This window comes from Odocoileus virginianus, chromosome 9, assembly GCF_023699985.2.
Source record: "Odocoileus virginianus isolate 20LAN1187 ecotype Illinois chromosome 9, Ovbor_1.2, whole genome shotgun sequence".
NCBI lineage: Eukaryota > Metazoa > Chordata > Mammalia > Artiodactyla > Cervidae > Odocoileus > Odocoileus virginianus.
In genome coordinates, this window is record NC_069682.1 from 58,906,736 (window position 1) to 59,050,914 (window position 144,179).

A 144,179-nucleotide genomic window follows, 5' to 3' on the forward strand; every position below is an offset into this window, starting at 1 on the left:
AAATGCATGAAGGCATAGGGCCTGGTGGGTTGCCTCTCCCAACAAACCACATCCATGAATATGCTGGCTTCAAACTCCACGACCTGGATCAGATAGGCGAAATTGTGCTGTGAGGTCCCAGGGCTAAAACTCCATCATTCTCTCCCTAACTCCTGATTCCACTTCCACCAGTAATAATAAAAGGGTCACTCATGTCAGGAGTGTTTTTTGTTAGTAAAATAACCCAGATGTTGCCAGTCTTCACTAGTTTTCCTGTTCAAGGGAAATCACACTAATGTGTTATATCCATTAGCTATTGCACTGGTAATACAAAACTATTAACCTCAAACTCTAGGTGTGATACAACAGCATTTGGTTTGGGGTTGTGAGTTTCTTGGTAGCTAGGTGACTCTGCTCCATGTTTTTCTCATTCTCCTCCTTGAACCAGTGGGCTAACCAGAACAGGATTTTCTCCTGATGATGGCTGAATTATAAGAGAGGGTATTCAGCTGCACAAGTACACCTCAAACCCTTTGGCCACAGCAAGTCTCAAGGCCAAGCCCAAAGCCAAGGGGTAAGGAAGTATACTCCATCCATGGAGGTAAGAGGGGAAGGAAGAGATACTCCTGAAAAAACAATCTAATCTTTTCATTTATCAAAAGCCCATGGTGTCTCTTCTCAGCATTTTTTACTCATGCAAGACATCAAGACCTCTTTACAAAGCCTCCTCCATATTTCCCCTTCAATCTCGAAGTATTAAAGAACAATTAAGCCTCAAATGATGACTCTTCACACAATGAAGTCCTCCCCTTGCTCCAAGAACAGGGCTTTAGAAAAACTTACACTCATTTTTCTCAATTAACTAACATTTCTTCCCAAGAATAAAAAAGAAATAACACATGGATCCCAAGTTCATTTTTCTAAGCTCCCTCCTCTGCCCACCAGGCTGAGGCCTGCTCTTGGATTGACAAATAACCCCAGTGCTTTATGTTCCAGCTTTTACATGCACATGAGGCCTTCTGTTTGAGAAGAGATACGAATTGTGCCATTCCTCATAGAGAATGGATCTGTTCTAGCTTTTATGGTTATATAAGGTTATAAAAGGTAATAAATTAATTTAGAAATGATTCAGGAAAGAGAGAGTAAGAGTCAGAATAATAGCTAAAGTGTATATTTTCTTTGCTGTCTTATAGAGTGAGAGAATACACTGAGGGGCTGGGCATTACAAGGAGGTTAAATAATAAGTACCTGACTCAAGGACTTCCCCAGAGGTTCTGTGGTTAAGAATCCGCCTTCCAATGCAGGGGATATGGGTTCAATCCCTGGTTGGGGAACTAAGATCCCACATGCCACAGGGCAACTAAGTTCAGCTGTCACAGCTAGAGAGAAGCCCGCATGCTGCAATAAAGAGCCTGCGCACTGAAATAAAGACCCAGCACAACCCGCTCCCCTCCCCCCCAAAAAAACAGCTAGAGACAAAAAATGACTGTGATTGGAGAAAATGGATACAGATAAAAAGAAAGAAAACAGTTGGGGAAAAAAAAAAAAAGTACCTGACTCAAGAGTGTTGTGTTGTAACTATCTTTCCCTCAAGGCTCTTTTTCCCCTTTATTCCTGGTGTGTGTTTGTGTGTGTGTGTGTGTGTGAAAAGAATTAAGCAGGGGTATATGTATTCCTAGGAGTCCCCAGAAGGTATTTCCTATGTGCAGTCTCTCTCTGGCTCTTCCTCTCTTGTCCCAGCTCCTGCCTGTGAACATCTGTTGCCTGGAGGCCTTTTGAAGTCTCCTCATCTTTTCTATCACCAAGAATATCTGTGTTAGTCAAAGACTCTTTGTTTGAAGCGATAGAAACTCAACTCTAATTACTTTGAGCATGAAAAAGGGATGTATTGGCTCACGTAACCAAACCATGGACAGTACAGAGTGGAGCTGACCCCGGCAAGGACTGGATTTAGACATGCAAACACTGTCAGACTTTTCTCTCTCTCTTCTCTCTGCTGCTCTTTGCTTGTTGGAGTCATTCCTGCCTCTCACAGATGGTTTTTCTCTACTTGGAGGAGAATGTGGCCTCTGGCAACTCCAGCATCTTAGCCTTCCAGCTTTAGTAGCTCCTGGAGGATAGAGAACATCTATTTCTCAGCTCTGATAGGAAAAATTCCAGATATCACTAACTGGCCTGGCTTGAGTCACATAATCATGGCTCCATTTCCAGAATAAAGATGGGGAGCACTAGGAGGGCCTTGGGGAAGATCATTAGGAACCATGAAACCACTTTAAGTCATGTGAATTATTGTGCTCCTTTTGTTGTTGTTGTTGTTTAATCACTAAGTTTTGTTCTTTAGTAGCTAAGTCACGTCTGACTTTGCAGCCCCATGGACTGTAACCCACCAGGCTCCTCTGTCCATGGGATTTCCCAGGCAAGAATACTGGATGGGTTGCCATTTCCTTCTCCAGGGGATCTTCCCAACTCAGGGATTGAATCCATGTCTCCTGCATTGGCAGGCAGATTCTTTACCACTGAGCTACCAGGAAAGCCCTTTATGCTCCTTATAAGAAATATAAAATTTGTCCCAAGCCTTTTCTCCACTTTGCTCCATAGGAGGTCCATCCGTACAATGGCTGGAGGTGGGGTGATCTGTAAAAACCTCCACATGGATGTCCTGTGACCCTGCCATAAAGTAACACACTATTCCAGGAGGCAGCTCCTTCTTACCCCCTTTTTGGGAGCCCTCTGAATTTTGTCTCTGTGGGTCAGTGGGTGGGTCAGGTCCAATTCCTCCAGAGTAGCTGGCCTACAATGTGACACTACACAGCAGTTGCCCACCTCTTTGGAGTAGTGTTGCTGGGAAACATGACCACCCATTGCCCCTGGACTCCTGGAAATGCTGGTGACCAGCCAGTTTCTCTGCAATTTTGACTCCATTTAAAGCGTGGGGCAAAAAAAAAAAAAAAAAAAAAAAAGCATGGGGCATCCTCCCTTGACATGCCTTGGTCTTACAAGTCTCCAGACTTGAAAACCTTGAGTTCTAGGACTGGCTGTGCCATGCCACTGATCAATTCCCTGCTGTCAGCCTCTTGCCTTTCCAAGCTCTCCCCAAGCCTATCTGCACTCACTTTTGCACTCTGAAGCCTTAGTGAGCAATGCAAGAGTTTCTGAAGATTAACCCTATGTCAAAAAATTGTCACCTAACTGTACATTTACTTACTTTAAATTAGACTAAAGTGTTTTCAACCCTGAATATTCATTGGAAGGACTGATGCTGAAGCTGAAGCTCCAAACCTTGGCCACTTGATGCGAAGAGTTGACTCATTGGAAAAGACACTGATGCTGGGAAGATTGAAGGCAGGAGGAGAAGGGGATGACAGAGGATGAGATAGTTGGACTCAATGCACATGAGTTTAAGCAAACTCTGGGAGATAGTGAAGGACACGGAAGCATGGCGTGCTGCAATACATGATGTCACAAAGAGTTGGACACGACTTGGTGACTGGACAAGAACAACAAAATGTTTAAGGTATGCATGTATCATATGTTATGATTATCACTGGACCATTAGGGAAGTCCCTGAACTAATATTTTTAATGCACTGATCAAATATCTCTCTTGATAATATGAGAAAAAAGTGCTTCTATCAGATTTATTATCTATCATCTCCCAATAAAATATATAATGAATACGACATTTAAAAAAATATTAAATGGATGATGTCTCAGGGTTCCCTCAGATGTAGATCCTGGGTCCAGATTTGAGACCAACTAGTTTATTTGGTGGGGTGTGGGGGATGATCCCAGAAAGTGCTGATAGTAGAGTGGGGAGTGAGACAGAGAAGGAAAAGCTGCCAACAAAATCATGTGTGGTCAAATAATCACCACTGAGGCAACTGGAGCCGAATTCCACTGGGGAACTCCAGGAGGCAATTAAGAACACCCTCAGACTTATTCTATACAATGGGTGAAGATGCTGGCTGCTCATTGGTTGAAGGGTACTTTTATGGGCATTACATTACTAGTACTACTGCCTTGTCCAGCACATGCACCAAGCATGCTCCAGTGGCCAGGTCCTTTGGATTACAGCTGCAGTAATTATGCTTGGAGCACAGCTGGAGTGCTGAGGAGGTATGGCTAGGGCTCTGCCAGCTGGTTGCAGTTGGGTTTTCCTTCTCCCAAACCAAGATATCCTAGGGTTTTCCACCCTACTGCTGAATCAATGAGGTCCATGTGCTGTCCCCTGACCTCTTAGGTCACAGTCCACGAACAGCACAAGGATCCATATGTGTGGATTGGTCAACACCTATACACCGTATTGAAGAAAGGAAGGGGTAGAGGCACAGAAAGAGGAATCTTTTACTCAAAAAATACTAAGTACTAACTCATTTGAGACTTTCAAACTGGAAGAGACTAAATTACTATTAATAATCAGGTTTGTATTTTGTCTTATTAATAAATAGATGAGACACAAGAAAAAACACTGTCACATAAAAAATAAAGAGCCTATACTTTTTTGCGCTGTGAGTTGTAGAGGGTAGATTTCCATCCTCCCACAAATACCATCTCCACGAGGACAGGGCCTTTCACTTGCTTTGGTTGTGGTCATATTCATAGCTCATAGCACTGTGCCTGGCACATAAAAGATGCTGAACAAATAGTTGTTGAATGAACATGTGTTCTATATTTTCCTGCGAGTGGCTGCCTTCCCTGTGAAGATTCAAGCCATTTAGTTTCAGTTAGTTTATTGCAGCTTCACCCGGAGCAGGGCAGGAGTGCTGGGTGTTTTCTCTCGGACAATTAAGCACTTTAGTAAAGAGCCAGGGAGCGAGGGGCTGCTCTGTGTGCCCCCCACAAGCCCAGCTGGATTCACAGAGGGTGGTGAGGCTGTCAGAGCACTGGCTGGTAACTGATGGCTGGCGTGTGTCCCTTCAATTTAATGCCCTTTTAATGAATATAAGTAATGGTTAGGTTGCCCTTCGCTGCTGATATGCTTCTGTCTCTAAGGCTTATTGCAATCAGGGATGAACATTGCTCCTCAAACCACTTATGTTCCGACTGTTGTGCAGTAGAGCGGGATTCCTGGCCCATTGCTGCCCTCTTTTAGTTGGACGAACTTGGGTGAGTTGTTTCCTCTCTGAGCCTCAGATTCTTCATCTGGATGAGGCAGCAGCCTTGTAGGCTTTTGTCTCTGCAAAGCCTTGCCTCACAGTGGAAACACATGTGACTCTTCAACACGGCAGGCCACACACTTCTTCACCCACGGGGATTCCCTTCATGATGTGGGTCTTCAGTTAGCCAGTCCTGGGTCCAAATCCTGGGTTCAATTTCACCACCTCTTTTTGGCTGTATGACTATTATTTAACTTTTTTTTTTAAAGATTTTTTAATGTGGACCTTTTTTTTTTTTTTTAATCTTCATTGAGTTTGTTACAACATGGCTTCTGTTTTATGTTTTGTTTTTTGGGATCTTAGCTCCTGGACCAGGGATCGAACCTCCACTCTTTGTGCTAGAAGGTGAAGTTTTAACCACTGGACCTCCAGGGAAGTCCCTTGGCTATATGGCTTTAGACAAGTTGCTACACATCTATGAGCTACACACATTTTTTTCTTTAAAAAAAAAAAACTATTTATTTGGCTGCCTTGGTTGCAGCACGTGGGACCTTTTTTGCATCATGCAGGATCTTCTCTTGCAGTGTCTGGACTCTCTAGTCGGGGCACATGGGCTCATAGTTTCAGCTCATAAACTTGGTTATTCCTTGGCATGTGGAATCTTAGTTACCCGACCAGGTATCAAAATTGCATCCCCTGCATTCCTGCTGCTGCTGCTGCGAAGTCACTTCAGTTGTGTCCGACTCTGTGAGACCCCATAGACAGCAGCCCACCAGGCTCCGCTGTCCCTGGGATTCTCCAGGCAAGAGTACTGGAGTATGTTGCCATTTCCTTCTCCAATGCATGAAAGTGAAAAGTGAAAGTGAAGTTGCTCAGTCATGTCCGACTCTTCGCGATCCCTTGGACCGCAGTCTACCAGGCTCCTCCATCCATGGGATTTTCCAGACAAGAGTATTGGAGTGGGTTGCCATTGCCTGCATTCCTAGGCAGATTATTAAGCCATGGACTACCAGAGAAGAGTCTCTTGATGAAAGTGAAAGAGGAGAGAGAAAAAGTTGACTTAAAGCTCAACATTCAGAAAACTAAGATCATGGCATCCAGTCCCATCATGTCATGGCAAATAGATGGGGAAACAGTGGCTGACTTTATTTTTCTGGGCTCCAAAATCACTGCAGATGGTGACTGCAGCCATGAAATTAAAAGACATTTGCGCCTTGGAAGAAAAACTATGACCAACCTAGACAGCATATTAAAAAGCAGAAACATTACTTTGTCAACAAAGGTCTGTCTAGTCAAGGCTATAGTTTTTCCAGTAGTCATGTATGGATGTGAGAGTTGGACTATAAAGAAAGCTGAGTGCCAAAGAATTGATGCTTTTGGACTGTGGTGTTGGAGAAGACTCTTGAGAGTCCCTTGGACTGCAAGGAGATCCAACCAGTCCATCCTAAAGGAAATCAGTCCTGGGTGTTCATTGGAAGGACTGATGTTGAAGCTGAAACTCCAATACTTTGGCCACCTGATGCAAAGAGCTGACTCATTTGAAAAGATCCTGATGCTGGGAAAGATTGAGGGCAGGAGGAGAAGGGGACGACAAAGGATGAGATGGTTGGATGGCATCATCCACTCAACGGACATGGGTTTGGGTGCACTCCGGGAGTTGGTGATCGACAGGAAGGCCTGGTGTGCTGTGATCCATGGGGTCGCAGAGTCGGACACGACTGAGCGACTGAACTGAACTGAACCAGAGAAATCCCTGCACTCTTTTTTTTTTTTTAAATTAAACACATATACACATGCCAGACACAGTCCCAAGACTGTAGATTTCAAGTCCTGAATCTACAGCTTGCTAGGTATCTGACCTTGCAAATCGTTTAACCTCTTTGAATCTGTTTCCTCATCTTTTAAGTGGGAATAAAAGTGTTTTTGTCCAGGATTGCTGTAAGAAGTAAGTGAGTTAAGATATGTGAAACACTTAGAACTGTGCTAGCAACATAGCGAGCAAGGATAAATGTTTGCTGTTATTATGACTGCCCATCTCGTTGAAACTTTACAACCCATTCTGGGAAGAAGTTTGACTTCCTCCACTTCTAAACTAAGGGTGATAACACTCACAGCACAACCACCCACTCATGGTTATGATTATGGAAAGTAACACAGGTAAAATAACAATAGCTAATATTTATTGAGTGTTACAGATATTATATTGTATGAGTCAGAAATGTGCTGCACAGATGAAAATTAACAGTGGCACATACTTTTTATGGAACTTCATTCATCTCACATAAGAAGTCTGGAGGAATCCAGGCTCTTTCTGCCTTAACATTCTTATCAAGTCAGTTTCTGTTCCCAAGATTTCAAGATGGCTGCTGTGCCTCTCTCCATCACATCTGTGTTCCAGGCAGAACATGAAGGTAAGTGCAAAAGGCTGAAGAATATCAGCTGAGTCTGTCTCTTAGAAAAAAAAAAAAAAGAATTTTTCTGGTAAGTAACATCAAGCAACTACCCACTTGCATATTATTGGCCAGAACTCTATCACCTGCCAGAGACACGCAGGCTCTGGTAAGGGAGGCATTGGGAGGGAAGATGTGGAATGATTTGCTCCCTACTTAAAGGCCATATTTTAAAGAGGCCAGCCTGTCTTTTGTTTTATTAAAAATAAACAAACTAAATTGGGGATTTCCCTGGTGGTCCAGTGACTAAGATCCCACGTCACAACTAAAGAAAGAAAGCACAGCCAAAGAAATATTTTTTAGAAACCTAATGTTGGAGACCAAGTAGTAAGGTAGAGAGGAGAGACAAGGCTCTGAGGGTTGAGCCAGTGAGAAAGGAGACACACACAACCTTGCAATGACCTTTGAGAGCTTCCTCCATAACCGAGAGCTGTCAGGAGCAGGTGTTCCAAACCTGCTGTCTACTATCATGGGAGTCTCCTCATTCTGTCTCATGCACTTCCTTCCCTCCCAGCTAGCATGTCTCAAAGCTGGTGGTCTCACACCAGTGTGAGTGTGACTTGAGTTCAGCAGGGCAGTGGGCTGGAGCAGTCTGGAGTAGGGGAAACAGAGCAAGGTTCAGGGAGAGGTAGAGACAGTCACAGCCTGCCAGCTCTTCTTCTTTCTCTTCCCAACAAAGGGAATTTGTTCCCTTCCAAAGGGAATTTGCTTGGGATAGAGAAGATATGCAATCATGTCTTCCAAGAGACCAACCTCAGGGATGATTCTCCTCCCTTTGAGAAGTCAGGGCTCTTGTTTTTCATCTTCGTCATCAGTAACAATCATTAGAAGACATTACCATTTCTTGAAGAACTTCTATGTGTTGGGGACAATATATACATTATTTCTATTCTTCCCAGCAAGTGTCAAGGTAAATATAACTTATGCCCATTTTATAGAGGTGCAATTTGGGATTTACCTTCAGGAGCTTGTTTAGTAAGACAGGTTTGGGGTTGGAACTGAGTCCTGATTATTCGATTTCTGGCTCTGATGTCAGCAATGACTGAATACTTGGGAGGTCCAGCCTCCTAAGACTTGCCAGCAGGTGCATCCAAAATGAGAAATGTCTTTTCTTCAGGTCTCAGACACCCATATGGGCAAGGATTACACTTATACAGTTTTAAGTAGAAATTAGTACTAGAGTAGAAATCAAGGTGAAAGGGTTCCAGCCCTAGTTTGGCAACTTTCCTCTTTTTATTGTACATAATGTGTGAGTTCCCCTCTCTGGGCCTATTGTTCTATCTGTAAAATGGGCAAGTGGGACTAAATGTCTCCAAAGGTCAATTCAGTCCAACTTAACCTGACAGCACTCACTGGGGGTTCTTGTTTGTGCGGGTAGGATGCAAAAGTGGACAAGACAGGCCTCCATCCCCTAGCTAAGCAGAATGCATGCTTTAATAGTTATAAACAAAGGGTAACGGATCTTGGAGAGTGAATCATTTTGTTTATACTTAGCAAACGGCAAGTATGTCTGGCAAAGGAGATAAGATAGGCTTCTTGGAGGAGAGAAATTCTTCTTCCCTTCTCTACCATAGGGTTCCAACGGGCACTGTTATCTCCTTATTCACGCCACCTCCCTATTCACAATAATTGGTTAAAGAGTAGGCACCTGGCTCAAGGTGGGCCAGTCACAGTACCTGGCCCTGCACCCACAGATAACTGGTAAAGGGATGAGCACCCATTCATGTTGGACCAATTCAAGTTCTTCCCTTAAGGAAGGCTTAAAATCCTGTCAAGAGCAGAAGCAGAAAGCTTTGGTCTTACTAGTGGAGCAGCTGAAAATTCTGAGGGCTGAGAGCTGCTGCAGCCACCTGTCCAGCTTTGAGGAGGAAAGCTTACACACAGAGAATGAAAGACAAGGACCGAAGAAAGAATCCTAGTAACATCCAAGTCCCTGATCCCATCCATCATTTCAATTCTCTGAGCTTGGTTGTCCAGCCTTCCCATCAGTTTTGGGAGCTCCCCGATACCCTCTTGATAAATTCCTTTTCTCTTTCTGTTAGCCTGAGAACTGAGAACCCTGGCTATATCCTGGGGCTCTGGAGCAATGCTAGTGGGGCTACTCCTCACCCCAGAGGGTTCATTCTCAAGCAGGTGGACGAGGAGAGTGTCATTCCAGTTGGGAAGTGCATTAGTCTGGGAAGCAGGAATCCCTCCCCATTACTCAATCTTAGGCAAATCATTGTACCTTTCTGAACTTCAGTTTTCTTATTTGTGAAATGGGACCTGGCATAGAATAGGCACATGTGTGCTAAGTCATTTCTTATGGATGACTCTGTGCAACACTATGGACTGCATCCTGCCAGGCTCCTCCCTCCATGGGATTCTCCAGGCAAGAATACTGGAGTAGGTTGCCATGCCCTCCTCCAGGGGATCTTTCTGACCCAGGGCTTGAACCCATGCCTCTTACGTCTCCTGCATTGGCAAGTTCTTCCCCACTAGCACCACCTGGCACAGAATGATGATTCTCAAAAGTTGGTTCTGCAACACCCTGTGGAGCAACCACTGTTGAAGGAGGATGGTTGGTGGTTGGGATGGGGAAGCCTAGAAGGCAGCACTCTGGGTTCCCTGCCCAAACTTCAAACAAAGCCAACTCCCCTCTCTCATCCATTTATGCGTTGCCTTTCTGTGAAAGGTCTGGCTTAAGAGAGGGCTCTGTAGCTTAACAGGTTTAAAGACCCCTGGATAAGATGTCTTTAGAGATCTTTCCTGTTCTACTTTTTTGTGAGTTTATGAGTTACAGGAGAAAGAATAACTTTCACACTGATGATAAAACCATTCTGGGTGTTTTGCTCTATGTCAGGCACTGAATGCTAAGTGTTCTACATTCATTTATCTTGTTTAAAAAAAAACAGTATAGCAACCCTATGAGGTGGGTAATTTTAAAAAATTGGTTATTTACTTGACTGCACTGGGTTTTAACTGCAGCATGGGGGATCTTTGATCTTTGTTGCAGCATGCAGGATCTTGTTCCTTGATCAGGCATTGAACCCAGGCCCCTTGCATTGGGAGCTCAGAGCCTGAGCCACTGGACCACCAGGGAAGTCCAGGATGTAGGGAATTAATTATCCCCATTTTGCAAATAAGAACCTGGGACTTTGCAAATAAGAACCTGCAGCCACTATGGAAAACAGTATGGAGGTTCCTCAAAAAACTAAAAACAGGGTTGCCACATGATCCAGCAATCTCACTCCTGGGCATATATCCAGAGAAAATTACAATTTGAAAAGATATATGCACCCCTATGTTCATAGTAGCACTAATCACAATAGCCAAGACCTGGAAAGAAAGTAAATGTCCATTAACAGATAAATGGATAAAGAAGATGTGAGATTTTATATATATTAAAAAGTAAAGGCATCACTTTGCTGACAAAGGTCTGTCTAGTCAAAGTTATGGTTTTCCAGTAGTCATGTATAGATGTGAGTTTGGGACATAGAGAACTGATACCTTTGAATTGTGATGCTGGAGAAGATTCTTGAGAGTTCCTTGGACAGCAAAGAGATCAAACCAGTCAATCCTAAAGAAAATCAACCCTGAATATTCATTGGAAGGACTGAAGCTGAAGCTCCAATACTTTGGCCACCTGATGCGAAGAACCAACTCACTGGAGAAGACCCTGATCCTGGGCAAGATTGAAGGCAAAAGGAGAAGAGGGCAGAAGAGGATGAGATGGTTAGATAGCACCACTGACTCAAGGGGCATGAATCTGAGCTAACTCTGGTACATAGTGAAGGACAGGGAAGCCTGGTGTGCTGCAGTCCATGCGGTCACAGAGTCAGACGTGTTTCAGTGACTGAACAACAACAACAACATATATATATATATGAAGGAATATTACTCAGCCATAAAAAGGAATGAAATAATGCCATTTGCAGCAACATAGATGGACCTAGAGATTATCATACTAAGTGAAGTAAGTCATAAAGAGAAAGACAAGTACCGTATGATATTGTTTATATGTAGAATCTAAAATATGAAACAAATGAACATACTTACAAAACAGAAACAGACTCACAAATGTAAAGAGCAGACTTGTGGTTACCAATGGGGGTCAGGTGGGGGAGGGAAAGATTGGGAATTTGGGAATAGCAGATGCAAACTATTCCATATAGGATGGATAAACAAGGTCCTCCAGTATAGCACAGGGAACTCTTTTCAATATTCTGTGATAAACCACAATGAAAAATAGTATGAAAAAGAATATATATAACTGAATCTCTTTGCTGTAAAGTAGAAATTAACACAACATTGTAAATCAACTATATTTAAACGTAAAAACAATTAAATTACAGGGGAAAAAAGAACCTGGGACTTGAAAGGTGAAGTAATTTCCTTGAGACCACACAGTGTTGCTAAGTAGTGAACAAGGGTTTGGATCCAAACGGATTAGAAGGCATGAACTGGTAGCCCACAGGCCAAATTCAGCCTTAAGATATGTCTTTCGGCCAGTACCATGCTTTTTTTCTTTTTAAAATTTGAATTAGTTTCCAGCATTTAAAAACCAACAGATTTTGTGTAAAAATTTGAATTTAGAGCTTATTTTTCTCCTCACACCTGGCAACTGCCCACACTGGGAGCTTACACTCCCACAGGAGTTGTAGGAACCTCCTTTAGAAGGGGCATGAACTCTAGGCTTGCTACAGACTCCATGACTCTCTCTTATCTTAAACCTGACCACTTTGCTTATTTATGGTACTCGCCTGGCCCTGTAGGCATCTGATCTGGCAACCTCTGTTCTAAACACAAGCCTGTGTCGGCCTTAATTTCTTCCTTCTTACATCCTCCATCGCCATCTGTTCCTTCTCCAGGTCCTGCTGACTCTCCTCAACACTTCTCTGTCATCTGCTCCCTCCTCTTCATTCGCCTGCTTTCCTCATCTGCCTTTTTCTTTGCCTCCCACGAAGGCGGAGTCCCTCTACTCTTCCCTCCCCTTGAATCCATCTTCCTAATTCAGATCTGGGTAGCTCTACCAATGTCACTGTTAAATCTCTGAAAAAGGATTCGCCCATTCTGGGTGAGCTCAGAGGGCAGAAATTAATTCCAATGGTGGAGACAGGAGGTCATTGGCAGCATGAATTGGGGCTCAGATGACCCTATGCTCAAACCTTTGTTCCTTCACCTACCATCTATGAGACATTGGCCTGCCACATTTTCTCACATGTTTGTGAGATGGGGACAAAAACAGAACCTAGAGTCAAATCAGATTGCTTGCAAAAGTTCTTCCAACCTTGACACTTTACCATTTTAAAGCAACTTCTGCTCAGAACCTTTCAATTATTCCCACCGCCTACAAAGTTGAGTGGAGAAATCAGTTCTTCCAGATCCTAGTTCTACCTTACTTCTTTTTAAAATTTATTTATTTGGCTGCACTAGGTCTTACTTGAGGCCTATGGAATCTTTAGTTGTGGCATGCGGGATCTAGTTCCCTGACCAGGCAGTGAACCCGTGCCCCCTGCATTGAGAGCTCCTAGTCTCACCCACTGGACCACCAGGGAAATCTAACTCAGTTTATACCGTGTGCTGCAGAAACCTCAAGCTCTTACATTCCTGCCTGCATACTTGCATTTCCCTCTGTCTGGAATACCCTCCAGCATTCTGTAAACAAATACCTCATAAAAATGTGAGACATTAATACCTCCACCTGTTGAACCCTACTCATTTGCTTCCATTAGGAAATCTTTTTTTGTTGTAAGTTAGAAAAAAAAAATTCCTACTCAAATTATTCAACCTCTAAAGATACACTGGTGCACAGAAAAGTCTGGAGGTATGTCAGGCTTCAGGTATGTCTTTATCGGGTCTCTGGCTCAGTTTCTCCAGCAATATTTTCTCCGTCCTGCCCTCTTCTGTGTGATGGGTTTTGTTCTCTATCTGGCTTCTCTCATGGTGGTTGTGACGGTTAATTTAAAAAAAAAAAAACTAAAAAAAAAAGTCTTGACTAAATTTGTTACAACATTGCTTCTGTTTTTTGGATGCAAGACACATGGGGTCTTATGGATTCCCCGTCCAGGGATCAAATCCACACCTCCTATATTGGAAAGTGATGTCTTAACCACTGGACCACCAGGGAAGTCCCTGTGATGGTTAATTTTATGTGTTAACTTGATGGGCTAAATTATGCCCAGATAGCTGGTAAAACATTTCTGGGTGTGACTGTGAGGGTGTTTCTGGAAGAGATTAGCATCTGAATTGGTAGGCTAAGTAAAGAAGGGCAATGTGGGTGGGCATCTTACAATCTGTTGAAGCCTGAATAGAACAGAAAGATGAAAGGATGAATTCGCTCCTCTGCTTGAGCTGAGACATCCCTTTTCTCTTGCCCAGGACACTGGACATTGGTGCTCCTGGCTCTTGGGCTTCTGGACTTGCACTGAATCATACCATTGACTTTCCTGGTTCTCTAGCTTACAGATGGCAGATCATGGGACTTCTCAAGCCCACATAACTGTGAGCCAATTCCTGTAATAAATCTCTTATTCTATATATCTCAGCATATCCTATTGGGTCTGTTTCTTTGGAGAACCCTAATATAGTAGCTAAGAAAAAATTCTGCCACAACTCTAGGCACCACACTGTTCAGAAAAGGATATCTCATCTTCACGCTTCACCCTTATTAGACCAATAGTTGTAGATCTTTAATAATCAGAAGGTAGGCAGTATAGTGACTCAGCATACAGGCTCTAAAGTTGGACTCCACCACTTATTAACTGTATGACCTTGGAAAAGTTAACCTCTTCTCCAGTTTCTGTACAATAGGGATTATAATAGTAACTACCTCATAGGAAGGACTGATGCTGAAGCTGAAACCCCAATACTTTGGCCACCTGATGCGAAGAACCAACTCTTCGGAAAAGACCCTGATGCTGGAAAAGATTAAAGGCGGGAGAAGGGGCCGACAGAGGATGAGATGGTTGGATGGCATCACTGACGCCATGGACATTAGTTTGAGTAGGCTCCAGGAGCTGGTGACGGACAGGGAAGATTGGTGTGCTGCAGTCCATGGGGTTGCAAAGAGTAGGACTGAGCGACTGAATGGAACTGAACATAGGGCTGTTGTGGGAACAAGCTTGAAAAGCACTTAGCAGATTGCCTGGCAACTAGTAAATGCTCCGTGTTAGCTAGTGTTGCCAGTATATTTCCTCAGAAACATCTCCCTTTATACTCTAATCTTCAGGGATTCTTCAAGATGACGCAGAGTACTCCTAGCATTTCTTTGTTGAATTCATAACCATGCATTCAACTAATGTTAAATGAGGACCTACTGTTTTAGGTTCTGGGGAATGAACAAAACAGACAAAATCCTTGTGGCGATCACACTGCAGTGAAAGGTAGGGGGTAGGAGACACAATAAATGTAATATTTCATGTTGTGATAACTGCTATGGAGAAAAATTCACTAAGAAAGGATGTGAGGAAGTGCAGAGGAGTGGAGTGCTGCTATTTTAAATGTGGGTCATTTCCTCAGGCTTCCCTAAGAAAGTGACATTTGAGCAGAGACCTGAAGGAGGAGCGAGCCATGCCAGTATCTGGGAAGAGAGCATTTGAGGCAGACACAGGAGCCAGTGCAAAGGCCCTAAGGTCAGCAGCATGTTTGGCATGGCCAGAGAAAAGGATGGAGGCCATGTGGCTGGAGTAGAGTGAGATGACGTAAGAGGAATACAATAGGGGATAAGGTCTGAAGAGTAGGAGGAGGCAGATCACATAGGATTTTATAGGCCATGATCATAATCCTCAGTGCCAGCAGGATGCCAGGAGGGAAGATGATGTCATCAGCATAGAGAAGTTTTATAATTGAGGCCGTGAACAGGAAGGGGTGAGTGCTTCAACCTTCCTGGTGGGGGCTGGTCAGAGAAGACCTCTCAGAGGAGGTCATCCATGAGTTGAGTGTTGAACAGGAGGCATCTAGGCAGAAGGGAAAGAGCAATTCAAGTAGAGAATGTGCTTTATCAGAGAGAGCTAAGAGACTGTGGTCTAGTCAAACAAACATGGTAAGGCTAGTACACAGAAAGGGAGGTGAGGCACCAGGGAGCAGCCAGCAACAGAGCAGAAGAGGCTGGCAGGGACCAAATTCATTAACTGGTTTTTGATTGACTCATTCATTCCCTCAAGTGTTTTATGAACACTGGGTTTATGCACTAGATCTAGTGACACAGTGATATACACAACAGTCTAAGGTTCCTGACCTCATGGAACTTACCTTCCAGTGCAGAACATGGGCAAAACCATGTAAACTGATCAATAAATGACAAGACTAAGAAATGCCATGAAAGACATGAACAAGAGGCCTAGTTTGGCAAACTAGAGAACATCTTTAAGGTGACTGTTCAGGGAAGATCTTTCTGAGGTTTTTTTTCCAAACTTTTTTTTGTGGGGGGCTGCGCTGGGTCTTAGTTGCTGCATGGGGGATCTTTTAGAGGCAGCATGTGGGACTAGTTCCCTGACTAGGGATCAAACTCAGGCCCCTTGCACTGGGAGCACAGAGTCTTAGCCATTGGACCAACAGGGAACTCCCAGGAGGTGATATTTAAGCAGAGACCTGAGGCATAAGAAGAAACCAGCAGTTAGAAGGGGTGGGGGAAGAACACTCTTGGCCTTGGGCTCAGTTGTCACCATCTTTCAAATCTGACTTCTCTTCCTTTTGAAGCAAGAAACGGAGGTAATTAAACAACACAAGTGTAGCTTTAACTGCTGATCTGGCAGAATCAGGCAGGGTTCATTTCAAACTCGGCTCTGTGCTCAGGAATCCAGTCTCTTAGGTGGGTTCTGGGAGAAGTGATGTGAAAAACCAGTTTAGTCGCTCAGTCGTGTCCAACTCTTTGTGACCCCATGGACTGCAGCACGCCAGGCTTCCCTGTCCATCACCAATTACCAGAGCCTACTCATACTCATATCCATCCCATCGGTGATGCCATCCAACCATCTCATCCTCTGTTGTCCCCGTCTCCTCCTGCCTTCAATCTTTCCCAGCATCAGGGTTTTTTCCAATGAGTCGGTTCTTCGCATCAGGTGGCCAAAGTATTGGCGCTTCAGCATCAGTCCTTCCAATGAATATTCAGAACTGATTTCCTTTAGGATGGACTGGTTAGATCTCCTTGCAATCCATCGGACTCTCAAAGGTCTTCTCCAACACCACAGTTCAAAAGCATCAATTCCTTGGCGCTCAGCTTTCTTTATAGCTCAACTCTCACATCCATACATGACTACTGGAAAAACCATAGCTTTGACTAGACAGACCTTTGTTGGTAATGTCCCTCTTAATATGCTGTCTAGGTTGGTCACAGGTTTTCTTTCAAAGAGCAACTGTTTTTTAATTTCATGGCTGCAGTCACCATCTGCAGTGATTTTGGAGCCCCCCAAAATAAAGTCACTGGGATGTGAAAAATACAATCACAGAATCGTAAGTCGGACGATGCATGGAGAATCTTATCTTTCCAGCCTTCAGGGAAGTCTACAGCTGAAGGGCTTACGGTCCTCGCGTGCTCTGGGAATCCACCCGCTGCTCCGCGGAGGTTGCACTACTGATATACGTGAATTTTCGATAGGAGAAATATTCAGGAGGCAGGGCAAACATCCAGATCGAGATCCAGTTATAACATTTCCTGTACCCCGGAAAGATTAAGTTACTCGAATTTAACTTTTTTTTTCAGGTGTAAGTGGCACCTTCTCCCGCCCCTCAAGGCGGCGTCCCCGCCCAGTCCCAACCAACAGCGTGGACCCTGGCCCTGTCCGCGCACCAGGCTCCCCTGAAAGTGAAAGGACCTGGCGTTCCTTCCTACTTCGTCTCTTCCGCATCCTCCCGGCACCGCCCACCGACAACTTGTTTGGGCCCCCTCTCCAGGCTCCGCCCGCCTCCAGCCCTACTTTCCTCCTCCCGCCCCACCCCCATCGCTCTCCTTCCGGCTCCTCCTCAAGTGGCCACCTTCGGGTTCCCTCCTCCCGGTTCGGCTTCCGGGCCCGCCTCCTTCTGTTCCGCTTCAATCTCTCCTCCCTTTTAGGCTTTTCTTCAGCCCCCGCCTCCAACACCCTTCTCTACAGGCCCCTACTCCTCCAGACTCGCCCGGGCCTCCCTCCACTCTTGACCCCTCCTCTGGGTAGGCCCCGCCCCGCGCCGCCCCGCCCCCTCCCCCTCTTTTTCTTGCTCGGCCTTCCCGGGTCTGCGAGACCGCCGCTGCCTTCCATACTTGTCTTGCGCGCCTCTCTTCTCGGCCTTAGCACCCTCTCGGCCCCGCCCCGCCTTACGCTCCGTACTGGTGTAAGAGAGCGTCTGTCTCCTCCCGCCCTAGCCCCGCCTCCTCAGGCTCCCACCTCAGGCCTTCCTCCCCTTTAGGCCCCTCCCCGACCCCTCCTTTCTCTTCTCCCCGCCGAAGATCTGGACCTTTCCAAAGCTAGGTTGAGGGGGTGTGAAGAGCAGCTGCGTCTCGGGAGCCAGGCTGTTAGGGCGGGGCTGCGGACGCCGCGCGAGCGTCGCCAGGCTCATCTCTGGAGACCTAGGTGGGGGCAAGGGGTGGTAGGGCCAAGGCCGGAACGGCGGGCGGGGCCGAGCTGAGAGAAGCCGCTCCGGGCACCCCCACCGCCGCGCGCCTCAGTGGTCCGGACCAAGGGAAGGACTCGCGGCTGCTGGGCTCGCACCGCTGTCAGTGCGGCGGGGTGCGCGAGCAGCGCGGGCTGAGCTGAGAGAAACCGAGGGGGCGACGGGGGCGACTCCCGCGCGTGTGCTCAGCTCCTCACGCTGCGGCCGGGGCCGCCTTCTTCCTCCCTCCCTCGCTCCCGCCCTTCCGCCCCGAGTGCGGCGGCACCGCCTCCTTCCGCGCCGCGCGGCTTCCTCCAGATCTCTCAGCGCGGGTGAGTGGGGGCCGCGGGCGTCTCCTTCAAGGTACGGGAAGTGGGTGCTCCTGGTTCCTTTTCGGTCACCCACCTCTTCGCGCGGACCGCTGCCTATTTTTAGAACTCTTTTTTCGGCCCTTCTGGGAGTCCCGGGAGCCGGAGTAACTCCCAGCCCCCTTCCCCCGCACCTTCCCCTCCACTCGGCCCCGTCGCCTTGGGTCGCCGGCCTGGCCCGCCCGTTCCCGCTCCCGGCCGCCCAGGCGTTCCCTGCCCGCCTCCTCTCCGCGGGCCGGGCCTGGGCCAGGAGTTGGCGGGGTGGGCCCGCTCCCGCTCGGAAGTTGGAGTCTTTTGTGCTCGCGCCCCGCCCCGCCTGCCGAGGGGAGGAGGGGGGAGTGGAGGCCGCGCCGGGGAGGCCTCGGGCGGGCCCAGCCCCGGCTCCGGCCCAGACCTGGGGCATTTTCCGGCTCTCCCTCCCGGGCTGGGTCTGCGGGGTCCCCGAGGCGCGCAAAACTGGACCCGCTTGGCTTCCTAAAGACCTGAGTGCCTCCTCGGTCCCCGCCTCTCCCGGTCCTGGGCTCGTGGCACACCTTGGGCTTCTTAGAGGAACAACAGCAGGCCCTCGAGCTGGGGCCGCGCGCCGCACTTCACGCAGCCTTTTCCCGGCCGAGCCTCAGTTTGCCTTTCAGTGAACCGGGAGAAAGAAAGTCGCCTTGCAGGGTATTTTGTGGATTCAGGGAGGAAACTGATGCGTGAGAAAAGTGTTTTAATACCAACAGGTAACATTTAACGGACTTGACGCAGGAACTTCGGCCGCTGTTTCATAGAATGCTCAAGACGGCCTTCTGAGGTTACCCCCATTTACAAAAACAGAAATCAAGGCTCCGAGAGGTTAAAGAATATGTTCCAAATCACAGTGTGTAGCCACCGAAGTGTAAGGCCGTAGTGCTGCTGTCTGTTATTCATTTCTTAGTGTGAGCTTGTGTAATCTCTTAGTGCAGAACGGATTTGGAGTCACATCATTAGATGAGAGACCTGTCTCCGTCCTCCCTCGTTCACGGGTCAGTGTCCACTGTGGATGGAATTCCATCCTGGATCTGTGCGAGGTCGGAGGGAAAGGAAGTTCTTACAGATTTCTTGCTAATATTGTCCCTTAGAAGTGGATGGATACAGAGGACTCCAGATTTCCAGCACACTAAAGTTCCCTGGAGTTTTGGCTCAGGGAAGGCGTAGGTCATTTAAAGCAGTGAGGTCCATCTTTTGTTTATGGCATGTTCCTCCAAATCTTGCCCATTCTATAGTGTTTAAAGACGGGGGGAGCAGAAAGTGGCTCAAGTCAATTGCTTAGACTCTGCTGCTTTCAACTAGAGATTTATTTCTCTTATTTTCAGATAAGGCCCAGAGGGGTAAAAGTGGACTAAAATTAACTTTGGCAAGTGTTCTAGTTTTCCAGTGTGTTTTGATGCCTGGTGTCTAAAGATCAAGCAGGGGTGTTCCTAGGCCAGGTCTGGAGTCTCCTGTTATTTGCTGTAGTTCTCTGGAGTCTGGAGGATCCCTTTTTCATGATCGTGGATTTAAGAGTAGTGGTAAATAGGGCTGCCAAGGGGTCCTCTCTAGTCTTAACTTTTTTTCCTGCCTTTTCCCTCTATCCGGTTAACTGAACCTCAGAAAGGGTAAGTAAGTTGTCTAAATTCACAGGCTGCTTTAGTGACAGAATCAGAACTAGGATTTCAGTCTTCTGACTCCCAGTCCAGTAATATTTTTGTTTCTACCATAGTTTGCCACCTTTTGAAAGAACACTAAACTACTTATTCCGGCCTTAAGACCCGGAATCCCGAGTGAAATGAAATCACCAGGAAGTTGTTTAGTCCCAGCATTAAAAGGAGGCCAGGTTTTGTGTGCTGCAAAACAAATCATGCAATATTTGTCCTTTAGTGACTGGCAAAGCAGGCACTCTCATAAATTACCACTTTTGTTGCATAGTACTTTGTTTATGTTTTATAGTTCTCTTTTGTAACCATTATCTGATTTCATTTCTCATCTAGTTCTGTGAGGTAGCTTGGTTGGTTTATATTTCCTTTTTTACAGCTCTAGTTGAGAATTGAAACATAGCAAGGTTTAGGGCACTTGCCTTAGATCACCAAATTAACAAGTGGAGAGGACAGGACTTCTCTTATGGGCAAAGGATTTGATTTGCTCTGGCACAGTGAACTTGGCCACTCATTGTGATTCTCTGAGCCTCAGTTTCTTTATCTGTAAACTCTCATAGGGTTGTGTGGGGCCTATGAGAAATGGCTGTGAGAAGTGCATTGTGGCAGTAGGCTAACATTTATTAAGTACTTTCCATGTACCAGTCACTGGATTAAGGACTTTGTGTGAAGTATCTCATTTAGCTCTCAAGAGTTACTGTGTGAATTAGCTACTATTATTAAACCTGTTTTGCAGAAACAAGAGTTAGAGAGTTTATATGACTTGCTCAGGGTCATGTAATTGATAACCGCAGACAATATAATTTTAAAGCTGGTATGCTTTTTTTGGTGAAGGTACACATAAGATAAAATTTTACCATTTTAACCATTTTAAAACATACAGTTCTATGGCGTTAAATATATTTACATTGTTGTGCAACTGTCACCATCTGTGTCTAGAACTTTTTCATCTTCTTCAACTGAAGCTACATATAAACACTTATTTCCCATTCCTTTTTCCCTCCTAGCAACTATCATTCTATTATCTGTCTCTGTGAATTTGACTACTCTCAGTACTTCATATAAATGGAATCATGCAATATTTGTCCTTTTGTGACTGGCAAAGCAGGCACTCTTAGTGCCTCCCTTAAGCCCAGAGTGCTCTGTAAATGCAAAATGGTGATTAGGCCTCATCTGCAGTAGGGTGTGGCATGCAGTTCCCCGACAAGAACCCAGGCCTGCTTGTGCCCCTTTGGTTAAGCTTCCTTACCCCTTTTCTCCAACTCTGCAGATTAAAGTTCCTTATCACTGAAGCCTTATTTTGCAGATTTCTGCTTGCCCCTTTTGTATCTTCTAAAGGGAACTCCTGCTGTTGAAATAGAACCCAGGGGACTTCCCAGCCTCACCTTGTCTTCGTCTTCCTTTCTGGTCATCCTGGGTTTTGGCGAATGGGGCTGCAGTGATCAAGAATAGCAGTGCTAGGCAGCAGCTCAGATCAGAACTACTCAGGATGGTTAAATGGATTACCTTTATGAAATGCTCCCTCTCCCTGCCCTCCTCTTTCCATAAAGGCACACAAGAGGAATTAGTTTTTGGGTTTCTAGAGGGTATTTATGGATCCTCGTTGCTTGCAGGTGGTTAAGATGGAATTAAATGCTGCATTTAGTCTTTCAAAATTCCCTTTGGTCTGACTGCTTCTGTGTCTTTGTGTGCTTTGGGGGGTGTGGTGGTAGCATGTGGTGTTTATGTTTGTGAAGTGTAGTTGGAATTTTGATTTGAAGCCAACAGAGGGTTGGGTTGGGAGGTGTTCCAAAGATGTATAATAGGGCAACAAAACCAGATTTGATCATGTTGCACTTGCCTTAAAAATCTGATGGCCCAATATTGCTTACATATTAAAGCCCAAACCCCTGAGTATGATAATAAAGTCAGAAAGTTCTGAATTGTTTATTGGAGAGAATCTTATAGTTGACGGACTTAAGTCATAGACCAGCTGGCCACCCGGCTAACATTTGAATAGGCTACCTGTTGAGATTGTGTTTCATCGGGAACCTCGTTATTGGAAAGTTTTCCATTTACAGAATAGTTATTAAGCATCTGCTACACACAGCACTAAGCTTGGGAATTTGGGTGGCTCGGGGAAGACAGGCAAAGAAACAGGCAGTGTGAGAAGTGTTGTGACAGAAACAAACACCATCAGAGCATGGACGAAGGAAACTAACCCATCCATGGATGGTAAGGGTGGGAGTTCCTTAGAGAAATTGTTTAAGCCTAGACTTCAGAGAAAAGACTAAGCCAGGAGGAGAAATCTGGGGAGCTGAGGAGAAGACAGGTAAGACTGTTTTCAGTTCAGTTCACTCAGTCGTGTCCAATTCTTTGCGACCCCATGGACTGCAGCATGCAGGGCTCCCCTGGCCATCACCAACTCCCAGAGCTTGCTCAGACTCACGTCCATCGAGTCGAGTGATGCCATCCAACCATCTCATCCTCTGTCATCCCCTACTCCTGCCTTCAATCTTTCCCAGCATCAGGGTCTTTTCGAATGAGTCAGTTCTTTGAATCAGGTGGCCAAAGTATTGGAGCTTTAGCATCAGTCCTTCCAATGAGTATTTAGGACTGATTTCCTTTAGGATTGACTGGTTTGATCTCCTTGTAATCCACGGGACTCTCAAGAGTCTTCTCCAACACCACAGTTCAAAAGCATCACTTCTTTGGTGTTCAGCTTTCTCTATGGTCCAGCTCTCACATCCATACATGACTACTGGAAAAACCATAGCTTTGACTAGATGGACCTTTGTCGGCAAAGAAATGTCTCTGCTTTTTAATATGCTTTCTAGGTTGGTTGTAGCTTTTCTTTCAAGGAGGAAACGTCTTTTAATTTCATGGCTGCAATCAACCATCTGCAGTGATTTTGGAGCCCAAGAAAATAAAGTCTCTCACTGTTTCCATTGTTTGTCCATATATTTGCCATGATGTGATGGGACTGGATGCCATGATTTTTTTTTTTGAATGTTGAATTTTAAGCCACTGTATCTTTTGGAGAGGTGTTTTCTTTCTTCCTTTCTCTTCCCTCTCTTCCTTTCCCTCCCCTTTCTTCCTTAGGCAGTGGTAGGGGTGTAGAGGTGGAGATAGGATTTTCACGTGAGTGCCTGAAAACCTAGTTTTAATTCAATTTTAGCTTTATATATAAAATGTACAACTGGAGGGAGGAGGATGGCAGCAGTAATGTTAGCCTGCTGTCCTACAACTGCCCCCTTGGTACTGTAAGGAAAGTTTCAGACCCATGGTGGGATATAGCTCACAGACTCAGGACGAGAAAGAAAGGGGCAGTGGGGTACATTGAGAGTCTAGTCATGGGCCTGAGGATGTTTGGTCTAGTCCTTGGCTACTCATTCAGTGCATGGGATTGGCCAAGCCCCTTTCCTTATTGCTTCATAAAATAATCAGAGGGCTGAAGGGTGAGACCTGGTGACAAAAAGGATTTGACATTCTTCTAGTGGGGAGTTAACTACTGAATAACCTGAAGACAGGCATTTGCTCAAGTATTGTTAGTTATTTCTTCTGTTTCTGCGGCCCTTCCATTTCCTCAGTCTTTCTGTCACTTCATAATGGCCTCCATGTGAATAAATGTGCTGTGCCTCCTAGGAGGAGGGGAGGAAGGATTGGATACATTATCTCACGGTTCTAGTCTGCATCTCCAAGAAGCCATGCAGACTGTCTGCTGTCTCCTGCTCTCTCTGTTGGGGTAGGGGTCTAGAGTTTGTGGTTGAATATTCAGATTTTCTTAGGCTCAGACACATGTATTTGGAGTTTTCCACTGACTGAAGTGCAAATCTGACTATCCTCCCACCATGCCCAGTGCTGTTCCACTGGGGGAGCAGGGATAGCATTCAGTGGGCTTTTGATACTTGCCAAACTCATGTTAATTGTAATTACCTAATACTCCCTTGATCTCAGTCTTCCTGTCTGTAAAACACTAGGGTTGGACTGGATAATACTGGGTCATACTTTTACCTCTCAACAGTCTGAATTTCTGGTTTTATGGGAGTTCAGTTCAGTCACTCAGTGGTGTCCAACTCTATGTGACCCCATGAACCGCAGCACGCCAGGCTTCCCTGCCCATCACCAACTCCTGGAGTCTACCTGAACCCATGTCCATTGAGTCGGTGATGCCATCCAACCATCTCATCCTCTGTCGTCCCCTTCTCCTCCTGCCCTCAATCTTTCCCAGCATCAGCGTCTTTTCAGATGAGTCAGCTCTTCCCATCCGGTGGCCAAAGTATTGGAGTCAGCTTCAACATGTGGGTTGAGAATTTATCTCTGAAAGGAGGACGGGCTTTGTGAGAGTATTGAGAGTATCTCACAGGGTTAAATTCTGGGTTCATAGATACCTTTCAGTATATAAACAGATGGATATTGCTTTTCAGAGTGGACAGATTGCTGAAAAATTGCTTGTGAGACGAATTTACCAAATTATCTATTGAGTTCCATTGTAAACTTGGAGCTGTTGTTCCATGGGGCAAACTTGGATCCCACGACTAAAAAGTTATATTCAAAAATGTAGCAAGCTGTTTAAAGTCATAGAATAAAAGGAAAATTGAAAAAAAAACACCATAAGATTGCCAAACAACACTAGGACTGGAAAAACACTGGAGCAGAAATTTGCATTTCCTTAGAGCCTTGGCTTTATGAGATAACGTCTGCTGAGGTTACCTGGCCCTTAAAATGCCATCTGTAGAGACTGAATAGTTCTGTTTATTTGTCAAGGTAAGAATCATTGCTTTATTCCAAGTAAGTAGTCTCATTTAGAAGGTCAGATTTAGTGTTGTTGGCCAGGTTTTCGTTCTAGAGGCATTTAGCTGATATTTAGCTATCTGCTGTTTGTTTTATGAAGGATTTCACTAAGCCTAGTTAAAGGTAGTGTTTGCCTGGTGTCTGTTGATCTGTTTGTCTAGTTTTCCTTTGTAATTCTTCATGCTAGTGAAAGCAAATGCAGTAGTAGATTGAAAAGAATCTTGTCCATAACTCATTATTTCTCTAGGTCTGGGTTATTGCTCTGTGTCTGAGTTTCCTTTCTGGAAGGTATGATCATGCTGCACTGAGAAATCAAATGTTCTCTGCTTACACAGACCATGTTAAAAGGTCTTTGAGACTTTGTTCTTCCAAATAGCAGTAAGCTGGCACTGAGAAACAGTGCTCTCAATATAATAATGATGTGCCTGAATCAGTTGAACACAAGAATAGCTTTTCTTCATACCTTAAAGACTCATCCTAAATTGATTTTCACACCAATTAAAATTAACTTTACTAAAATTAGGGTCTTGGGTAGAGTTACCATGATAAGTAGGTTAAGTACCTAGCTGCTGTAGCAGGGTTATGTCAGCTGCTTTCCATCCCGAAGTCCAACTATTTGTTCCAGGAATTTGGAGTACCAACTATGAGTTCTCCCTATGGAGAACATACAAACCAAACAAGACATGATTGCTGCCTTCAAATTACATTCAGATAAATACAACAGGTCCTAGCTTATACTCACCTCTACTGCCTTGGCCTGGATATTTTGGTTGAGGGTTCAAACTGAAAATAGCAGCATTGATGGGTGTAGCATTAGGCCATGAGGCCTATTTGAATATCTCACTTTCAGTGTTTCAGTTTGTTTTTGACCTCCCCTCCCTTTTTTTCTTTCTTCTGCTTGTTATCTAGATTTTCTCCTCGGTTGCTGAGGTGTCTATCAGCCAGTGTGTAAAGTCAAGAACCTTAGGGTAAGAGGCAGCGTTGTCCTTCAGGCTTGGGGGTGCAGACATCTGCTTAGTGCTTGCCCTGTTCTTCTCACATCAGTTCTTTGGTTTCCAGAGTTGATGATGTCTAGCTGCTTATTTAAGGATGAAGAAAATTAAGTTTCAGATTTAATTATTTTAAGTTTTATATGCAGTCTTAAAATAAGATAGCTCTCTGTTTTGCTTGCAAGTAGAATTGAGGTGTGGTTTCTGGCATTAGTTGTTTTTTGTTTTGATTTTGGCTGTGTCGTGCAGCTTGTGGGATCTTAGTTCCCTAACCAGGTATTGAACCCAGGCCTTCAGCAGTGACAGTGTGGAGTCCTCACCACCGGACTGTCAGGGAATTCCCATTTGATCGATGTTTGACTTGTTAATTATGACTACTCTGTGCTTTCTGAAACCCATTGCTACTGCCTCTGCCAGCCTTCTTTGAACACTTAGCAGCATGGAGCCCTACGAAATGGAGAAGTTGAGCTTACCCTGTCTTGAAGGGCTCTTCCTTGTCCCTTCCCTCAAAAAAGAAATGTTATTTGGGATGCCGTGTTTTGTTCACGATTTCTTCCAACAATTTAGCTTTGTCCGTGAGGTCTGGAGGAAGAGGAAATATGGCTGTGTTCAGTCTCATAGTTTGGGGACAGTATTGAAATCAATCGGTCAAACTGTATGGAGCTTGCTGAGTGCCTCCCTTGGTGCTATGAGGGATGTGAATGTGTAAAACAGTCTCTTGTCTTCAGGGAACCTGTAGTCTCTGGGGAGATAAGGTAATCATGAAGTTGTAGCTGATAAGACAGTTTGGTTTAGAAGACTAAGATCTTTTGTTTCCTGGAACTAATTTGATCAGAAAAACTGGAATAAGTCATTTTCTCCTCTGTGAAACTTCGTTTTCTCATCTATTATTGTTCAGTCGCTAAGTCATGTCCGACTCTTTTTGACCCCATAGACTGTTTCATGCCAGGCTTCCCTGTCCTTCACTATCTCCTGGAGCTTGCTCAAACTCATGTCCATTGAGTCAGTGATGCTGTCCAGCCATCTCATTCTCTGTTGCCCCTTCTCTTCCTGTCCTCAGTCTTTCCCAGTATCAAGGTCTTTTCCAATGAATCAGCTGTTTGCATCAGGTGGCCAAAGTATTCAGTTGATGAATATTTAGTGTTCATTTATTTTAGGATTAACTGCTTTGATTTCCTTGCTGTCCAAGGGACTCCCAAGAGTGTTTTCTAGCGCCACAATTCAGAAGCATCTATAAAATAGGGTTAATAATCTATATCTTGCTTTCTTCACAATGTATTGTGAGGAGCAGGTTAGATGTTACTAAAAGTACATTATAAAACCAGATGATACAGTTAATGCATGAAGAATCCAAGTTGTTTGTCAGAGGAAATAGGTAAATAGCAGAGTTTGCTATAGAAGAGATCTCTTTGGGCTGGAGTGACCAGGAAGAGTGGTCTGGATCAGCCTTGGGTTAGGAGAAAGAATGCTGGAAGCATTTTACACAGAGGCAGTGATGGAGCAAAGGACTGTGGGCAGAACTGTTAAGGGACAACAGTGAGTGGTCTCCAACCACATAACTCAAGTCCATAGGGTTCAGCTTTAGTGGTTATTGACAGACAGTTTTCAGAGGTATATCAGATCACACTCATCAGTTGTGCATGATAGAATTCCTGTTGCTTCATGTCCTTGTCAACACTTAGCATTATCTGTCTTTTTCATTTTTTGTTATTCTGTTTGGTGTGTAGTTAAACAAGAGAGTTGTAAGAAACACTGTATAAACTCTTTAACAAGTACCATAAAGGGGTAAAGTGATAGGGAAGTTCAGAGGAGGGAAGGATTGTTCTGCCTAGGGAACATTTTTGGAGAAGCAAGCATTTACACTGGGCCTTGTAGGATAAAGGTAGTGACCATGTATTGTCCAGGACCATCTTAATTTCTAATATTCCTCCTGGTTGTGCTTATAATGTGAAATACCAGTGCTTCTGTGTTTGGGCCAAATCTCCCAGATTACGCAGAAGCAGCGCCCAGATACCTTTTCTCATGCAGTGCTTCTCTTCTCTTCCCCTTTGTTTCTAGAAAGTATGGTCACAGGTGATTTAGGCTCTGGAGATAGAGAACACTGTGTGCAATGGGAGCAACTTGAGCAGAAACTTGAGATGTGTGACTACTAATAGATCAAGTGGCATCCATATTTCTGCTTTTGATCAGAGTGGGGAGGACATGTCCCCTAATTGGAGTGCGTGATACCCTCACATAGTCTCCTAGAGCAGGTGGAAAAGGTAATAATATTCCTAAGCCAATTCCTAAGCCAAATTGATAGAAGGATTAGAATGAGCTCTTTGTCTATAATTTTATCATTTCAAGGAAGCAATCCGGCGAACAATCGTACTTGAAGTATGTTGAAAGAGTTTGTCTTCTCTTAAAATGGAGGGGGGGTAGGAAGGAGAGTGTGAAGCCCTAAAGAGCTTAGTCTCAGCACTCATCTATTACTTGTATATTTGCTCAGGGAAAAATTGCCATTTCTTTGTCAGCTCTTATGCTGCCTGGTGTGCACCCTATTTGGGTGTTTATTTTTTATAGTTTTACCAAATCACTTTGAAAGCTGGTGTGAACATTGATCATGTCTTAGAGCCTTTCTTCTTTGTTCTGTCAGCAAATATTAGGAAATGTACCATAAATTACCTGGTTTTGGGAAACAAGGTGGCCTTGTCTGCTTCCAAAGAAACATGTTAAACATTAGTCAGCTCCTGATCCTGTATTAGGTCCTCCAGTATTTGTCAGGAGACGCCAGGGATGTTAGAGTTGCCAGCGGGTCATTGACCTGGTCTTTCAAGGAGACGTGTCAAATACTTGATTAAAAATCTGGCCTGGGTTCTAGACCTAACGGCCATTTATATTAACAACAGCTGCCATGATTTGGATGCCCGTTGTATTGAGACACTATATTAGTTCCTTGTGTTCATACTAATAGAGCTGATACTTACTAAAGCTTACTATGTGCTGGGCCATTTGTGTGTGTGTAACCTAGATAATATAAATTTATATATAATAGAGAATTCACATATATAAGATATTTATGTATAAGATTTTCATATATTGTATATAAATTTTAGATATGTCTAAATATAAAAAATCATTCTTATCTCAACCCTAGAAGTAGGTGCTATTGTTCCTCATCATATAGGTAAGAAACTGAGACACCAGTAGGTTAAGAAATAAGCCCACAGCCACAGTGCTACTAAATGGAGTTGCCAGGATTTAAACCTAAGCAAATCTTCTTTATTTTTAATATCAAAAATTTCAAACATATGCAAAGTAGACAGAGTAGGTTATTGTGGTAAAAAATATATACAATATAAAAGTTACCATTTTAGCCATACAGTGCAGTGGCATTCTGTATGTTCATATCATTGTGCAGCCATCACCACTCCATATACTTAGAAGTTCACTTCCCCCCCTTTATTATTAATTTTTTGACATTTTATTTATATATCTTTGGCTGTGCTGGTATTTGTTATTGCGCAGGCTTTTCTTTAGTTGCAAAGAGCAGGGGCTACTTTCCAGTTGCAGCACACGGGCTTCTCATTGTGGTGGCTTCTCTGGTTGCAGGACTCTAGGGCACAGGCTCAGTAGTTGTGATGCATGGACTTGGTTGCCCTGCAGCATGTGGGATCTTCCCCCAATCAGGGATCGAACTCCATCTCCCTCATTGGCAGGTGTATTCCCTACCACTGAGCCACCTGGGAAACCACCCCCCCCCCCCCCTTATTTGTTGAAGGAGTTGGATTGTTTTTCCTGTAGAAATTTTGCTCATTGCATTATCTGTGGTGTGTTTAACATATCTCTATCCTCTGTATTTCCTGTAAGTTTGTGGTTGTATCTAGAGGGCAGTATCTCTTAGAATCCTCATAGCAGCTCTACAAAAATAGACTGAGAAAGGTTGGGTAATTTGCCCAGGGCCTCACAGCAACCTTGGATTTGAACAGACCATCTTGTCTTCAGAACCTCTGCTCTTTCCTTTCACCATTCACCCATTCTGTGTCCTTGAGCAAATCATTTTCAGGTCTCTGAGCCTTAGTTTCTTTTTGTGCACTGAGGGCCGTTACAGGAGTAGCTTTCTATGTTCCTCTGACCATTTAGTGCCCTCCATTTGACGGCATGATACGGGATGCTGTGGGTGATATTCATATGAATAACCTTGTTTTCAAGGAGCACATAGTCAGCCAGGGGCTGAGCACCATAACCTCTTTCAGACATAGAGCCAGTTTTGGCCATTGTGGGGCTGTAGGATCATTAATTCCCCCCTTAGGATTCCTAACTGGGGGAGAAGGCAGTGAGTGGCACCCACTCCAGTACTCTTGCCTGGAAAATCCATGGACCGAGGAGCCTGGTAGGCTGCAGTCCATGTGGTCGCTGAGAGTCAGACACGACTGAGCGGATTCACTTTCACTTTTCACTTTCATGCATTGGAGAAGGAAATGGCAACCCACCCCACTGTTCTGGCCTGGAGAATCCCAGGGTCAGGGGAGCCTGGCGGGCTCCCATCTGTGAGATCGCATAGAGTCGGACATGACTGAAGCGACATATCAGCAGCAGCAGGATTCCTAATTAACCTCCCTGCATCCTGTCTTGCCCTCTTCTAAGCCACGTTTGTCTTTGCTGCCAGGTGCTTTTTCCTAAAAACCATTTTTGTTGTGTTCTCCTGCTCATAAATCCAGCTTGAGGGATCTGATAAATAAGAAACAAAGTTTTTCCAGCAATAAACCTTCCCTCCTTGGATTGAGTTACTATTTCAAGGGCAGTTAGTCTTTTTTCTTTTCTGTTTGGCAAAGGTGTTATTGCTTTTATGGAAATAGAATCTAGAGATGATAGAATAATGATGGAGTGAAGCTTGGGGAATGCCGTCTTGATTCAGAGGAGAGCATACATTTAGCATTGTACTGTTTACTTCCAAGGACACTTGACTGTAATGGGGCAATAGTGCTGTTTTGCAAAGAAAAGGAAATTTTAGTTATGGAGTCCAGAGAGACGAGTCTTAAAGGTATCCTCTTGAGATACTTTTGTCTCATTGCTAAACTTTTATCTCGTTGGCTAACCATGCTTTTAAATGAATGTCGTATATAGGAGTGAAGTCAAGCAGAGCAGTGTTTTGGGTCTGTAGTAATTCTGGTGGCAGACGGGAACAGGAGTCCAGGTTGATGTACAGCTAGCATAGGTAGTAAAATTTCAGATTTCAGGAGAAGTATAGTTTAGGGCATTTGTATCACTGGAGTGCCTTGAATATAATAGTTACCCAGGCAAATTTGGCCTTGGAGTACGGAATGAAGCAGGGCAAAGGCTAATAGAGTTTTTTTTTTTTTTAATTTTTATTAGTTGGAGGCTAATTACTTTACATCATTACAGTAGTTTTTGTTATACATTGATATGAATTAGCCATGGATTTACATGTATTCCCCATCCCATTCCCCCCTCCCACCTCCCTCTCCACCCGATCCCTCTGGGTCTTCCCAGTGCACCAGGCCTGAGCACTTGTCTCATGTACCCAACCTGAGCTGGTTATCCGTTTCACCCTAGATAATATACATGTTTCAATGCTGTTCTCCTGAAACATCCCACCCTCGCCTTCTCCCAGAGTCCACAAGTCTGTTCCATACATCTGAGTCTCTTTTTCTGTTTTGCATATAGGGTTATCGTTACCATCTTTCTAAAGTCCATATATATGTGTTAGTATACTGTAATGGTCTTTATCTTTCTGGCTTACTTCGCTCTGTATAATGGGCTCCAGTTTCATCCATCTCATTAGAACTGATTCAAATGAATTCTTTTTAATGGCTGAGTAATATTCCATGGTGTATATGTACCACAGCTTCCTCATCCATTCGTCTGCTGATGGGCATCTGGGTTGCTTCCATGTCCTGGCTATTATAAACAGTGCTGCGATGAACATTGGGGTGCATGTGTCTCTTTCAGATCTGGTTTCCTTGGTGTGTATGCCCAGAAGTGGGATTGCTGGGTCATACGGCAGTTCTATTTCCAGCTTTTTAAGAAATCTCCACACTGTTTTCCATAGTGGCTGTACTAATTTGCATTCCCACCAACAGTGTAAGAGGGTTCCCTTTTCTCCACACCCTCTCCAGCATTTATTGCTTGTAGACTTTTGGATAGCAGCCATCCTGACTGCTAATAGAGTTTTGCCAAGAGAATGCACTGGTCATAGCAAACACCCTCTTCCAACAACACAAGAGAAGACTGTACACATGGACATCACCAGATGGTCAATACCGAAATCAGATTGATTATATTCTTTGCAGCCTGAGATGGAGAAGTTCTATATAGTCAGCAAAAACAAGACTGGGAGCTGATTGTGGCACAGACTATGAACTCCTTATTGCCAAATTCAGACTTAAATTGAAGAAAGTAGGGAAAACCACTAGACCATTCAGGTATGACTTAAATGATCCCTTATGATTATACAGTGGAGTGACAGATAGATTCCAGGGATTAGATCTGATAGACAGAGAACTGAAGAACTATGGGCGGAGGTTCTTTACCTTGTAAAGAAGGCAGGGATCAAGACCATCCCCAAAGAAAATAAATGCAAAAAGGCAAAATGGTTGTCTGAGGAGGCCTTACAAATAGCTGTGATTAGAAGAGACGTGAAAGGCAAAGGAGAAAAGGAAAGATATACTTATTTGAATGCAGAGTTCCAAAGAATAGCAAGGAGAGATAAGAAAGCCTTCCTCAGTGATCAATGCAAAGAAATAGAGGAAAAAAATAGAATGGGAAAGTCTAGAGATCTCTTCAAGAAAATTAGAGATACCAAGAGAACATTTATGCAAAGATGGGCACAGAAAAGGACAGTAATGGTATGGACCTAACAGAAGCAGAAGATACTAAGAAGAGGTGGCAAGAATACACAGAAGAACTATACAAAAAAGATCTTCCCCACGCAGACAATCATGATGGTGTGATCAAGAACCTAAAGCCAGACATCCTGGAATGTGAAATCAAGTGGGCCTTAGGAAGCATCATTATGAACAAAGCTAGTGGAGGTGATAGAATTCCAGTTGAGCTGTTTCAAATCCAAAAAGATGATGCTGTGAAAGTGCGTCACTCAATATACCAGGAACTTTGGAAAACTCAGCAGTGGCCACAGGACTGGAAAAGGTCAGTTTTCATTCCAATCCCAAAGACAGTGGCAAAGAATCCTCAGACTGCTGCACAATTGCACTTGTCTCACACACTAGTAAAGTAATGCTCAAAATTCTCCAAGCAGGCTTCAACAGTACATGAACTGTGAACTTCCAGATGTTCAAGCTGGATTTAGAAAAGGCAGAGGAACCAGAGATCAAATTGCCAACACCTGCTGGATCATTGAAAAAGCAAGAGAGTTCCAGAAAAAACATCTATTTCTGCTTTACTGACTATGCCAAAGCCTTTGACTGTTTGGATCACCACAAACTGTGGAAAATTCTTCAAGAGATGGGAATCCCAGACCACCTGACCTGCCTCTTGAGAAATCTGTATGCAGGTCAGGAAGCAACAGTTAGGACTGGATATGGAACAACAGACTGGTTCCAAATAGGGAAAGGAGTATGTCAAGGCTGTATATTGTCACCCTGCTTATTTAACTTATATGCAGAATACATCATGAGAAATGCTGGGCTGGAGGAAGCACAAGCTGGAATCAAGATTTCCAGGAGAAATACCAATAACCTCAGATATGCAGATGACACCACCCTTATGGCAGAAAGCAAAGAAGAACTAAAGAGCTTCTTGATGAAAGTGAAAGAGGAGAGTGAAAAAAATTGGCTTAAAACTCAACATTCAGAAAAACTAAGATCATGGCATCCGGTCCCATCATTTCATGGCAAGTAGATGGGGAAACATTGTAAATAGCATCAGACTTTATTTTTGGGGGGCTCCAAAATCACTGCAGATGGTGACTGCAGCTGTGAAATTAAAAGACGCTTGCTCCTTGGAAGGAAAGTTATGACCAACCTAGATAGCATATTAAAAAGCAGAGACATTACTTTGCCAACAAAAGTCTGTCTAGTCAAGTCTATGGTTTTTATGGTCATGTATGGATGTGAGAGTTGGACGATAAAGAAAATTGAGTGCCAAAGAATTGATGCTTTTGAACTGTGGTGTTGAAGACTACTCTCGAGAGTCTCTTGGACTGCAGGAAGATCCAACCAGTCAATCCTAAAGGAAATCAGTCCTGAATATTCATTGGAAGGACCGAAATGGAAGCTGAAGCTGCAATACTTGGGCCACCTGATGTGAAGAACCAACTCATTTGAAAAGACCCTGATGCTGAGAAAGATTGAGGGCAAGAGGAGAAGGGGACAACAGAGGATAAGATGGTTGAATGGCATCGTCAACTCAGTGGACATGAGTTTGAGTAAACTCTGGCAGTTGACAATGGACAGGGAGACCTGGTGTGCTGCAGTCCATGGGGTTGCAAAAGAGTCGGACACGACTGAGCGACGGAACTGAACTGAAATGAATATATTTTTAAAGTCTTTAAAGAAAATACTTTGACAGTAGAGCAAGCCAGAGGAGTTAGTCGCTCAGTCATGTTCAACTCTTTGGGACCCCATGGACTGTAGCCCGCCTGGCTCCTCTGTCCATGGAATTCTCCAGGCACGAATACTTGGAGGGGGTAGCCATTCCTTCTCCAGGGGATCTTTGCAACCCAGGGATTGATCTCTGGTCTCCTGCATTGCAAGCAGATTCTTTACTGTCTGAGCCACCAGGGAAGCCCAGGCCAGAGGAGAAGGCTCTGAGGTCGTGCATTATAAACTCAGGATCCAAGTGATCTAGGACCCTGGATAGCTCCTTGGAAAACCAGAGGACTCCTAAGTTCTTTCTGTTCTAGATCTTTTCAGAGGATCTTACCTTTTGGATCAGAGTTTGCAGACTGGCAGCATCTTAGATTGTGTCTAGCCTGTAGTGTATTTACTTTGAGTTGGAACCCAGCCTGGGGGTATTAGGGCTTTCAGTGGAGATACTGTGTGTGAGATCAGAGGCCCTGGCATGTGACTGGTTTCTCCTGAAGAGGGAGTAGGACTTTGGAGGAAGTAGCAGGGGCTGGACCCAGATGCTGAACATGAGCTTTTTCCTGTTCTCAGGAGTGGTAAGAGTCCTCAGCTATTCTATAAGGCTTCACTCCCTGAGCCTTCCACCAAGGGCTCCTTATATCATAATTGGTCACATACCATTTTGGCAGAATGCTTGAGTTTACAGAATCATGTTCTTCATTTCTCTCTCCCTCATTCCACATTCTGCTTCCTTATTGGCTGACTCTCTTAGGTAGAGAATATTTATTCTCAAGTTTGTCAGAGCCCACACCATTTCCTGTTGTTTCTTTGCTACCCAAGCCCAGTGCCAGTTGCCATAGATCACCAGGCTAGCATTTTTTTCTTTGAAACACTTGGTCAGCTGTACTTATTTTTGCTACCTGCTTGGTCCCTCTGGGCCAACTCGGCACTGGATGAAAGTGAAGTTGCTCAGTCGTGTCCGACTCTTTGCGACCCCATGGACTGCAGCCTCCCAGGCTCCTCCGTCCATGGGATTTTCCAGGCAAGAGTACTGGAGTGGGTTGCCATTTCCTTTTTTGAAGGAACTTCACCCAATTACAGTCTTGGTCCATGGGACTAGGTGGATTATCGTCATTTTGCCAGTAACTTTTGGTCCCTCTGATGCCTAGAAAGTCTGTCTCCTGGGTTCTCTTAGGATTTCACAAGGACGGTGAGCTAATCAAGGCTCAGTGAATCTTGTCCTTGTAATACTGGCTTTTTTTTTTTTTTGCATCTAACAACTCACAAGCTGGGATGAAATTTGCTGTCTCATGGAAGAAACCACAACATCTAAATACAAAGCAACGCTGTTTCACTTATGAGGTAGTTCCTGGTCTCCACCCCCACCCCCCCACCCTCCCCCTCCCCAGCCGCTAGCTTCAGTGAGAGCAGCTCCTTTGTGTTGAAAGCAGGTGACTTTCTGAGTAAGTGACTTGTTCTTGCTGCCTGTTCCCTTTGGTTTCTTGTAATTACTGTAACATCATCATCCAGTATGTGTGGAGCACTATGGTAATTTCTGTGACAACTGATCATGATTTCCCAGATAAAGGGAGGAAGCTAGTAAGTGTTACGAACTTGAAAAGGGTATTGGGCTAAGTTTTTATGATACTAGTAGAATTTGGAGCTGGAAAGAACTTTAAGCAGCAACTGCCTAATTCAATCTTCCCCATTTATAGACAAGGAAACAGGTCTAGAGAAGTTAACTTGCCTTAAGGGGTTCCTCAGTTGTGGAATATACTTGAGATCCTCAGCGTAGTGTTTCTTCGTGCCTCCTGTTCTATATGGCTGCTTCCCATTATATTCCACTGGACCATGAGCTCCACGAAGGGAGGATCCACACTTATCTTTATAGTTAATGTTTTTCCAGTACTTACCACAGGACCTAAGTACTTTTTAAGTGAATGGATGTACTGTGTTGGAGTTTTCAGACTGGGATGCATGAAATCACAGGATAAGTTTTGGTACGCTCAAATATTTTTTTGTAGTTGGATTAGTTTAAATATTATTACTTGTAGTTTAAAAGTTTATGCTTATGTTGTCATGTTATGAAATGGATGATTATTGTTGTTTAGTCACTAAATAGTGTCCAGCACTTTTGCGACCCCGTGGACTGTAGTCAGCCAGGATCCTCTGTTTGTGGGATTTCCAGTCAAGAATACTGGAGTGGGTTGCCATTTCCTTCTCCAGGGGATCTTCCTGATCCAGGGATTGAACCTTTGTCTTCTGCATTGGCAAGCGGGTTCTTTACCACTGAGCCACCAGGGAAGCCCTAAATGGATGATAAGTTAGTGTAAATTTTTTAGATTAAGTGAAAAGGCATTAAATAAATTACAGGATTATAATAGGCCCTTTGACCTTCACCACAGAGGGTCTAGTGTTGCTAGATCTTTGGTATTTTTAAGAGAAGCTAGAAATCTAATTAGAAAAAAAAAAGAGATCTGATTTTAAATGTTGGCAGTTAACTGTGGTTTTTTTGTTTTGTTTTTTTAACTTGTTTGGGTCAGACAAAACAAATTCTTGGGCCTAAGCATCTTTTTGTGACCTACGAGATAAACAGGTCTAGGCAGGAGCAAGGTTTAAGTTCAGTTCAGTTGCTCAGTCGTGTCTGACTCTTTGTGACCCCATGGACTGCAGTATGCCAGGCCTCCCTGTCCATCACCAGCTCCCAGAGTTTACTCTTTGGACAGGGTTAAATGGATGATACTGTCAGGGATGGCTGCCATTCTGAGTCTGGCTTCTTGGCTTCAAACTGGTGATAGCTTGGAGTAGAAAGAATGAAGTTAAGACTATCAAGTTAGGTTGGGAAAATTCCCACATGAAACATCATCCTCTGTGGGTAACAGCTTCTGTAATATCTTAGCCCTTGGAGAGCATCACATTTACTCCCCTTGTTTTTCTGTTGAGACTAAAATCCAGAGAATGTAACACAGCTCTCCTCTAGGATCCTAAGCAGCAAGGCCCCTGCTTCAAACTGCAGACCTTTGGTGCTTCCTGCCTCATGCTCTGAGGGCATGGGCTTGGGGTTTCTGGCATATTTTGGGATCGCTGGTAGAGCTGGGTGAACACCCCTTAGTACAGTGCTGTCCTAAGCAAAGGGGGGGTTGAGGTGGCAGTTAGTAATAATGCTCAGCCTCATCGTGGTGTGGAGGGTCTATTTCTGTCACTAGCATCATGTTGACCTTATTTTTTCTACCTGGAAAGATATAGAGGACAACTCAGCAACAAAGAGCCTCAGTGCCAAGATAGATCTGTGCCTTCGCTGCCCCTTCTCTTCCTCTTTTTCTTCCTTCCAGCTCTTTCCTCCTTGAGCCCTACCACCTCCTGCACACCCTGCTACCTCCCTTCTGCACCCGTTTTCTTTTTCTCCCACTGTTGGCCCTTCTTCATGGGAAGTTCTTGTGATGCCACTGCAGTAGGCAGAGCCAGGGATTGGACTTGTTTTTTAGGAGTTTTGGGAGGACTTGCTCTAAAGTAGGGCAACTAAATAAGGGAGATTATATGTATTTGAAATACCCCCCCTTCTCCACCTCCACTCCACGTTGGAAAGGATTAAATTTCAACTATGGACTTGGCTACAAGGCTTGTATAGTCTGGTGCCGCTTCACGCTGCTGCCTTCTGTCAGCAGCACAGTGTTTTGACACCCACTGTTTCCCTGTGCTCCTGTTCAGTAGAATGACTTTGTTTTGACTGTTCCCTCTGAGTGGAAACTCTTCAACTCCTTGTCCTCTTTGCCTGACAAATTCCTACTCATTTTTTCATACCAGTTCAAATGCTACCTCCTCAGTGAAGCTTTCCCTGGTCACTCCATAAGCAGAGTTAATTTTGATCTTTTCTGTACTTTGCTTGTACTTCCATAGTTATCCTTTGGTGCTGTGTCACCCCTGAATCTGCTCTCATTCATAAAATTGAGACCTTGTGGGCCAAGGGACAGTGAGCTGTTTATTTCTGTTTCCTTTGTGTCTCTGAAGCAGGCCTGGCACAGATAGTACTTGCAGAATGAATGACAGAAATATGCTTGCACAGATTCCTGTGGGATAAGTTTGAACGTTAAATGCTGTAGGTGCAATGTGACAAAGTGCTCTGGCAGTTTATGGGAGTTCTTGGGAGAGAACTTCTGAGAGAAATCTTAGAAGCTTGTAGAAGCTGGTAGCATTTGACTATTGAAGATTTAGAAGGTCAGTTGGCAAGGATGGTGGGAAGAACATTCCAAATGGAGGAAATGGTTAGAGGAAAAGCAATGAGGAAGGAAGTGCAGAAGTTAGGCCCTTACCCTACTGATTTACCCGTGCCCAAAATTCCAGGCTAGCCTAAAAAGGAAACTCTCTTCTCCTATCCTCTTCTACCTTTTTTTTCTTTTTATTCTCCTTTCCTTCCCTTCTCCCTTTCTCGAGGTGCCCTTGTCTTTTATTTTTGGTTTCTTGTCAGTCCTTTCCCTTTCATCTTCCCAATTGTTCAATCTTTTGTTTTTTCAACTCTTTACGTTTTTCTACCTACTTTCTTCTTTCTTGCCCTCTTCCCCAGGCAACCCAGGAAATCCAGGCCTTTGGGTTGAGACCTGAATCAACTACACAATGTTTAACTCCAAATAACACCTCCTCTTGTGAAGCTGAGAAGTAATCATGGCATAATTGCGTTTCATCTGTCTCTTATGTTTTATTGGCATTGATTTTTTTTTTTTAACCTCCCACGATGCTGGGGGTGGTATTATCATTTTATTTTTTTTAGTAGTTGTCAAAATGTCAGTTTTAATGAGGATTTCTGCAGACAGGCCTGCCCTTAAGTGGAATGAGCCTTCAGGCAAAGCTCAGGCTAGATGAGTCAGAAATGCTCATGGATCTGTTTTTTCATGCATACAGGTGTCTGGGTCACACAGACACACACTCCTTTCTGTCCCTATAGGTTTATGTGCTTTGCAACACATAAACACACAATTGAGTTACAAAGGTGCACATATTTCTTCTCTTCTGTACGTATCCATACTTACCTTCCCTTATACCTTGAGGTCGTCTTACTTCCTCCTCCTGCCTTGTACCCACACACTTGTCCTCCCATGCCTTTGTCCCACTGTTTTCTACCTAGATACCCAGAATTGTGTGTGCCGTGCAAGTATCCGCAAGCCTGTCTTACAGACACCACTCTGCCCTCTCCCTTATGATCCACACAGATACTCCCCTGCGTACAGACACTGACATCTGCCCATGCCCCAGTGCCACATGCTCAATACCACACCATTTCTCTCTATTCCTAAATCTCCCTCAGTTAACTATTTCTAATTTTCATAAGAGACATGTTAGTTTCAGGCTAGTTTTGAAAGGAAATGTCTTTGTTGACAGCCACGCTAGCAGACCATTAGGAAGTGAGAACCATTTATGGCAGATGCTTTGACTAAGGCCTCTAGAGTAACTGTTACTATGGCAGGTGGGGGAGGGCTGGATCAAACAATAGCGGATTGCTTCTGAATGATACTGTTATGTGCCAAGGTGTATTTCAGTCTAGTTCCAAACTGGATCCTGTGATATCACGGTTCACTTCTATTGGAAGGTGATTATATACTGGCAGAAGAGCCAGAGCCACTGTAGATGTTCCAAATTAGACTTTCTAGGGTGGGGCTGGAAGAACTGTATTTTTAACACGTCCCCAGAGTCCTTCTGTTGTGCAGCCAGGCTGGGAAACACTGATAGAGAGGAAGGACTGGAAGTATGAAGATCTGCATTACCTTTCTGTACCACCTTGGACAAGTTATCTTTTCTGGACATTTGCCTTCTCAACTGTAATATAACAAAGCTCATGGTCATAGAGGATCTTTTCAGCTGTAAAATTTCCTGCTGGTTTATGATAAGTTCAATCTGGGATACTTTTCTACCACAAAAGTGTCCATTCTCTGTCCACCCTGGGCAGGGCATTTCGGGCTTTGGCCAGAGGCCAGCAGAGGCAGCCTAGGTCCTGACCTTCTGTCAGAAGCTCTGACATAGCTCCTAATTAGAAATGGATCGATATGGGCCTGCAGCCAGGCCTGCAGAGCCTGGAAGGAAGCTGGAGGAGCGCTCCTAGCTGGGGAGAATCTGATTACTGTGAAATAGATCTGGTTATGCTTGTTGACACAAAGGTCCTGCTGGTGTAGCCCTTTTCCCTAGGGACCAGCAGGCAGGGCTGTCCTGAACAAATGGGGAAGTGGTTAATGTGTATCTCCCTTTGATATATTTTCCTCACCTTTATAAACTCATGTAATACAGTGCTAGGTACGTAATACAGGCCCCTTCCTCAGATGGAAAAATCATTTAGTGTTAATGTTGATAAAGCCTCTTTGTATGTTCATTTCCCCTAACAACTCACCACGGTAGGTTGAAAAGGAAGCTGGAGCTCAGAGAAGTGAAGTGACTTGGCTGCCCTATGTCACATAGCATGTTCTCTGTTATACTGCACTACAATATTTTTGAGCATCTATAACACTGATTCCAAGTTGATGGAGTTTTTTTTCCTAAACCAAGCCGCTGGACTTTTTTTTTTTTTCTTTAAACCAGGGGTGTCCCTTACCCTTCTGTAGACTGAACTGGAGCTGAGACCTTCTCCGTGGAACCCTTCCATTGTTGTTGTTTAGTCACAAAGTTGTGTGCGACTCTTTTGCAGCGCCATGGACTGTAGCCTGCCAGGCCTCCTCTGTCCCATGGGTTATCCCAGGGAAGAATAGTGGAGTGTGGGTAGCCACTTCCTCCTCCTGGGGATCTTCCGACCCAGGGATCAAACCCAAGTCTCCTTCTTGGCAGGTGGGTTCTCTACCATTGAGCCACCAGGGAAACCAGAACCCTTCAAACACTGGAGGAAATTCCTTAAAACCAGTGGTTGAGGAGGATAAGGGGAGATGCTCTGCTTGCTTTGGCTTTCTCATTGCCTTTCCAAGATGCCTAAGGAGTGAGTAGGCTCTAATGGGAGAGATCAATCATCATTTGGGATCAGTGGGAGGGCTGCGTCAGGCTTCTGTACTGGCCCTGTGCACAGAGGGAGAAGGGACTCAGGACCAGATATTCCTGTGCATAGAACCCAGGGGCTTAGTGCTCAGCTGCTAATGTGCTGAAACCAAATTCCCCCAGGAGTTGGTCATCCAGGAAGTATTTGTTGAGCATCTTCTGTGTGTCAGGGCTTGTGCTAGTGCTCAGGATTCCTCGATCAAGACCCAGTCCCTGCCCTGAAAGACCTCACAGTCTAACATCAAGTCAGAGAAACCACAGTATTCTTTCTGTGCCTTAATTGAGGCATATCCAAGGTACTCTGGAAGCACAGAGGCATGAAGGTAGGTTTTTTCTGGAGGAGATAACTTTAATCTGGCTCTGAAGGAAGAGTAAGAGTAGGGACAGAAGGAAAACACTCCAGACCAGGGAACTAGCACAGAGGAAACCACAAAGATGAGTCCAGGAGCAGTTGATAAGGGTGGGGGGGCGGGCATTAGAGTAGTGCCGAACATGTAACATAACCAGTCAGATTGACAGCTCTGCCCCTGGCTAGACTTAGGACTGTCCTAGTAGCCACTCAGTGCTAGTAACACAGGAGCAGGTGGGGAGAAAACGGGTGGGTTTCTTAGCAGACGCTGACTGAAGCAGTTTCCGAGAGGAAACTAGGGAAGAAAGCTGAAGAGCAGCAGCCTCTGCCCTCTGGGCCAAACCTGCAGAGATGCTGGGGGTTCTTGGCAATGGTTTGAAAGCTTGTCCACCCAGGCACAGGGCTTTACTTTTCTGATGCCAGAATCCTCTGCATGCCTGCCCCTCCTTCCTGTGTTCTTTTTAAAAAAGAAATTAATGGAATCTGTTCAGAATACCCCTGAAATGAAATTACATTTTTAACTCTAATTACCCTAATTAAAACTTGACAGCTGTAATCCTGGAATGGCAGATATGCTAAGTACCCCATGCCTGTGACAAGCTTACTTACCCAGATGGAATGTTCTGTTCTGGGCTTAGGAGAAAAATTCTTTTGTGTATTTGTTTTGTTTTTCCCTATCAGCCCTTAGTCTTTGACCTCACAGCTTCCTCAAGCTAGGATAGTCTTACTTGCAGGCTACAGGACCCCCGAATCTCCACAGTGGTCCCTTTGCATTCGGGATGATGCTCCTGGTGATTCTTGCCGTATACCTTTGAGTCCTCGCTTCAGTTGCAGTTGGTCTGCATGCCCTGAGCCTGTACCTGGGTGAAACCACCTGCCTGTGGGGACCTGCACTTGTTAGAAGGCTATCTTCTGAACTAGGGCTACATCTGTGTCTGGGATCAGTTGATGGCAGGTATTAAGGTTACAGTTTGAGGTCAGGGACAAGGAGCTCTGAAAATAGGATTCCTCTTCTCTTCACATGTATCAGCATAGGCTAGAAGCAACTTAGTGAAATGCCTGGTCTTGACCCGTATCTTGACTAGTTACCTGGACAGACAAGGAACATATTGGGGAGGGAGGGAGACAGTCCTTGAAACAGCCTGAAGGCTCTGTTGATGCTGTGAGTAATCTCACGGTTCTATTAGCACCAAAGATCCCCATATTCTAGTTACTGTCTCGTAGCCTGGAAGCCTGTTCAGTCAGTGGACACTGGGTTTTAAGTACTGCAAAGGATACAGAGTTGAATAAGACACACTCTGTGCCCCCTAAGAATCTTAGAATTATGGGTGGAGTAGGGAGGCAGCAGCGGATGAGGGACAGCCATATAACGACTAGTCATGTAAGACAGAACAATGAAAGATTTTCCACAGGTGTTAGCATTTGAACTTGCCCCGAATAGATAATATTGGCAGAGGAATGAATGGAGAGGGGCATTGCAGCTTTTAGGGAAATAGCGTGATGGAAGGTAGGAAGTTCCTAGGTGACAGTCTGCTGTAATTGGAATACAGTGAGCAGGGAAGGCTACGATAGAGCATGAGAGTAGGGTTTAAACTATCCTGTAGGTAAAGGGAGTCGGTTGGGGCTGTAGGGTTGTGATAAGAGTTATGTGTGGTAGATTGAGAGACAGGGTGATTGGAGACAGTAGATTGGTTAGAATAGATGTCAAGTAAACTGTGGCCTGTGGGCTGAATCAGTCTGCTGCCTCTTTCCTTGAAGTTGTACTGGAACACAGCCACACTCATTTGTTCATCTATGACTGCTTTCATATTACCTTGGCAGAGTCAATTACTGCAGAGACTGCTGGCCCTATATAGAAAGTTTGCTGATCTCTGAGTTAGAAAGTAATTATGAAGCTTCTCTAAGAGGAGATAAATGTCAAGAGTAAGCCTGAAATGAATTGGGGGTGTCAAATCAGACTTTTCAGAAGCTGGGGCAGTATGATTTAACAGAGAACACCTGCCCTACCTACCTCTCACAACTTTGTAAGAGTCAAATTTTCTGAAAGTCACCATGTCACAAAGGACACAGGACATGGGTAAGTCTGATTTGCCCTTATTAGCTGTGACCTTGGGCAAATCACTTTCCCAGAAGTTCAGGTGAATGTGTTGAATGAAAAAAGAAAAGAACCGATCAGGTTTTTCCTCATGACACCGAACTCTTATTCTGCTACTTATCTATGCTTCACGCCCCAGGTTATGTCTGGGAAAGACATAGATATCCGTAGATATCCTAGAAAACTTGAAACATAGTTTATAGTTTGAGTTGTGAAGTTGGGGACAGGTGGGTGGAGGTTGTGGGAGAGGGGCTCATAATAGTTAGACGACATACTGTGCCCTTCCCCTTCCCTCACTGCTGGCACTTGTTCTGGCCAGATATTTCACCGTTCAACTTCCAGAGTGTAATAGGTTCCTGCAAAACAAAAGGCTGAATTGATTTATTTCTTAGTCACCTTTCAAAGCAGGAAACGACATAAGTACCACTTGGCATCTCTTATGTTCTCCCTGCTACTGCCCTGAGCCCCCCAGTGCCTCACTCCCTTTTTCCTAGGACTATGTGTGTCTACCCCGGAGGACAGGAAAAATCCTTAGATGAGAGACCGCAGTGGTGGGTTCCAGACTCCTTTCTGCCTTCAGCTTTCTCTGTGACCTGAGCCAATTTGTTTCGGTCTCTGGCCCTTCAGATGACTTTAGCCACCTCTTGGGATCTGGACTTTCTTCTTTAAGACTCTACCTTAGAAACACAGCTTTCCCCCTTTTTTTCCTTTTATCCTGTGTACCCCTCTCCTTTCAATCTGGAGTATTTGTGTATGTACACACCTCATTTGCTTCAAATTCACTGCCTTTGACTATGAGGAGAATAGTCATATCATTAGCTGTTTCTATTGGCAAGGTTTCAGGAACTGGCACTCAGTCTAATTACTGGAGTGGAACAGACACTGGAGGTCAGGTCCAGCTGACCTTAGGGTTCAGCAAGGCATGGTGTCTCGAGGATGGGCCATTTAGTTCAGTACAGGCAAACATTTGGCCCTGACATCCTTGATAGAGTAGAGGGATAAGGGCCAGGCACTGATCCAGACAATTTACATTTTTTCTTGTTCTTTCTCATAACTCTGAGATAGGTGATATTATCACAGCATTTTACAGGTGTGGGAACTGAGTTTTAGAGGATCATTCAGTAGACAGAGACTGACTCTTTGAGGATACAGAGGAATACCTAAGTAGTCCCTCTCCCCAAGTAGGAGAGAACGGTGGGAAAAACAGACATCAAAGCTCAGGAAGGCAGTTAAATAATAATGCCTAAGGATACCCAGTTTAGGTGGCCAGATCCAGGGCTCAAACACAGATCTATATGCCTGCTATTTCCACTCTGCCATGCTGTCTTTCCTGCAGAAGGATGGGGAGAGTGGCAGACTCAGGTACAAGTCTAGGCTGGCTGGCAATCTCTGAAGAATGGCTGATGGTAGGAAGGCCTAGCCTTGGATTCAGAGCTGGGCCTTAGTCCTAGGAGGGCCTTAGGTGTTAGGCAGCTGACGTGAAGCAGGGGTTCTCACATGGTCCTGGGCCTATTTGTAGAATATGGCACATGATTTTGTGTCCACTAGAAGGTGAAGTCTGGTGGTCAGCACTGGTAGTGTCCTGGCATACGACAAGGAGCCCCACAATCAACTCTGTGATACAGGAGAGCAGGGAGGAGGGTTGATGCCCAGGCCCTATGGGTAGGGGATGGGAATTAAATATTTCTTGCCAGGAGTCAGAATTGTTTGAGGGCTGAATTTGAGTTGCTAAATCCAACCTAAGGTGATAGAGCTAGGATAGAAGTGAGAGAGAAGGGAAGAAGTTTTAGAGGCTGACAGGAGTTTGTGTTCAGGTTAAAAAATTTTTTTTGTTAAGATTCTGCAGATTATTCCAGTTTAAAAACTTGAACCATTTTCTTCTCACCACAGCCTTTGCGCATACTGGCTCTTTTTCCCGGAGGCCCTGTCTTCCTTTTTTTCTGACCATGGCTAGGCAGGCAGGTCATGGCTGGCTTTGAACCGTAGCATCTTTCAGTCTGCTGCTTCACCCTGGGTCTTTCCCTGTGATGCGTCCAATAGTGCTAGATTTGATTTCTTCATCTGTTAAATACGAGGATTGGACTAGCTGGCTGAGGTCCTAGTGTTCTAAAGTGGTCCTTTATCCATCAGGCCTGAAATTCATTCTTAAAGTTAGTTCTAACCCCACCCTTGTTATCTACAGTCTTCATGTAACTACACTGAATCTCAGCTAAAATTCACAGATTGTGTTTTTGCCTGACTATCTATTTGTGGCTTAAAATTTGGGGTAAAATTGGCATTGTCTCTGAGGTCCTGGCCTTCCACCCCAGAGCCCCAGTTCTGGGGCTGAATCCACTTATGCAGAGCATTGTCATTGCTTTTTAAATACCTATTTGAAAACTTATATGTGAACTTGAAATTTGCATTTCCAGGTTCCACATTGAGGACACCTTCAAAGTTATCTGTACTATAGGATGTCTGAATGATGCGGAAAATGCTCTGGTTAGAAGTAAGGAGACTGATTGGGGCCCTGCCACTGCCTGCCTGCCTTCCACTTTGGATAGTTCTCTCCTCATTCTGGTCTCACACCCCTTCTATAGAATGGTGGTGCGTCTTCCAGTTCCGGTCACATCAGGGACAGAAAGCCATCTTCTACACTGTTCATCTGCAGGGCACTCTCCTGCCCCAGCTTTGGTTTGTTGGTTACAGATTGTAAAGCCTTAGATTCTGGCTTCCAGCTCCGGAGGGGGAAGGGGAACCATCTAACTGTCTCATTAGCATGGAGAAAAGAAAACAGTAATTACTTGTGCCTCCCTTGATGATTCCTGCAGGGTTGGTTTTTCGGGGAAGGAAAAGGGGGAAACTGGAGACAGCTTCAGCTGAGGAGGGAGAAATGCTATTGGCTGCCCAGAAAAGGCAGAGGCAAGAATGATTGTCTTGCATGTCTGTTGTATTCTCTGGACATTCCTCCAGGCAGCCTAGAGACTGCCTGGATTGAGTTTCATCTATTTATGGCATGTATAGTGTTCTCATACATGGACATGAATTGGGCTCGAGAGCCCTAATGTCACCTGTCATTAAGAAAGCAGCTGCCCTCCCAGGCCTCTCTTTGTGATATGCTGTGCATCCTGACACCTGTCTTTATTGGGGAGTAGAAGAGGGTTTTACTGAGCCATTTTGTGACTTGGCTGCATTTTTATTATGTTGTGAGGTCATCTTTTTAACCCCCACAGTAACACAGCCAATTGGTTTTATTATGCTGGGGCATAGGCAACACACAGTGGAGTCAGTCAGAGTCAAGGTCAGGTATTCTTGTCTTTGGAAGGAGTTTGGAACTGCAAGACCATGGGATTTGGTCCAGACTGGGAAGAGGTGACCTCACAAAGATTGAGGCAGTTAGGGTTTTGAGGCCAAGATGTTAGGGGGCAGGCTGAATAGAACTAAAATAGATTGGCAGATGTGGCTCCTGGGACAAAGACTGTTTGCTCTGTGGCCAGTCTCATACTCCCTGCTGTCTGGGCAGTTGTGCACCTACCTTCACGTGCTGATGGTAGCAGAAATTGGTCTGAGACTACCTGCAGGAGAGCCCTGCCTGATTGAACCTGGAGCTATTATGCTATGATTATGTCCTGTGACTGCTCACTCGTGCCTTAGTTGTCACCCTGGAGGCCTAGAGAACTAGTTTTCGTTTTCCTTCCTCTATCGCGAAGAAGATGTCACTTCAGAAACACCTTTTTCAGTCAGTCTTCCTGTAGTCCCTGGAGTTTGCTCTACTCTAAACATCAGGGATTCTGTAGGGATGTTGTTGTTCGGTCACTAAGTCGTGTCTGACTGTTTGCAACCCTGTGGACTGCAGCATGCCAGGCTCCTCTGTCCCCTGTCTCCCAGAGTTTGCTCAAATTCATGTCCATTGAGTCAATGATGCTATCTAAGCATCTCATTCTCTGCCCTCTCCTTCTTCTGCCTTTAGTCTTTCCCAGTATCAGGGTCTTTTTCAATAAATCGGCTCTTTGCATCAGGTGGCTGAAGTATTGGAGCTTCAGCTTTAGCATCAGTCCTTTCAGTGAATATTCCGGGTTGATTTCCTTGATGACTGGTTTGATCTCCTTGCAGTCCAAGGAACTCTCAAGAGTCTTCCCCAGTACCACAACTTGAAAGCATTAATTCTTTGGCATTCAGCCTTCTTTATGGCCCAACTCTCACACCTGTACAAGACTACTGGGCCTGGCATAAGTGACTCAATGATAGGTATTTTTTTTCCATCTAAGTACCACAAAAGATGAATCAAACAATAAAAAAGACCAAGAGAAAGGAAAAATGGACTTTTGCTGTTACTTATTATGTATCATTGGGGCTTCCCTGGTGGCTCAGGTGGTAAAGAATCTGCTGGCAGTGCAAGAGACCAGGGTTTGATCCCTGGATCTGGAAGATACCCTGGAGAAGGGAATGACTGCTCCCTTCAGTATTCTGGCCTGGAGAATTATACAGACAGAGGAGCCTGGTAGGCTACAGTCCATGGGGTCACAGAGTCAAACATGACTGAATGACTAATGCTTTCATTTTTTCATCATTAAGGCCAAAAGCCTTAGTTATTCTCATTGATTCCTAATAACCTTTTTTTTGGTTGCTGTTGTGTTTCTTTATTTTTTAAAAAATACCTTGTTTGATCTATCAGAAAATCCTGCAGGAAAGTAGATGCTATGATCCTTAATTCACAGATACAGAAAAAAGATCCAGAAAGGTGAAATGACATGGAAAGTCAGAACATGGAGGTCACAGTCAGAACATGGAGCTTGAGATTTGGGTTGGACCTTCTAGATCTTAGAACAAAGGTTGATGGGGCAGGTGTTTTATTCAGTCACAGGTTCCCCAGGTACTTCGTGTCTTCTACTTGCCAGACTGTCAGATCCTTGAGCTGTTACAGTTAAGAAGACCCTAAACCTGCTGTAAGGTCACAGCAGCAGTAAACACTCTCTTCTCCCCTCCCCCTCAGTTCAGTTCAGTTGCTCAGTTGTGTCCGACTCTTTGTGACCCCATGGACTGTAGCACTCCAGGCCTCCCTGTCCATCACCAACTCCTGGAGTCTACCCAAACTCATGTCTGTTTAGTTGGTGATGCTATCCAACCATCTCATCCTCTGTCGTCCCCTTTTGCTGCCCTCAATCTTTCCCAGCATCAGGGTCTTTTCAAATGAGTCAGCTCTTTGCATCAGGTGGCCAAAGTATTGGCGTTTCAGTTTCAACATCAGTCCTTTCAATGAACACTCTGGACTGATCTCCTTTAGGATGGACTGGTTGAATCTCCTTGCAGTCCAAGGGACTCTCAAGAGTCTTCTCCAACACCACAGTCAAAAGCATCAATTCTTTGGCGCTCAGCTTTCTTTATAGTCCAACTCTCACATCCATACATGACTACTGGAAAAACCATAGCCTTGACTAGACGGACCTTTGTTGGCAAAGTAATGTCTCTGCTTTTTAATATGCTGTCTAGGTTGGTCATAACTTTCCTTCCAAGGAGTAAAGCACCTTTTAATTTTGTGACTGCAGTTACCATCTGCAGTGATTCTGGAGCCCCAAAAAATAAAGTCAGCCATTGTTTCCACTGTTTCCTCATCTATTTGCCATGAGGTGATGGGACCAGGTGCCATGATCTTAGTTTTCTGAATGTTGAGCTTTAAACCAACTTCTTCACTCTCTTTGACTTTCATCAAGAGGCTCTTTAGTTCTTTTTCACTTTCTGCCATAAGGGTGGTGTCATCTGCATATCTGAGGTTATTGGTATTTCTCCTGGAAATCTTGATTCCAGCTTGTGCTTCCTCCAGCCCAGCATTTCTCATGATGTACTCTGCATATAAGTTAAATAACAGGGTGACAATATACAGCCTTGACATACTCCTTTTCCTATTTGGAACCAGTCTGTTGTTCCATGTCCAGTCCTAACTGTTGCTTCCTGACCTGCATACAGATTTCTCAAGAGGCAGGTCAAGTGGTCTGGGATTCCCATCTCTTGAAGAATTTTCCACAGTTTGTGGTGATCCATACAGTCAACAGCTGTGGCATAGTCAGTAAAGCAGAAATAGATGTTTTTTCTGGAACTCTTACTTTTTTGATGATCCAGTGGATGTTGGCAATTTGACCTCTGGTTCCTCTGCCTTTTCTAAATCCAGCTTGAACATCTGGAAGTTCACGGTTCATGTACTGCTGCAGCCTGGCTTGGAGAATTTTGAGCATTAGTTTACTAGCGTATGAGATGAGTGCAGTTGTGCAGTAGTTTGAGCATCCTTTGGGATTGCGTTTCTTAGGGATTGGAATGAAAACGGACCTTTTCCAGTCCTGTGGCCACTGCTGAATTTTCCAAATTTGCTGGCATATTGAGTGCAGCACTTTCACAGCGTCGTCTTTTAGAATTTGAAATAGCTCAACTGGAATTGCATCACTTCCACTAGCTTTGTTCATAATGATGCTTCCTTAGGCCCACTTGACATCACATTCCAGGATGTCTGACTCTAGGTAAGTGATCACACCATTGTGATTATCTGGGTTGTGAAGATCTTTTTGTATAGTTCTTCTCCTCCCCCAACCCCCATTCAAATCATTGGATTTTGAGGTAGAAAGAGCTCCAGAGTTTTTATGGTCTTCCTTTCATGTTGCTACATGAGTAAGGCAGATCATGAAGCAAGCACATAGACTTTGGATAAAGTAAAGCAGACCTAGGTTCAAATATAGCTCTGCTGCTTACCAGCCATTTGATTTTGAATGATACACTTAGCCTCCTCACGCATCTTCAGTTTTAGTCACTAAGTTGTGTCCAGCTCTTTTGTGACCCCATGGCCTGTAGCCTGCCAGGCTCCTCTGTCCATGGGATTTCCCAGACAAGAATACTGGAGTGGGTTGCCATTTCCTTCTCCAAGGGATCTTCCTAACCTAGGGGTTGAACCTGTGTCTCCTGCATTGGCAGGTGGATTCTTTACCACTGAGCCACCAGGGAAGACCCATATTCAGTTACCTTGGCTATAAAGTGGGCATTCCATCACTTGCTTCACAGGGTATTAGGATTAGGAGGGTTGCCAACATAACACCTAGTCCAGGAGCAGCCCAGGTCTTTCTGTCACCCTGCATTAAGGCCTGGCCTAAGCCGTTGCTCAAATGAAGCTTCTGAGGCCACTTGTAATCAGACTGATTCCCCCCCTACCCCCTGCCCCACCCCACCCTTTTACAATACATAGAGCTCTTGAAACTGTTAGGTTCTGCCAAAATATTCTTTTTTTTTAAAATATGTTTGATTTATAAGGTTGTGTTATTTTGTATTAGTTTCTGGTATACAACAAAGTGATTCAGTTATATGAATGTGTATTTTTCATATTCTTTTCCAATATGATTTATTGTAGGATATTGAATATAGGTTCCTATGCTATACAATAGGACCTTGTTTATTTATGTATAGGTTGTATCTGCTAATCCCAAACTCCTATTCTTCTCATATCCCCCCTTCCCCTTTGGTAACCATATGTTTGTTTTCTGTGTCTGTGAATCTATTTCTATTTTGTAAATATTCATTTGCATCATATTTTAGATTTTACATGTAAGTGGTGTCATACAGTATTTTTCTTTTTGGCTTATTTCACTTAGTTTGATAATCTCTCGGTTCATCCATGTTGCTGCAGATGGCACTGTTTCATTCTTTTTTATGGCTGAGTAATATTCCATTGTGGTTTTATTAATCATTGTAAAGATTCAATGTTGTCTTGTGCTGACATAGCCATATTTTCAAGAGGTGACAGAACTCACACAGTGAAGACAGGTCTGGAATGAGACCATAGTGGGATGAGAAGACCCTCCCAGTTACTTGAGTGCTGCTGTACAAGGCTGTGTGTATATGGAGTTCTTCAGCGGGTCAGCTGTGTCATGTTGGCAGGTAGGGCAGCGGAAGCTGGATCAGGGGAAAACTCAGCGAGCTGTTTGTGTTAAGTCCAGCTTTTAAAACACAAGTCTTCCAAACTTTCTGAAGAAGGCATACTTTCCTATCTACCCTTTGACCTTATGTCTGGTACCTGTATTCTTAATGATTGTTCTATTTTTTTTAAATTTATTTAAAACAATTCTGATTGTGCTGTGTCTTCGTTGCTGCACGTGGGCTCTAGCTGTGGTGCCCGGGCTCCTCACTGCCATGGCTTTTCTTGCTGCTGCTCACGGCTCCAGAGCACAGGCCCCCGGCTGCAGCGCCGGCTCAGTGGCTCCGCAGCAGGCGGGTCTTCGCGGGCCAGGGATCTGACCTGTGTCCTCTGCATTTACAGGTGGAATCTTACCCACTGTGTCACTGGGGGAGTTCTCATGATTGTTCTTTTTGACCTATTTTGGATTTTTTAAAAAATAGATAGGAAAAGCAAAAAATAAAAATTTCAGTGTGTATGTACAAACCACATCTTTCAGGTATTGGCTATTGTAAATAGTGGTGCTATGAACATTGGGGTGTGTGTGTATCTTTTTGAATTAAGAGTTTTCTCTGGATATATGCCTAGGAGTGGGATCATACAGTAACTGTTTTTAGTTTTTAAGAACCTACATTCTCTTTCCTGTAGCCTGCCTAATATTCTTATTATATTTGGAGGAAGTTGACACAGTCCTGCCCTGGACTACTAGGAGCCCAAGGATAAGATTTGTTCTCTTTCATCCCTGTGTCCTCTATAATCCCCAACCCAGAGTTGTAACCATGGCTGTCTTGACCCAGGAATTGTTTTTTGATTGATTGGATAAAAGACTTGGGGGGGGGGTGGTTGCAGCTGATAAAAAGAGCTGTTAAAGATTTGGCTGGGTCTCCCACCTTCACTCTTCCCCTTTCCTCTCCTGTTACAGTGTCATATTGATTCTTAAAAAAATCTTTGTGTTGTAGACAGGATGGGAATTGTATCCATATTTTGTAATTAAGGAATCTGAGGCTCAGATTAAAACTCAGGTCTCTTGTTAGGAGATGGATCCATAGTAAGACTGGTAGACATTTGAACAGAAATCTTAACTGACGAGGTCTTCATTATCTGGAAGCAGTAGGAATGTTTACATGAAAGAAACACAGAGGAACTGTTCTGAAGCCTTAGTGGATGGTGAGGACAGAGCTTGATTGTAGTCACAGCCAGAGGTATTGGAAGAACACAACAGAGAGGTGAGGAAGGGTTCAGGATAATTTCACCTAATTGCTAGGCCTTGAAGACTAAGATGAATTTAAATATGAATAAATGAAGAGAGTCATTCCAGGTGAGATAACAACATGGATAAAAGTATGGTAACTGGAAGGCCCACAGTCATAAGTGATGACCAGACCCATGGTGTAAGAGTCTAGAGAGTTGGGCTGAGGTGATTGGGAGCCATGCCATTTTTTTGAGCAGGGGAGTGGCATTAGGAACATGATTCTAAAAGTGTGGGCTCCAATAGATAGGAGTAGAAGGGGCAGGGAAAGACTAGTGAAAGAGAGACCAGGAAAGAGGCTACTCTAACAGCCTGTCCTTGTAATGTCAGTAAATTCTAAGACGTATTCCAGCAGTGCAGGCAGGAGAAAATGAGATCCTGAACCAAGAGGAAGTTGACGCAGCAGGGAATAAAGATGGTTTGGATGTAGAGCTGTTGGGGGAAAAAAAAACTCTTCAAGGACTTGGGGATGAGGGAAGAAGGGGTTGAAGAGCCTGATACATTTTGAAGTCTAAATATGTACTTGAGAGAATTGTTACACCATTTGCTGAACCATGGGGACTGGGAAATGGGAGGAGGGTTCACAGTTTGTTGACATGTTATTTAATTGGAGGTGCTGATAGTCCCTTCCTGTTACCTCCCACTCCTTAGTGCCTCTGCTTTTGCCGCTTGCTTTTGGGCTTTAACCCCAGCCTACAGAGATCCTTTAGTTCCTTGTGTTTGCTGCTTTGTTCAGACCTGGAACCCGGTCCCCACATCCTCCTATCCAGGTCTTAGAGCAGCTGTCATTCTTTCTCTGAAATAAAATAGTACATGTAAAGTGCTTAACCCAGTACTTAGACTATTTCAAACTGTGCGTTAAATGTTAATGATAGTTAAATGACTGTTGTGGTTGTAGTGATTATCATAGCTTTGTGCTCACAGTATCCTCTGGAACTACCTGGCTGAAGGACTCAGAAGTCATTCAACTGGTGTTTAGTAAAAAGTCTGGACTGCAAGTAAATGGAGAATATCCCAGGCTTGGGTATAAAAGCCAGGACTAGAGCATGCTTTTCTGTCTTTTTTCCTTCTGTGTTTTGAGAAGTGGTATAATGTGTGCTTAAGAAGGCAAGCCCTGGGGGTTGAACTTCTCAGGTTGAAGTCCCAAGTCTGCCATCTATTAGCTGTGTTAATTTGGGCAAATTTACTTAGCATCTCTGTATCTGTTTTCCTTTAGAAAAAGTGAAGAATGTAACATCACGCCAACCTTACAATACAAGAGTTTGTGAAGATTTAATGAGTTAATACAAAGGGTTTACAACAAGGCTTGGCACTGTGCTACTCTTCTCTTTACCCCAGTCATTTCTACCCCACATTCCAAGTAATATATAGGAGTTTCTGTGTCCCTGCCCAGCAGAGGACGGGGTAAGTAGAAAAACCTAAAGTCAGCCTCATAGTGCTTGGAAGTTTGTCCCATCTGGGTTCCAGGTTTTGGAAGCCTGGAGGAACCTCATTCTTCCTATCACTACATTCTAGTTCTGTAGACTTTCTTGTTCCTTAGTGTAACAAGCTTCCTCTTGCCCATCATTGCCTCAGGGCTTTTGTGCTTATTTCCCCTTTCTGAAGCTCTCTTCCCTCTGATCTTTGAAGATCTCACCCCCTTACTTGGGTCTCTGTCTAGTGACTGCTTCTTGGAGAAGTCTTCCCTGACTTTTATCTAAAATAGACCTCATTCTCACTCACAGTCCTTCTTTTTCCTTGATCTGCTTTATGTTTGTTTTTGGCCCTTAGCACAACCTGAAACTGTTTATTAACCTGTTTTTTTGCTACGTTGCAAGACCTGTAAGGGCAGGAACTTCAAATGCATGCATCGACCTAAGCTCAGGCCTGTTCTGAGCAAGACCCTGACGGACTTCTCTCTGTTCTAGGTGAGCCCTCTTCCCTGAGGCAGGTGGTGCTGACGCTGTAACGCACAAGAAGAACTTGCCAGCTGAGCTCAGTCTTGGTACTGGTGAGTGAGGGTACCTGGGCATACTTGGGCCAAGATACAGGCTGACTAGTTTGGGGCTTATTTTTACCCTCAGTACAGATAATTTACAGGTAATTACTCTCCTACTCCATGCCTAAGAGACTGTCATAGGCAGACAGTCTGGGATCACTTGCCATGAATAAAGCAAAAGCACTCTCAATTTCTTCTGGCTTCTGCCTACTACTTCCTGCTACCTGGTATCCTGGACCTGACTAAATCCATTCTCCCACAAGCTCTCTTAACATGACTTCATAGCCCTTCATAGTCTTTCCTGATTTCAGTCTTGAGTGTGACCTACCAAGCCCGAGTAGATTTTGGGAAATCCTGTGGTTTTATCAGTCCTGCAGAATATGGATCATCAGTGGAGCTGGGGATGGAGTGTTAGAGTGGGGCTTTGTGAAGGGAAAGTCCAGGGAATTTTAGAAGAAAGACTGTAGATGGTGAAACAGAAAGGGAAATCAACGTATTAAGAATCAGTTGTGTTATGGATCTTATTTATACTATATAAAATCCCATTTTATAGATGAGGGAGTTGAGGCTTAGGAAACTGAAGTAATACGCCCAGGGTTTACACCTGGAAATCCATAAAGCTGATCTTAGAATCCAGGTCAGTCTGTGAATACCATTGTTCTCTCTGTCTTGGCATGCTTTCCTTGGACTGCTAATCTCCTTGGAATCATGATTTTTCTTATAAAATTCAAGAAGATGGACCTTGTTAGGGGTTCAGGAAGGAGGCCTAGTTAATTGAAAGGCCCAGCAAGGCAGGCAAGAGGTGGGGGTCCCTTCTGAGCAATGACATTTTTAGTGAGGGTGGGCCAAGAGGCTGGAAGGAAGAACCTCCAAGCATGCGGAGATCCAGGTTTAAATATGAGTGGAAGGAGAAGAAAACATCTGTAACACTTGGGACCCCATGAGCACTTGTGGTAGCATAGACAGGGACCTGGTGAGCTGACTTGTAGTTGGAAAACCTGGGTGTTTATTGTCTCTCTCAATAGTTACCTTTGGATAATCTGTTTCCCTATTTTTAAGTTGGAGTGCCTCCATGTGCCTTCACGTGTTTAGTTTGTGTACACCAACCATATAGGATGTTGTAGAGAATCAAATGAGAAATGCAAGTTGGAAAGCTTTGTGAATTGTAAAACTGAAGTGAGAAGAAAGCTTTATAGGTACCTCTGGCATCTCAGTCCCTGACCTTTAGCCACCCCACTCCCCAAAGGCAAAAGGGAAGGTTTTGCCTTGGAAATCGACACTGTAAATTTTCTCCCATGCCCTTCTCTTTCTTTCCTTCTGCTGTAGGCCCTACTGGAAAAAAGTTGAAAAGTTCCACAAATTCAGTCTTTCCAGGGCACAGAGATAGAACCAGGCCGCATTGGCAGCGTACAAGCTGTGGAGCACAGGTTTAAACATACTGTCACAGCCTGGCTCCAAGTCCACTGCCGGTACAGATACTGTGGCTGTTTCCAGGAGTCCATCCCCAGCATGTGTCTGTACTCACTGACTACTTCCATTGGCGTGTTGCTTTGTTACCTACTGTTATCTTAGACCAGGAGGGCTATTCCTATTTTGGCCCTAGGTTCCCTACCTACTGCCACCCCTCACTACTGTTAGTGAAAAACTCATGTATACTGTAGCCTCATATCCTATCAGAGGCCGTGATCATTTCACTTTTCCCACCATTTCTCTTGCCCTTGGCCAGTGATACAGGTCATCATACTCTCTTCGTACCCTGTAGTCGTACTCTGTAGTAAGGGACCTTCTGTTCTTCCCGCTGCCTGCCTGAGGGTGCACAGAGGCATCTGTGCCCCAACCTGAGGCTCCTGGAAATCCACATTGGCCAGCCTTCCCTCCTTTTCTAAATCTCCAGACACTTGCTGTCATCTCTTTTTGTCTTGGTTAATCTAATGTTCTTTAGCTTCTGGCCTTCCATGGCCTGGGCATCAAGCTTGGGTTTTACTGTTCTTGGGACAACTGCCCTGCAAAGTAGTTCCATTGTTGATTCTTTTCAAATATGAATGGTTCCATGTAAAAACTGTATAATATATTGATACTCACATAGTAGCTTATTTATCTAACATCCTCAATTTTCCAGAGTCCTGCTAAAAAACAAAAGGTAGCAAAGTGTTGTCATCCTTAAGACTTTGCACAGTGCTAATTTATTCCTATTTTTATGTGTTGTTGTAACAAGCTTAACAATCTGGTTTCTAAACCCCCAGAAGATTAAGAACAGGGCATATAAAGGGGAGGAGGAGCTGCTATTTTAGCAGCAGCTAGAGGTGAGAGCTGAAAGCCAACTGTAAGGGAGAGGTAGAAGAATGATAAGACAGAGAAGTTAAAATGGGTATGAAGGCCGTACTTTAAGGGCAACAGCCCTATAGACATCTGTATTCTTCAGTAAGGTAGGGCTAGGTAATTTTTAAGGTAGTTCTTGAAGGCCAGTAGTATCAAAGAATGTTTAATTATTTGCAGTGTCTGCTATAGTTATCAGATGCTATATTGAGTGCTCTACATAAATTGATTTTGTTTTCATCATACCTTGAAAGGTAAGTGGTGATATTCTCATTTTATAAATTCTGGAGACTTAGAGATGGACACACAGGCAGTGACTGGAAGAGCTAATAAACTTAGAATTTAGAAGAATCTGGCTCTAAAAAGCCAAGTTTTTTCTATTATTCTGCACTGACTTCAGCTGTGGCCTAAAACCCCATTCCTTCTCAGCATCTTGGGACAGTGTTCCCCCCAACCCCCTGGCCCCAACCCCTACCTTTATTCATTCTCTTAAATATGGATGTCTCTTCCTTTTAAAGATATCCATTCATTCAGTGCCTCTTTATTGAGTGTCCTCTATGTGCCAGGCACAGTTTTAAGTGTTTGAAATGTAGCAATGAAGAAAATAGTTTTCTCTCCTATGGCCTAAATTCTAGTGGAATATAAACAAATGAATGTGTATGAAGAGAAATAAAGCAGGAAAAGGGAATAAGGAGGGACCATGTGATGAAAGAAGGCCTCCATGAGAAAATAAAATCTATACAGAAATATGTACAAAATGAAGTAGTGTGAGCTGTGTGTATATCTTGGGGAATAACATGCCAGGCATAGAGTTCAGTAAGTTTGGAGGCCCTAAAACAGGAGCATGCTTAATGTTTTGAGGAACAAAGGAGGTCAGTGTAGCTAGAGATGAATTGAGCAATAGGAGGAGTGGATCATGGAGAAGTCACAAGGGTAGACAAGGACTCAGATCACGTGGGGCTTTATTCTCAGTGAAATAGGAAGCTGCTGGACAGTTTTGAATAGATGAATGACATAATGTAACATCCATTAAAAAAAAATCTCTCTGCATGATTGTAATGGCCAGGACCTCCAATATGTTGTTGAACAGAATTGGTGGAAACAGACACTCTTACCTTGTTCCTGGTTTTAAAGAGAAGGGATTCAGTCTTTCTGAGTACTTAAGTGTGATACCAGTAAATATGATGTTTGCTGCAGGGCTTTTTGGTAGACTTCTATTTATCAGGCTAAGTAAGTTCTCTATTTCTAGTGTATTCAGAGGTTTTATTATGGATGGATGTTGAATTTTGTTTGTGTGTTTTTTTTATCCTTTATTCTACTAACATGGCACTATGATAATTGATTTTTGGATATGAAACCAACATCATTCCTAGAATGAATCCCACTTGGCTATAGTGTATAATCCTTTTTGTATGGTTTTGGGTTTGGTTTACTAATATTTTGTTGAAGACTTTTGCCTGTATTCAAGAGAGATGTTGGTCACTAGTTTTCTTGTTATATCTTTGGTTTTAGTGTCAGGGTAATACTGGTCTCTTAGGCTGGAGAGTCTTCATTTTCTGGGAGAGTTTGTGAAGGATTGTGATTTCTTTTTTGAGTTTTTAAAAAAATATATTTCTTATTTTAATTATTTTTGGCTGCACTGGATCTTTGTTGTTGCAGTTGGTCCTTCTCTAGTTGTGGTGCATGGGTTTCTTTCTCACTGTGGTGGCTTCCCTCCTCCTGGAGCGTGGGCTTTAGGCACGTGGGCTCAGTAGTTAAGGCTTACGGGCTTAGTGGCCCTGAGGCATGTGGAATCTTTCTGAACCAGGTGCTGAACTCAGGTTCCCTGCATTGACAGGTAGATTCTTAACCACTGGACCACCAGGGAAGTCTTCGTTTTTAAATGTTTGATAGAATTCACCACTGAAGCCATGTCGACCTGAACTTTTCTCTGTTGGAAGGGTCTTAATTACTAATTCAAAAATTCTCATAATAGGTCTACTCAGATGTACTTTTTTTTCTTTTGAGTCGATAATTTGTGTGTGTCTAGGAATTTGTCTCCTTCATCTAAGTTGTTTAATTTTGTGGCTTAAAGTTGTTCATAGTCTTGCCTTACAATCTTTTTAAACTCTAGAAGGTCAGTAGTGATAATCCTTTTGGTAGTAATAACCCTTTTTTCATTCCTGATTTTGGCAATTTGTATTTTCTCTGTTTTTCTCTTGGTCAGCCTTGCTGAAGGTTTAATTTTGTTGATTTTTTCAAAGAACCAGCTTTTGGTTTCATTGTTTTTCTATTCCACTGAGCTCTTCCTTTAATATTTGTTTTTCCTAACTTTAACTTGGTTTGCATTTAGTTTGTTCTTTTTCTAGTTTCTCAAGTCTTAGGTTACTTGTTTAAGGCACTCGCATCCGAAATGAAACTCCTCTTCAGGCATGACTGACCTGCGGACTGTCACATGCTCCTGAGTAGTAGTCTCTGGAGAACTATCTGGAGCTTCAGGGAGGGCCTGACCCAGGCACGGAGGGGAGACAAGTGGTCCGCAGTGTTGCGCCACCAGTAGGAAGGGGGCTAGGGCTTGACCCGTAGCACAGAGCAGCCTGGATCCTGCCTGCCCCAGGTGCCCCACCACCACCTGAGATTTGTGTGGATGGGCCTGAGATCCCTCACCCTCATATAAAGGCTATGTGCCCCCCATGCTGACTGGGGCAGGCCTGAGATGGGGACAGTTGAGTCGGTAGTGAGGTGATACATGGAAAACCAAGCTTTCTTCACTTTCCTAGGAGATTTTGCCTGATACAGAGCTAGAGGAGACCACTGCTCACCTCACAGACTTCAGAGACAGATGGCTTTGGAGGCCTTACCGAGTTCCTGTTAATGACTGAGATTCTAAGCAGAAATTTGAGTGCATCAAAGAAATAAGGCTTAAAGGCAGATACCAAATGAGTACGGTTACAAATAAGGGTACTCATTTGTGGCCTTTAAAAGTTTCCTCAATGTTCAGTTCAGTTCAGCTGAGTCGCTCAGTCGTGTCCAACTCTTTGTGACCCCATGGACTGCAGCACACCAGGCTTCCCTGCCATTGCCAACTCCCAGAGTTTACTCAAACTCATGTCCATTGAGTCGGTGATGCCATCCAACCATCTCTCCTCTGTTGTCCCCTTCTCCTGCCTTCAATTTTTCCCAGCATCAGGGTCTTTTCAAATGAGTTTTTTTCGCATCAGGTGGCCAAAGTATTGGAGCTTCCGATTCAACTTCAGTCCTTCCAATGAATATTGAGGACTGATTTCCTTTAGGATTGACTGGTTGGATCTCCTTGCAGTCCAAGGGACTCACAAGAGTCTTCAGCACCACAGTTTCAAAGCATCAATTCTTATGCGCTTAGCTTTCTTTATAATAAGTCCAACTCTCACATCCATACATGACTATTGGAAGAACCATAGCCTTGACTAGACGGACATTTGTTGGCAAAGGAATGTCTCTGCTTTTAATATGCTGTCTAGGTTGGTCATAACTTTTCTTCCAAGGAGTAAGCATCTTTTAATTTCATGGCTGCAGTCACCATCTGCAGTGATTTTGGAGCCCAAGAAAATAAAGTCTGTCACTGTTTGCGCTATTTCCCCATCTATTTGCCATGAAGTGATGGGACCAGATGCCATGATCTTAGTTTTCTGAATGTTGAGCTTTAAGCCAACTTTTTCACTCTCCTGTTTGACTTTCATCAAGAGGCTCTTTAGTTCTTCACTTTCTGCCATAAGGGTGGTGTCATCTGCGTATCTGAGGTTATTGATATTTCTCCTGGCAATCTTGATTCCAGCTTGTGCTTCTTCCATCCCAGCGTTTCTCATGATGTACTCTGCATATAAGTTAAATAAACAGGGTGACAATATACATTCTTGACATACTCCTTTCCCTATTTGGAACCAGTCTGTTGTTCCATGTCCAGTCTTAATTGTTGCTTCCTGACCTGCATACAGATTTCTCAAGAGGCAGGTCAAGTGGTCTGGGGTTCCCATCTCTTGACGAATTTTCCACAGTTTGTGGTGATCCACACAGTCAAAGGCTTTGGCATAGACAATAATGCCGAAATAGATATTTTTTTCTGGAACTCTCTTGCTTTTTTGATGATCCAGTGGATGTTGGCAATTTGACCTCTGGTTCCTCTGCCTTTTCTAAATCCAGCTTGCACATCTGGAAGTTCACGGTTCATGTACTGTTGAAGCCTGCTTGGAGAATTTTGAGCATTACTAGCGTGTGAGATGAGTGCAGTTATGCAGTAGTTTGAGCTTTCTTTGGCGTTGCCTTTCTTAGGGATTGGAATGAAAACTGACCTTTTCCAGTCCTGTGGCCACTGCTGAATTTTCCAAATTTGCTGGCATATTGAGTGCAGCACTTTCACAGCATCACAGCGTCATCTTTTAGAATTTAAAATAGCTCAACTGGAATTGCATCACTTCCACTAGCTTTGTTCATAATGATGCTTCCTTAGGCCCACTTGACTTCACATTCCAGGATGTCTGGCTCTAGGTGAGTTATCATACCATCGTGGTTATCTGTGTTGGGAAGATGTTTTTTGTATAGTTCTTCTATGTATTCTTGCCACCTCTTCTTAATATCTTCTGCTTCTGTTAGGCCCATACCATTACTGTCCTTTATTGAGCCCATCTTTGCATGAAATGTTCCCTTGGTATCTCTAGTTTTCTTGAAGAGACCTCTAGTCTTTCCCATTCTGTTGTTTTCCTCTATTTCTTTGCATTGATCACTGAGGAAGGCTTTCTTATCTCTCCTTGCTATTCTTTGGAACTCTGCATTCAAATGGGTATATCTTTCCTTTTCTCCTTTGCTTTTTGCTTCTCTTCTTTTCAAAACTATTTGTATGGCCTCTTCAGACAGCCATTTTGCTTTTTTTGCATTTCTTTTTATTGGGGATGATCTGGATCCCTATCTCCTGTACAAAGTCACGAACCTCCATCCATAGTTCATCAGGCAGTCTGTCTATCAGATCTAATTCTTTGAATCTATTTCTCACGTCCTCGTCTATAGACATGAAATAACAATTTCTATCCAGCATCTGTGAAAGATGCATTTCAAATAAGTGCTGTATGAAACTGATAGATACTGTATGCATGTAAGGGACTACTAATGTTAGTAACTATGGTCCTAGGGACTGGGACAGTCTGAGAAGGGGCAGGAGCAGTGGCAGTACACTTCATGGTGTGGATCATGAACGGCTGACCAAAATGGACTTTGTAGCTTAATGTAAGGCAGGGGTTCATTGTCTGCCAGTGTAGTCATCCAATGGCTTCCAGGGGTTTCTCTGGAGACACTCTGAGGAAAGCTTCCAGAGCAGTTCAGCTTAGAAGCAGTTGTCCCTGTTCTCTCCCCACCCAGGAGTTTTGCCCACATTTTATTATCTTGGTTCCAGAGTCAGCTGGCTTTCTTGAGGGTTACTGTCATAGGAAGTAAAAAGGTCAAGCTCACTTAGAGGGAAGGAGTAGTATGCAAAAGACTCTGGGTCCTGTTAGACCCTGTGTCCCCCTCCTTCACCAATTTTCATTAAGATTAAGGAGGATCTTTCTGTCCTGCTGGAGCAATAGACTTGACAGAGGAGGGACTGGCAGCTCCTAGAGGGAAGTTTTAAGGCCATTGACTGTGGCAGAGAGGTAGGATCTGAGCTTAAAAATAAGGCCAAGAGATCAAAAACTCAAACTGGGAAATCATAAATCGGGAAGCCAAGGTCCATCAGCAGATGCGATGCTGAAATCATGAGGTGAGTAGGACATGGAAAAAGGGGACTTATGATTTAATGGGGCAGATGTGGAAAAAAGCCCCAAAACTATTCTACAAAAGATCACAGTAACACAAAAGCAGAAATTGCTTCTTTTGAACTCTCCATTATTTTGTGTTATCTGGGCCTCTACTGTTACCCTCTACCTTCATTTCCCTCCCCACCCCCCCAGTTAGTATAATATGTCAAGAGTTACTTTACTTAAGTGCGTAGGGCAAGAGACAGCGTTATCTACATTATAACTGATCTTCGGGACGTTTAATTAACCGCATCTTGCCCACCATTGTAAATCTTGAAAATCTCAGGCCACATGCTGCTGGGGAAAGAGAGGAAGCCAAAAGCCAAAGATTTGAATTTGCTTGGGCATTGATTTCCTGTGTGACTAACCTCTCTGAGCTGTAGTTTCCTCCTCTGCAAAATGGGAGGAATGCCTATACATTTATTGTGGTGCTAATAGGAAATGATGAGAAAATGCCTCGCTTGGATTGGTGTTCAGCCACTGGTGGTTGGAATAAATTCTGATATCATGTGTTCAGTGTCAAATTGTAGTAGAAGGTGAGTATTGTGACCCAGGCTCTTAGGTCTTCTACTAGCTCAACCTTGCGGAAGTATTTAATATCTCTGAACCTCAGTTTCCTCAGCTCCAAAAAGAGGGAATGAAGCAGAAAGGTGTTCCATAATTGCTGGTGTATCTCTTCCAGTTCTGTGCCTCCAAAGGCACTTGGTCTGTGGTTCAAACAAGGAGTCGGGGCTGGGGCAAAAGAGGAGGCTCACCTTCAGTCCTGCTTCAGGCTTCAGCAGGGACCGTTAGAAAGTCATTATCTAAGTATGATGAGAAGTGTCTGGGAGTTGGCTGCAGGGGCAGTAGCCTATCTTTCAACATTTGGTGGTCGGGGGACGGGGAGGGAGAAAACAATGATAAAATCAGAATGGCCTGGAAGGTTGGAGACTGAGTCGTTATTGAGTATGAGAGAGACCATGAGGCACAGAGCCCAGCTTGTGCTCTAGTACCCGCTTTCTGGGTGGTGTTGCCAGTAAAGCTGTTTCTCTTTTTTTAGCCTCCATATCCCCATCTCTAAAATGAATTAGGCAGTGTATTCTCCACGGGCCTCTTAGGGTTTCCTACAATTTCATCATCCACTCTCTTCTGGCTCTCACGTTGGTTTGTATCCAGCTTGTGCCCTTGGTGTTGAGGATTTCATTTACAAAAGGCTTCTTAACTTGCCAGGCTAGCACTAGAGTAATATTCAGAATGCTCTTGAAACCACTGTTTCAAGCCACTATGAATCATACAACTTTCAAGTCCAGAAATGCCGTGGTCCACCTGGTCTGACCCCCTTATTTAACACTGAAAGATGATGCAATAGAGTAGAAAGACTACTAAGGGACTTCCCTGACTGTTCAGTGGTTGAGATGCTGCATTCCCAATGCAGGGGGCATGAGTTTGATCTCTTGTTGGGCAACTGAGATCCTGCATGCTGGCTTTGACTCCCGGCTTTGACAGCAGACCTTGAATTCAAATTCCTGCCAGTAATTAACTTAATCTCTCTGAACTATAGTATCATCTGAAAATGAGGATAGTGATAATAGAGAAGGCACATAAAGAATTGTTATTATTTGGAAAAGAAAAAAACTGAGGCCTGAGAGATGATATCACCTGCTCAGAGTCAAGCTCAAACCAGAATCTCTGTCTCTTGTCCAGGGTTTTCTTGTCCTCTAGAGACAAGGTCAGCTACGTATGTAGTAGCAAAGATTGGAACTGAAAGCATGTCAGCTTTCTTAACATCTCTGCCAACAGTCTTCTCAATTCCCCTGGGGTGTGTGTCAATAACACAGCCCGCACTTGTTTTAGAAACAAGCTCTTCACAAGCACTCCTGTTTGATTTGCTTTGGCTGGTACAGGATCCAGATGCTCTTAGAATAGCACAACAGACTCTCCAAATCAGCCCATTCCCATTCTGAGCCACTCACAGCTCTGATCTGCTGTTGGCTAGGGTTTGGCCCCTAGGTTCCCCCCAACCCCCACCTGTCATGTAAATCTCTTCAGTCATCTTTTGCTATTGGTTCTTTCCTTCTTCAAGGAAGTCATGTGTATTGAGTGCCTACTATGTGCCAGGTATTGTGATAGCTGCTTTAAATTAAAACTATCTTTGTTAATCTTAGTAACTCCTTAAGTTATTAATAGCTCCAGAAGGAAAAGCTGAGGCTCAGTGAAGTAAATGAATTTGTCAGAGGTCATCTGCCTAGACCGTGAAAGAGCTGGTGTTTGAACTTGGGTCCTCCTGCCTCCATAGACCCCATGCATTTAGGTACAGTAAGCTCTTTCCTGAGTATCATACTGCCTCTGGCCTCTGCCTTTCCAGGAGGGTAAACTGTTCATGAGTGCCCAGAAAGGGGCTTCGGTGGCTTTAGAAATTGGCAGTTGGGAATATCTCCATGCCTTCGGTGCATTTTCCCATTAATTTCTTCTGTTCTACCCTGCCTCAGACCCAAGGTCTCTAGGATCCAAGTGTGTGGCCCAGACGTCCAGTCACTAAGTGAGAGGCCAGCTTTCCGTCTTCAACATGGAACGTGGATTCTGTAGTAAGAAGTGTCCTCGTCATTTTCAAAGTTGAATGAGGGGAATACTCAAGTAATAAGCCCCTTGTATGCCCAACTCTGAAATGCAGGGGGTGTGAATATCTGAAGCATGATGAGCTTCTTTCAGGGACCTGGCAAGAGAGGAGGCAGAGGCATACATATATAAAAGAGTTAAAAAGAAAATTACTCTTAATAGGTCTTCAAACCTGTCATCACTTTTCAGTTTACAAAGTGCCTTACTTATAGAGATCCTTCCTTCCTAGTATAAGGAAACTGAAGGCATCTGCCTTTATTTGGCAGAGTCAGGGGCTAGAGTTCACATCCTTAGTCTTGATAAGGTCAGTGAGTCTCTGCCCTCTTGAAAGAGTTCTTGTCTGTGGCCTTGGGTCCCCATCAATCTTCATTTGCAAAAGGAACAGGCCTTTAGTCTCTGCCCTTTTCTGAGAGCCATCCTCTGGCCACTGGTCCCCTGCCTCACTCCTTCCTACTCAGCTGCTAGGGCCTTCTTAATGAGACCCTCTTCTAAACGATACATTTTTAAGTGTAGGCTAAGAGGAGGTATTTTCCCCAAGATCATTTGCCATAAAATGATGGGATTTTATGGCCAGTAGGAAGAGATCTTAACAGTTACCAGTTTTTTGGAGAAGTCCTTTATTTAAACACATAATTCAATGTCTCAAACAGAGCTGCTCTGTTAGAAGTGGCAGTAGTGGCCCCAGAGGCCACTGGTCCAGCCTCCCCCTTACCCTCATCAGAAACAGCCTCAGGCATCTGACATCAACTTGCAGGGTTGCAATAAAACAACACTGACCTCGGTCAACTTTCCCATTTTGTAATTGTGAAATTGAGGCCCAGCACAGGGCAGTAATAGGCCCAAGGTTACACAGTGAATTAGTGGCAGGTCTGACTCAGCCTTGTGCACTCTTTGCAACACTGAACTTCATGTCATTTCATGAGTGAACACATGTTCCCTTTCACTAACGTTCTGTGCCTAGATGTCAGGCATCTTGCCTCCTGGCATCTGATTCCTGTGAGGTAGGTGGGCAGGCCTGTGGATGTGTGTACCATGTCAGGGCGTAATTCTCATCCATGTGGTGAGTGTGTGTTAAGTTGTATTTAACTCATTGTGGGAACTAGCAGAACAAGAATTGTTGAGAAATTGGATTTATGGTAGTGGAAAAAGGATTAAAATTTCATTTTAATGAAAACGTAACATTTCATGTTGTCTTCTCTACTTTAAAAAAGTGCACTTTCTCAGTTTTCTATACATTAACGTGTAACTTGGCAGAGTTTTAAAATATTTGGGCCCTGTTTGTGAACAGTAAGTCCAACAAAATTCTCTGAGTATCATGTGACTCTCAGATGCGTACTAAAAAAAGTCCTAACATGACTGGAAAGGTCACACAGTTTTCTTTTTGCCTTACTTCCAGTTTTTGAATAATTTTCCTTAACAAAACACCACTGAACATGATCAGAGTCTCTGGCATTAAAGCTGGTCAGAGCTTTTCCAACTCAGGAAGGCATCCTTCTGCTCAGGGCACAGACCCAACTTCTTCCCTGAAGCTTCTGCAGCTGGCAGCCATCAGCGGGACCTTAACCTGTGTCCTACAGCCTTGGTCACTGGCTTGGAGTTTGACCTTTGCTAATCTTAGACTTGCTTCTTCCCCTTCACCCAGTCATGGAGACTTTTTCCCCTGTTTCTGGTTACCCCTGGGACCATCTTGGATGCAAAGAGGTCACAGAGTTCCACCTGGAGGAAGTTTGTTTTGAGCAGAGTTTTACTCGGGCAAAGTAGGCAACTGCTTTCATTATGAGTTTTTGTGTTAGCTGTTTTGTTTTTCTCATCCCCAGTGTTATCATCCAAGGCCCGGTTTTAATCCTCTCTCACTGACTTCTTGTTAACTAATTTGCCTCCCTGGGTTTCCCTCGTGGCTCAGTGGTAAAGAATCCACCTGCCAATGCAGTAGACTTGGTACCTACTGCGTAGGTCAGAAAGATCCCCTGGAGAAGGAAATGGCAACCCACTCCAGTATTCTTGCCTGGAAAATCTCACCGACAGAGAAGCCTGGCGGGCTACAGTCCATGTGGTCACAAAAGGGTGGGACACAACTTAGCAGAGCGACTCAACAACAACAAACTTGTCTTTGCTAGTGAAATATAGCTTCCTTTTTCTGAGTAAAACTCTGCTCAAAACAAACTTCCTCCAGGTGGAACTCTGTGACCTCTTTGTATCCTAATGGCCCCGGGGGTAACCTGCCTCCAGTGTTTGCCCCTGAAATATAACTTCCTTTTTTGCTCCATAGGTTTTAAGATACATATCTTATTGCTATCAGTTTCCTGCTCATAAAACCTCTCCTTAGCATGACAATAAAATCCAGTCTCCTTAGCATGACATTCAAGGCTCTTTAAGTACTATTTCTCTTCTTTCTTTTCAGTTTCTTCTCCAGTCCCATAAGAGTTCATATTAGTGGGTAGAAGTATTAGGGAAAGTATTGCACAACTTCAGGACAGTATGAAGGAAGACTGACCTGATCCAGTCTGCCAATGAAGGTTAAGAAGTGCTAGATGTGGTGCCATGTTAGCATTCAATATGATAAGCATCTGTGCCAGGCACAGGGATAGGTCCTTGGGGATAAGGAGAAGGCAAACACATGGTCAAGACCTTTGGAACTCCTAGCTGATCAAGGAGAACAGGTAGGTAAAGTAAGTAGGTAACAGTGATGATCACTACAATGGAAGCATGTGGAGTGCTTTGGGAATATGGGGACTAACCGCCCTACCCTCCTGATCAAGGAAGGCTTCACGAAAGAGGTGATATTTGAGTTGGACTTCAAAGATGAGATATTTGATAGTCTTGAAAGATGAAGTATTTGGCAGTTGAGAAGGGTAATCTGTAGCTTCCAAATGAAGAGACCAGTGAGGACTGAAGGTGTAGAAACCTCCATGTATGTCTTAGAGAAGAGTAAGCAGTCCAGTGTAGCCAGAGCATAGCCTTTCAGGAATGGAATGTGGTTAGGGTTAAAGTTATCGGAGGAAGTTGAGACTAAACTGTAAGGCCTCATTTTCCACATTAAGGAAATACTGTGTTTCATGCCTAGCATTGTTGAATTAAGTGACATATAATTGTTTGTGCGTGAGTGTAGTTGTATGTTAGGATGTGATTGTTACATTTGGAGATGATTTTTGAAGACCCTGCAAAAATTGGAGCCAAAAGGGCAGGTTAAACTTAAGTTCATCCAGGCTTGAATTTCGAGCTTCTGAGTTCTCTAAGCTTATAAGTTAATCATAGCGTGCCAGGATTGAAAGGGACCTTAGAGATCAGTAGTTCATACATTGGTCCATTCAACAAATGCCTGATACTTTTTTTTAATATGTACCATTTTTTAAAGTCTTTATTGAATTTGTTAACAATATTGTTTCTGTTTGTGTTTTGGTTTTTGGCCCCTTGGGAGTAAGGTTGGAGAGGGGACAGCTGAGGCCAGATAGAGGGCCCTGAAGTCCATTTGGCTGATGGGAAAATGAGGCTAATATTCAGGGCCATGTAGCAAGTTAGTAGCAAGGCCAGGATTGGTAACACTCCTGGTGCAGCCTCCCTTCCCTTGCCTCCCTGCTTCCTTGCAGCTATTTATCCAAGGTTAGCTTGGATCCCATTTAATTCCTTTATTCTCCTCTCCCTCACTTAGCTCTTTCTCTCTTGGATAAGTTGGTTGACCTCAGAGAGCAATTTTCTTATCTGTAAAATGGAGATGTTAATTATAATTATCTTGAAATTAAAAAGTTTTAAATATTTTTAAGCCACTGATCTCATTTTTTTGTATTATTCTTGCTCTTTGCAGATACAGATACCATGTTAAGTTTGAGTATATGCCTGTGTTCCAGTTGTTGCTATTTTCTAGCTGTGTAAATTTGGACAAACTGTCTTGACCTCACACTTAAGTGTTTTTCCCACCAGAGTCCTAAAATTCCATTTCATAACCATTTGGAAACTTGACTTGTTTACTTTCTCACCCTGGAGTGTGCCACTGTTGATGACTTGCAGTGGCAACTGGGCTGGCCCTGTGTGATTTGAAGAGGACAGTATGAGAGGCAATACAGCTGGGTGCCTGGGGGGTATTAAATCAAGGATTGGCAACTCCTCAGAAGTCAGATGATTTCTGGGGACTTCCCTGGTGGTCCAGTGGTTAAGAGTCTGCCCGCCAGTGCACTTAGTTGCCGTGGAACAACTAAACCCATGTGCCACAACCACTCGAGCCTGTGAGCCGTAACTACTGAGCCCAGACACTCTAAAGCCCCTGCTGTGCAACAAGAGAGGCTACCGCAAGAGAGGCCACTGCACTGCAGCTAGAGAGTAAACCCTGCTCACAGCGACTAGAGAAAACCCGCCTGCAGCAACAAAGGCCTGGACAGCCCCCCAGAAAAGATTTCTGGGGTAGGAGTCTGGGGTTAGTGTCAATGGTGACTTGATTTGGATTATGTTCTGGGAATAGTGAAGTTGCCAGCTCCACTGAGTGGAAGAACCAGCAGTGCACAGGCACTCTTGCTTGTGCCCTGGAAAAAGACAAGTGTGTTGGTGGCAGGTGTCCAACATGACCTGACTGGCTGCCCACAGGCCATCTCTGCCATTCAGGACATCAGCCACTGGTCCTGCCAGCCCTCTGGCAAGGTTGCTGTGATTTGATAGAAAGAGCCCAGGCTCTGGGTTTGCACAAATGTGAGTTCAAATCCCTGTCTGCCAACTACTGATTGTGTTCCTTGTCTAGTTCTTCAACTAATTCTATAGTTCTTAAAAATTTTTAGAGCCAGTGTCTTTGTAAAATAGTGTTGTTGAGGGAATTCCTTGGTGGCCTAGTGGTTAGGATTCTGGGCTTCCACTGCCACGGCCTGGATTCAATCCCTGGTCAGGGAGCTGAGATCCATACAAGCCTCACGGTGTGGCCAGAAAAAGAAAATAGTGCCTTTGATACCTACTTTGGGGGTTGTTGTGAGGATTCAAAAATAGCTTAGACAAATAGGTCTCACACAATACCTGATACTTAGTTGGATGAATAGCAAGTTGATCAACTACTGTTAGCTCTTTGAAGACTGGTATCCTTGGGAGGTGACATTCAAGTCAGTGCTGGTCTGATTCTCTCACTACCTCCCCACTCACCCCCAGAAGTCGACCTGACCCCTCCTTTCCTTCCTCAAGTTCAGACCCCATAAATATGAAGCAGTCTGTCTCACCAGGTGGCATATCTATGAGTAAGCAAGATTGTTACATAGCAGACATACAGGGCCAGGGCAAGTAGCTCAGGCAGCAGCTGATGAACAAAAGGCTTCTCTCTGTTCCCAATAAATTGGTCCTTAGGGATCCTAGCTTTGAAATTCTAATTGACACAGGAAGGAAAAGATTCATTAGGCTCTGGACTCATTAAAATGCTCTGCTGCTCACCTACGATTTATTCTTGGCCCTTCATCAGGAGGAATTAAGTAAACCAACAGGCTGGGAGGCTGCTGACAGCACAGTTCATGTACTTGGCGCTGGTGCTGCTCATGGGGTGTGGATATGGGGCCTGCCATACTCTGGAGCACACAGCTGGCCTCAGAGGTTTCTCACCGTTAGGACCTAGCATGAGTCTAAGTCTCGTCTATTGTCAGTGCTTTTTGCTATCATTCATAGATGGTAGCTCATTCATAGATGGTCCACAGAAGAAGAGGGGCTTGCCTGAGATCACTGAACCACAGAAGTGGTGGAGCTAGAATTAGAAACAGTCAGTCCTGAGTCTTTCCCCTGCATCACCAAAAAATCCCCTTTTGGATTTCTAGATCCAGTATTTCATTCATTCAGCCATCAACAGATACTTTTGCTGATACATGTTATGTGCCAGGATTCTATGATAAAACAGATGGGGGGTGGGAAGGGAGGTGGAGAGGGGATACCTGAACCAGTATTATGGGTGACTAGAAAGGCCTCCAAATCTGAGGGCTGAATAGGAATTAGCTTGGCAAAGAAGCATATGAAGAGTAATCAAGCCTTGAGGGATCACTGCCTACAGAGGCTGGGACACTCTTCAAGTAGTGGAAAGTCTTGCTAGGGTGGAGGAATTGAAGAAGGGATGAGAAGATGAGTCAACCTATGAGGTTGGGGCCACTTTCTCTTAAAAGAACTCTATACCTGGAATTAGGAGTCCTGGATGTTCTAGATGTGTTTCTGCTGCCAGTATTTATTTAGCGTCTTTTTGTGTGCCAGTGTTGGACACTGAGATACAAAAATGCATATAATATATGTAGCTTTGTCCCCCGAGATGTTAGTTTAATGAGGCTAGCAAACTAATAAATAACTCCTATAATAAATGAAAGGAGTAATTACTTTTGTTGGAGGAAGTCAGAGTTGAACTGTGTTACCATCAGGATTTTCTCTGAGTTTGATGATCTCACCTATCAATTTAGTGATAACCACTGTCCTTTGTAGCTAATGAGCTGATGAGAAGACAGCTCTGTAATGACTGGTGTTTGTGTGGCATTTGTGAATTACAAAACACCATTAATTGAATCTTAAGCATAACCTTATAACTTAGGAAATTTCTCAGCAATTTACAGATGAGGAAACTAAGGGTGAAAGAGGTTGAGGCTTGTTTATAGTTTTACAGCTTTAGATTAAGAAAAGCTAGGGATCAGAAATCCAAATCTTGTGCTCTCTTTTTTAGTACAGTGGCTCTGAACAGATAGTGAAAAGTAGAAAGATGGCAGCTTTCCTGTTCCATACTTGTAAGCCTGGTTTCCCTTTCCCTTTCCCTTCACTTGAAATGCAAAGAATGACTTGACTGTGAGAAAAAGCAACTTAAATTGGTTGGGAAGAAAGAAAAAGAGCCTATTTCAATCTTCCTCAGATTGGGCTCTGAACTTTTAAGATCATGTGTTCCAATGTTCTTGTCAGCTCCCACTATTCCTTCTCATGCCATTTACAGAGTGCTGTCTCAGCTACTGTGTCATTGGCCACAAAAGGCTATTTGTGGGGTAGACAGAGCCTGCTTTACAGGTGGGTAAACTGAGGTCCACAGAAGTGAAGTATTTTGCCCAGAGTCACTGAATTATTCATGCCAGAATGAGGATGGACACCACAGGTGCTCCTAAGTCATAGAAGAAAGCTCCTCTGATTCATTCACGTCACACAATTCTTGATATACCCTATGAGCCAGAAATTTTATTTTATGAGAGAACCTCTGGTTAGGCTCAAGCTATCTTGATGCAGTGCCTTCCTCTAAGAGCGCAGGGACTTTTGCTATTTATTTATCTGTCCCCCGCCAGGGCCTGGTTCCAAGAATGCTCTGCTGTTGTTTTTGGCCTTATTCTTCCAGAAGCTGAAGGGAGCAGATGGCCACAGCATTGTGGATTATAAGGGTGTGATCCCATTCTGGGCTAGAGGATGAGTGAAGAGCCCTACACCCATCTACTGCTGTTTCTGTGCTCAGGTCCCTGCCAAGGTATTTTCCATCCCAGAACAAAGTGAAGCTGGCTAACTCTGCCCCTGCCTCCCCCTATGCACAGCATACTTACTGATCTTCTGGATAGATTTCACGCAAAGGCTTCTATGATCTGCTGTCCCAAATGACCCTTTGGCCCTACTTCCCAGGCATGTTTCACATTTTAAGGGGAATCTGGCATCTCGTTTATCTACAGGCCTCCCAACACTCCCCACCCTGTTTGCTGTTTTTATTTCCAACTCCTTCAGCAGATTGGCTGCTTCGTGTGACTGACAAATAGCCTAAAGAGTAATCAGTACTGGGAAATGGACATGTTTTCTGTTTATCTGAAATCCTAATTGGAAAAGTGTAAGGAACACAATTTTGAGGGAGCAGGGCTAGAAGGTGACTGGAGTAAGGACGATTGACTTCATGATGGGAAGCCTGCAAGAACCTCAAGTACCTCAAAAAATCATGAAAGGAAATATCAGTATTTGTTCACTATTTCTCGTGCCCCTTATATATTAATATCTTTATATATTACAGAGTGCTTTTATATCTATTACTGCCTTTTGAGTGTTAGAGCAACTCTTTTGAGGGCAGCAGTGCAAGGATTACTTTCCTCACTTGACAGTTGTGACCAGGGAAGGTCAGGGAAGATTAGTGGTCAACTGTCTGGTGCTCATGGTGGCAGAGCCCCAAAGAGAACCAGGATTTGGGAGCCAAATAGTCCTACGTTTGAAATCTGGTGTTCATCACATTCTAGCTGAATGATCCTGGGCAAGCTACTTAATTTCCTCAAGCCTCAGTTTTCTTCTCTGTGATAAGAGGATAACAGTATTTATCTCCTGTCTGAGAATTAAAAGATACAGTGTATAGAAAAATGCCAACACAGTATGGAACAAGTATTAGGACCGTAGTAACTGCAGGTTTCCCATCTTAGTGTTTTAAGTGTCTTGTATTCTGAATCTTTGAAAATTAGTACTCTCACTAGAGTACAATGAGCTATATGTAATACATTTCTGTAAGCTAGAGTATCATTTAAGTGCCTCACTGGGTTAAGAGAACTGAATTAGTGGGAAGCAGGGGTGCTCCAGGCACTGGCTGAGTCCTTCTAATACAAATCACAGTGGGTTGGAGCTGACAGAGACCCTAGAGATCTGTTCTAGTGTGTCTTCCTCAGAAGAGATGTTAATAATCTCAGAAAAGTCAGACTGGATAATGCAAAGTGCATTTTTCTACTTTTGACTTCTCAGAGCCTTAGTGTGCATGTGACTGGGGTAGGTGGGGACGAAGGGATAGAGGAGGCCACGTTTCTTGTTTCTATTTGACCTTGGAGCCCCTAACATCTTGAAGAGCACTGGTTTTTCATGAAAGAGTTCATGCACCGCTACTCTGGTTCAGTTCTCCATTTTCTGGATGAGGCAGTTAAGGTCTCAGCCAGGCTTACAGAGCCAGTCCACAGTAGAACCAGAACTAGAGTTCAGGGTGCCTGACCCTCTCTTGGGCCACACCACCATTTGTACTCCATTCCTCTTCCTCTTCTAGCCAGCAAATCATAAAATTACAGAGGATTCTGCAAACCACTAATCAGAGAGCATTGTTAGAGCATCAAGCTTTCTGTTTTGATGTGTTTGTGCTAGTAAGCAGGAAAATGCGGAAACAACAGGCTTAATGGCTGCCAAATGTTTCCAAACAGTTGAAAGACCAGGGATCAGATAATTTTAGCTCAGTGTCTGGAAAGGTGCCTCTGACCCACAAAATTTTAAGTCTGTTCTTGTTTTATGAAGTTTCAATTGCAACCAAGGGGCTCATCAAAGAGGCCTGTAGTGTAGTTCCCTGTGATGAATACTGACACTAGTGATTATGGGAAAGATCCTGAGAGGAATTTGAGGAGAATGTGTCAAATTTCTGTTCTTTCATCACCATCTTCCATGGAATTCAGTGGTTAGGAATGTGCTGCTGGTTTCTGTCCAGAACTTGGCAGAGGGGGTTGTCTTTGGCATTTATTTAGTGAAGGGTGTCCTTGCCTTTACTAAGCCTTCTAGTAAAAAATACCACCTTTACCTTTGCATAGTTGTGCAGTAAACTTTTCAAAAACACATCTGATACTCAGAACAATCCTGACATAAAGATTATCGTCCACATGTCTAATGAGGACACTGAGGCTCAGAGAAAGGAGTAGTAATTTGTCCAGGGTCTGACAGCAAATTAGTGACAAACCTTTATTGTATTACAGGTGCCTGGTGCAATTGTGACATACAGTAGATCCTCAAATATTTATTAATAGAAAAATTAGTACTTTTCCAAGGATTAAACATTAGTAGACTCTTTGCCCAGTATTCTTTCCATGAAGCCAGGCTGTGGGGACCAGTGGTTGGGCTTATCTCAGGGTCAGCAGATAATTCAGAGTGTGGACTGAGTCTCCCTTTGCTGTGTGGATTTCTGACAAGGACCCTGTGCCTCCTCCCCACCCTGGAGAGCTTCAGTTCAGCAGTTTTTGGCCTGGAGATTGAGTCTCTCTTTTGAGCTCCTATTCCTTGGATTCTGCTGAACAAAGACACCTCTGGTCCCCAGCTTCTCACTCTGTCCCTCCTTTGTCTTCTCTCTCATTACTGTTTTGCCTGTCCTTCTGCCCTACTGATGGATGAGGGATTTGTGTTTGACCCACGAACATCAAATGCACAGTTCACTCTTAAGGAGCTGCTTTGTCAGGAACACTGGGATTGACTGAAGCAGTGCCCACCTAGGATTCTATCACCTGTTAGCAGAAATTCACTGAGCATCTACTGGTTGTCTGGGTAGTGCTGGATGCTGGGATTGCAAAGATTAATAACAGTCTCTGCCTTCTAGGAGTTCAGAGTCTAATGGAGAAAGACAGGTAGGTAAATACAAAGGTGCAGCAAATGTTGCTGTGACAGAGGTCTGTAGAATGTCCATATCAGGATACAGAGGAGGGGGATGGAAAACAAAGGCTACCCTGAAGAGTTTTCATCATGGGCATGACATCAGTGACATTGTGTGCAGAAAATCCTTCTGGCCCCAGCTTCCGTCACCAAATCAAAAATTGGTTCTGGTCCTGCTTTATTGATGAAGTAGTCTCTCTCTCAATCTCACTAAATGTTAAAGAGGGTGATATTTGAAGCCATCTATTAAATGGGACCAGTAGTAACAGTAATTTCATTTAGAAAATTCCTGAATGCTTCAGGTATATTACCTGACCAAATTCTCATAACCTTAATGGGGAAGGTACTGTAATTTTATTCCTGTTTTACAAATGAGAAAGCTAAGGCACAGAGGAGTTAAGGCATTTACCCAACATAATACAGCCGATACGTGGCAGAGCTGGGGTTTGAACCCAGAAGTTCTAAAAGAATCTCAGAAAGGTCTATTGTGACCTTGATATAATTCTTACCTCAAAGAGTTGTTTAAGAATGAGAAGTATAATACTTAGTAATGCATCTACCACAAAAATAAACAGTCAATCATAATGATCATTTATTATATTGTAAATCAGCCTTTCCTAAAGGCTGAAGTGGATTGGGCTTTTGCAAAGATGTCTCCTTTCTGTCTCCCAAGTCTTCTGGCTTCATTATCTGTACTGCCTGCTTCTTTGTTTCTTAACAAGCATGAATGAGGAAGGGAGCGGGGACAGTGGTACATGGGATTCCCATGCCACTACGAGCAGAGCATGAATGAATGGCTATTTTATTAATTGTTGAAATCCTGTTAATATCCCTGTCATCATTAAAGCAGATGTTATTCAGTCGCTCAGTCGTGTCCGACTCTTTGCGACCCCATGAATCACAGCACGCCAGGCCTCCTTGTCCATCACCAACTCCCGGAGTTGACTCAAACTCATGCCCATCGAGTTGGTGATGTCATCCAGCCATCTCATCCTCTGTCGTCCCCTCCTCCTCCTGCCCCCAGCCCCTCCCAGCATCCGGGTCTTTTCCAATGAGTCAACTCTTCGCATGAGGTGGCCAGAGTATTGTAGTTGCAGCTTCAGCATCAGTCCTTCCAATGAACACCCAGGACTGATCTCCTTTAGGATGGACTGGTTGGATCTCCTGGCAGTCCAAGGGACTCTCAAGAGTCTTCTCCAACACCACAGCTCAAAAGCATCAATTTTTTGGCGCTCAGCTTTCTTCATAGTCCAACTCTCACATCTATACATGACCCACTGGAAAAACCATAGCCTTGACTAGATGGACCTTTGTTGGCAAAGTAATGTCTCTGCTTTTTAATATGCTATCTAGGTTGGTCATAACTTTCCTTCCAAGGAGTAAGCGTCTTTCTTTCTTTCTTTTTTTTTTTTTTGGAGTAAGCGTCTTTTAATTTCATGGCTGCAGTCACCATCTGCAGTGATTTTGGAGCCCCCGAAAATAAAGTCTGACACTGTTCTGTCTCCCCATCTATTTCCTCTGAGGTGATGGGACCAGATGCCATGATCTTAGTTTTCTGAATGTTGAGCTTTAAGCCAACTTTTTCACTCTCCTCTTTTCACTTTCATCAAGAGGCTTTTCAGTTCCTCTTCACTTTCTGCCGTAAGGGTGGTATCATCTGCGTATCTAAGGTTATTGATATTTCTCCCGGCAATCTTGATTCCAGCTTGTGCTTCTTCCAGCCCAGCGTTTCTCATGATGTACTCTGCATATAAGTTAAATAAGCAGGGTGACAATATACAGCCTTGACGTACTCCTTTTCCTATTTGGAACCAGTCTGTTGTTCCATGTCCAGTTCTAACTGTTGCTTCCTGACCTGCATGCAGGTTTCTCAAGAGGCAGGTCAGGTGCTCTGGTATTCCCATCTCTTTTAGAATTTTCCACAGTTTTTTGTGATTCACACAGTCAAAGACTATGGTGTAGACAATAAGGCAGAAATAGATGTTTTTCTGGAACTCTCTTGCTTTTTCGATGATACATTGGATATTGGCAATTTGATCTCTGGTTCCTCTGCCTTTTTAAATTTTTCCTCTGCCTTTTCTAAAACCAGCTTGAACATCTGGAAGTTCTCGGTTCATGTATTGCTGAAGCCTGGCTTGGAGAATTTTGAGTATTACTTTGCTAGTGTGTGAGATGAGTACAATTGTGTGATAGTTTGAGCATTCTTTGGGATTGCCTTTCTTAGGGGTTGGGATGAAAACTGAACCTTTTCCAGTCCTGTGGCCACTGCTGAGTTTTCCAGATTTGCTGGCATATTGAGTGCGGCACTTTCACAGCACCATCTTTCAGGATTTGAAATAGCTCAACTGGAATTCCATCACATCCACTAGCTTTGTTCGTAGTGATGCTTTCTAAGGCCCACTTGACTTCACATTCCAGGATGTCTGGCTCTAGGTGAGTGATCACACCATTGTGATTATCTGGGTCAAGTAGTCAGCTATTCACAGGAGACTTCTAACACACTCAGTTAGAAAAGCCTATTTTATTTTTATGGTGGTGGTGGGGTTTTGGTGGCACTCCTAAACTGCCAGTAGGGCTGAGGGAGCCCTTGGCTTGAGGAATGTGCTCTGGGGAAGGATTTATGTTCCTCAGAGCTCCCCGATGGCCACCCAGTATGCTCCTTGGTTATCACTTACTCTGTAGTTTCTTACGCTGTGCTTAGTTGCTCAGTCGTGTCCGACTCTTTGAAACCCCACTGACTGTAGCCCACCAGGCTCCTCTGTCCATGGGGATTCTCCAGGCAAGAAGACTGAAGTGGGTTGCCATGCCCTCCTCCAGGGGATCTTCCCAATCCAGGGATGGAACCCAGGTCTCCTGCATTGTAGGTGGATTCTTTGCCATCTGAGACACCAGGGAAGCCCATAGTTTCTTGTACCCAGGCACATTTTTTTTTAATTTAGCAGAATGAGCAAAAAGAGGGAAGATAGCTTTCTGAGGCAGTACATCTGCCAGGAGAGGCAGTGACTGAGCTGCTGAGATTGGCAGGCACTATGCCAGGGCAGTAAGGGTTTCATGAGTATGTATATTATTTCACAAGCTACCTCCAGTGAGTTGATCTGTGAGCATTATTGGAGCCCCTGCCATGTGCCTAGAAATGTAATGTGCTTGGGTGATGTGAAAAACACCCCAGAAGTTCTGCACTGCTTGGCGAGAGAAGATGAACATGTGAGATGAGAGGCGTAACACAGGTGGGGTGCTCTGACCGAGAGTTGCCTGGTGCCATTCAGACTCTGAGCACCTCTGGGGACTTAGAGGGCCTTCTTACTGAGCACTCCCCTACGTATGCCATGGGACTGGCTCGTGACTACCACCAAGTCTAAGCTGCTCAACAGCCCACAACCGCTTTCTGATCTGACCTCTTCTAGGTTCTCTGCTGTCACCTCTTGCAACATCCAGTCTTAGATTCATTCTACACTCTAGCCAAACCATGATGCATATTATTACTCACTCCATATAGAAGCACCGTCCAGCTTCTACTGCTTTGCTTATGCTATTTCCTCTTTTCTAAATGTTTTCTCTCATCTTACATGTGGGCTAACATCAGCTTGACTGTGGACAAGATCAGAACTTTTTGATTCCTTTCTCTGACTTCTTCCTTTTCCTTCCACCCTGTCCCTTTGGTAAGTTACATGCCTCTGAGTTCCCACATGTTCCTGTCATAGCACTTATGGAGATGAAAGAGATGAAACATAGTTTCTGATTTTCCTGAGATCCTCACCGCTGGACTGTGTGGACTGTGAATTCATTTGGAGGCAGGGATTATACTTTGTTCATTTCTATACTTTGTACAGTGTCTGACAGAAACAGGTGCTCAATAAATGATTTTTTGATAAATGAGTAAATAAATTTTTAGCATATTATTGCTCTGCTTAAGAACCTACAATAATTTCTTGGGGGCAGTCAAAATTCTGTAGATTGAAAACTTGGTGTAATAATCATGGGAGACTGTTATTTTTATGTATATGTGAAAACAACAATGAAGATTTCCTTTTCCCTGCTAACTATCACCTGCTCTTCCCCCCCCCCCCCCCAATACAGTGTAAATTGGTACAGCACTTTGGGCCATAAAAATGCTCTTACATTTTGACATAGTAATTCCAGTTCTGAGACTCTGTCTTAAGGAAATAATCTAGTATACAGAATGAACTTTCCCTTGGATGCTGTTATTTATAATAGTGAGAAATTGGGAGAAGCTTAAATGACCGCCTGAACTATGACCAGTCTAAACTATGATAAATCCACTCACGGGAAAACAGTGGGTTATTAAAACTGATAATATTTTTTAAATGGTGCTTATTGAAAACTATGCGGACGTAAGACAGATATGTTATATATAATGTGTAATAATGCTAATTGAAAAAATTATGTTACAGAACTGAATGAATGATCTAACTATATAATCCAAATATAATACACAAGAAAAAGCACTGGAAGGAAATATACCAGGGTGCTAACAATAGTTATGTTCTATAGAGGGGTTGAAGTTTAGGTGATTTACTTATGATAATTCAAAAAATAAGCACACAAGAACAGACACCAAAATTAATGGCCAGAAATTTTGAAATAATAAAGCAAAACTTTGATTTTAGGCAGTGGAATCGTGTAGTGATATTGTGACTGTGTGGAGGATGAGTTTGAATGCTAATATGAATGGAGAGAGAAGGGCTGCATTTTAAAAATAATCAGGGGGCCAGATGAGCAGGGCTTGGTTTTAGTGTGAGAATCAGGAAGTAATTCAGTATGTGGAGGGAAGAAGTATATGCCAGTATACGCCTAGTAAAGAATAGAGAACATTGGCTCAAGGAGTTTCATGACTTATCCAAAGTCATACAGTAAGTAATGTAAATGTAAAAGTAAAGTTTCTGGCTTGAGCCTATGCTGTTGATCCTGCAGCTGAGACATCTGCAAAAGTTTTGGGGAAAAAAATTTTTTTTAAACTAGCTATTGCAGTGTAGAAACTTGTTTAGTGAGGGGAAAGGGGGCCAGAAAGGGTTAGTGAATTCTAAGAGGCTGATGGAGGGGAAAAAACCATAGACACCACAGCTGCTTCTGTCATCAGTTGAATAAATTAGAAGTTCATTAGGTATTGGGCATGTTACGCTTGTTGGTTGTGGGGCTCGCCTCCCCCACCCCCACGATGTTGTGATCTGTTGGTTTACTTTTATACTTGTGTCCTGTTATGCAAATGTCTGCTGTATTACAAGAAAATATTTTGGTTATTATGTCAAGTTTATCAATGATGCTGTGGGAGTGAGGTTCAGATTGGCATTTTCCAACAAAGAAAGCTGAAATGGTTTGCCTGAGCAATAAATGCCCCATCCCCATACTGCATCATATAGACTAGTCCAAGAAAAGATTATTGTGAATTTGAATCTATACTTTGGAATCTGATACCTAGCCCTTAGGGAAGAAGTCAATTCATACCATCTTGCTCAGTATGTCACCTTGGGCAACTGCTTTTGTCTTTCTGCACTAGGGTTTACTCATCTTTAAAGTGGGCATGACTTATAACCTCTTAGAGGATTGTTGTATATGGATTTGGTAACCTTTAACTAGTGAAGGGACTTGTAAACCATGTTGAAGGAGTTGGGCTTGATTCTTGGTGGTGGGAAGCTGCTGAAGGGTCTTAAACAGGAGACAGGGACAGGCTTGCTCAGTGGTTCACTTAAGAGGCAGAGCCTAGTAATATTTGTGAAATTAATGTTACCAGAGGGACAGAGTGGCGTCATTCTCAGTGGTCCTTTTAGGGTCAAGCATAAAGCACTGTGGGATGGTGCTTAGAGCTCTGAGTTAAGTTTAGATCAGCACCCTGGAGAGAGGTCAGCTTTCTTTTCCTGTCTGAATGTGAGGAAATAAATATATATATTTATTATGTCAAATGCATATGTTTTCAGCCGGATCAAGCCTTTGTGAGGCTGTGAGGGGTGGCATTAGGTGTTCTCAAGGAGAAGGATTGTGGTAATGAGGAAAATATTGATTCCACATGAAAGGATTTTAATCAACTGCCCTTACACCTGAGGGGCACAGTGCTTGGCTGCAGTGCCAAATTGTGCACCGTCCACCGCCTGCTTCCAGCCAGCTGGCTAACTGCCAGGGTATCTCTGTCTAGGAAGATATGCAGGAACTGAACATCCCAGGGAATATCCCTGTCCACATTTTTGTGGCAATCTCAGGTAACAGTGTCCTCCCATATGTTATCTCCTTAGACCTGCAAAACAGCCTGCATTGCAGGTGGGCAAGGCAAGAATTTTTATTCCCATTTTATAGACGAATAGCCTTGAGCCTCAGAGAACTGACAGGCCTTCCCAAGTTCACACAGCTATTGGAAGTGGGTTTGGGGACCTGGAACTCCACAGGCAAGCAGGATTTCAAAACTGATAATCAATCCCCTATGACTTTTTAAAAAAAGTATACTTCACTGTTTTCTATCCTGTCTTGTTACATTTACCTGGCTGGATCGGCTCTTAGTTGCAGCACTCAGGATCTTCACTGCATCATGTGGATCCTTTGTTGCGGTGAAAGGCTCAGTAGTTACCAAGCACAGGTGTAGTTATCCCACATGGATCTTAGTTTCGCAACCAGGGATTGAATCTGCATCCCCTGCATTGCAAGGCAAATTCTTAACTGAACCACCAGACAAGTTCCTCCCCTATTACTATTTTTTTAAATTTTTTGAATTACGAATCCCCAGTTACTGTTTTAACTTAGGGCAAAACCTTTCTTGGGAGGAGTTAGGCTGCCCTTTCTGTGTTCCTCTGATGTAGTCTGGAAAGTGGGGATGTATGCACTACCATGGTACAACCTGCAGCAGCCTTGTTCAGAATAGAGTAGCCACAGAATGTGGGGGTTCCTTTGGAGATACAGAACACTGAGCAAGCAGAAGGTTCTTGCATTATTAGCCCTGGGAACCCTGCTCAGAAGGGGAGTCCAACCTGCCTTCTGGGTCCTTGAGGTACAAAGAGGCCTCTCTGAGAACCTTCACTTAGGGACCTCTTCCCAACCCCCTTCTCAAGTTGTACAGAGGGGACTGCTTTATTCTGTATACTTATTTCTTTATTCATTTAATGCTTAATGAGTGCCTACTCCTGTGATTCCTTTTATTATGTTCAAGGCACATTTCCAGATACTAAAATTTATTGCATCACAGTGATAGTATTCTTTCCTTGATCACAGTTCAGTTCGAGATTAATGTTACAGTAGAACTCACCACCTTTCATACTCTCGAGAAAAAGTTCTTCTGAGTTCCAACAATAATAATACTAATAACAACAGCATACTTCATAATGTGCCAGACATTCCAAATGTGAATTAGGTAGTTTTATCCTCCAACAACCCTTGAGATACGTATCACTACCCCTATTTTGTAGGTGAGATACCTGAAGCATAAAGAACTTAAGATACTTACTGAAAATCATGTCACACAGCTAGTTCAGTGGCAGAATGTAGGCATTTTGGCTTCAGAGATTACTCTCTTGACCATCTTACGTGGCCTCTCACATGACACTAAACATGTAGGCTCTGACTTCTGCTTGATGGCAGGCCCCTATTCACAGGAGCCACCCGTGCCTCTATACACTGCATCATATGACCTACTCAGCTCTGGGTTGTGCTGAAAAATAGTACTACCCCATTAGTTCAGAACAAAACGAAGTTTTGTACACTGAGGAGAATTCAGCCCCGCACCTGGAAGCTTCCTGATACATTGTTATGTCTTGGCACACTGGTGAAAAGCTACTCAGCTGCCCCAGCCAGTCATAGTCTTGGGTGTACAGTGGCACTCAGGAGTGAACCGTGAGCCTGATATCCATCTTGCTGTCACGAAGCTCCCTAGAAGGAGAGAGAAGCCATGATAAAAGACTGAAAATTAGAAATACTAAAAAGAAGAGTTACAACATGCTTCCCCTTCCTGGCTGGTTTCTTCATGTCCTCTAGTGTGGGGCAAAAGGGTCTCGGAGTACTAGTTTCTTTAGGAATAGACCCTGCCTTTCAGGCCGCCAGGCTTCAGGGCGGGTGTTAGTCCTTAGTAAGACTAGATCATCTTGGCTTGCAGGATGTAGTATGACCTGGAGCAGATGACTGAGGTAAATCCCCTCCTAAATTATTTGGTGGCAGATCCTTGAACTCATCCTTGGTCTGTCTGCTTACCCTCTTCTCTCTTGAGAAGAAAGAAAAAAGAGATCAGAATAGTTTTTTATAGATTAGTGTAACACCAAAGTTTATAAGACATCAGCATAAAGGACTCAAAAAAAAAATAAAATAAACTATACTTTGATTTGATTTGCTTTTTATAGAGCTTGACAGAGCTGGGTGAGCTTCAGTTCAGTTCAGTCACTTCAGTTGTGTCTGACTCTTTGCGACCCCATGGACTGCAGAGCGTGACTTAGAGCTGTGCTATGCAGATTGCAGCCCAGTGAATAGATGAATGCTAGTTTGCAAACTTGCTTGTTTGTGGTGAGTACAGAAATTGAGACTAAGTGCTTAGAGACTCTACAGTAATTTGACATTTTTATCGTATTTTACAAATGTATTGGTCTGTAATGGATTGGGAGTTTAAAAAGACAACAAAAAAGTGGTTCTTCACCAGAAGTAGTTTTGAGAAGTACTGGCTTACTTAGTGTGTCAAAGTGAAATAGAGCTTCGGTCTTCTTGTCTGTAGAATGAGATTTATAAAGCCTACCTCAAATTGTTTTGAGCTACTTGACATTAAATAATATCTTGGATACTTATGTGCCTGCCACTGTGCACTGTACATGTATTATCTTACTTAATTCTCACCGAAACACTCAAGTAAGTTTTGTTATCATCCTGATTTTTCTGGGAGTTGGATAGGTTGAGGACTTGTCAGAAGTCCAACTCTGTAGTAAGTGTGTAGTTGGGATGTAAATGGAAGCTAGCACTCTTGACTGTTATGCCATGTTCTGTGCAAAGAGCCTGGCATGCAGGAGAGCTCCCTCTCATTCCACTTTCTCGACTTCGCTGAAGACCTGCTTTCTCATTCCATCACTGACGCTAACTTATTTTGTGACCTTGGTTAAGTCACTTCTTTAAACCTTAATTATCTCATCTACCCTCAGTGGTAGGGACTATGTTTTATTCATTTTGGCTCCCCAGAATTTAGCTGGACAGGGCTTAGCATAGAATGGGTATTGAGTACTGAGGCAATTGATTGTACTAGATGATCTCTAAGGTTTTTTTAGTCTCTACTCTGAACATCATAGCTGTTTTATCCCCTTCCCCTTGAACATTGTATTCCCTGCCTACTCCACCAGCAGCATGACCTTATTTGTTTCCTCATGTCTGTCTCTCTCAGACAGTCTTGATTCTGGGTGCTTTGAGACAGCCCACATGATGTTTCGGAGTGTGTCTAGGATAGACCCACCAGGGATAGCGCAGGTATGGAGTAGAGGGGCTGACTAAGTCAGGGCCTGCTCTCCCTGCATTCTCAGCCTGTGCAGCCCGGGCCCAGGGCAGCTCTGCTGGCGGGCCTGCCCGCTCTGAGTAATGGCTGCAGCCTGGAGCAGGGCTTTCCGCGGACTTTGTCGGGGTCTCCAGTAATTGGAACATGGCACCTTCCGCCTTGTAATGGATGGCAGAATGAGAGGGGCATTTGTCACTGCCTGACTTCCCTGCGGGAAAGAGGCTCATAAGTCACAGCTGACAAACCCTTTGATGACTTTTAAACTTCATTTACAGAAAAGAATAGCTATAATCAACCAACAGCAAGCAGTGACTAATCTTGCCACATTATCACTGTGAGGAGTCGGCCCCTTAAGGTGAGAGGAGGAGGAGGAGTCCATCCCCCAGGCTCGCAGTAAGTGCTTATTGGCTCTTGGACTTGAGTGTGCCCTTAGCAAGGCTTCATGAGTTTCTCCCCAAAGGATCAGAAGATGTTAGAAACTGATGTCTTGGCAGGTACAGTGCACGCTTACACAAAGCCATTCTGGGCCAAGGTTGAGAGCACTAGCCCTTGTCTCATACAGACTGGTCTCAGCTCTGCCATGTCCTAGCTTGTGTAGGGCTAAGCTCCAACCCTTAGTTTACTCATTGGTGAAATGGACACAATATATACCACCTCCCTCAGCAGAAGATGTAGTACAATACCTGGCATGTAGTAAGTGCTCAGCAAATATTGGTAATGATTAACTGTGGAAGGGCCCTTTGTGGTCACATGCTCCCAAACTCACAGTCATATGGCACATCAGCCCCAAAGCCAGGGCCAGTCTTCCTGTTGGGGGTTGGAGAGTGACCTCTTTGGCAAAAATAAAGAAGTTGACAATCATTTGTAGCTCCCCAACTCTTAACTTGGGATTGGTGGGCTAAGTTCGTACCTCCCCACTCTTTGTTGCCTTTCTCCCGGTAGCTCTAAGAGCTGCTTGTCACAAATGCTAAACCTCAGCCTAAGGCCATAGGCAGGGGTGGAAGTTAAGAGTACAAGATGCGGGGTGGGGGGGGCGTTCATACTCAGACCACACTGTGGGGAGAGATGGCTGAGGCCCCAGCTCTACCTTCTGTTTCTGCTTTGGGATCTCCCTTCACTGCCTAAGAGATGCTTATACAGGTGTTGGAGTGTAAGACTAGAGACCTCATGGTGGGACTCAGAGGTGAGTCAGTGGCTCAGCAAGGCCTGGAACTCCTCCCACCCGTGTTCTTTCTTCTCCCAGGCCCATACAGTCATGGGGGAGGGGGCACTCTTACAAAGTTTCTGGGTTTGGTCCAAGATACTAGGACAGGGGAGAGAGCATGCCCTTTATCCCTGACTATCTTATTCTCAGGTTAAGAGTTGGAGCATTGGGAGACAATGTGGGTATCAGGCTTTAGAGCTGGAATGTGGAGGATCCAGACTGCCAGGCTAGATTCATCTCTGCACAGGACATTTGGGCATTTGAGTTTCTTTTGTAAATATCTCCTGGTCACAGCTGTTATACTGGGCACTTGCCACATATTGGTCTAATCCTGGGAGGTTGGTACAATTCCCATTTTGCAGTTGAGGAATCTGAGGCCCAGAGAGGATAAAGGACATCACCAAGTTTATATCTTGCAAGTGGTAAGGCTACAGTTGAAACCAGTACTCTCTGATTGCAGAGCCTGTGCTGTTTCTACTATTTCATGTGCAGTGTTTTGCTTTTAGGAACAGGTACCTAAAGAGAAGGCTTTCTTAAAAAGCAAGTAGAGGACAAGGCCTGTGGGCACTGTTTCCCAGCACCTAGTGAAGGGGTTAGGAGTTCGGTAATAATAGAAATAAGTGTAATACCCTGTTTGTCTACAGTATGTTACAGAGGCAATAGAGAACTTTCACATCATTGGATTTGAAGGGTAATCAGGAAAAAGATTATTTCTGTTTTTAGAATAAGGATGACAAGGCTCCGAGAAATCTCTTGACTTGTTGCAGGTTACAAGAGTGAGCTGCAGAGCCAAGCCTCGTGGACATGTAACCTAGACCCCTTACACTCCCACCCATCCCAGGAGCCCTCAGTGTTCAGCTTGATGGGAGCTAGGATTTCTCGTGGGAGTGGGAATGGTCAGGAACTAGAGAGCACTCCTTGGAAAATTAGTCCTATCTGGCCAGTAATGATCATTTGGGCAGTGATAATGAGCTGAGGCCTGGCGAGTTTAATGAGATTAATAGATGCTCTGTCATCCCTAGCTGCCTGGTAACCAGAAGGCTCTGGACCAAAGAGGCCCTGGGTACTGATCAGTACAATTGCTTGGCTTTCTCCAGAAATAGTCTCCCCATCACTGATAGCTGCTTTCCTTCAGAGTCACCCAAATGTCTCCAGGTTTATCTAAGGGCAGAGGTCTGGCCACAGGCTGCTATGACCACTCATCTCCAGTCTTGGGAATAAGGCTGGAGCTGTCCCACAGAACTGACCCAGACAGAGGCTGTAAGTAAAACTGGGTGGATGGGGGTGAGTGGTGGGGGAGGGTGGGGGGTGGTGGTGGAGGTAAGGACCACGAGCAGTGGAGATCCAGTGCTGAGGAGGATTTATATAGTTGGGGAAGGGACTGTTCAGATGGTTTTGTGCCTCAGAGGTCAGGCTGAAGGCTAGGTCCTGATAGGCAGCACTGAGAGGCTTGGTAAGGCAGAGCCAGAGTGCTTAGGCCAGTAGAGACAGTGGCAGGTAGAGTGTCACACAGGAAGCCTGGATTCAAGTCCCAAGCTACTCCCTTCACCAACAGGGGACCTTAAGTAAGTCATGTATCTTTGCTGATCCTCAGCTTTTCCATCTATAAAATGGGACTAACAGTGTCAGGACCAAGAATAGAAACTGGCTTTCTTCACTAAAATCCTATGCAGATGGGAGGCATTGTAGTAGAAAAGGGAAAAGGGTAAGGACCAAGGAGAGGATGTGACCGGCTCAGGGTGACACATTCTCATCATGGGAATCAGTACCCAAGGCATCTCTGTACACAGGTTTTTTGGAGTCAGACCTGGGTGCAGGTCTGGTTTTGTTCTGTTAACCAGTTACATTGTCTCTCTGAGCTTCCTTTCCCTATCTAAATGACCTCCTCATAGGACTGTTGTGAGAGTTAAGTAAAATATGTAAAGTCTCTTGACAGCTTGCAGTCAGTAATTAGAGGCTATTCTTAATGTGATGCCCCTCTGGGTGGTTCAGGGGTGCAGGTACTTTTTAGGGCTTTTCTGCCTTTGCAAAGCTCTGGCACTTTACCACCTTCAGGCTTGACTCTTCCACAATACAGCTTCCATCTGAAATGTTTCATCTGGGAAAAACGATTTGTTTTTTGCCAAATTTCCTCTGTTCTTATTAGCCTAGAGGAGCAAGCCTGTCCCTTTGAGCTGTAAATTGCATTTCAAAGCCTGTGTTCCTGGTGGGTTTTAATTAGCTTAAGGGCCCAGCTTTTATGCAGCAGTTGTTTCAGCAGGTAAAGGTGAAGATGTTTATTTGGGAGCCAGTCCGCAATTTTCTCACACATAGCGTTTCTATATTGTCTTTTCCAAGCTCCTCACTATGCTGGGGGCTTGTCTCTCAGCAGCTCAGAAGGAACAATGAAATATAAGAACCCAAGACGTAGAGTCAGAGGGACCCATGGGTTTCTTGGCCCTGCTGCTCACTGGCTATGGCATCCTGGTCAAGTCCATTCCCCTCTCTTCCTTAGAATAAGGGCATATGAGCTCCATGCTCACTAAAGTCCCTGCTAATCTGACATTGCAGAAGTCTCTGGAAACAAGCTGGGTTCTGGACTCCATCCCCACCCCACCCCCAACCAGACCCCCCCCCACACCTCCGAGAACAATCCCTCTCCCCACCTCTCATTAGCTCATCGCTAAGCATGGGGCCTCTGGGGCTGCAAACACCTTGCTTTCAATTACACAGCTAATCTGTGAGGCAGAGCTTGGCCCAGGGGGGGAAATAGCTTATCAAGTCAAGCAGCTTCTGCTGAATAGGATGTCGGTATTTTCTAGGGCTCCCACTCTTAACCTAGTGGGAAGCCTGGAAGAGCCAAGATAGAATTGTGTGGAGAGGATTGAGTTGGGGATATTGGTTTGTGGACCAGGGTGTTTGTGTCCTAGGCTAGAAAAAGGTGCCTGAGAATCTCAGTCTCATGTAGTCTCCCCCTTGTCTTTGCCCATTTAAGGGCCACCACGAGCCCTTCTCACCACCTTCTGGATTATCATCCTCACTGCTTCCTCCTAACATTCATTGAGCATTTACTGTGCAACTTTGTCAGGCTTGCCTCTGACATTTGCAAGGTAGAACAGGAGTACAGATGGAGATCCACGTACCATGTGTCTAAACATTCAAAGGTTATGACTTATTTTAAATGAGGCTAACAAGTTGGTATGTTCATAACACCCTGGAAGACCATATCTGAATCTTCACACTTCCTTTTCATTTTGCACCCCCAACTCCATTCCTCTGAACCCCCAAAGATACCTGCCCTTTGAGATTATGTGCAACAACAGCACAGCCTGCCCTCTGAAGAGTGTGTAGACCTTGAAAGCAGATTGGGAATACAGCCTGGAACATGCTTCAGGCAGACATTTCTCCTTGACTTTGCAGAACAGCCACATGTGTACATTTCCTAAGTCTCTTCTTTGTGGATCAGAAAACTGACCCCTGTTTGATACTGCTTCTGACCTCTTCTCCTTGGCATTGTACAGAATGTGTTCCAGTCTGACCTTGACTCTCATCTAGAATGAGCCCCTAAATGGCTGTGTTAGTAGAACAGAGATGTTCCAACTAGTCAGAGTAAATTTTTCATATTAAGAGCTTCAGAGTTTGTAAAGTCCTTCTGTATACATTGTCCCAAACCCTAGGTGATGAGAGCAAAGACCGGGTAGAGCCAAACCCAGAGGACTTGGCTCATCAGCCAAGGGATGAATGCTGATCCCGCTATAGCACCAAGCAGAGACACACAACAGTGTTTCCTGTTCAGTAGCGGCCGAGGTCATTAACAGTGCTGAACAGGAAGAAGTCTGAGGGGACCCAGCTATGGTCCTGTCCCTGCCAGGTAACTGGCAGGAGCAGCAGTCACCAGTAGACCTCTGAACTGTCATCCCCCCTGCTCTTCTTTCTGTCTTGGTCCACACACCTGACCTGGTTGGCTCCCTCCAGCCAAAAGCAGGTGGCATCTTCCTGGGCCAAAACTTCATGACTTTGAGCTGAACCAACGGGGAGAGTTATCTGATGCTCATGGAGGAGCCCCACAAATTTCTTATATACTCATGGATGCGAACTTTGAACCTGGCTTGTCATCCAGGTAGGAGAGGGATTGTCAGAGAACTGTGAGGTGGAACCCACATACATTGAGCATTTCCTTCTTCATACAAACAGTATGCTGAGTGTTTTCGTGGGCAATCTCTTATGTGTCCCTCTCTGGTTAGGTTAATACATACTGATTCTTGGATGCAAAGGCAAACTGAGTAACAGGAGTCTGTCCTTCCAGGCTAGTTCCAAAGCTGGCACCAGGCTCTTCATCAGAAGCAGTGCCCTCTCAGCCCCTCATCTCCTGTGATGATGCACCCAGCGTATCCTTGCTACTGTAAGAACTACCGCAGGAGCAGGTTCTTCCCCAGAATCTCTTGAGGCCCAGCTTGTGGTTTCCTTGCAAACAGTGCCATCTGCTGGTCAGAAAGTACCAACTTTTAAGCTGGGAGGATTGATGAGAAAGGGCCTTCTACCCTAGTGGGACAGAAGGTACAGATCTCCCAGCTTATACTCAGGTCCTCTGTAATTCACTAAAAAGAAGTTCCCTCTTCCCCCCAAATATTAAGTAAATAAGCAAGTGTTTATGGTTAGTTTAAGCTGATTTATGCACACTGGTTGGTGGTTCTTTAGCACTTTATCCAGTAGTTTTAGGGTCAGATTCAAGATAAGAGTGTTCCAAAAGGGAGTTGCACCAACCCATGCCAGTGAGCAGAACACTGGGCCAAGAATATAAATGCCAAGGCCTTTCCTACTGGAACTGAACCTCCTTTTCCCTTTCCCTTTGGAGCCTGTGCCTAGATTCTAACCTGTCCAGAAAGGGGAGTAGGAGAGATTTGTACAACCCTTTGGGATAAAAAACATTGCCTGAGTGTAGAGAGCAAAGAGCAGAGAAAGTATCTGTAAGCAAAGAGAACAGAATTTGAATAGTAAGTATAAAATAGATAACTCCAAAAATTAAGTTGTTAAAAACAATACTCAGATAAATGTGCTGACTTACTGTAGTACAGTCGACCCTTAGTACAGGGTTTAATTCGTGTTTAGTTTACAGTCTGCCTCCTCCGTATCCACAGTTCTTCCACACCTGTGGATTCAACCAACCACAGGAGCCATGGGCCATGGGCAAGTATTGTAATATTTACTATTGAAAAACATTTACATAAAATGGACCCATGCAGTTGAAACCCATAATTGGTTCAACTGTATTTAACTTGGATTTAGCACTGGGAAGGAGAGTGATAAATTTGATACAAATGGGCTTTATGGACCGGTGACCTGGGTTTGAATGCCTATTCCTGGCAGGTTAATGAACTTGCTGGAGTCTGTTTTTGTAAAATATGAATGATAATGATACCACTTATGGAGTCTTGTAATTATTCACTATTGTATGCCACCCTTTGTGCTCAGTGAGGTTTAACTCACTTTTTAAAAATGGCTGGTTCCAATAAAGACAGCCATGGTCCATGTCTGGATCAGACTGTACATAGTATGATACTGTTTTAAAGCAAACATTACTTGCAGTTACCCCGTGACCTCTTTGCTGTGGTTCTACATTGAAGGAACAGAAGAAAAACTGTGGAAGATCTTCAAATTTAGATCCTGCAAGGGGTAACATTCAAAATTAGCATTAAAGGAGTGGGTTTGAAAGAATGGAAGTCAATATGACACTTTTGTAATGTTATAAACCAATGTGTAACCTTAATTAAAAAAGAATTGAATCAGACAGACAGAGTTCAAATTCCTATCCTGTTACTCACTGGCATTGTGACCTCTGGCTGCATTTCCTCCCATGTAAAATGTCCCGGTTGTGCTCATCACGTCAGCATCATATAATAGAACATAGGTAAAGCACCTGTATGAGGTCACCAGCCAGTGAAACGAGCACAGGTGGGGAGGCTGGATGTGACAGGGGCATGTGTGTAGGAAGGAACAAAGCCATGCAGTGTACAAGCCAGGTTGTGGGTCATGAGCAGCCAGTGAACCCAACTCAGATCCCAGCCTCACAGTGGCTTTCTTTCTTCAGGTGGCCAACATGTCCTTGAAGATCCAGACGAGCAACGTAACCAACAAGAATGACCCCAAATCCATCAACTCTCGGGTTTTCATTGGAAACCTCAACACAGCTGTGGTGAAGAAGTCAGATGTGGAGACCATCTTTTCCAAGTATGGCCGTGTGGCCGGCTGTTCTGTGCACAAGGGCTATGCCTTTGTCCAATATGCCAATGAGCGCCATGCCCGGGCAGCTGTGGTGGGAGAGAATGGGCGAGTGCTGGCCGGCCAGACCCTGGGTAAGCATCTCTTCATGGCCCTGCCCCAGGATTTTTCCTGGGCAGGTGCTGACCCATATTCTTTAGCTTCTGTCTTGTCTCCCATAACCCACTACCCCTGTCTGAGATGTTTTAACTTAAATAGTTATTAAGTTAATTATGTTTATGGGTAGTGCCTCTGTGGGAGAATTTTAGAAGTTTCAGGCAAACACTTCTGTGCCTGCTTTCACAGTGAAAGGGTTCCAATTAAAATGCAGATTCCCCAGAGAAAGGGGAGAGTGGACTAGCATAGCCTCTTACGTTGGGCTGCTTTTGGCTTGGGTTAGAACCCATTCTGAGAGCCAGGAGGAGGGGAGCATGAGGTGAAGCTTGGTCTTGGTGTTACATGTGTGTGATGTGGCCACATTGGAAGCATGTGTAGTGTTTGTATATGTTCACTTACTTCTGTGTATTTGTGTATGTTTGAGAAGGGATATGTATCTGTGTATTGCTAAATATGTGGTATGTGTATGCAACTAGTCACTTGGAGAATATGTGGACACACACCTTACTTTCTGGGTATATATGTAGTGCCCAGCCAGCTTTTTTTAAGTATCAGAATGTACTTGAGTGTGTGAGCAGATGTGCATATATTCATTTACCAAGTGTTTATTGAGTTCCTGAGATTTGTTGAACTCTACTCTAGACATAAAGATGTTCAATGAAAGGTTGGTGTGAATGTGCACCGGCTCATTTGCATATGGGCAGTTACGTTTAGGATGCTGGAGCCAAGTGTGAGTGAAGTTGAGTGTGTGATCTTATTTCCTGGATACGTGAACATATGCCTGAGGGTGTGTGTTTGATGTCTATGCTTATGTGAGAGCTTGGGAATGCATATAATTTGATGTACACTGTGTGTGCGTGTATGATTGTAAGCCTGCATATGTCTGAATGTATAAGAACATGTAAAGTTATGTGTATGTAATGTATGAGTCTATTTATGAAGACCTCTGTTGTCCATGTGAGGGAGTACAGTCCATGTGCATCTCGTGTAAACACTTACATTGCTGTACGTGTCCATGGGGGTGATGGGTGTATGGGCACTGATAATATATCATCATCTGACTGCCTCTTCCCTCCATACAGACATCAACATGGCTGGAGAGCCGAAGCCCAACAGACCCAAGGGGCTAAAGAGAGCAGCATCTGCCATATACAGGTGGGGCACTCTGTCTTGTTTGTCTCTGTCTGGGTGGGATTGGTCCCTCTTTGCACAGAGGGAGATTTGGTGGTGATGGGATGCCAAGCCTAGAATTTGGGGAGGTGTTTGGAGATGAGGGCCTGTGGAGAGTGGGCTGAGTGGCCATCTCTAAGCCCCGGCCCTCTCCCCTTTGTTTCCCCAGTGGCTACAGCTTTGACTATGATTACTACCGGGACGACTTCTACGACAGGTGAGCGGGGGAGGGGCGTGCCCAGGCATGAAACAGCCAAGCTGGAAGGGTTCTGAGAGATTGCTGGTGCAGCCCACTCAGTCCTCCAAGTGGGAACTGAGGCCCAGAGTTGTGGATAGTCATCTTCCCAGGGCTGCTCCACAAGTTGTTGGCAGAGCTGGGACTAGGGTCCAGTTGTGTAGGTGCCCAGGCCAGAGCTCTCCCCAGCCCACACTGTCTCCCAGCTCTCTGACTGCCTCTCTTCCTCCTGGTCCTGGGGTGAGACCTGATGGGACTGGCCAGCCAGGGGACATATACATGTAGCAAGTTGGAGTGCGGGGCCAGGTGCAGGGAATTTGAGCCCTCACGCTGCTGTGCAGTTTCCTCATTAACTCCCTGAGTGCCCAGCCAGCTGAAGGCACCGCAGCACTCAGCCTGAGCCACTTAGCCTTGTGTTTATACCCAGGGGGCCAGCCCTCCTTGGGAAGTCTGAATTAGTGCCTGGTAGGCTATGACCTACCCCCCAAACCCACCCAGACCCCAACCTCCATGGCACCAGCCACATACTTGTGGAAATCATGGTGGGGGCTGGCCCAAACTTCTCCTTCCACTTTTCTGTCTCCCTCCCACCCTCTCAGCCTTCCCCAGGCTGTCCAGGAAGAATAGAACCTCTCTGAGTCTCAGTTTTCTCACCTGAGAGAGGATTCAGGAGACAGTGCAGTGTGGTAGAAAGTGCCCTTGCCTGGGAGTCAGAAGACCTGGGTGCTAATCTCAGCTCTGCCACTGAATGAATTACATGACGTTGGGCACATCCCCTCCCAGTCTGAAATGGGCTTGCATCAAGTGATCCCTCAGGGCTCTTCCAGCTCTGGGATTCTGTGGTTCAGAGATTCTGACCAAGGCCAGAGCCGCCCCCTCCCCTTAGGGGCAGAAATGCAGGGTCTGGGACTGGATCCATTCCCAGAGACTCTCCATCTCCAGCCATCGTCACCCCAGGGCAGGAGCTCCCTAAACAAAGGAGTTACCTAGGCATGGGTCATTGCATTGCCTCCTGTCGGCAGGTTTCCTGGCTGTCATCAGGACAGTGATGCTGCAGGGACTGGTGGTAGGAGCAGCAGTGGTGGGAGAAACCCCTATTCAGCCTACGGGAGCTCCTGCCTGATAAGGAAAAGAAGCCCTCCTGGAAAGGGCTGAGTGATGGCTTTGGGGGGCAGCATACTGTCTGGGACAGAGGGTCTGACTGAGCTGCTCAACCTTGATACTCCACTGGGCCTCCTGCCACCACCCTCCCACCCCCTAAGTGGAGTGAGAAGGATATGGTGATTGGGAGCCCAGAATGAGGAAAGGGGCTTGGAGTCCAGCCTCATGCCTCTGAGGTCATAGGCCCATTGAGTTGAGGGTCTCAGTACCCTGGCCTTTCACCTATCACACTTTCTAACATGTGTGTTTTAAACTAAGTTCTCTCATGTTCTACCCTCACGGCAGTCTTGTGGGGATGTGGGAGGATAGAATTTGGGGTGGTCATCCTCCCTAGGCATGTGGGAAAACTGAGGCTCAGGCAGGCTGAGGAATTGACTCCCACTCCCACACCTCTGTCCAGTTGGGCATTTGTACTGCTTTAGGGAGATTTGCAAACTCTGACCAGAGCTTAGGGTGCAAGTTGACTGAGCAGAAGGCAAGTCAGGTAGTAGAGCAGGCCTGGGCATTAGGGTGATCTAGGAAGTCTGTCTGGGGGCAGTTCTCAGTTTGCTCCTCTGTTGAATGGGGCTGTAAACCCTTGTCACCTCCCCTACCCTTACTCAGCCTGGATGGTAGGAAAGGTGGATGTAGTAAGGATCCCAGTAGCTGTTGAAGTCCAGAAAGGCCTTCCTTTTCACCCTCAGGACTTACTGGGAGCAGGCAAAGGTATGCAGTGCAGGCTGCCCATCCCTTCACCAGCCCTACATGTGTTGGTCTAAGGCCACAGTGCCCCCTGCTGGCCACAGGCCATGCTGCAGCCTCTGGCCCATTTGCTCTCACAGGCTCTTCGACTATCGGGGCCGCCTGTCACCAGTGCCAGTGCCCAGAGCAGTCCCTGTGAAGCGACCCCGGGTCACCGTCCCCTTGGTCCGACGTGTCAAAACTACCATACCTGTCAAGCTCTTTGCCCGCTCCACAGCCATCACCACCGGCACAGCCAAGATCAAGTGTGAGTGACTCTATCTTCTTCCTAGATAATTTTCATTTTGTCATTAGCAAAATAATAGAATCACATTTTTTTACATTGGAAAATAGATAAAGGAACAAATCTCCCACAGTTCTGCTGCTCTAATACAACCAAGTGAGTATTTTCATGCATTTCTACGAGGAAAAGACTAACACTTGTGGAGGTGGGGCTGTGCTGTGACTTGGAGTTCAGTGAGGAAATGGTGTCATTTTTTAGTCGGGACAAGGACAGGTCCACACAGGTTCGCTTCCCCACAGTCATTCTGGTCTGCACATGTGGTCAGGCACTCAGGAAATCTGATTGTAAAGCACTCACATTTACATATCTTGAAAGACAGATACCATCCTATAACATAGCAGAGAAACATGCTTGCTCAGGTGCCCACAGAGGTACATACCACACACCTCCATTTTATCCATCCCTGTCCCTTTCCTGGGGGTGGGGAGGAAATCCAGGCCGGTCACTGTAGGAATGACCTCCAGAAAGCCTCAGGGGGTGCCTCAGGCAGCTCTGGCCTCTCCCTGGCCATAAAAAGACCATGGACGAGGACCGTCTCTGCCATTGGCCTATCTTCCTGCTTGACAGAATGGGGCTAAGGTCTAGTGTTAGTGTCAAGCTCCCAGCCCTCAGTTGACATCCCTGTACTTCCCTCCACTCTCAGTAAAGAGCAGTGAGCTGCAGACCATCAAGACAGAGCTGACCCAGATCAAGTCCAACATTGACGCCCTGCTGGGGCGCTTGGAGCAGATTGCCGAGGAGCAAAAGGCCAATCCAGGTCAGCTTCCAAGGGTCCTTGCCCAGATCAGTGAGCAGGGGCACAGGGCAGAGCGTGGGGAGGATGATGCACGGGGCAGAGAAGGGGCTGTGGCCTCCGATCCCACCTGGACCCACCTTGCTGAGGCCTTGGTTCTACCAAGGTGCTCCCCTGGGCAGGTGCCCCAGGTTGACTTTTATTCTCCCTTCCTCATCCCTTTCCCTGAAGATGGCAAAAAGAAGGGCGAGAGTAGCAGTGGCGGCGGCAGCGGTGGTGGCAGCGGCAGCAGCGGTACTGGTGGCAGCAGTCGGCCACCGGCCCCCCCGGAAGACACAGCTTCTGAGGCAGGCACGCCCCAGGGAGAAGCACAGGCTCGAGACGATGGCGATGAGGAGGGGCTGCTAACACACAGCGAGGAAGAGCTGGTGAGGGCCTGCCTTGGGGGGTGGCTGGGACTGGGCTGTGTACCTCTGGTTGCAGGAGGGCTGCAGGGAGTAGGGGGGGACCTCTTGACTGCTTGGTCGCCCTGTGCACGCCCTCCTTCCTTGCCAGGGGTTCTAATCCTATGAGGAAGAGGGGGAAATGAACAGAGAGTACTTAGCTCTTTCAGCTGTCAGTCAGAAACCCCACAGAAGACTGTGGCGGCCCTCTCTATCCCAAGGCCCATTCTAGACTCCATCTTCCACCTGAGTTGGAGAAGGGAAGAGTCAAGGGCTCATGGCCTGCAGAGTTCCAGGGAATAGGAGAGGGGGATTGCCTGGGGCAGCCACAGGGAGTGCAGCGCTCTGCTCCTCCTGAGAATTTTCTAAAAGCCATTGTTGCCTGACCTTGACTCAGGCTGTCTCAGGATGGGGCGAGCAAGCTTCCTGTTTGGTATTGAAATTCTTCAGATTGAGGCAAGGAGCTCCTCTTAAGTTAGAAAGGTCGACCAGATTCTGACGGCGAGGTGTGCCTACTACTCCTCTACCTCATACTTACTGAGCACCAGGCCCTGTAGTTCACAGTTTTTAACTTCATTTGACCTTAACAGTAGCCCTGAACTGTTCAAAGTTTTACTTTTGTTACATTTACCCCATGAAGAAACTGAAACTCAGAGGAGTCAAGTACCTTGTCCCAGGGCTTTGTGGCTAATGAGGGTGGAGCCAGGATTGGAGCCTGGACTTGAGTGGGTCTTCATATGGCTGGGTCCTGGTATGAGGATAGATGGGTTTGTGGCCATAACAGTGGAGAGGTCTTCCTCATGCCCAGCCTGTCTCTTCTTATTTGAACCTAGCCAGAGACCCCATTTTACTCTTTTCAGGCATAGTCTTCATAATGGTCCTAATGAAGGCTTAGATGTTTCTAAGATGGGGAGCTCACCAGTCTACTAGGCTTTCAGTCTGCTCCAGTCTGAGAAGGTCTTTCTATGGAGAATGTGTCCCCTGCCACACCTAGAACTTCCTTGACTGGTCTTTTCTCTATCCTGAGGGGCCCTCAGACTGCCCTGTTGGAATCCCGAGGCAGCCTTACTTATTCATTTAGACTGGTCCCCTACTTATTCCCTTTGACTGTCCCTCCCCCTTTCCGAATGTGGTGTCCATATATGCTCTGGGCCCCAGGGCAGGACAGACTTGCCGTGAGTGATGTGTGGTCCCTTTGTTGTCTCCTCCTTTCAGGAGCACAGCCAGGACACAGATGCGGAGGATGGGGCCTTGCAGTAAGCAGGTATGGGGGTCCTGGTGGGGAAGGGTGAAGTCGAGGGCCTGCCATGAAGTAGACCTGGCAGGGTAGTGCTGTGTCCATCAATGAAGGCTCTCTGGTCCCCCGTCATCCTGCCATGCCCATTTGTGGTGGGGCTTGGTGGGTCATGGATCAGGAATCATGGTTGGGCTAGCCAGGTCTACCCAACAGGAGTTCCCTCAGCATGTGCCCAGCCACATTCCCTGTCCCCACTTGTAAGGAGCTCTGAGTCTAGTGGAGGAAGACAGACCATTACCACCCAGTGTGAGCAGAATGACAGGGACTGGAGAGGCAGGGAGTGAAAGAGGGGTGCGGTGGAAGAGGTGACGTGTATCCGAGCCTGTTGAGGACTGAGGGAAAAGCACCTAAGGGAACACCTTTAGCAGGGGCAGAACACCTGCAATCCTTGGTGTGTGGGAAATGGGCTAGTCTCCTGCAGCTGCAGTCCCAGCTCTGCCCAGTAGGGACAGGGAGCTGCTCGTCCTCAGAGGGTGATGATTATGCTAGCCTTTGGGGCTGGGGTTGGATCCTGTTGGGAGGAAATGTCCTGTGTGTCCCAGCCCTGCAGGGTTGTGATTGTGCCAGTGTAATAGATGTAGAAACTGAACGCTGAAGAGGGCAAGTAGATAAAGCACATATCCCACAGGATCCCAAGGTGGTCATTGGTGGAGCCTAGATTCTAACCCATTACTGTGTGGCCTCAAGGCTCACTCTCTGGTTGCTATTTACCACCCTGCTTTGCCCCACCTAGAGGGAAGCCAGGCCACACCAGCTCTGCCCTGACTCTGCCCCATTCCTTTGGGGACACTTTCCAGGGTATGACGGACTTGGGTGGAGGAAGGTCTCAAACAACAGAGATATCTTTATACATGACACACTCGTGCTGCTAGCGTGTGTATGCTCCACCATACCTTTAAGTTTAGGCAGTCTTCGTGATTTGTTTTACCTGGGAGGCTAAGTTGTACCTTGTTCAGCCAGTTTGAAGGAGAGGTGCTGGGGACTCAGGTGAGGACATGGAGGCTTAGGGAAGGAGGAGATTCACCCAAGGTTTCATGGCCAGAAAGTTAGGAAGCCAGAGTGAGGGCACAGGCATACCTGTGTCTGCAAAAGCAAGCGCCATTGCACTCTTATCTTCCCAGCCCATGTTACCTAGAGCACAGAGGGGCTCTTCCTCTCAGCCTTAGTTCTCTCTTGTCTCTCTCAGTCTGACAGGAGCGATGGCCACCCGCAGGAGAAAGGCATACACTGTACCAGGCCTCAAGCTGGGCACCCACCCCTGGATAGCACCCCCAGCGGGTCCCAGAGGAGAGCTGGCTGCAGGCACCACCTCCCTCACGTGTATCAGCCAGTGGCGCGTTCTCTGCAGGTGGAGTTATCAGCATCCCTTCCTCACGTACCCTCCCTGTTGGCACTGCCCAGGCCAGAGGGCAGAGCACAGTCTCCCTATACTCTGCCTCCCCTCCCCAGGACATTCCCAGGCTTGGGGTTTTTCTATAGGTTTGGAGGGGGGTGGGGCCCACAGGGAGGGGACCTTGACAATAAAGAGATTGGATCCCAACTTGCTCTGAGATGGGATGGTTGTGTTTTTTTGTGAAGGAACCATGGGCCTCCTGTCCAACAAGAAAGCAGGTCTGCTGCATGCCCTTCTGTTCTCCCCTTCACTCCTCCCTGCCAGAGAGCGTTGTCCAGAGTGCCAAATGCTGATCTTCCTGGGAAGTAGTGTCCATGGCTAAAACAGGGATTAAAATGACCAGTAGTGTTGTCGGGGAGAGTCAAATGTGTCAGTGCCCACAAGAACACTGGTTGAAGTACCAAATGGTTTTTGATCCTCTTTGTCAGGCAGTGCTAGGTTCAGGCCTCGATCTCAGTAAGTCTGGTCTTTCCCAGCTCTAAAATGGCTCTACAGTTCCCCACTTTCTCCTCTTCTGGGTCCTGGCTTAGGACACTTGTTTTTTTCACAGGGATCTTGGGCAGTAAGGGGAGAGAGGCTAGTAGCTGAGGCCATGAGTCAGAGATCGAGACCTGAACTGAAAAGTAACCCTGAGGAACTGGTCAGTCTGGAGAGATGAAGAGGGTGTCCAGAGGAAAGGATTGCTGGAAGCGCCTCTACCCTTGAAGGGCCCTTGCTGCAGCATAGCACTCTGGTCCCTGAACCTGCAGTCTGTCCTCGCACCCAGAAGGTCAAGCCCAGCTCTTGCTGACCCCCCCTTGCACATCTCTCTCTGTTCAAGGCAGGGAAGTGCTGCCCTGGACTGGGACTTGGGCAGAGTCTAAAGAAGGGGTTTTGGTGCCTGGTGAACGTTACACGAAGACTGACTCCATGTTCCTGTGTCCCCACAGCTTAGTGCTGTGTGTCCATTGTACTGTATATAACACTTCCAGATTGCACAGGGCCTACTCAGTATGCTAGACTGAGGCACTCACTTTTCAGAGCTGGGGGGACAGGTAGAACAGCAGGGGCCACGTGCTTGCTTAATATGCCAGGCATAGAGGCCACCAGAAGAGCAGAGAAAACCCTTGCCAGGGTTGGAAGCATCTGCCCTACCCAGAGGCCCTGTCTAATCACCCTGGGACCAGGAAATACCCTGGAGTAGGTATTGGGATTCCCTAACCTGGCACCCCAGAAAAGCCCCAGAACTACTTCAGCCACTAAGAAAGCCAGAGTCGGGAGGTTCACATCCACAAAACCCTGCACACACAGGCCTGTCCTCCCTGTGTCTGGGACCAGGAGAGCTCCGTAGGTTTCATTTTTCTTTCCAACCTTTGAAAAACAAAAGATCATGAAGAAATGTGATATCTGATTCTGCCCAAAGGACTGACATTCTCTAGATATTTTCAAGATCTTAAAGTATCAGTTGTGATCCTAGTAGATTCCCATTGCTGTTGGGTTTCCTGGATTGGGAACTAAGACTCTCCCACCTGTACTGCTGCCAGTAAGATTTGTGACTCTAGCAGTTCTTTTTCTTTGCTGGGTCTCGGTTTGCTCATCTGTGTGAGGGGTTAGACAGTGGCCTAGACAGTTAAGTGGGCCTTATTTCAGTTGTGTAACAAACCACTCTGAAATTTAGTGCCTTTAGTGAACATTAATTTGCTTCTGAGTCTGTAGCTTGGCAATTTGGGCTGTGAACCAGCTGGGTGATTGTTCTGCCTATCTTATCTGGGCTCTCGTGTGGCTGAAGTGAGCTGGCAGATTACTGGAAACTGATTGGTCCGAGATAGCCACCCACTTGTCAAGTGGTTGCACGGTGGGGGCCACATACTTCTAGTATCTAGCCAGCAAGACTGGCAAGCACTGATATGTAGGTGCTCATCAAGCTCCTCGTGTGATGCTTGTAACATTCCACTGGCCAACACAAATTGTATGGCGGAACCCAAATTCCTCTTTATGACCATAATTTGTTTTTAACCTATCTCAGGCTTCATTTCACGTGTCAATTCAAAACATTCAGTAGCAGCTGCTAGAGTGCTTTCTGAGGATTTGGAGCAGTTTTTAAAGACTATTAGGAAATAGTAACATGATAGTTTGGTCATGTTTTTTATGGGCAAGCAGCTGAAACATGGGTCTGTGAGTGTCAGGTATTAGCCAACCCTGGCTAGGTCACATCTTGTCCCACGTGCTGTGCCTGGTTGCTCAATCATGTCTGACTCTCTGCGACCCCACGGACTGTAGCCTGCCAGGCTCCTCTGTCCATGGGGATCTCCAGGCAAGAATACTGGAGTGGGTTGCCATGCCCTCTTCCAGGGGATCCTCCCAACCCAGGAATCGAACCCAGGTCTCCCACATTGCAGGCAGATTCTTCACTGTCTGAGCCACCAGGGAAGCCCCATAAGGACACTGTATATGCAGTGGGCCATCTGATGAAACCACAAAAATAGAACAGCAAAAGATTCTGAGCCGGCTGTTCTGAGTTTGAATCCCATTTGGACCATTGATTGGCTTTGGGTAAATCAAAATCCCTCTACCTGTGGCCACAGTCTTCATAAATAATTATTACATAACAACAGTAAACCACTTCTGAGGGTTTGTTATTAATCTAAAAGGCACATTTTACCCTAAGTTAATCTCCACAGCCACTTTTTAGGTGGATGTAGTGTGAACAAATTCCTCCCAATTCCTGACAAGCCCCTCTGGCTCTCCTCCTCTACATACTCAAATTTCCTTTGTTGACTCTTCCTCTTACGCTGGCACCTCTTCATCATTTTTCTGTATGAGTTCCTGGCTCACCAAACCCATGGCTTCAGACTTTACATTCATGCCTCCACCATCTCTACCTCTAACTCCATCTTTCCCAGGAGTGCCAGGGGACATAGACCCACCTGATAGCTGTACTTTGATGTCCACAAGGACCTCAGTCGAGCCCCTCCCTCCCCATCTTTGGGCTTCCCAGGTTGTGCAGTTATAGAGAATCCACCTGCCAATGCAGGAGACACAAGAGACTCAGGTTTCCATTCTTGGGTTGGGAAGATCCCCTGGAGTGGGAAATGGCAACCCACTCCAGTATCCTTACCTGGAAAATTCCATGGACAGAGGAGCCTGGCGGGCTATATATAATCCATGGGATTGCAAAGTTGGGACATGACTGAGACACACACATGATGTCTTTATTTTCATGAATCCTGCATCTTGGAAAATGGTGCATTTGTTTACCCTATTGCTCATGTCCGCATGTTAGTTTTTCCAAGGTATGTCTTAGCTCTAACCTGCTTTTTGTTCCACTCCTTCAGTAGGTTAAGCCCCTTTTATCTCTTAAAGACTTTTACAATAACCCAACTAGTCTTTCACTTCCCATCAGTCTGCTCTTTCAGTTCAGTTCAGTCACTCAGTCATGTCTTTTTGTGACCCCATGGACTGCAGCACACCAAGCTTCCCTGTCCATCACTATCTCCTGGAGTTTGCTTAAATTCATGTCTTTTGTTTCAGCGATGCCATCCAACCATCTCATCCTCTGTTGCCCGCTTCTCCTCCTGCTTTCAATCTTTCCCAGCATCAGGGTCTTTTCCAGTAAGTCAGTTCTTTGCATGAGTTGGCTAGAGCATTGGAGCTTCAGCATCAACATCAGTCCTTCCAATGAATATTCAGGACTGATTTCCTTTAGGATTGACTGGTTAGATCTCCTTGCAGTCCAAGGGACTCTCAAGAGTCTTCAACACTACAGTTCAGAAGCATCGACTCCTCGGCGCTCAGCTTTCTTTCTGGTCCCAACTCTCACATCCATACATGACTAATGGAAAAATCCTGTCTTTGACTAGAGGGACCTTTGTTGACAAAGTAATGTCTCTGCTTTTTAATATGCTAGGTTGATCTAGACCTTTAATAGATCTCGGTTGGTTGTAGCTTTTCTTCCAAGGAGCAAGTGTCTTTTAATTGCATGACTATAGTCACCATCTGCAGTGATTTTGGAGCCCAAGAAAATAAAGTCTGTTTCCATTGTTTCCCCGTTTATCTGCCATGAAGTGATGGGACCAGTTGCTGTGATCTGTTTGTTGAATGTTGAGTTTTAAACTGGCCTTTTCATGCCCCTATCACTTTCATCAAGAGGCTCTTCAGTTCCTCTTCACTTTCTGCTGTAAGGGTGGTGTCATCTGCATATCAGGCTATTGATATTTCTCCCAGCAATCTTGATTCCAGCTTGTGCTTCACCCCACTGGTTAACCGCTATGTATTCTGTATAGCTCAGCTCAGAAGTCACCTTTGCAGACACCTTCCTGGCTTGAGTTAGCACCGGCCCCTCCCGTGTGCTACTTTTATTACAGCTCTTACAGAGCACGGGGTCTGAGCCCACATCTTCACTCATTATTAACCAACTGTGTGGCTCCTTGGGTGGGTGAGTTATCCTAAGTCACCATTTCGTCTGTAACATGGAGATAACTGTACCTACCTCAGGATTGCTGAACTGAGGAAGTGAATATATATATAAGCACCTAGAACATGACCTCACACAAGTTAGGGATAGTACTTAGGCAGTACTATCTATGTATTATATAAATGATTACTCAGGAAGAACACAAAGGGAATTTCCTGGTAATCCAGTGGTTAGGACTAGGCACTTTCACTGCTGAAACCTAGGTTTAGTCCCTAGTCAGGGAACTAATCCCACAAGCTGTATAGTGCAGAAGAAGAAAAAAAAGCCCAGATTCTAGGCCCTGAGAGACATCTGTCATAGTGAGCTAGGACTGAAAAGTGAAGCAGTCATAACTCTTGAGGCCAAAACAGTTAATGATAGTCAAGTTGTTTCCCAGCATATTAGGTTTGGCCAATATCTCATGTAATATTTTGGCTTTAATTTGGTTCCTGGCTCACTTCAAAGTTCATGAAAATCTGTACAATGAATATAATTTTTTAAAGTGCCCATTAAAATGGTGATGTTCAGTAAGAATATCCGTTAATACTTATCCTTTAGAACAGCTGGTTGTCCAGTGGTTTCAAATACTGTGTTTAAAACAGAAGCCACACTTAAAGCAAGGGGCAGTAATTAGAAGGTTCTTGAGTATCTGTTACCAGGAGGTTTGAAGGGACAGGACCCACAGCAATCACAGGACACCCAGCAAGTGTTTGGTCCTTTCTTCTCTGGACAGCACCACCATTAATGGGACAAAGCTTGAAGGATTATGCCTGTTGTTGCAAACCTTTGGGAGAATGTGATGCTCCTGGAGACAGGTAGCCACCCTGTCTCAAAGCAGAGCAGTTTTTCACAAGGTCAGTAAGCCACTGTCACCATAGAAATAGGTAAGTAATACCTATAGTCCTCAGGATGGGCACACTTGGCAGGGCAAAGGCAGAGCATATCTCTTTGGGAAAGGGGATACGCTCACAAGTACTATCAGCCATTGTGTCTTCTCCCCTCTGGCCAGTGTAATTCAGCCTGAGGGGAGTACAGAAGGAAGATAGTGTACAGTGCAAGGCAGGCAGGCCTGGGTTAAGCACTTTAAATACAGGATATAATCAATGATAGAAGGCTGCCAGTCCAGACTGTTCAAGACCTGTACTCATAGCATTATCAAAACCCACCATTTAGGGTACTGACAATAAACTATGGCACACCATGAATAGATTCTTAGGCAGTTTTTAAAAATACTGTACTAACTTGGAAAATGTTCTTGATATAAAAAGATTCTATGGTGATAGGATTATGGGAATTAAAACTTTGAAATTATAAATTCATCTTAATTAGATAAACACTACCACATGCTATAAAGCCTGACATGTAAAAACACACTGTAAAGCCAAAAAAACCTGACTTACTACGCACAAGCTAAGTCCTGCTTGCTCTAGGTATGGGGATACATCAATGAACATGTAAACTCTGCTCTCAGCACCTATGGTGACCTGAGGGTAAAACAGTTGTTTACATGAAGTGGGCAGGGACCTGTGAAGAGCCAGGAGATCTTAGGAAAAGTTTAAACTCTTCTGTAGACGGGGCTGGGACAGGTATGAAGTCAAGAGATACAACTGCATATTTATATGCTTGTGAAAGTGCACATCCACATACAAAAAGACTTTCACTTGGGCTTTACTTACTCATGGAACAGGTTTATCTGGTCTCAAAAACTCCTCCCACAACCCCCAGCATAATTAGGAATACCCTTTAACAGTTTCTGAAGACATTTTGGAAATGGTGGTCTGATTCCCTTATAACTAAAACATTGCTCTTGATCAGAAGCCCTCAATGGCCTTTGCTTTGTCCCTCCATAGAAGATTCCTTCCAGCTGAGCTATGGTTGGTCTGAGATAGTACAGTAGACAGAAGAGATGCTGATGCTACTGGGAATGTTAACCTAGGGTAACTCCTCATTTCGAATGGGTCTGCTACAGTCAATCCAATTTTGACCAAATAGTACCTCAACAGGACTCTCTTGAAGAAGTCTTGATCAGTCCGGAGAATCTGTTTTGGAGAATGGACTTAAGAACTGGGGTTGAAACTGCCAATCTGTCACCAAACTGTAAAATCCCATGTCTCCCGACTAAAGAAATGAACAAAATACACATACATAGGCACAAAAGCGCTAATTACACAAGAGGCACTGATCCTTGGTTTATTCACGCAGTAACAGCTGACATTGGGAATTGTGTGGATATAGTTACAAAAGAAGGAAGATGAAGTAAACAGCAGTTGAGTTCCATCAGGGCAGTGTTGGCAGCTCAGCCAGTGTGTAGTCCCCCTCAGGACCTACTGGGTTGAGAAAGTGCTCTGCCCCCTCTACCACTTCTTGACCTTAACCTGTTGTTAAGGCACCTTAACAACACTTGGCCTATACTTTGGGTCACAGTGATCAAACACAACATGGTCAAGACATTCAAGGCTGAGTGACTGCTCCTGGAATAGTCTGGCAACAAGCAAGAGGAAGGAGCAGCATTATGCCCTTACCCTCAGCAAGTGCGTGCAAGACAGATCACAGCAGGCATTTAATAGGATCTTTTCTCTTGTGCTCAGTGGAAAGATACCTTTTCGGCCAAAACCACAGAAGGCAGAACCAGGAGGAGGCCCCAGGAGTGGAACACAATCAGAATCACCTCTTGGTTTCCCATGATCACATTCAAAATCTACTTTTAATACAGAAAAAGAAAAAATTTGTAGTGGGGCCATTTTTCAAATCCAGAACTCAAGTTGAGGAAAAAGAAAAGTGTCCTCCTCTAGCATCATGGTTTGGACTCTCAAGAGTTCTTTCTACTGCATAAGCCACACCACTTTCTCTCCAACAGATGCCCAACTAGGGTTGTTACTGGTGTGCCAGCAAGTTATAAGACATACTCAAAGGCTGTATCTCTAAGCTTCTCTTAGTGGCCAATAGGGAGGAAAATTCTAAGGAAGGTACTTGGCAACCTTGTATTCCCCTCATGCTAACAGATGGAGGACTCAGCTGTGAGGTAGTGGCAACAATCCCCACATAATGAAAAAGAATTCAAGTCTATATAATTGTTCTCTGGACACCAAAAACAGGCTGTCTTCCCAGATCTCATGTTCCAACCATCCTCATGTGAAGCTGTGTCTACTCTAGGCATCCCAAGAAAACTGAGAAGGAAAAGGACTACCCAGCTTAAGGTTCTCAGGACAACCATAAAGAGACCACACCAGAGCTGCCCAGGCACAAACTGTTTGGCTGAATTCATTAAGCATAAATTTTTAATAGAAAAGAAAACTGAAGGACAAACCAAATTGAAAGAATCACTGTTATAATAACTTTAATTTATCTTGCATTTTACAGAAGTCTATGAACGATTTTAAAAAAGCACCGCCTTACCCCATCATGTTTCTCTGACAGTTGTTAAAGTAGGCAATGAGTATGTCAACAGCTTCCGCAACGGCATCTTGCAAGAATTTCAGACCAACCAGCCACACGCCAAAGAACTTGGCAGCTTTTCTATCTTGTTTTTAATACAGTGGTATATCCACTCTGATGGTAAACCTGTCCAGCCAAATCTCCAAAACACACTTTGCAAAATCAGTGGTGACTAGCAAATTAGTTAGCTTTGGCACGGAGCTGTGCTCGCTTGCCTGTGACAGCCTGGAAGCCAGTTTTGATGCTGGCAACAGAACATCGAGAATGACAAGTTTCGCACTGTAAGAAATAGAGTCGGGTGTCCTTTTGCAGGATTGTGTCTGGTGATCGGCACGTGTGACAGGTGACGTATTCCTCTGAGGAGAAACAACACACAGAATTACCTGATAGCCACAGGTTTTTTTTACCTGAGCCAAAGGTTTTCTTTCCTCTAAAATGCTTCTACTGAACTCTGCAATCCCACACTGGAACCCAAACTGAAAGCTTATCTTAGCTGCATCCAGCTATTCTAGAGGTAAGAAAACACAAGCTATCTGATGTGATACTTCACAAACTTAACCATGGGTTGAAAAAAGGTTCCAAATGTCCAAAGAAGCAGTGACACCTGCCAGATGCCTACTCCTGGCTTTGTCTATAGGAGACCCACTCAAAAGAGAACTTAATAGCTTTCTTAGGTGGGAACAGATCTGCCAATTTTAAGTGATTAGGAAGGTAAGAAAACTAGGTCAAATCAGGTCTGAATGCAGAAAGATTTCTTTGACTTGGCCTTCAGCCTAGAACCAACCAGCAGCCTTGATCAGCTGGGTCTTCTTAGGAAATCCAAATCCCACACCCTGACCCCCAACTGGCTACCAAGAGCCACTTCCCACCCCAGTTCCCAACCACTATCATTTCCCCTCATCTTCTAAGGCCAGCCTGTCTAGCTTCATTAAAAACCAATGGCTGTCACCCAGAATATTTCAGCCCAATGGGAACATTTCAGAGTGATGTGTTAAAATTATACACTTACTGATATATCTTCTCAAAACATTTTCTATCTGTTTCTGTTGGAATCTTCCTTTAATTACAAGTTGATTATTACCATCTATAGAACCACTATGAAAGAAAACAAATATCTCTATTATTGTTTTTTCCTATAAGGAATCAAATACCAATCAAACATTTTAAATCTTAAATATTTGTATTTATTTTTATAATATATAATAAATATTCAAATATTTTAAATACTAAAATATATTCAACAACACAGGTAAGTTATAGGGGCAATACTACCTGGTTTCTCAAAATTTAAGTAGTTGGTGCCTAATGACTTAGTCTTATTTCCTAACATTAAATTCAATTTTTAATTACATCTTCAGCAACAAATGATTTGTAATTGATATTAAGTGTAAAACCAGACTGGTTCAAAATCAGGAAAGGAGTATTGTCAAGGCTAGATATTGTCACTCTGCTTATTTAACTTATATGCAGAGTACATCATGTGAAATGCCGGGCTGGATGAATCACAAGCTGGAATCAAGATTGCCAGCAGAAATATCAATAGCCTGATATGCAGATGACACCACCCTTACAGCAGAAAGTGAAGAGGAACTAAACAGCCTCTTGATGAGGGTGAAAAAGCAGAGTGAAAAAGCTGGCTTGGAACTCCACATGAAAAAAACTAAGATGAATGGCCTCTGGCCCCATTACTTCATGCAAACATGGGGAAAAAGTGGAAACAGTGACAGATTTTATCTTTCTGGGCTCCAAAATTACTGCAGAGTGACTACAGCCATGAAATTAAAAGACGCTTGCTCCTTAGAAGGAAAGCTATGACCAACCCTAGATAGTTTATTAAAAAGCAGAGACATCACTTTGCCAACAAAGGTCTGTCTAGTTAAAAGCTACTGTTTTTCCAGTAGTCTTGTTACAGATGTGACAGTTAAACTATAAAGAAGGCCGAGTGCTGAAAAAATTGATGCTTTCAAATTGTGGTGCTGGAGAAGACTCCTGAGAGTCCCTTGGATTGCAAGGAGATCAAACCAGTCAATCATGAAGGAAATCAACCCTGAATATTCATTGGAAGGACTAACGCTAAAGCTCCAATACTTTGGCTACCTGACGTGCAGAGCTGACACAATGGAAAAGATGCTGGGAAAGAGTGAGGGCAGGAGGAGAAGAGAGTGACAGAGGATAAGACTGGTTGGATAATATCACTGACTCAATGGACACTGAGTTCTGGGAGATAGTGATGGACAGGGAAGCCTGGCATGCTGCAATCCATGAGGTCACAAAGAGCTAGACTCAGCCATTGAAGGAAAAAAAAAACTTATTCCTTAACTGTGTGACGACCCATTCACACAACAAAGGACAATCACATTTTTATTGACTATACCACATGCAAAGCAGTGAGGTGCACTATAAATATAAAAACTATGAAAAGAGCTACAGATATCTTTAAAAATTCTAAGACCAAATCTTTTGATTCAGTGGCATATAGTTAATGAAAATGTTCTAAAATTGTGGTGGTGAACTATGTGAACAAATTAGAACTACTGGATTATACATTTTTAAATGTGTGAATTGTATCTATAAAGCAGTTTCAACCCCCTCCCCCAAAAGTACAGTTGAAATCACAGGCCTCATATTGTCAATGATACTTAAAGAGAAACTTTTTTAAAAGGCCTGTGATTTTTTACAAGTAGTTGCTGACAAGTAATACTTTTGGGAAAGCAAGGCTCTGGGCTAGACATCATTTTTTTTTTAAAGTTGATGTAAAAATAAATAAATAAATAAATAAATAAATAAATAAACTTATATGGAAATGCCCAGGACTGAGTATAGCCAAAATAATGGTGAAAAAGGAGAAAGTTGGAGGACTCATGTTTTCTGAGATCGAAATATATTGCAAAGCCACAGTACTCATGTACATCAATGAAAAAAATTGAGAGTCCAAAAATAAACTCTTTATTTTATTGTCAATTGATTTTTGAAGTAGTGTCAAGATAATTCATTGGAGCAGAGAACAGTTTTTTCAACAAATGGTGCAAGATCAACTAGGTTATCTATTTATATGCAAAAGAAACAACTTTGACACTTTTAACATACCAAAAAATGGCTGCAAAATAAATTGTCGACCTAAACATCAGAGCTAAAATTGTAGTCATCTTAGAAGAAAACACAGACATAAATCTTCATGACCATGTGTTAGTCAACAGTTTCTTAAATGACACTGAAAAGCACAAGTGACCAAATAAATACACTGATAAATTGGGTTTCATCAAAATTAAGCAGCTTTGGAATTTCAGCCGTACAAAAATGTGAAAAGAATAAAAGAAATTACAAATCAGAAAGTAAACAAAAATCCAGCCAAGCAGCATTAAATCTATTCCTTATCTTACTATTAAACTGACTTTTGCAAGAACCTCTCCTATGATTCTCCTCTAACTGTAAGTTTATTATCATCCTCCCAGAACAGTAACCCTTAATTTCCAGGCAACACTGATTCCAATGCTTGACACAGAAAATCTTTTCCATTCACTGTCAAAAGAAATTCGATTTTCTTGATAGCCCTATAATATTTAGCTCATAGGCTATAAATTCACTGGTTACAACTTGTTATAATTCACCTCACCTCCACAAAAACTGTAATTATTCTGAAAAGTAGGAAAAACACTGCTACTTTTTGCTCCATCAGTTTATGTAATTTACGTTTGTAACAAATTTACATTTAAAATACAATTCTCCCACAACACAGCCCACATATCTACCATTGGTCAAGCAAATTACTTCTTAACCTCACAGCAAATACAGCCAGCTCCAACAAAAAGAGTTTCTAGATAGGAAGAGACGAGAATACCTTAAATTACCTCTGTACTACCCAAGGCACAAGATTAAGGGTTTTAAAGAGTTAAAAGCTCCCAAGAAACATAGACCTGAGTTTACATCTTGACTGCAATTAACTAGCTATGTGACGTAGTGGCTCAGATGGTAAAGAATCTTGCCTGCAATACAGGAGACCCAGGTTTGATCCCTGGGTCAGTGAGATTCCTGGGAGAAGGAAATGGCAATCCACTCCAGTATTCTTGCTGGAGAATTCCATGGACAGAGGAGCCTGGCAGGCCATAGTTCGTGGGTTGCGAAGAGTTGGACACAACTGAATGACTAACACTTTTTCTTTCTCTACGTGACCACCTATACAACCTCACTTCACCAAACCTGTTTCCAAATGTGTTAAGATGGAGTAATGCTACTTTCTAACAGTCCACAGAACTGTTGTAAAGATTGAGATGGTATCCAAAAGAGTCTGGCACACAATGGAGGCTCAACATGTTAGTCATATTCATTATGTCCTTAATTCTACATTACTTATTTTTAAAGGGACATTCAGCTCACTTTGGTATACCTAACAGGCCTGTTCACATATGAGCCACTGTGAACCGTTTCCCTATTCCCAAGAAACCAACCTCTCCCATAGAAATGAACAAGTTTCCCTCCTTCATTGCCCTAAAAGTTCTTCTGACAATCAGGTGGATTATTTTTTCCTAAGTATATTACATATCTTTTCAAGTTAAAAGAAGTTCTTATAAAATGTCCATTAATACTGTAAGTAACAAATGTGAATATAGTTTCTTACCTTGTACCCAATTCAGCCAATAAAAATGCAAGGAGATGTTTAGGCTGACGATGTAATCTAAAAAGAAAGTGGAATAATATAAACCTTATCTTTCATGGAAATCTAACCAAACTTCTAAATACCTCACTCTCTTTACTGTTTTGTAATTACTCAGCTGTAAGGTGAATTTTAGCACAGTTCATCAAACTCTGAAATGAAGATATATATGATACCATTTGTTTACATTTTAAAGCCCATAAAACAATATTACGTTTTATTTACAAGTATATACACACTGGTAAATGTCTATAGACGTGGACAGGAAAGGTAAATGCCAACTTTTAAGGAGAAGATCTTTTTCTAGGAAGGAAAGTAAAAGAGATCAGGAAGATATATAAAGATGACCTTAAATTGTAAGTAAAGCCCTCTTTTTAAAGAAGTAAAAAGATCTGAAGTTTAATCAAGAGGTCAAAACACACCAAATCAAGGCAATGAATACTTGGGTGTTTGTTATGTGAATTCCTATATATTTCCTGTTTGGAATTTATTTTTAAAAAGGGAAGTATTTCATGGCAGCACAACAACAGAAATTTAAAACAGCTAAAATATTCACCAACTGTGAAGTAGTTAAATTATGGTACATCCATTCTATCCTGCTTTGAAAATACAGGTCTCTAAATAACAACAAAAAAGCATAAAATGAAAAAGCACATAAAATGAAAAAAGCAAATACAAGTAATGCCACTCAGTACACTTTTTAATTCTATTCACTTGGCACTGTTTGAATTTGTTCCAATAACTAGGTACTACTATTACAATTTTAAAAAGCTTTTTTCCCCAAAAATGTAATGAGTAAGGGTTGGTGAAATACAATAAAACTGGTAGGTACTTATATTGCTAGTGGGAGTATAAACTGGTATAAACTTGCTGGAAAGCAACTTGCCAATGTTTGCTATAAACAATGTCCATTCCTTTTGACTAGGCAATTCCCTCTTGGGAATTTTCGCCCTAAGGCTCTATTCTGAGTTCTGCCAAGATACACGTATCAGGATTGTTCTATGAAGCTCTGCCTGATAATGAAAAATTGGGAGCAACCATGTTCAACCAAGGAACTGTCAGAATATGTTGTATAACTCTTAAAAACATTTGTGAAGATTTAATGATATGGGTAAAAATTTCACTATATATTGAGAAAATATGTTATAAACCAGTATAATACCAATTTATTAAAAAATATTTAGATGCTTAATAGTAGCTAAAGAGGGGGCTTCCCTGGTGATCCAGGGGCTAAGACTCTGCACTCACAATGCAGAGGGCCCACATCCTATCCCTGGTCAGGGAACTAGAGTCCACATGCCACACCTAAGAATTCACACACTGCAACTAAAGATCCCAAGTGCTGCAACTAAGAGCCGGTGCAGCCAAATAAACACTAAAAAAAAAAAAACCCAAAAAACAAAAAACATGTAGCTGAACATAAAAATACTAAACTATGATTACCTATCTCTTAACGATGAACTTAGATGATTTCTCATTTTCTTTAGCAGGTCTGTATTTTCTCATTTTCTATCTAATTTCTATAGATAGAAATACTATTATCGCCACCAGCAAAAAAAAAAGTCTTAAACTTTTTAAGTCATGCCTACAAGCAATGAAAAAAAGTGGTTACTCTGGTCAGGGAATTTTTAGTGATTACATTTTCTTTATTTTGACTTCCTGATAGCTCATATGGTAAAGCATCTGCCTACAATGTGGGAGACCTGGGTTCAATCCCTGGGTCGAGAAGATCACCTGGAGAAGGAAATGGCAACCCACTCCAGTACTCTTGCCTGGAAAATCCCAAGGACAGAGGAACCTGGTGGGCTACAGTCCATGGGGTTGCAAAGAGTCAGACACAACTGAGCGACTTCACTTTCTTTTCTTTCTTTCCCTTTTACTTTCTTTCCCCTTTCCCTTTTAACAAGCCTATATTACTTATGAAATTAAAGAACAGGAGATAACGTTGCCCTAAGGAACCTGCCAAAAAAGGTGTAGCTGAGGAAGTCTGAGAAGAGCCAGGCCCGTGTGACAGTGACATGGGGGTAAGACAGGCATGGAATATGACGGTAATTAATGAAGTAGAAATCTCATCAACTGTGTCTTGGCAATAACCAAGGAAGCAGAACATTAAATGCAGCTGCCTTCCCAAAGCTCACTGCTTGTTACTTGCTTGGCAGGCCCACTCCAGCCTGATGAGCTTTTCCATCTGCCTGGGCTTCCCAGGCTTCTTTCTCAGGACTATACTCAGTCTCCTGACTCTTCACTCCATCTGGTTAGAATCCTCTCATAAGTCAGCATGAGTTGCATTCTCTTACTCTTAGATGCCTAATAAATCAAGCCTTAAGACCTATGAATCGAAAGAACTGACGGACTTGAACTGTGACCTCCCTCAACCCAACCCTGACACCTGTGCACTGTCTCTTTCTACTGGCAATAACATCCACATTAAGGATATTTAACATATACTCCACTGAGAACCTGGCATTTGGGATGGAAACTCTGCATTAACCAACTTACAGTTTACAGATATCTGTAAAGTTGACAAAAGAAGTTTTCTTGGTTCCTACTCGGACGACCTGTGGCGGTTTCATGACAAATTTCCTTTTCTCTCCAGCTACCATATCTGGATTCTTTTCCCTCATGATGTTGAACACTCGATTCAGTAGCTATAGAGATAAAGTGGTATTCATGAACAGTCTTATTAATAAGAGTATACAGTTCCCACTTGAGTAACTTGTGCATTTCCTTTAAGAACAAACTTTACTTATCAAATGTACACACTCATCACATGTTCTGGGAGCTCCTTGAAAATAATTCTCGACCCTGAACAGCAACTGGTCCATTATGAAAGCAGAACAGTTCCATATTCAAAATTAAAGGAATGAACAAGCCCCTACTAATTCTACTGTTACTGTGGGAAAATATGTGGTACCTGGAAAAGTAAAATTCAGACTACCCAGAATAAACTTCAGACTAGCTTGGCCCCATGTTAACACTTCCTTTCTCTATTGTCCCCCTCCAGGGGGCTCCAATGACCTTAGAAGTTCATGGATTCTGATGATATCTATAATGACTGCCTGCCCCATACATGGGCATCAGAAAGTGCTGTGCATTGGCTGTGTGACCTCTTCTGGGTCTGTTTCATTATCAACCTGTACTTCAATGGCCCTTTCAATTCAGGGACATTTATCCTGCTTTTGAGTTCTAGTGAACAGTTTAGCCCCCTTTCACAACAGAATTTGTCTTACCTCTTCATATGTGTAGTCTCTTTCTGAGCCTGCCCAAGCAGGGCCTGTCTGGTTACTGAATGAGATACCATCATCTTTTTTGCTGTCTTCATCTTCTAAAGCTACAGATAACAAAGACTATAAGAATGAGGGGTAGGGCCTGATACAAGAACAAAAAGGGGAAGGGAGAAGCAGATCTAGAGAACTGAAAGCTTTAAGACATTTGTCTTCCCTCCCACAACTGCATTCATAACAGTCTTAATCATAAAGACATCAAGGCTCTTAAATAACCCCATATTCCTTAGGGAGATGTTACAACTTTCATAAATCATCCTTAATAGAGATCTCTCTAATTAGGAATTTGTGGTAATACAGACACACGGAACTGTTTCTTGATTTAACAAACAAAATAATGCACTAGGATAATTAAGAGAACAAAATGTCTGTTTTGAAGCACTTAAGTAAACACATCCATAAAAACCCATCTGCTGACTATAGTAAATTCTCTAAAGTAGTTACAGTACTTTGAAGCTAATAAACAGCACTTTTAACAAAATAGTAAAAAAAAAAAAAATTTAAATCCAGTTACAATAATTGTCCTGATAATCTAAATCAGTATGTTATAATGTAATCACAACCATCAAGTTCTTCCCCCATGAAATCTTTTAAACTTTGATTATCAAGTTAGATTCTGTTTCCTGTTAGCTTCCATTACTAGGTAGCGGAAATAAGGGGCCAAGAAAAAATAAATAAGGAACCCATTCATGAAAGAGATTAGGCCAAAGGTTTCTGTGAGCCTAGAAATGAGCTGTTAAGCCCACCAGTATTACCTTCATCTTTCTCTAGTATTTCATCCTCATCAGGGAACTTGACAACCTTCTTTTTCTTCTTTTTATTGCCAAGCATAATGTCAAGATCTTCCTCGGGTTCAGCTGCTTCCTGAACATCACTTTCAATCTTAAGGTCCTAAGAAAGTGAGATAAGAGTCAACATTTTGCTACTAGAATAATTATTTTTATTTTTAAATGATACGGGCTGACATGGCTTTGGAGGAAAAAAGTATTACATATTCAAAACTGAAGTTATAGATCAGAAATCTCTCTCACAGGTGAATGAAACTGGTTCAGAGTTCATTTAAACTGGAAAAATTTTAAGACACTTAACAGGATTCTTATATCTCACTGACAATCTTCAGCAGGCATGGGGTTTAGGAATATTTTAAATAAGTTTCTGAGTATTCTGATGCAGTTAGTAGGAGCACTTTTTCCTCCTGACACCAAATGTGTGATGTTTTTCCACACCAATTTTCCAACTCTGACACTAACTAGATAACATACAAATCAATGTAGTTCTGACACTATCCAGTTAGTGACAAACTCCATGGATTTAAGGGCTCAGTTCCATAAGACTGTTTTCATTTCAGAGGCCAATTTCAAGTACAGAGTCCCCAGGTTTCCCACACATATGTCCTACTTAAAAGTTCAGGGGTTCCCAGACACCCCTAATTCAATCACTTGCTAGAAGGGCTCAAAGAACTCAGGAAAACACTTACCTTATTATACTTGATATATATATACACAATATTATATAAAGGATACACCTGGAAACAGCCAAATGGAGAACATGCATAGAGCAAGAACAGGGAGGCAGAAGTGTAGTGCTTCCATGCTCTCTCCAGGTATACTACTCTCAACATCCCAATGTGGTCACCAGCACTGAAGCTCTCCAAAACCGCCCCCAAGGGTTTTTTTTACTGAGCCCACCCATGAGATTTTTATGGAGGCTTCATTCTGTAGGCATCACTGATGAAATCATGGGCTCTTGGTGATCAAACTTAGATCCAGAGATTTTAAGAGTCTCAGGAACTGTATGCAAGGACCAGTGGAAAAAACCAGGTATTTTTTTCCTTATACCACTGCCATCATGGCACTAGGCTGTAAGGAGGTCTTTGGGCAACACTTCAACAGATGAAATCACGAAAGAGGGAAAAGACAGAACCCATGGAGAATTAGGGTCACATGAAGAATGGACAGAGAGAAGGTAAAGCTTGATCCCAGGATTAGCTGCTATAGTCATGGATGTAAACCAGGCACAACCTTGAAATGAGACACAAAAACCCTAGAAGAGCAGAAAGGGCCAGTTTTAGTTCCAGCCTTCTAATCTCATCTACTTATATCAGTGTATCCAAACTGAAGTGTGCTGTCAACATTACTTATCAATATCTACTTTTGTGCTACTCTGTAAACCTTGCTATAGAAATTTTAGAAATCTAATGAGCAAAAAAGCTCAAATAGCCAGGAATAAATAAAGTGCAGCCTTAAGATGCCAAATCTAGCTGTGCTGTCTCAGTGCCACATCTAACTATCAAAGACCAATCAGCCCATGTGTATCAAGCTGGATACACCAGACAAGAAACCGGATGTTAACCTAGACTCTAAGACGACAATCAGTAAATGAGAAACTCAGACAGGCTAAATATAAGTTAGCACACACCAGTCAGCTTCTAGTCCTATATTAATAATTTTATCCCAGTAAGCTCTATTTCTAACCTTGAGGCTAAGACCCAGTGAAAGGTAGAGAATAGCGCCAAGTATTTTTCAAAAGCCCTGTGGTGGTCTGAAAATGCAAATCTTAAAAACACTTCAGCCTCAAGTTAATGTCCATGTCTTGCCTGATAAGGATACTTGAAACTTCTTGTTATGATTTAAGAGCAGAGAAAAAAGTATCCAAGCACTAAAATTAGAGCTTATAAGTGACTCTTCAGGACAAAAGTTACTAGAGAAATTTGTTAACCAAGACTTTCTGTGGCACATCTCTAACGTGTCACCTGGTTACCCGGCATATTTATACTTCATTTATTCAGTATAATCTGAACATTTCTCTTTATCAATTTCCCTACAATAGTAGGAAAAGAAGAGAATCTCCAAACAAGGAGAGAATAGGATAAATTCAGGTAAAATCATCTTATTCTAAAGAACTCCAAATTATCCCTGAACCTCTGAAAACGGAAAGTATCTTACTCGTTTTAGTACCCTAACAATTAGCACACAATGCCTGACTCACGGTCTTCACTAATACATATCTGCTGAATTAACAAATCATTAAAGAACAGACTTTCAGCTCCTTCCTCCACCCATCCTCCTATTCACCTACTTTTCCACCCATCTTTCTACTCCTTATTCAAAGTAACTCTGAGATATTTATATTAGAAATCAATCCAGTAATAAGACAATTACAGGGCCTCAAGTCCCCACAAGATTAGAGAATTCCATAAAACCAGCCTGATTGCTCTGGTTCTCCTGTAGGAGAACAGGCCATAAAATCATCAGCCACCAACCACCACAGGCCAGGGTTCATTCTTTGCTGCTCAGAGGTATATACATAAATCTGTGTATCCTCAACACGCTACCAAAATTTTAACAGAAGAAATCATAGAGATATTTGCTCTACAGGATTTCTCACAGAAATCTCTCTCCTCAGCCAATCTCAGTATGATTAATGAGAAGTGGCATTTTGTAATCATCTTAATGGCACTCAATACAATGTGTAAAAGCTAAATTTACATTCCTTTGAACCATAATTCTTTTAAAATATCTAGTCAGACACAATGCCAAGAAAACGACCTTAACAGTAGTGACTAAATCCTTAATTAAAAAAAGCAAAACTAGTAAGAGATGAGACAAAAGAGGGAGAAACATCAGCCATTAGCAACCTTTCAAGAGGTCAAATTTTACCTTCAATAAGAAAGCAATACTACCTTTATACCTTCTTCAGCCTCATCAATATCAAATATCTTTTTTGATTTTTTCTTCTTTTTCTTCTGATTAAAGAAATTCAAGTCATCTAGATCATCAGAAGCATCTAAAAGATAATTGAGATGATCAATTATTAACAAATAGCAAAACACAAAACACTGCATTAAACCAATGTTTCAGCTATTAATCAAGTCACCAGAATCAGACTGGTATTAATTAGCACAGTCACATTCCTCCACAACTACAAAGGTTATGGTTCTAAGAACACAATGGCAGGTCAACTCAAAGCTTTGTAGGAAACTACCTGGCTAGAGGACCATATGCTGTGCTCAGTCACTTAGTCTTGTCCAATTCTGTGACCCCATGGACTGCAGGCCGCCAGGCTCCTTTGCCCATGGAATTTTCCAGGCAAGAATACTACAGTAGGGTGCCATTTCCTACTCCAGGGGATCTTCCGGATCCAGGGATCGAATAGGGGACCATGTAGGGGATATTTATATAGTAGCTGACCATATGATGCCTCATTGTTCCCAAAACAAAGTCAGGGTTCTAACATAATTTTCCAAGGCTCTCTAGCTTTATCTACTTCTGCCTAGTCTCTCATATTCCACCTTAATTCCTAGTTCCAGCTCAACTGAACTAGCTCCACTTCTTAGTGCAGTATGTATGGTCTCTCACCTTCAAGCCTTCCTATGGGCCCTTCTTCCATAGCTCTTACCTTCATCTCACAGGATCTTTGTTAGGAGTTACCTCCACCAAGAAGTCTTCTCTAAGCCTGTCTTTCCTATTCCCTAACCGGGTTAGGTATCCTGTAGGTGCTTTGATAATAGTACCTCTGTCACTCCAACAGAGGTGTTTACTTGCTGCTTGTCTATCTCCCCATGAGATACCAAGGGATCATGCCTTTCTCACCCAAATTACTGTGCCTAGTCCAACAAGTTATTCAATTAATCAACCAACAAAAGGCCTTATAAAGTATTTCACATTCATGAAAATGAGACTACAATATGAACAAGATGAAATTTTATCCACCATTAATGAGTAAAAATAGGTTTGGTTCAATAAATTTTCCATTTGTTCTGCCCTACTGTATACAAGGAATATTTTAAAATGCTTCTATTACAAAGTTTTTCAAGGAGCTATTTATGAATTCATAATTAATTCTTTTTAAAAGAATGATTTACTTTCCAACTTTGTTTTAAACGTTTACAAGATGCTTAGCACATGGCAGATGCTCAATGAATGTCAATTTTCTCTACCCCTAGTACAGTGCTTCTATTCAACAGACATGAACATGTTTACTAAATCATTTAAATGGTGTTTATGTTAGAGCATGAGAGTGAGTAACTAAATGCTGGCTGTAATTTTAATTTCTTCTATATATTTTCCAACTTGTTAAGATATAAAACAACTTGTTAAGATATCTCGGTCCTATTTCTTTCTGCCTACACTCAAATACAACCACTGTTAAAATTGGAAAAGAGACAGGGAAAAAAAAAAAACTGGGAGAGACTTCTGCACAGGCTAGACTGGAAAACCAGCCCTGGAGTGACAAAGTTTTATCATCTTTGTCCTGTGGATTTGATGGAATCTTCCCTGAAACAAGTCTACAAGAAACCTGGCAAGGTCCCATGTGCCCAGACTGTTCATGGCCTCATCTTCACTATAACAGCCTCTCAGGTCATTGTGTGCACAAAATTCAAAACACTGATGGAAGAGAACGAGGTCTTCCAGAACAATATTGACTCTCTCATATTTACCACTTACCTTTTTTCCTACTGTCTTCTTCATCAGCTTCTACATCTTTGTCCTCAGTTGGCTCTGGCTCCACTTCTTTTGTTTCTGAGGGCTGGGTTTCTTCTGTCTGGGCATCTCCTTCCTCATCTAACATAAATGGCTTCTTCTTCTTCTTTTTCTTCTTGCTCATAGTAGGATCAAAAATCATCTGTTTAAAAGATAAGAAAAGAAATCGGGACCATGTGATTATTTTTTAATGATGCTCACTTAACAAACGTGCTGCAGTCTTAAAAGGTATACTCTTAAAAAAACCACATGCACTGTTTTTTAATTTATAAATTATCACAAAATAATAGAATTTAGGAAAGGAAGCTTAGCGTTATAATAACCCAAGCTTCGTCCCTTGCTTTATGAATGAGAAAACCAAAGCCCAGACAAGTCATACATGTTTTATTTAAGTTTGGTAACCTGGGTTGCTACACCAGGAGACTTGACCTGATTTTAAGAAAAACTTAAAAATGTTTTTTTATCCTGAAATTCAGACAAATCTTTAAAGAAATCCATCATCAACCTTTCATATAACAAATCTCTATCTGAGTAAAAGAAACTTCTATACAATCTTTTACTCTGCTTTTTTCTTCTAGAACATTAAAAGATAAAATGTTTAAAAGCACAAGTCCAGAACCTAACTGACTGAATTCAAATCCTAATTCTGGTTTTTACTTGTGTTACCCCAGATAAGTTCTTGCCCTCTCCACGCCTCAACTGTAAAATGGAGATCAGTAGCAGAACCAAATCCAAACCTAAAAAGGTGAATAGGACTAAAAAGGTAAATAGGCTTCCCTGGGGGCTCAGATGGTAAAGAATCCACCTGCAATGTGGGAGACCTGAGTTAAATCCCTGGAATGGGAAGATCCCCTGGAAGAGGGCATGGCAACACACTCCAGTATTTTTGCCTGGAGAATCCCTTGGACAGAGGCCACTTCAGGCTGCAGTCCATGGGGTGGCAAAGAGTCAGACATGACTGAGAGACCAAGCACAGCACAAAAAGGTAAATATACATAAAACACTTGGCACAGTACCTGGTACAAAAATACTCAGTAAATGGTAGCAATTATTATACAATTTATATATAATGCTTTAGAGGTGACAAAAGCATGGTATGTCTTGATTCCTATCACCAAAATCCATCAACTCAGGGTTATCTAATCTTTAAGACATATCATGAAACTCAAAAATATTCCCAAATTGATTGTAATTAACTTAAATTCCTTTATGTCCCAAGTACATTACGGAAACTGAGCTACACTGAAACCAAACTATGGTCTGTAATAAGGGAGAGTGGTAGAGTATTACCCTCACTCAATAAAGAAGGATCTGCAAGAGTTCTGGAAATTGATACAGCCTCATTTCAAAGTTATCCCCTCCTACCTTAAGAATGCTCTAACCGTATACATGATTAATTCTGGAAAGCAGTCAGTCTGAGGAACATAGTTTGGCAAACTTAAAGAGTAGTAAACAGAAGAGTCAGGAGGAAGGAGTTCCCCACTGCTGACCTACTGGGTCTTGTCATCGTTCCAGGGAAGAAGCTATAATCCATCCTCATTCCTGAAATATGGAGATTTAGCAAAAGGACAGATAACACTCCAAGCATTATAAATCTGGTTGTCTGGCAGGGCTTACATGCCATTTATTGCATTTTTTTTTTCAGTATCAAGTTTGCCTAGAATATTAATTATCTTTTAACTATATTATTCAGCAAGACAGACCAAAGATGAGAGGGACATCCTCAGAACTGCCCTGTTATCCTTTGAAAAACATTCATATAGGTCCACAGAGAAACATTATGATTGTAGCCTGGAAAAGAGTTATAAATATGTAAGAATTATACACTGACGTATCTCTCCCAATTACTATCTCTGGATGCTGAAGACATACACTCATCCCTTCATTTTATTCACACCACTCAGCAAAACTAGAGTTTAAAAATATGGAAACCAGGGATTCCCAAACAGTACCCAAAGTAGACCTCCCTCAAACCACAAGGTCAGTCTTGACTTAAATGTGTTTTTTTTAAAAAAGACTTTTATATCTGATTTAACAAATTATCACGATCCAGATGTTTCATGAGACTAGTTGGGATCTGAGAAGCAAATAGTTGCTCACAGTGTGTTTACGGAAAATCAGACTCTTTTGAGCTATCTTTTTAAGTCTACAACAAAGTCTTCAAATGTTTTCTCTTTTTAACTTCCCACACTGGGTTGGGTTGAAGAAGGTGAGGAAAAGGGATACCAGCAAAAATTACCCTGACAACAGACTAAAGTGCTTCAGCAAATTGGAAGCCTACTCACATCTATCATACCTTACTCAAGATAACCTTAAGGCCTAGAAGGAAGCACACCAAGAAGGCAGGAAGGAGCTGCGAAAGAACCCAGATAGGCAAGTTGAGCAGAACAAACGCTGTGTGGTCATCTCTGGGTGATAGGATTCTGGGAGATTTTTATTTGTATTGTATTCTTCTGTGTTTGTATACTTCATACAATACACATTCCATTTTTCATTCAGTTTCTTTTGTAAAACACCTTACCATGTTGTGTGAAAACCCAGTACTCAGATACTTTGTGAATGGGGCCCAGTAATAAGCAATAATCTTAGCTACTGACAGCACTTTGATGCCTGTAGATTAGGGAACTTTTCCTCACATGGCAGCACTCATATTTCTAGAATACTGCTTTTTCAGATGTCAGTTCAAGGGAGATTATGCTATGTGAGTTTTGGGCTTACTTGCCAGGTTTGAAAGGAAGTGTGCAGTTTATGGCAACTATACATTAAAAAATTTAAAAAAAACAGGAAATGTGAAAAAAGAAATAAATTACTTTTTATTAGTAGATTCTTTAATCCTCTATCCTGGCTACCAGGCAGGACTACTACTGCTGTAGGATGTCCCTAACAGTTTATCATTTCCACCTACCGATTTTTCACTTGATCCTTACAAGCCTGTAAAGTAGCCAGAAGTTAAGGATTGGCCTAAGAAAACTTCTCTACCCAACAGGATTAGAGGAACCAGAACCTGCACATACCTTCAGAGTGGAAGGCAAAGGTGGGATTCTACTTCCACTAACTTGCTCTGTGATGTTGGGCAACTTAACTTCCCTGGGCAGTAATTTCCAGTTTACAAAATGGACTGGTAGATCTGAGAAATGCAAAGCTTTTTAATACTTTATTGGCTTTCAAAGTCCTCTGCTGGAATGCTGGTTCTGCCATCTCTGCTTGACAAAATCCTTTCCACCCTTCAGTAATATTCCACTTCTTTCCCCATCTAATCCCACCGCTAAAACTGAACCCTCCAGCTCTCCAAACTGCTGTTAATGCTCTATTTCTACCTCCTGTACCAACTAGAAGTAGATCTCTTACAATACTTGTGAGCACTTTACCATATAAAACACAGAATAGCACCCCAGAGAACTCTGTGATATATAGGTGCTTACTTGTTAAAGGTAATGAAAAGCTTAGAAAATTAGTAGAAACAAAACAAGCATGACACAACTCCACTCTCAGAACTTTTAAAAGCAGGTGGACAGCAACGTCTAACCATGACCTCCAAAGCAGGATCACATACTTCCCTTAGATTCAGTTTCTTCCCTGAGAGTCTCCGAGGCACCAAACGGAGATTTGGAATTCTAAACACTACTGACTCGGTCACTTACTATTTGATCACGGGCATCACACAACTCTCTAGAAGCCTCAGTATTTTCATTTCTGAAATGGGCATAACAATAATATACATCTTAAAGGGGCGTCATGAGAATCAAATGAGAGCTTGGAATCGCCTCCAGAATAAAATCCAAATCCCTTAATTTGTCTTCAAATTCCTCCATGAAGTAGCTATTCCCTATATTTTAAGGAATTAACTCTAACCAAGTTGGATAATATTCTACTTCCTTGCTCTGAATCCTTTCCACTACTTGAAGAAATTCAAAGCATTTTCAGCACGCACCTCAAATGACAAAGCTCAAAAAGCTTCGAATTTTTCTCTGCTCTCCAAGGCCCTACTGGCCAACCACTCGAATGTTTACAGAAATTAATTAAAAACTTAAGGGGGTTTTCCATTGGTAGTTCTCAAAGTGTTAATCAATACCTATGGCTCGTACTTAAAAGTCAAATGTCATTTTAGGCCGTTTGGATTTAAATAAACTGAGATAAACCTGACCGAAAAGGTTCTCGAGGAAATTTGCTGAGGTACAAGCAAGACAGTGGAAAAAGACCCAGGCAGCTTTGCAGCCCGGACTTCCCGCTGACGTCGCTGAGAGCTATGCTGAGGCAGGCTCAGGGACAACGGCCCTAAAACTTTCCCAGGTTAATCACTTTTTCAGGCTGAAAGATGTTTTCCTCTTGACTTCTCCCCCTCTCTCACGTCTTAAAAAAAAAAAAAAAAAAATGCTCTAGATAAGAACAAAAGTGGATGCTGGGCAGGACAAGCCAGCCTGTAAAGTTTGAAACGCGGTCGCTCTACTAGAGCCGAGAGATGCTCCTCTCAGTACCACCAGCGCCCAGCGAGGGAAGAGTTGGAGCCGCAGAATCAAATCGAAAGGAATGCAGGAGTCGCCAGCCCCAGTCTCGTTCAGTTGGGGCAAGAACCGGGTATTCAAGCCCTCTTTTGGAGGGCAACTCTACGTGCTCTCCATTCCGGAAACGCCGGCCACAGGAGGAAGACGGCCTCAGCGCCCCCGTCCTGAGGAGAACCGGGAACCGCCAAGCCAGGGCTCCAGAGCCCTCGCCGGCTCTACCGCTCCGGGTCGCCTAGGCCCGGCTGCCCCACATGGCGGCGACCGGCCGCTAGGCCGCAGGCCCAGTCTCCCATACTGGGGTGGGTCTGGCTCACTGCCTTGGTCCCTAGCCATAGTGCCAGTCTCAGGCCCTCACCTCGTCCCCGGACATGGCTGCGGCTCGAGTGGGCTCGGCACGGAAGGAAAGTCTGACGGGTCAGCCCCAGGCCCCGGCTTCAGCGCTGCTCCGGCCGACACTTCTCCCACCACCGCACTAGGCTCTTGCATCAGCGAAAGGGAACGACACCCCGCCCTCTCCTGCCAAGCGTTATAAATGCGCCTGCGCAGAGACCGCCAATGCGCAGGCGCGCGGAGAAGCCGACCTAGCGCGCTCCAACTGGCGCGAGTTACCAGGCGACGCCGAGCGCCGGCAAGCTGGTACTTGTAGTCCGCCCGGAAGAGGCAGGCGCTAGCGCGGCGACTGCCCAGCGACCCCTGCGCGTGCGCGTCGCTGAGGAAGCCGGCCCGGAAGGTTCGATTTTGCCGGTGGCTGTTCTTACCTCAGCTTTTGGAGGAGCAGGGAACCCAGGCTGTTCAGCGTCTCTTGTGGAGTGAATTCGGGGCGGTTTCTCCTAAGTTAGGGAGGTGGGTGAGGCATTCAGTAGTATGCACTCTTTGGGGCTTTAATTTCTCTGCTACCACCTCCACCGTGTCCCCCGTGGGGTATGCTAGTGTTTGAGTAACTCGAAGTTGCAAGTGGAAGCGCTCACCTCACTGAGGGGTTTTACTTCAGAAATCTAACCCAACAGGCTGGATTTCAACTTGGGAGGTCGGAAACCAAAAGCCTCCCTGTAGACGGGAAAGGAGACGTCTCATGAGGAGAAACGGCCTGGCAAGAGGCATTCTGTCCGGAAACCTCAAAATCCTTGTTTGTAAAGACTTTGAATGCGTGGGTGCAATTCCCCTTGAGGCATAATAGAAGCAGTTAGCCTTTGGGGGCTCTCACTATTGTCCGCGCCCCACCCCCCCCACCCCCCAGCCGAAGACCACCTAGAACACTCGTATTGTTGAACAAAGCTGGGCTTATTGTCTCCTCATAAGGAGTGGAGGCCTGAGGCACAGGGGGCATCCCAGGAAGACGGTGCTGGAGAGAATTTACAGGGTTGGACCTTGTATTAGGTAATTTGGGGGAGGGTTCCAGGAAGCAGGCCTTCTCTCTGGATTGGATGCTGTTAAGGAGATGAAGGTAATTCTGATGGGTATTTTAGTAATTCTTACCTGAAAAAGGGAGAAGAACCAAGAGTGGCTAAAGCTGTGATTGGTTAAGAAGCTGCAGTCCCTCAGCCAGGATAGGGGGATATTTGGTCTTTGTGTGTGTGTGAGGTGTGGGTGTGTGTGGGTGCGTGTGGTTGGGGCAATGTTCTTGTTCGTTTGTTAGTAATCAGTAAGTTTATGGAGGTGGTTTTGTTTTTGTCTTGATCCATCATGGTCACAGAGTGGCTTTGTCAGAGGTTGGTATTTTCTGAAATTGTTTGTATTCAGAGGACAGCATATTCTAGTTGATAACACTAGCCTAGCTCCCCCTATTCAGGAGCTGCTTAAATGGCAACCCACTCCAGTATTCTTGCCTGGGGAATCCCACGGATGGAGGAGCCTCGTAGGCTCCACGGGGTCGCAAAGAGTCGGACACGACTGAGCCACTTCACTCACTTTCACTTTCTCCCTCTCACTGTGCTTCATATCACTTAGTATATGTTCCCTTCTTGAGGCCTCGAAACAACTGTGTGAGACAATCCACAATTGGTTAGCGCTCTCCATTGCATACTAGTCCGTAATTTAAGCATGGTAGGTAAAATAAGGCTACTGCCTCCAAGGAGCCTATAACTCAGTGAGAATGATCCAAGTCTAGGCAATCTGATGTCAGTGGCTGTTGCTTTCCCACCTTGAGAATCTGTATCCTAAGGAGGCTGCACTGCCTCCTCAGTAATTTTCAGCTACTGATAACCTGCATATCAGGATTTCTCAGCAACACTGTCAGTGTTTTAGGCCATTGTTTGTTGTTGTGGGCTGTTTTTTGTGTAGTGTAGGGTGTTTAGCAGTATCCCTGACCCCTGTCTACCGATGCCAGTGGCACCCTTCCCATTATTGTGAAAGCCAGCCATGTCTCCAGACATTACCAAATCACCTCTGCTTGAAAGCCATTGTTGAATACCATTTATATTCTCTTGGTCTCTGAGAGGTAAAAAATATTTGGGGCATGACAGTGCCCATTACCCAAATCATTTTGAGCAAGGAGACCTTGAAGAGGAGAGAAGGAAACAATAGAGAAGAACGAAGTTTCTGAAAAGTCCATTCAAGTAGGAGAATGAAGATCTGAGACAAAAGACAAGTGGGAAAAAACAAGAGAAATTAGGTAGAAGTAGAGAGGCGCTCATAGGCAATCACTCTTAAGTTACTTAGTTTGGCCTAATGAAGTTGGTTCACATTAAAAAGGCACACAAAGTTTTAATGAGGTCTTACTGTACTGCCATTCCCTGGTTGGAATATGCTGGTCTGCTTAGCAAATAGTGTTGACCATTTTTGTGAAAAGATTTTTCTGTTACAGCCTGGTACCAGATATGACCTCTCTGAACTGACTGCTTGCAAGAGACTTTTGTCAGAGATTTCAGGCTACCCTCAAGGTAATAGTTTGTTTTCTAGGGAAAGCCAAGAATCTCTGGGAAGCGGGCAAAAGTCAGAAAGCAGTGGTAGCTAAGTGTTTCCAGGTTTTCCAAGAGATAGGTTCTGCTTAGATTAAGCTAATAAGAACATCAACACAACAGTAATTTGTATTTTCCTAACCTCTTTCATCCAGGAATCTGTAAAACATCAGTTCAGTTCAGTTCAGTCACTCAATCGTGTCTGACTCTTTGCGACCCCATGAACCGTAGCACGCCAGGCCTCCCTGTCCATCACCAACTCCTGGAGTCTACCCAAACCCATGTCCATTGAGTTGGTGATGCCATCCAGCCATCTCATCCTCTGTCATCCATTTTTCCTCCTGCCCTCAATCTATCCCCGCATCAGGGTCTTTTCAAATGAGTCAGCTCTTCGCATCAGGTGGCCAAAGTATTGGAGTTTCAGCTTCAGCATCAATCTTTCCAATGAACACTCAGGACTGATCTCCTTTAGGATGGACTGGTGGATCTCCTTGCAGTCCAAGGGACTCTCAAGAGTCTTCTCCAACACCACAGTTCACAAGCATCAATTCTTCGGCGCTCAGCTTGCTTTATAGTCCAACTCTCACATCCATACATGACTACTGGAAAAACCATAGCCTTGACTAGATGGACCTTTGTTGACAAAGTAATGTCTCTGCTTTTTAATATGCTATCTAGGTTGGTCATAACTTTCCTTCCAAGGAGTAAGCGTCTTTTAATTTCATGGCTGCAATCACCATCTGCAGTGATTTTGGAGCCCAAAAAGATAAAGTCTGACACTGTTTCCACTGTTTCCCCATCTATTTGCCATGAAGTAATGGGACTGGATGCCATGATCTTAGTTTTCTGAATATTGAGCTTTAAGCCAACTTTTTCACTCTCCTCTTTCCCTTTCATCAAGAGGCTCTTTAGTTCTTCACTTTCTGCCATCAGGGTGGTGTCATCTGCATATCTGAGGTTATTGATATTTCTCCTGGCAATCTTGATTCCAGCTTGTGCTTCCTCCAACCCAGCATTTCTCATGATGTATTCTGCATATAAGCTAAATAAGCAGGGTGACAATGTACAGCCTTGACACACTCCTTTCCTGATTTGGAACCAGTCTGTTGGTCCATGCCCAGTAGTAACTATTGCTTCCTGACCTGCATACAGATTTCTGAAGAGGCAGGTCAGGTGGTCTGGTATTCCCATCTCTTTCAGAATTTTCCACAGTTTATTGTGATCCACAGTCGAAGGCTTTGGCATAGTCAATAAAGCAGAAATAGATGTTTTTCTGGAACTCTCTTGCTTTTTCGATGATCCAGTGGATATTGGCAATTTGATCTCTGGTTCCTCTGCCTTTTCTAAAACCAGCTTGAACATCTGGAAGTTCACGGTTCACGTATTGCTGAAGCCTGGCTTGGAGAATTTTGAGCATTATTAGCATGTGAGATGAGTGCAATTGTGAAACATAGACATTTATTAATTTTTTTATCATAATGGTGAGGGAAATCATGTGATTCTCCTATTTTATAGATACAGAAGCTAAATTATGAAGTCTACAAAAAAGTAGTGAGAAATCCAGAACAACCTACTGGAATCTTCACTCTGAGCCATTATTGATGCTCAGCACCACCCCAGATCTCCAACTTCCCAGTAATAAGCTACTGATGATAATGCTTCAATTGTATACTAAATTTATGTTTTCATAGGCTTTAAAATATTCCTTAGTCTCTTCTCTTGACTCATAAAATAGCAGACCTATAGAGGCTATGACTTAAAATTAAATCATGACAGTACTTGAACAGAACCCAGATCTCATGATCTTTAGTTCAGTACTCTCTCTTCTTAAGTAAGCCCATACATCCTTGTAGATGATGTTTAAATTATGGAAATCATAATTAAGATAGAAAGTCTAATCCATAGAGAAATCCAGACCTATTCAGTTCTTTTCATTCATTACATGGGACTTTTACAAGTTAGCTTTGATGAGTAAAGAGAAAGTCACTGAGATAGTAATGAAAAGCATTTTGTAACTCAAATTTATTTTGGGGTTGATGTATTAGACAGAAGGTATTGTGAGCACCATGCCCTCGCCCAAAGAAATCTTACATAGTTTATCCTTCAAGAACTACACTAACAGAAATGAAATCTTGATTATTTAGTCATACATAGAAATGACTTACGAGATATTGTGTCACAGATTTAGAAATCTAGTCTAATGAAAATACTGGCTCCAAATAATCATTATGTTAGTGATTCTCAAATCCCATTATTTCCAACGCAGACCTCTCCTCAATTCTAGCCTCATGGTCCAAGTGCATATTTCTTTACATTTGCTTGTCTCACAGAGGTCTCAGAGTTACTGTGTTTATAACAACTTGAGTATTTCCCACTGCAAATCTTCCTCATCTCAATCAACAAGGCACTGCTCTCTACCCAGTTGCTTAAGTTAGAAACCCAGAAGTTAACTCAGTTCCTTCCTTTTCGTCACTTCATCCAGTTCGTTATCAAGTCTTATTGAGTCAGTGTCCAACATCTGAGTCAACTAGATCTGTCTACTGCCACTAGCCTGGTCCGGGTGATTGTCATCTCTTTCTTGGATATTGAAATTTGCGTTTTTCCTTCATAACACTTACCACAATTTGTTTGATTTATTGGTCAGTTTTTTACTTGTGATTTAATAATCTTACTTTGCTACCAGAATGTAGTGAAAGATAATGTATTGTAGTGCTTGAGGTAGGTAAAAAAATCTAATTCACTTTGAAATCCCCAGCACTTAGCAGAGTGCCAGGTTCATTATGGGCACTTAAATATTTGGTGAATATTTATTGAATTTATGGATGAAAATCCAATAGTATCCAAAATTTTAACACAATTTTGACAGTGAGATAGTTGAAATTAGAGTGTTTATTTAATCATATATGGTAAAAATGACTGAACCTTACATAATTAAAATCAATAATATTACAATATGTCTGAAAGAATGTATAAGAATTGAAATGGTTCTCTTGGAATCCAGAAAGAGAAATCTGACAGGATTTGGCCATGTTTTTCCATCTAGCAAAGTTCAGGATAGAGAAATTATAAGTGCAAAGAACATTGTTAAGCTATTCAGTAGAAAAGTACACTTTTTCTGGAGCGTAGATGACTTCTTAGGACTTACCTGGGACCTGAATGAAATGGACCTTAAAACCATCAACTTCTTTTTTTCTGATCTTTGAATGCACAATGTTTTGATTACCAACTTAGAGATTTCCTAAAACATATATACACGGGGAAGGGAATGATCTGGGCAGCAAACACAAATATTTTAGTCCCTGAAAAAATACATTCCATGCTAGAATATAACTCTGTGGAGGCAGGAAATTTTTCATCACAGCTCTGTCCCCAAAACCTACAACAGTGCTTAACACAAAGTTTTTCCTCACCCTCCATATTCATCTGACCTCTAGCCAGTAACTGACTACCACTTCAAGCATCTCGACAACTTTTTGCAGGTAAGATACTTTCCAAGACTTTGTTGAATCCTGAAGCATGGATTTTTACACTACAGGAGTAAACAAACTTATTTCCCGTTGGGAAAAAGTGTTGATTATAATGGTTCCTATTTTGTTTAATAAAGATGTGTTTGAGCCTAGTTATAATGATTTAAAATTCATTGTCCAAAACACATATTTGCCAATGAGAAATAAGTTTGTCTACTCCTGTAGCGTAAAAATCCATGCTTCGGGATTTGACGAACTCTTAGAAAGCTTTTTCTCTGCAAAAAGTTGTTGAGATGCTTGAAGAAGTAGTAGTTGGTTGGCTAGAGGTCAGTTGAATATGGTGGATGAGGCAAAACTTTGTAGTGCAGTTTGTTCAACTTTTGAAGCATTGGTTGTGTGACGTGTGGTTGGGTGTTGTCATGGAGAAGAATTGGGCCCATTCTGTTCATCAAGGCCACCTGCAGGCCTTGCAGTTTTTGGTGCATCTCTTTGATTTGCTAAGCATACTTCTGATGTAATGGTTTTGTCAGGATTCAGAAAGCTGTAGTGGGTCAGACAGGCAGCAGACCACCAAACAGTGACCCTTACCTTTTTTTGGTGTAAGTTTGGCTTTGGGAAGTGCTTTGGAGCTGCTTCTCTGTCCAGGCACTGAACTGGTCATTGCCAGTTGTATAAAATCCACTTTTCAATGTCTGTTACAATCCAATCAAGAAATGATTTGTTGTTGCCTAAAATAAGGGGAAATGATACTTCAAAATGATGATTTTTTTGATTTTCGGTCAGCTCGTTGAGGCTCACATTTAGGGAGCTTTTTCACCTTTCTAATTTGCTTCAAAAGCTGCATGACATTAGAATGGTTGATGTTGAGTTCTTTGTCAACTTCTCATGTAGTCAGAGGATTAGCTTCAGTGATGGCTCTCAATTGTCACTGTCAACATCTGATGGCTGGTCACTACACTCCTTATCTTCAAGGCTCTCATCTCCTTTGCAGAACTTCTTGAACCATCGTTGCACTGTACGTTCATTAGCACTTCCCTGGCCAAATGTGTTGTTGATGTTGCAAGTTGTTTCTGCTGCTTTACGACCCATTTTGAACAGGAATAAGAAAATCGGTTGAATTAGCTTTTTGTCTAACATCATTTCCTTAGTCTAAAATAAATATAAACAGCAAATAATTTTATTAGCAAAAAAAATAAAGCAAGATATGTGCTTTAAAATGATGTATAACATAACCACATTTATTTAAGAATGTATTCCAATAGCAAACAGCACAGTTCAACAGTGCAGTTACTTCTGTACCAACCTAATACACTGCAAAAAGTGAAAATGTTAGTTGCTCAGTTGTGTCCAACTCTTTGGGAACCCAAGGATTGTAGTCTGACAGGCTCCTCTGTCCGTGGGATTCTCCAAACAAGGACACTGGAGTAGGTTGCCATTCCCTTCTCCAGGGATCTTACCGACCCAGGAATCAAACCCCAGTGTCCTGCGTTGCAGGCAGATTCTTTACGGTCTGACTCACCAGGGAAGCTTTCAAGAGTTTTCTTAAAAACAACAACAAATCATGCTCCTCCCCTTCCTAGGAACCAGTAAATTCTCTGTTATCTTCAGTATATTATTTGCTCACAGTCTACCTCTCCAGCTCCCCTCATCTCTCTACTCACTATCCTTCTTACTATTCCTCATCATGAATTGTGAGAGTTGGACCATAAAGAAGGCTGAGTGTGGAAGAATTGAGGCTTTCAAACTGGTGTTGGAGAAGACTTTTGAGAGTCCCTTGGACAACAAAGAGATCAAACCTGTCAATCTTAAAGAAGATCAACCCCAAATATTCAGTGGAAGAACTGATGCTGAAGTTTCAATACTTTGGCCACCTGATGGAAAGAGCTGACTTATTGGAAAAGACCCTGATGCTGGGAAAGGTTGAGGGCAAGAGGAGGAGGGAGTGACAAAAGATGAGATGGTTGGATGGCATCACCAACTCAATGAATATGAGTTTGAGCAAACTCAGGGAGATAGTGAAGGACAGGGAAGTCTGGCATGCTGCAATCCATGGGGTTGCAAAGAGTGGGACATGGCTTAGTGACTGAACAACAATAGCAATCATGTATTTTAAGGTGCAGCTACACTAAATCACTTAATGTTCCTTGAACATGCTGTTCTCCTGACTAGGAATGTTCATCCCTTCTCTTCCCATCTGATTAACTCCTCCTGCCATCCTTTAAGATTCAACTTGTTGTTTAGTCGCCCAGTCATGTGTGACTCTCTTGCGACCCCATGGATTAGGATTTCCCAGGCAAGAATACTGGGGTGGGTTGCCATTTCCTTTTACAGGTTACCTTCCCGACCTAGGGATGAAACCCACATCTCCTGCATTGCAGGCAATTCCTTACCACTGAGCCACTGTGGAAACCAAGATTCAGCTTAGATGTTGTATTTTAAAGGAAGGCTATGATTTCCTCGCGCTTCCCCGGTAGCTCAGTCGTAAAGAAACCACTTGCAATGCAGGAGACAAAGCTTTGATCCCTGAGCTGGAAAGATCCCCTGGAGGAGGAAATAGAAACCCACTCCAGTATTCTTGCTGGGAAAATCCCATGGACAGAGGAACCTGGCAGGCTACAGTCTGTGGAGTCAGAGTTGGACACAACTAAGCATAAACAAACACACATGATTTCCTTGGAGTGGGGGGAGCAGGAAGTTCTCTCATTACTCTATTACAGCCCCTATAATATCATATTGTGGCTGTCTTTGAGATCCTAGAGGGCAGGATTTGTGTTTTATTCATCTTTCTTTGCTTTTATGATGCCAGCACATGTTTGTGAACACAAGAACCCAGATGGGATGATAGGTATGAGCACTCATAACTAGTTTACAAAGTCTTAGTCTTGAATGTTGCCCTCTTCCCAAGAGAGAATAGGAAACTTCCCAGCTGTGTATTCCGTTTGAAATAATTGGGTATGAACATAGTCTGGAAAGAAATTTGCTTCTCATACTCCCTTTGTGAATCATTGTGAAAGTAGGTGATAACAGTCTTTTTGGTACATCAGCCGGCCCTTAGAAAAGATTGATTTCGTGTATCGTGTACTTAGTCAGCACTTTGGATTATCACGTCTTATTTCTCCCTTGCTCTTGAGAGGAACCCAACACCCAGCACAGTATTTCGCCCTTATTGTGGAGCACAATAAATGTTTGTTGAAAGAATGCATAAATTAAAAAATGAAATAATAATATAAAATATCTCTCAAATAATTAAAACCCTGTCTTTTAAAATGTTTGAGGTGCTCTTTAAAGCCTTTTCTAATCAGCTCAACCTATTATAATTTTACCCTTCTCTATTTTCATGACAATACTCATCATATATGAACTTCCAAGGTGGCACAGTGGTCAAGAATCTGCTTGCCAGTGGAGGAGATAGAAGAGATGTGGGTTCAATCCCTGGGTTGGAAAGATCCCCTAGAGAAAGGAAATGGCAGCCCAATCCAGTATTCTTGCCTTGAAAATTCCATCGACAGAAGGAGCCTGGCAGGTCACAAAAGAGGCAGACATGACAGAGCAACTGAGCACACACACACAGACTATGCTGTTTGCACTGCTGTTTATTTTTAACTGCATATAAATAATTTTATAATCTTTCCAGCTAGATTATAAAATCCTTGAAGACAATGACTATGTACTGTTGCCTCCTACAGTGTTTTAAATCTAGTAGGATGTTAATGCTCTAAATTGTGTTGTAATATGACTCATGGTTACTTAGTGCATTGGCATCTCTACAGAAGACTTCAAAACTCTTAAGAAAACCACAGTGAGTTACCACCTTGCACCCACTAGAATAGCTATTAGGGGGAAAAAAAAAAGAATGTGGAGAAATTGGAACCCTTGTGTACTTTTTGGTTAGAGTGTAAAGTGGTGCAGCCACTATGTATAGCTGTTCCCCAAAACAATATGGTGGTTTCTCAAGAAATTGAAAACAGTATTATCATATGGTACAGCAATACAATTGTGGGTATATATCCAAAATAATTGAAATCAGATTCACAAAGAGATATTTGTATTCCAGTGTGTGCTGTGCTGTGCTCACTTGCTTCAGTTGTGTCCGACGCTTCGTGACCTGTGGACTGTAGCCTGCCAGGCTCCTCTGTTCATAGGATTCTCCAGGCAAGAATACTGGAGTGGGTTGCCATGCCCTCCTCCAAGGGATCTTCCTGACCCAGGAATCAATAGCAGCATTATTCACAATAGCCAAAGAGCCAGGCAACCTGGATGTCCTTTCAATGTGGTATATACATGTAATGGATTATTATTCAGCCTTAAAAAGAAGGAAATTCTGACATGCTATACCATGGATGAACCTTGAGGACATTATGTAAGTGAAATAAGCTAGTCACAAAAAGATAGCAGTTTATATAGCACCTAGGGTCATCAAATTCATAGAGAGTAGAATGGTGGTTGCCAGAGTCTGGGGAATGAGGGAGAATGGTAATTGTTATTTAGTGGGTATAGAGTTTCAGTTTTGCGGGATGAAAAAGAGAAATTAGTTGCACAACAAGGTGAATGTACTTAATTGTACACAAAAGATTATTAAGATGGTAAATTTTATGTGTATTTAACTAGAACTTTTTTTATTTTTTTTTCCATTTATTTTTATTAGTTGGAGGCTAATTACTTTACATCATTGCAGTGGTTTTTGTCATACATTGAAATGAATTAGCCATGGATTTACATGTATTCCCCCATCCCGGTCCCCCCTCCCACCTCCCTCTCCACCCGACTCCTCTGGGTCTTCCCAGTGCACCAGGCCCGAGCACTTGTCTCATGCACCCAACCTGGGCTGGTGATTTGTTTCACCCTAGATAATATACATGTTTCGATGCTGTTCTCTTGAAACATCCCACCCTCGCCTTCTCCCAGAGTCCACAAGTCTGTTCTATACATCTGAGTTTCTTTTTCTGTTTTGCATATAGGGTTATCGTTACCATCTTTCTAAATTCCATATATATGTGTTAGTATACTGTAATGGTCTTTATCTTTCTGGCTTACTTCGCTCTGTATAATGGGCTCCAGTTTCATCCATCTCATTAGAACTGATTCAAATGAATTCTTTTTAATGGCTGAGTAATATTCCATGGTGTATATGTACCACAGCTTCCTCATCCATTCGTCTGCTGATGGGCATCTGGGTTGCTTCCATGTCCTGGCTATTATAAACAGTGCTGCGATGAACATTAGGGTGCATGTGTCTCTTTCAGATCTGGTTTCCTTGGTGTGTATGCCCAGAAGTGGGATTGCTGGGTCATATGGCAGTTCTATTTCCAGCTTTTTAAGAAATCTCCACACTGTTCTCCATAGTGGCTGTACTAATTTGCATTCCCACCAACAGTGTAAGAGGGTTCCCTTTTCTCCACACCCTCTCCAGCATTTATTGCTTGTAGACTTTTGGATAGCAGCCATCCTGACTGGCGTATAATGGTACCTCATTGTGGTTTTGATTTGCATTTCTCTGATAATGAGTGATGTTGAGCATCTTTTCATGTGTTTGTTAGCCATCTGTATGTCTTCCTTGGAGAAATGTCTGTTGAGTTCTTTGGCCCATTTTTTGATTGGGTCATTTATTTTTCTGGAGTTGAGCTGGAGGAGTTGCTTGTATATTTTTGAGATTAATCCTTTGTCTGTTGCTTCATTTGCTATTATTTTCTCCCAATCTGAGGGCTGTCTTTTCACCTTGCTTATAGTTTCCTTTGTTGTGCAAAAGCTTTTAAGTTTCATTAGGTCCCATTTGTTTACTTTTGCTTTTATTTCTAAAATTCTGGGATGTGGGTCATAGAGGATCCTGCTGTGATTTATGTCGGGGAGTGTTTTGCCTATGTTCTCCTCTAGGAGTTTTATAGTTTCTGGTCTTACATTTAGATCTTTAATCCATTTTGAGTTTATTTTTGTGTATGGTGTTAGACAGTGTTCTAGTTTCATTCTTTTACAGGTGGTTGACCAGTTTTCCCAGCACCACTTGTTAAAGAGGTTGTCTTTTTTCCATTGTATATCCTTGCCTCCTTTGTTGAAGATAAGGTGACCATAGGTTTGTGGATTTATCTCTGGGCTTTCTATTCTGTTCCATTGATCTATATTTCTGTCTTTGTGCCAGTACCATACTGTCTTGATGACTGTGGCTTTGTAGTATAGTCTGAAGTCAGGCAGATTGATTCCTCCAGTTCCATTCTTCTTTCTCAGGATTACTTTGGCTATTCGAGGTTTTTTTCTATTTCCATACAAATTGTGAAATTATTTATAGAACTTCTTTTTTAAAAAGAGCCCTGAGTAGGGAGTCAAAAGTCCAAGGTTGGAGTTGCTGATTGTTCCTTGATGGCTAATGAACCTTGAGCAAGCCACTTTTTCACTCATGCCTTGAGTTTTTTTCATCTTTAAACAGGATGATAAAGCCTTCTAAGCTTCTGGGTTTATGTAAGGATCAAATAGGGGGGAAAAAACAGCTATAACTCTTAAGATAATTTTTTGAGTAGTAGTTCCAGTGTTCCAAAGTCCCTGGTCTCCTTTAATATTCATTACAAATTTTATGTCTTACTTCATAACAAAATATTCTTAGAGAGGTCTCAGTAATAACCTATTACCACTTCAAAGAATATGTATGCTGGGCTCTTTCAACTTGGGCTGCTCACCTTATAATTTGGTCCTGGGAAAAGAGCAAATAAAAAGCTTTTATGAGGAGTATTGGTGACTTCAGATCCTAATTACTAATGTGGTTTAGCACTGTGTGTTAGTCGCTCAGTCATGTCCAACTCTTTGCAACCCATGGACTGTAGCCCGCCAGGCTCCTCTGTCCATGGAACTCTCCAGGCAAGAATACTGGAGTGGGTTGCTATTTCTTTCTCCAGGGGATCTTCCCGACCCAGGGATTGAACCCACGTCTCTTATGTCTCCTGCATGGACAGGAGAGTTCTTTACCACTAGTACTACCTGGGAACCCATGTTACATGCATTATCTCATTTAATCCTCACTACAGTGTTGTCAGGTTCATAATATCATACTCATTTTATAAACAGGGGAAACGAAGCTGAGAGGTTAAGTTACTTACCCAAGATGACACAATGAATGACAGAGATGCAATCAAATCTAGGTCTGTATTGACTCTGAAGTCCATACTCTTTCTACTGTGTTACACTGCCTCTCAAAATATATTTGACTATGCCAAGTTAATGATAAATGTTATATATTTGATGTATATTCATACATTTATATCAGTTATCTTATCTTAGTCATTGCAAGTAAGATAGGCTGTGATAGGGATGATGATCATCAGTTTACAGATGATGAAACATTTGTAACTTAACTAACATCAACCAATCAATAAATAATAATACCAGGACTTGAAAATAGATACTGCAGTTCTCAGACCCATATTTTTTCCATATCACCTTCATGAGAGCAGAATTTTATCTCTGAGTTTTCTGGTTCTGACATTTTTTTATGGGAGCAAAAGAGTGAGCATCTTGTCAGTTCTGCAATTCTCAATGTATATGAACAGATTAAACACGTCTTCATCCCTATTCTCTCCCATTCACTAAAATGATGAGTTAATATTTTTAATGTTATCAGTCCACAAAGAAAGGGAATAAGAAAGATGACAGCAGATGAGGGATATCAATAGCAGTTTGGAAGTTGGAAGGTTGAGCTGAGGAAACAGAATTCCAAATATTTGGGAGGGGTATACTAACAAGAGGCAAGCAGGTTCTCTTTGCAGAACACTGAGACACCAGGAATGAAAGATACTGTAGCATCAGAGCATGCAGTGGTCTAAAACGTGGAGGATTGGCCAAAAGTCTGTTTAAGAAGTTGGGCTACGAGGTCCCTTCCTCATCCTGCTCAGTTAGGCAATTACTCCTCTATCTCCCTAGTTTATTCTGTGAAAAATTGAGTTTGAAAATCTCTAGACTGGGATACCAGTTAAAGATCACAGCTGAGGAGACTGTAGGATGCCACACTGAAAACAGAGATCAGAGGGATACCTACATGCTGAATGATGAAACTTGCCCAGCCCTCTTGCTCTATTTCACTCCAAGGATGCTGACAGCAAGGCTTATATTCTCCAGGCAGGATAGCTGAGAATTAGTTTTGAGAGAAACCTAAAATTGAATAATCCCAGAAGAAATATCTATGAAGAATGATACTTGAGGGTCTCCCCCAAAAAACATATATCCCCACTTTACTAACCTGCAATGAAACCCACCAGCTGACAGACTCTTCCAGTTAACATAGACCTTTCCAATACCTTTGTAATGACACACTTTTAAATATGAAAGGACAGCAAAGGATCACCAGATAGTTGAGATAAACCTTCACCAAGAAAGAGCAGCAAATCAAAATGGAAAACAGGCAATATGGAAAACAGAAGGATATTTTTTTAAAACAATAAGAATCTTCTGCCTCTGATAGTGTAAAATAGTGCATCTATCAAGCAAAGACAGGATGCTCCTCCCCAAAAAGGGATCAGAGAATAATAGCTCTGGGAAAGTTTTTAAGTAGCAAAAATAATTAATAGAAGTATTAATATATAAAATTGAGGAAATCTCTCAGAAAAACAGAACATAAGTTAAAACAATTGGAGAATGAATCCATAAAGTCCAACACTAGGCTAACTGGAGTTTTAGGAATGGAGAAGAAATGAAGGGATGGAAATTATCAAAGAAATTACAAGATCTCTGATAACTGAAGGACATGAGTTTCCAGATTGCAGAGACTGGTAAGTGCCCAGCATAATGAAGGGGAAAAAAAAAATCAAAAGTACTATGTCACATTGTGAAATTTCTAAACACAAGGGTTAAAGAGAAGCTTCAAAAATCTTGTGGACAGGAGATGAAGAGGGAGTGGGGAAAGGGGAATGGATTATTCATAAAAGAGTAGGTAATGAGCATAGCGTATTTCTTAATATTGATAGTAATGGTTAGAAAACAATGAAACAGCGCTTTCAAAATTCTGAGAGAATTATTTTCAACAATTCTACACTAAATCATGTTTAGTGTAGTGTGAGGGACAATTAAAGATATTTTCTTGCATGCAATAAAAAATTTACTAACCCCCACTTTTCATGGGGCACTACTGGAGGATGTGCTCTACTGAAACAATGACAAAGGTAACAGATTTTAGGAAAGAAGGGATCAACCTAGGAAAGGCAAAAGGAAGTTCTAAGACACGATTGTATAGAGCAGACCTAGTGAGGGATAGTCCAGACAAGGAAGGAGTGCTCCATGGGAGTTTTTCCATGGTTGAGTTGAAAATAATTCATTTTTACTTTTCTGTTGGAAAGTCTGAGACGGTGATAATGATGCAGAAATTTTGTCAAACAGAAAACTGAGGCAACTATTAATTGTAAGACAGAAAGTTGCATAAGAAAGGAAATGTAATCATAATTCAGTTAACTGATCCAGAAGGAAAACACACAAGAGTCATAATAAGGTTAACATGAAACACTGATTTAATTTAAAATATTGTGATATAACAATATTGAGAGGCTGAAGGGAGCAAAAATATAGCGTTGGATCTTTAAGATCTTTATCTTTTCTATTAGGTACTGTTAAAAATTTACAAAAAGTAGCAGTAAAAATATTTAATTTGGGAAAATGTTGGTAAACATGAAAAAAAAAAGCCAGCGAATAAATCTGGGAGGGTATCAAGCTTTTGTGAGGCCACCACTTTTTTTTAAGACTGTATGTGTGTTAAAATATATTCCCATTGTACTTTGTCATGAGACTTGTTGTTCCACAAGACTTTTTTTTTTTAACCAAAGACTTAAACAAGACTTTTTTTTTTAACCAAAGACTTAAAGTATTTGCATGTATTACCTTGATAAACATCAAAAATATCAAAGGTAGAGAAGGAGAGAGAGAAAGAAAATCTTCAGTGTCTATCCAGACCTATGATATGAAATGACATTATGAATTTTCTTTATAGAGAAGTCCTGGAAGAATACTACAAAGTAATCACCCCAGATATTTGAAAAGAATAAAACCCTATATTTAGACCAGTTTTTAAAAGTGTCACGCCTTTAGTTTGTGGTGTCACAGGTGCTACCTTCCCCCAAAATGAGAAAAATTAAGTGGAATGCTGGAGCATTACTATCCTCTGAGTTCTAATCAGTCTTACTGGCTTTTTTTCTTTTAATTGTGAAAATGAATGTCATAAATGAATGTCATATCATTTCAAAAAGATGTATCCTCAAGATTAATGCTGTGAAACTGTCTCATGTGTGGCATTAGGAGACCTAGGTTTAAATCCCCTTTCTATGACTTGCTGGCTCTGTGACCCTAGGAGTGTCTTGTTTCTGGCCTTCCCGTTTCTTCTGTTTACTCCAGAAGCTAAATTGCAATGGAAAATGTTCGAGAAGAATCATTTCATGCTAAATCCCTCTAATAGTAAGTATGCCCCAGTGTATTTATTAAGGATTATTCATTCTCCTCTATTAAATTATAAGAACTTTAAAAGTACCAACTATATTTTTGCTTCTGAAATTTCCCACATTCTATTATTGTTATTCTCTCCCTCTAATAGGCACCAAATCAGTGTTGTCAGAAATTTATTGACTGGTGTTGTGAGGAGAATGTTTGTCATTAAATGTTTGTCTTGTAATTCCCTGTTTAGAAAAGACAAGAAGTCCTATATGTTTCAGGAAAATTCTATTTTCATTGTTAAATTTAGGCTTAAGTTGGACCTAAACAATAAAGTAAAAACAGAACAGTCTGTCGTCTTTCTTCTTCCAAAGAAAGAGTTCCTTAATGATATATATATGTATTTTTTTGTTGTTGTTTTTCAAATTTTTGACCATGCTGCACATCATGAGGGATGGCATGTAGGATCTTAGTTTCCTGACCAGGGATCAAACCTGTGCCTCCTGCATTGAAAGCATGGAGTCTTAACCACTGGACCACCAGGAATTCCCATAATGGTTTGTATTTTTATAAAAAAGAAAGATTTTTAACTAAAACACTGGAGTACCCCCAAAGATTTGGCAAACTTAACTACTGTTCTTACTCATATCCATGTTCTTATGAGTATTAACAAAAGAATTTTTGACTCATCTAAACAAATAAAATTGTAACATAGAAAGATGAAGCCTAGTGAGAGAGATATAAAGAGACTTTTTATGATGTTGAAAAGTACAGTGAGACTCAATCTGTTCAATAATACCTAGAATATTAGAACTTTAGCTCACCTTTGGCAAATTAAAATACACTTTTGGAAAATAAAAATTAAATTAAAATGCCCATTAAATAATGGATCTTGAATTTATAAAAGTAACCATTTTTTATGTTTTAGAACAGTACAGTTTTTCAATTAAAGCTATGTTATTATAGGTAACTGGCTTCCTAGGTGTCTCAGTGGTAAAGAATCTACCTGCCAATGCAGGATCCCCAAGAAACATGGGTTTGATCCCTGGAGGATCAAAGGAGATCCTTCCCTGGAGGAAGAGATGGCAACCCACTTCAGTACTCTTGCCTAGAAAATCCCATGGACAGAGGAGCCTGGCAGACTACAGTCCACGGGGTCACAAAGTCATACACGACTGAGCATCTGAGGATGCACACAT

The 144,179-nt window shown here is 43.4% G+C and overlaps 2 protein-coding genes across 11 annotated transcripts; one reads left to right on the forward strand and one right to left on the reverse strand.

Moving 5' to 3' along the window:
* The first annotated feature begins 17,545 nt into the window (after positions 1-17,545).
* On the forward strand, positions 17,546-100,587 carry RALY (RALY heterogeneous nuclear ribonucleoprotein). 10 transcript variants are annotated; one of them, XM_020902546.2, is made up of 11 exons: positions 18,063-18,401; positions 54,891-54,973; positions 85,702-85,819; positions 92,698-92,962; positions 94,067-94,139; positions 94,324-94,371; positions 96,372-96,538; positions 97,218-97,331; positions 97,539-97,735; positions 98,966-99,014; positions 100,234-100,587. In XM_020902546.2, the coding sequence occupies exons 4-10, from the start codon at positions 92,707-92,709 to the stop codon at positions 99,008-99,010; spliced, it is 900 nt and encodes a 299-aa protein (XP_020758205.2). In that variant the 5' UTR covers positions 18,063-18,401; positions 54,891-54,973; positions 85,702-85,819; positions 92,698-92,706; the 3' UTR covers positions 99,011-99,014; positions 100,234-100,587. The 10 variants fall into 10 exon arrangements, with proteins under 10 accessions (XP_020758204.2, XP_070328649.1, XP_020758205.2 ...); XM_020902549.2 differs by lacking the exon at positions 85,702-85,819 and adding an exon at positions 90,916-91,011; XM_020902545.2 differs by lacking the exons at positions 18,063-18,401; positions 85,702-85,819 and adding an exon at positions 17,546-17,650.
* Positions 100,588-108,183: 7,596 nt separating this feature from the next.
* Positions 108,184-126,766, reverse strand: EIF2S2 (eukaryotic translation initiation factor 2 subunit beta). Its single transcript, XM_020902555.2, has 9 exons — positions 126,583-126,766; positions 121,690-121,867; positions 119,925-120,028; positions 116,998-117,133; positions 116,189-116,289; positions 115,458-115,606; positions 112,923-112,979; positions 109,317-109,402; positions 108,184-108,663 (listed from the first exon to the last, which is right to left on the reverse strand). Exons 1-9 carry the CDS (start codon positions 126,595-126,597, stop codon positions 108,488-108,490), a joined length of 1,002 nt encoding a protein of 333 aa, XP_020758214.1. The 5' UTR covers positions 126,598-126,766; the 3' UTR covers positions 108,184-108,487.
* Positions 126,767-144,179: the final 17,413 nt, after the last annotated feature.

What these genes read in the sequence shown, in the direction of transcription:
- RALY (XM_020902545.2), top strand. Translation starts at nt 92,707, where the DNA reads ATGTCCTTGAAGATCCAGACGAGCAACGTAACCAACAAGAATGACCCC. An exon ending in GCTGGCCGGCCAGACCCTGG is followed by an intron (nt 92,963 to 94,066) that starts GTAAGCATCTCT and finishes CCCTCCATACAG; the next exon opens with ACATCAACATGGCTGGAGAG. An exon ending in GGAGCAAAAGGCCAATCCAG is followed by an intron (nt 97,332 to 97,538) that starts GTCAGCTTCCAA and finishes CTTTCCCTGAAG; the next exon opens with ATGGCAAAAAGAAGGGCGAG.
- EIF2S2 (XM_020902555.2), bottom strand. An exon ending in TTGGCTGAATTGGGTACAAG is followed by an intron (nt 109,403 to 112,922) that starts GTAAGAAACTAT and finishes TTTCTTTCATAG; the next exon opens with TGGTTCTATAGATGGTAATA. An exon ending in TGTTTTGAGAAGATATATCA is followed by an intron (nt 108,664 to 109,316) that starts GTAAGTGTATAA and finishes GTTTCTCCTCAG; the next exon opens with AGGAATACGTCACCTGTCAC.